This window comes from Pongo pygmaeus, chromosome 6 (genome assembly GCF_028885625.2).
Source record: "Pongo pygmaeus isolate AG05252 chromosome 6, NHGRI_mPonPyg2-v2.0_pri, whole genome shotgun sequence".
Taxonomy (NCBI): Eukaryota; Metazoa; Chordata; class Mammalia; order Primates; family Hominidae; genus Pongo; species Pongo pygmaeus.
In genome coordinates this window covers 56865350-57009528 of record NC_072379.2, presented here as the reverse complement: position 1 = coordinate 57009528, position 144179 = coordinate 56865350, and the positions used below count along the sequence as shown (strand labels likewise).

The window sequence follows — 144179 nt, the reverse complement described above, 5'->3', positions numbered from 1 at the left end:
GGTTGTCTAAGTGAGGAAATAACTTGATTCAAGAGGCAGCTTTTTGACACATAAACCATTTAACTCTCACCTCAAGGAAATTTGCTGTGTCCAGAATTTGAAAAATAACAGTTAAGGAGGAAAATGGCTGGTGATAGCTGAGATGGAACAGGGTGACTATGTAATTTTTGGAATGTACCATTTATACAAAATATAAATGTTAATTGAATTGAATTGTTTCATTTTCCCTTATGTGCATTTTAGGCAATAATTCTAAAGGAAATAAAATTTAAAAACTGGGAATATCTGAACTCAACTTTTGGGTAAGATTCAGTGTTTTTAATGCAGTTTATTTAAATTCTACTTTTTATTTCTATAAACTAAACACAGTTAATATGCTTTAAAATGCTAATGACTTATAGTTAATAAATAGCTACTGTCTTAAAAATAGCTACTATCTAGGGTAGATAGATATGTAAGGAAATAGTCCTTAGCAAAGACTAGAAATCATTTTCAAGAAGTTAGCTCACGTATTTCACAACTAACTTTCAGGCCACTCTTCCTCTATGTTTCATTCTGCTATATCCATACAGCCTTGCTTTTTAAAATTTGTTTGTCTCGAGTTTCTCTCTTTAGCTTCAGTTAACCTTCCCTTCAACATAACTCAAGTTTGTAGTTTCTTTCCAGCTTTCTCCTTTCTTTCCTCTGCATCTATCCATCATCTATCTCTCTTTCCTTCTGCTTCCAACTTTAGACTCTATTACTTTTGTCCTTTTAACATTTTCCTTACAGTCTCCCAGCCCCTTCTAATTTGAACTCAGCCACTACCTAATCTTTGTTTGGCTTCTTCCCAAATATGCAGATGGATGACCTGTATTACCTCCATGGTTTCCTAGTAAAATAAGTTATTAGGCAGGTAGTGCAACTCCTAAATTCTCTTAATATGAGACAGATGATATTCTTTTTCTCAGGTCTGTGATGTACTTCTATTAAAAAATAAACCCTGGGCCACACACAGTGGTTCACGCCTGTAATCACAGCACTTTGGGAGGCCAACACGAACAGAGGGCTTCAGCCCAGGAGTTTGAGACCAGCCTGGGCAACATGGCAAAACCCTGTCTCTACAAAAAATAGAAAAACTAGTTGGGCATGGTGGCATGAGCCTGTGATCCCAAATACTCAGGAGGCTGAGGTGGGAGGATTGCTTGAGCCCAGGAAGGTTACAGTGAGCCATCATCACCCCACTGCACTTCACCCTGGGTGACAGAAGAAATGAACTGTATGTTTTCATGTTATATATTGAGAGGATAAGTCTGGAAATGTTACAAGTTGTGGAGGTAGGTTCCTACCCACAATACAAGAGAACAAAATGGAAGGAGTTGCTATTTTCTTCTTGTTGGAGGCATTCTCCCATCCTTTATGGTGAAAATATAGAAAGATTTGTCCACTAAGTTGTTGAATGAATGACATTATGCTTTTTTTGTCTGTTATTCTTTATTGGTTCTACGAATTTGACTCTACCCAGGCCACCTGTCTTTAGGCATGCAGACTTTGTAGAAATTCACATATTGACATTATACTTGTAATATATAATTCTTTCACTTCAGAAAAATTGAGCAATTTAATAACTCAAAAGAAGATCAGAATTTCAGTTGCAAACTATTGAAAAATGACAGTAAACAGAAGAGTGTCCATAAACATCAAAAAAATTCTGCCAAGGCTGCACTCTAAGGAAAATTTACTGTCTTCATTTTCAATAATATTTTCAGTAGTAGACTGGAAAGAACATGAATTGAGTAAGTTTTAAATTCAAGGATATCAAAGAAACAAAAAATCTAAGGAGAGAAAAGTTGAGATTTAACCAAATGTTCAGCTTACATGTTTTTTAAGCCTCCCTAGGTATTATTTTCTGTTTTTAGCTCTGTATATCTTTGGCAAAGGTAAGTATTTATTACACACAACCTGAACAAGGTATTTTTAGTTCTAAGTGATTCACTTTAGAGTTTAACATCAGTAGAAGCAAATTCACTGTTTAATGGGAGACTCCAGTTTTTGGTGGCAAAGTAATTATTGAATTGAGCTCATATGAAATTTACAAAGGGGAACTTTGTGTGTGCCATGAGGCATAAGAATCATTACAAGAAGGGAAATGGAACCTCCAAGATAATCTAAAGCTCAGTACTAAGGTCAGATAAGGATAGTTTGAGAAAGGATATTCTTGTGAGCATAGATTCAAAATTTCACCTAGATTAAAAACATTCCTTACACACGAAAGTATAAAAGATTAGTAACTCAAGAACAGCCATATATGTGATAAAGATAATCTACTTGTGATAATTCTGGCTTATTCTAGGAATCCAAAGATGTTTCTGGAAAATCCAAAAATGTAAGTTATCACACTAACAGATTAAAAGAGAAAAATATCTTATGATCATCCCATTAGAAGCAGAAAATAAAATTGGTAAAATTGAACACCCATTTATAATGAAAACGTGTAACACAATAGAAATAACATTTTTCTCAACCCAGTAAAATTCTTCAGTAGTCATTAGTCTTACTGATAGTATTTAGAGTGTTCTGTTTAAAATCAAGATAAAGATAAATGTGCTTTTTCACATTTTATTAAAGTCCAAACTAGCCTAGTAATGCAAGAAAAGTAAATAATAGGAAAAGGAAAGAAACAGAAGGAAAATTTATTATAGTATCAATATTTACCTAGAAAGAATAAAATAATTGACAAATTATTAGGAATTAGAAGAATTCAATACCATGGGTAGATATAAGTTTGATTTTCAAAAATCAATTGCATTTCTATTCTTTGGCAACAAACAGAAAACATATTTTTTTAAAATATGCCTTATGTATTAGGAAGAAAAATGCGTAGGATCTGAATGAATCTAACAAAATATATATAGTATTTGTATGAAAATTTATTTTAATAATTCTAAGACATAAATAGAAAAATAAAACACATTTATGTGTATGAAGGTTCATGTAATGCAGTTCTCCCCAGTTGATGTTCAGATTCAAAGCAATTTCAGCAAGACTGTCTTGCAGGTCACTTTTCACTAAATGATGCTGAAATAGTCTATCTATATGAGAAAAACCGTATGTTATACACAAATATCAGTTCCAGGCCTAGCCGTTTTGAATGTTCCTAAGCTGGATGTCTTTTTGACATGTCTTTATAAATTTATAGTGCTCCAGGCTTTTCTTGATTTTCCTTGTGCTAGCCTTGGAATCAGCCATTTTTTTCCAAGGAGCCCTGGTTCCTTTTAGAGGAGAATGGTATTTGGAAACCAAGACCTGAGTGGTATGTGCACTCATTACTACCAGTGTGTCCTTGTTTCTAGGCCCTTTCACTGCACGTATGTGCACACGTGTGTGTGTGTGTATGAAATCATGATTTCATAACTATAGCTCCAATCCCCGCCCAATGCTATAGAAAGGCAGACTAGTTAGGTACCTCAGAACTCACAGAAAAACACCACAGGCTGCCATCTCCTGAAACTCCATCCAGTGGCAGAAGACACTCAGAAAGAGGGTCCAGGGAAATGCTCTCCATCCTGTGGGCCTGGTATCTACTATTCCCTCCAGGGAGGCTGCCCATGCAGGTAGCAGCAGCAGGGATCTAACAGGTGCCCTGCTAGGACTAGGCAGCCCAGGAAAGAGCCTTCTGCTCTCTGCAGACCCCCACCCCACAATCCTGGTATCTCTCACCCTCCACCTCATGGCAACAGGACATGGGAAGTACATTCTTCCTGCATCGGCAGCATGATTTGGGGCAGAGATGGAGCACAAGGGCACAAGATGAATCAAGCTGACCAGAATAGCACTAGCACTGCAAAGACTCTGAAAACTAAACTGTCATTGTAACTATAGCACACAGAAGTAGGCCAGGACTTGCGTGATAAACCTAAAAACAAAGTGACTGTCTGCTGAAATAGAAATTTAAAATAGGATCCACAGTCTCTAACATAATATGAAAAATGTGCTGGACACAATAGAAAAACCACTCATCATAGCAAGAATGGAGAAAATAACAACTTGAATGAGAAAAGACAATCAACAGATGTCAACACTGAGATGAATAGGATGTGGGGATTATTTGACAAGGATTTTAAAGCAGTCATCATAAAAACACTTCAGTGAGCAGTTTTAAATACTCTGGAAGCAAATGAAAAGGCTATAAAATCTCACCAAAGAATTGTTTTTTTTTTAAAGAACAACTTGGTGATTATAGAACTGAAAAATACAATAACTGAAATTAAAATTCAGTAACTGGACTTGGTAGTGGAGTGAATATTACAGAGGAAGCAGTCAGTGCTCTTGAAGATAGAACAATAGAAATCTCCCAATCTAAATTGAGAGAAAAATCACAGGAAAAAGGACAGAGCCTCCATGACCTATGGTGTAGTAACAAAAGATCTAATATTTGTATCATCAAAATTTCAGAAGGAATGGAAAAAGAGAGTGGGGCTGAATAGTATTTTAAGAAGTAATTGCTAAAACCACCCCAAATTTGGTGAAAGACACACCTGCAGACTGAAGACCCTGAGCGATTCCCAAGTAAGACAAACCCAGAGAAATCCATGCCAAGATGCATTATAAGTTAACTTTTAAAACTAAAAGAAAAAAATCTTGAAAGCAGGTACGGAGAAATGACACATCACCTACGGGGCAAAACTGACTTAAATTGTAGCAGACTTCTCATGTGAAAGTAAGGAAGCCAGAAGGTTGTGGCAGAACATTTGTCAAGACGAATTACATATCCAGTGGATGTTTCCTTTAGGAATGAAGGGGAAATAGACATTCTCCAATCAAGGAAAATTAAGATAATTTGTGGCTAGCAGAGAACCTTAAAGAATGGTTAATTGAAGTTCTTTTGTCAGGTTTGTTGAAGACCAGATAGTTGTAGATACGTGGTTTTATTTCTGAATTCTCTATTCTGTTCCATTGGTCTATGTGCCTGTTTTTGTACCAGGACCATGCTGTTTTGGTTATTGTAGCCTTGTAATATAGTTTGAAGTCAGGTAGCCTGAGGCCTCCAGCTTTGTTCTTTTTGCTTAGGATTGTCTTGGCTATATGAGCTCTTTTTTGATAGCGTGGAATCAACCCAAATGCCCATGAATGATAGACTGGATAAAGAAAATGTGGTACATATACACCATTGAATATTATGCAGTCATAAAAGAAATGAGATCATGTCCTTGGCAGGGCCATGGATAGAGCTGGAAGCCATTATCCTCAGCAAACTAATGCAGGAACAGAAAACCAAACACTGCATATTCTTACTTATAAGTGGGAGCTGAACAGTGAGAACAGATGGACACAGGGAGGGGAACAACACACACGGGCTTGTCAGGGGAGGGTATGGGGAGGGAGAGCATCAGGAAAAATAGCTAATGCATGCTGGGCTTAATACCTAGGTAATGGGTTGATAGGTGCAGCAAACAACCATGGCACACATTTACCTATGTAACAAACCTGCACATCCTGCACATGTACCCCGAACTTAAAATTTAAAAACTTCTGAAAACAAAAAGAAAATGAAAGAATCCTAGAATATAGGGAAGAAATATAAAACAGCAAAATAGATACACAGAGGGGTTGATATAATAGACTATTCTTCTCATGAGTATTTCCTTTTGTGTACTTTTTTTCTTTATTTTGTTATTCTTTATTTAGATTTTTAAGTCAAGGATTTAATTCATTTATTTTCACTCATTTTTATTGATAAAGCTTTTGAGGCCATGAATTTGCTTCTTATCCTTGCTTTAAATGTCTTCCTTAGTTTCCATATGGAAATGGTATTTGCCTGCCATGCTTGCTGCCATCATTCTATTTTTCACCTTTCTGAATCTGTTTTTATTTGTCTTCCCTATGTAGCATAAGTTGAGTCTGTCTTTGCTTTGTGAGATAATGTGAAAACCTTTGTTGTAAGTTTTATGTGTATTTGGCTATATTTGCTTTGTTTCTGTATATGATTCTCTTTAAAACTTTTTGAATTTAGGAAGGTTACTATTATTTCCTCAATTATTGCATATTTGAAACTTTTTTTATAACGTCTATACTTGAATGACAGATTGGCTAGATATAAAATCCTTGGTTCTCACTTTTTAAAGTTTCTTAAAAATGCATCTACACCACTGCTTTGGTTTGTATGTTTAACAAGTCTGATGCTAGCCAAATTATTCTGTCCCTTATAAATTCTGAGAAATTTTTCTTCATTTTTCATAGTTCTACTGAAGGATGTCTTGAGTTAGTTTACCATACCAGATTAATTTTTTTCCAGTATCCCCTAGATCCTTTCCAAATCCCGATTCCTTTTATTTCTGGAAAGTTTTCTTGGATTATAATTTAAACACTAGTTTTGATTCATTGCTGTGGGTTTTTTTTTCAGGCACTCCAGTTATAATTATGTGCCTTTCTTCCATTTCTACCACTTTCTCTGATACTTCTCACTTCTTTCTCTGGTATCATTTTCATTCATCATTGTTTCAGTGCCTTTACTTCAATTCCTTCATTAACTTATTTGAATTTCTTTTCTTTTAATCATCTTGTGATTTCATTTTTATTTTTGATAATATTCTCCGTTTCTTCCATTCCCTTTCTATGCCTAATAAACTCTTTATTTCTTTCTGATTTTTTCCCCATTTCTGTTCTTGGTTTTTGAATTTCTTGTTTAAATTGCTTTTTTAATATTTCTGAATGCTCGTTTGAGGATATTTAATTCAACTTTTAATTCTGCATAATTTTCTTCTGCTTTGTGAGATTTTGTCATTCAGTGGTGTGGATTTCATTAGCTGAAATATTTGACTTTCATGTTTGTTAACTTCTTAAAGAAGCTTTGGATATTTATATAGGCGTTTTTTCATCTATTAATTATTTTGTGTTTTCTAGTCCAAGTGCAAACCTCTTCTGAAAATGTAGCATAGTGTGATTTTTTTCTGTGAATAATTTTTTCTTTTTTTGTGCTTGATAGCAGTAGAGATGGATAGTCTTCTGGTTTGGGTTCTCATTTTTCCTGCTGGATACTTTTTCCTTCTTGCACTCCCCTTTTTATCCTCCTTTCTTTCCAGAAATGATGCCTTTCTGACAACAGTGTTTTTGTCTCTACTCAGTTAGGCCCTGCTCTGTACTCCCATTTACCAATCTCCCAGGGCTCTTTTTACATATAGGATGGACTTTTCTCTTTCTTGGGTTATTTTAGTTCCAATTTTGACCCCTGTCTTTCCTTTTCTTCTTTATCCTTTTATGGGTCTCCCCTCATTCTCTGCAAAGGCTTAGGTCAGGGACGAGGTATAACTCTATATATTTGTTGCCTCCTTTTCGATTCATAGGTAATTTGAAGTTTGTGCTGTTACCTTTTTTCCATATATGTGATTGTATTGTTCTACTTGTTGGTTGATATATGCAGAGATTTGAATTTAGGTTGCTGTAACTTTCCCCAGGCTAACCAGAAGTACACAATTGTTCCCTTTTTAATCAAGGCTAGTCAAAAAATCAACAACAACAACAAAACAGAAGCCTCATTGCCAGTTCTAGTTCATATTCCTCTTTCTTAAAGGAAACCTTAAGTTTTCACATTTCAAACTGTTATTTCTTGAAGATGGGCTCATATATTTCCACAGGAGTGGTAGAAGAACTTTTAAGGTAGTGTTTTGAAAAATGGATTTTCGGCTGAGAAGTAATATTTGGAAACAAACCCATAAACACTCCCTTTTCTTAACAGAAATAAAAAAGAAGTAACTTTTAAAACTTCCTTTATATTAGGATATGTATGAGCAGCCACTTTTCTGACGCACACAGGGTTTTCTCCTTGTTCATATCCCCCCTCCCTCTGTCTCTGTATGGGGAGCTGTTTTCTTCTTCCTTCTTTCTTTCTTGCCTATTAACCTTTTCACTCCTTAAGACAAAAAAAAAAAAAGAGATTTAGGATATGTAGAATTCTAGTGTTGCTATGTATTTTATACCAGTGTCATCAGTTTTAATTCTTAGCTTTTAAACAAGATTTTCTAAAGGAACTTTTTAAAAAAACCTCACCATTTATACCTCACATAATTAAAATTTTTCTATGTCATTTATAGATGTAATTGAATACTTTAACTGGGTGATTTGTAGTTTTGAATACTGGACTTCTATTTTATTTTCTAGCTAATTCAAGGTAGTGCCTGGTGGTGTGGAACAATCATTTTGAAATTTCTGACATCTAAAATCTTAGGTGTTTCAGACCACGTAAGTACTTTTTAGTTAAAACATAAAAGTTCTTATAAATATGTAGCTGAATGAAAACTTTGAAACCATCTATTCTTATCTCATTTTACAGAAGTTAAGTGCCTTCTTTAAGGTCTCTAGACAAGTTATTGGCAGAATCAATAATAAAGTCTTCCAGTTCAGTGATCATTGCAACCCACTAAAAAGAAAGAATATTTGTGAAGGCTGACTTGGCCTTTTAGGAAAAAAAAAAACTTTGTTTTTTATTTTAACTAACTTTTAAAAAGTTTGTTAAGTAATTATTTGTTTATATTTCAGTTAAAATACAAATAATTAGTTGTTTACGTCATAAATTATCCATTTATTGCAGATATTAACATATGGGAGGCTGTCCTCAGCTTTGAAAATACAGAACTCTTAAAATCTCAGCATTGTTTTATTTATTTATAACTATGGACTAAAGTCAATGTATGATTTGATGTTTTAAGGCCTTTCTCGTTATATAAAAAGAGAATGTTAAAAAATTTTGATCTTTTCATTTTCTAGGAAATACATGCAGAGCATTTATCTCTCGTGGTATTTCTGTTTGTTAATGTCTTAAAGAGTAGCCCTCTTCAAGGCCTAAGTCCCTGCTTAACTAACTGGTTTAGGGAATAGAAAATAATGCATGAATCTGCTTTTTATTTCTAGCACTTTCTGTTTAGAAATAAGCATACATGAGTATATCATACAATAACCAATTTTGAAATTTACCTCATTTAATGCTATCCAATTAGGGCCCTGTTTGCTGCTGAAATTTTGTACTTTGACAAGGGATTATAGTATTACTTCTCTAAAAGGTCAAATGCTATCTCTATGCAATATAACATACAACATGTTTATATTAAATAAAATTTCTAAATGTAAGCGTTTGCCATTTATTGCTAGCTTTGCGTGGTGGTTTATTAGTTTATTTGTTGCTGCTGTTCTCTGGTATGTCTGACACATTTCCCCATTCTCCTTTCCTTTTTATTGTTTTTAACTTTATTATATATGTCTTATGATAAATTTTATTTAGACCTTCTAAGTTATTTATCTGTTAAGTTTGTTTATGATTATGTTTCTTGCCTTACTTCACATTGACCCCCAGCTCTTTACAAAATTTTTTTTTTTTTTTGAAACACAGTCTCACTCTGTGACCCAGGCTGGAGTGCAGTGGCCAATCTTGGGTCACTGCAACCTCCACCTCCTGGGTTCAAGCAATTCTCGTGCCTCAGCTTCCTGAGTAGCTGAGATTATAGGCACGTGCCACCACGCCTGGCTAATTTTTGTATTATTAGTAGAGATGGGATTCCAGCATGTTGGCCAGCCTGGTCTCAAACTCCTGACCTCAAGTGATCCACCTGCCTTGGCCTCCCAAAGTGCGGGGATTACAGGTGTGAACCACCATGTCTACCCTACAAATCTTAAAAAACAAACAAAAAATACAAACACACTTCGTTGGTAGTCCTGAGTGACTTCCTTTATGTGACAGTTATGAGGAAGACCTGAAATTATAGTGGTTTGGTTAAATTAGTGTTAGTCACCAGGCCTACTCTAAATTAGAAAAATAAAATGCAACTCTAAATTATCCTTGAGTACTGGTAGATTAGGAAAAATAATTGAATGAAAACCACTTATAATCATCAAATTTGTTATAAGATAATTTCTGTCCCTATAATTTCTTTCCCTATAAAATAATTTAAATTAAGAGTTTACTTGCCAGATATTTTCCTTTTTCTGGCCTTCTGAGGATGCTGTGGAAAAATAATTGTCTCACCAAGAGCAGGTTGTAAATAATCAGTAGAAAAATAGAAGTTCTGCATTGGATTTGGTTGTTAGTATCTATTTTTAGCCTTGGAGATCAAATAGCTAAATCGAAGATCTAAGTGGTATGTATGATTGTTGTAATTCTTATGAGGATCAGATCTCATATTCAGTGGTTTGAATATATGTCTGTAAAACATCAAGAAATACCAAATATTGTAATCAGTCTGTGAGGCTTTGTGAAATTGACAATGCACAGAAAGCTTATGACCTACAATGTATGTTGAAAGAGGTTAAGTAAAATAGTTTTTCATGATAAATTGTCTTATTATAAAATGTAATTAACTACATGGTGGTTTCTTCTCAGCAGATATTGATTTTAGCTCACTCTTTATCATCTTCTCTTTATTTTTTCTGACTTCTTTCTACTTTTCATTTTTCATGATATTTCTCTTAATTTTCAGTTATCTTGAGAAGTCAGCACATCGTATATTTGGTTCACTGTAGTTTTTTGTTTTCTTAGAGGGATGTCTAAATACATTGGATTTATCTGCTCTATAAACTGTTATTCTTACATCAATAAAGTATTACTGGCTATAGGCTATAATCATTTGTGTAATTTTAATTCATTTTACTTTATTTTCTCCCAGATTCGCCTGAGTGATCTTACAGCAGCCAGAATCTTAAGGTATACAGATTTTGATACTTTAATATACACCTGTGCTCCCAAATTTGACTTCATGGAAAAAGCAGTATGAATGTTTCTTTTTTCCTTCTCTACTAATATGAGTTTTTGCTCTAGTTTTTTTTTAATCTGAAACTCAAAATTTTTACTCAGAAACAGTCAACTTATTTTATATTTTTTTACTGTAACTTGCTAATCCATGTTCCTCACTTGTTTTTTTATCTGTAAAATTAAAAGATAGCCTCATATCTTATAGAGTTATTGATGATGGTTAAATGAGATAATCTGAGAAGAGTGTTTAACATACTATATGACCCATAATAATTATTATTACCAATCAACTACTTTTAATAATCTAGGTCACTTGGAAATATGGGACCATTCAGGAAAAAGTCTAAATTCTTGTTTCTGTTTTTAAGAAATTCAGTTTTATTACAGTTAACACCCCAAATATTATAACATTTTTAACAAGGTGTTACCAAGAAAGGTATGCTACTGATGAGTTTTGATGAACATATAAAAATTCATTTTAAATTATACAAATGCAAGGTATTATTCTTTTTAAAAAGTTCATGCTACAAAGCTTTAAAACATAGGCTGGGCGTGGTGGTTCATCCCTGTAATCCCAGCACTTTTGGAGGCTGAGGCAGGTGGATCACGTGAGGTCAGGAGTTTGAGACGAGCCTGGCCAACATCGTGGTAACCCCATCTCTACTAAAAATACAAAAATTAGCCAGGCATGTTGATGCATGCCTGTAGTCCCAGCCTGAGTAGGAAGCTGAGGCAGGAGAATTGCTTGAACCCTGGAGGCGGAGATTGCAGTGAGCTGAGATCGCACCAGTGCACTTCAGCTTGGGCGAAAGAGTGAGACTCTGTATCAAAAAAAGAAAAAAAAAATTGGCTTCTTTGTAGAGTCATGGAACATAAGATCAGGAAGGGCTCTTAGAGACCATGCCATATAGTTCTTTCATTTGCAGATAAAGAAAAGTTGAAGAGATTTGCCTAAAGCACACACAAGCCAAGATCAGGACATGGATTCTAATGGATTCTAGAACTCTCAATCCAGGGCTTTCCTCTATTTGTAGCTTAATTTTTTTCATAGAACATAACAAAGTTGCTACTGGATTGATTATTTCTTGTGTAATTATTATGAATTCTGCATTAGTGGTAAATAATAAAATTTTACATTCTTCTCTTATCCATCCAACCAATCATCCATTCATTCAAAAACTATTATTGACTATAGTTATCCACGAGGCAGTTTGCTGTAGCACGACAAAGAGGAAAATGAACTGGTTTCTTGCTTTTAAGAAATGTATAATTTAGTTACATGGTAAATTACTCCTTATCACAATAACAGGTCATCAGAATTAGTTAGCCAATGTTATTTCTGTACTTATTCATAGTTTTAGTAATTAACTTTGGTTAGCTTGCTTTCTTTTTAGCTCTACTTTCACTAATGAAAATAATGGAGCTATGTAGTACAGAAAATTATAATGTAGGACCCAGGAATCGGTAAACACACATTTTAAAACTTAGTATTATGTAAATAAAAGAAAATAAAAACATAATAGATATAGCAATTCTAGTTTTATTAAAGTAATAAATTTTTCATTAAATTTTTGGAATACTTTTTATAACTATTTTTATAATTTTAATTATTTCATTAAGGCATGGAAGACAATAAATATATATTCTGCTGATGACAAAGAAATTTTACCTTTTACTTTTAAGGAATGTTATCATGGCACTTAGTTTGACATAGATGTTTACTAATTTAATGTAAAAATCGTAAGTAACTATTTTGAATAATTTGGTATATTTCAGACTCCGCTGAGATACACAAAGACATTATTGCTTCCAGTTGTTATGGTGATTACATGTTTTATCTTTAAAAAGGTATTTTTAAACAAATTATTATTTGTTTTTGGCATCAATATAAGGACTATAATAATGCAAATTGCTCAGAATTCCATGTTATTTTTAGGATGAACTCTTTCTCTCTCTAAAAGTTTGCTTTTCATTTAGATCTTTCATTATCGATCTTTTTATAAAAAGCCATGATAAAAGGTATTCTTTTTTTTTCTTTCAAAAAATATATACCGGTCACCAACTGTGTATCAAGGACTACATTAACATTGTAGGTACACCCAGACAAACAAAACGTGGCCACTCCTGTCTTGGAACTTAGAATCCTGGATTATTGGGGGGTGGGGGTGCAAACATGAAGCAAATAATCGCACACATGTCTGAAGAATTAAAATTTTTATAGGTGCTATGAAAGAAAAGTCCAGTGACAACAATGTTAGTATCTTTCAAATATAAAGCACGGTGAAGTCTTGATCTATTTTGAGTGGGCCTGCGTAGAAGAAATCTGTATAGCTAATTAAAAAATGTTCTTGTTTTCTACATGTTCACTGTTTTCATGACAGAAGAAAATAATATCTCAATGAAAGAAACAATCCTTAAAATACCACTGGGCAGGTTTTCTTGGTCTGGGTGGAGTTTATCTAAAAGCATGGTTAAAGACAGTGGGTTTTTTTTTTTTTTTTTTAGCAGTCTTGAGCCATCTTTATTTATATTATTTACGAGCTATCAAGTCTTAAGCCAGTATGTATTTATTGTATACTTTTAAGCAGATAACAATAATGCGATTTCCCTACCACCGTACCAGTTGTGTTCTCGTTGAAAGGAGTTTTCTGTATTTAAAGTCAAATTGCGTATCTTCTCTATGTAGTTTTAGTTGCCACACTTCTCACTCCTTTGTTTACACAGAGATGTGAGTAATTTAAGAGTGAGTAAGGTATCTCCCTCGACATCTCTGTTGTTTCACCCTTGATCCAGTTCCCTGGGGACCACATGGAAAGGGTCAGGATAAAGGAAACCAGGAAACATGAGTAAAATGTGAGCAGGTTTACTGCTCTGCATCCTTTCGGCCCATGCTGGCCTAGAATGAAGATTTTCTCTACTGGCCTGTTTCTTTTCCATCAAGGCAAAATGTCGAGTTATCCTTATAAGGCTCCACTTAGAGGGGCCAATGCATGAATTAACTATTCAGCGGAGAGTCAGCCAATGTGGGAGAAACTGATAGCTAGCTCTGCAACTGCTGTATTTTAAAAAATTAAGATCCAAGATTTATAAACACATTACTAGTCTCCAAACACACCACAACCTGAACTATGCATGTGCACTAGCAGGGGCATGTGCGTACACACACACACGCACATACACACACACGTCCCTGCAGCGAGCCAAGTTTCATACACACACACACACGCACACACACATACAAACATCCCTGCAGCTAGCCAAGTTTCATACACACATACACAAATGTGCGCGCGCACACACACACACACTCATCCCTGCAGCCAGCCAAGTTTCATACACACACACTAATCCCTCTAGCCGGCCAAGTTTCATACACACATACACACACACACAACTCTCTCTCTCTGTCTCTCTCTCATCCCTGCAGCCAGCCAAGTTTCACTCCTTCCTTGCTGCTTTAATGGTCATTTAGTTTTCAATGATGTGAAGTCACTTCTTGGAAGGAGAAAAGGAAGGTATATATAGTATGATCGTCCTGTTCCTGAGGACTCCCTTAAACATTAAAAAATACTTCTTTCCTTGGCGGAGTGTTTACATTAATGAATCAGAGCATTTTAAATATTGCAGTATTCCTTAGAAAAGTTTCATTGATTTGATTCTATTCACAGACTGTTCATGATATTTCATGTGTTTTAGCTACAAACACTTATCTAAGGTAATTATATCATCATTTTTAAAACATACTGTATTCAATTATTAAATAACTTACTGTAATATTAATTTTTCAAATGAATATGCATTAAACTTTAGCATTATGACTAAGACAGGAGATATGAACCAAGCAGATGTTTTCTTAAAAATATTATTCTTACAGATTTCTTATATGTATTTGGACTTGTTTTGGAGATATTTATATTTGTGAACTAACTCAAAGTTTAAATTGATAAATTATAATTTATCATTAGAATTTAAAGTCAGTAAGCTAAAGATTTATTTTTGGAATTCCTCCCCCCCACCCTTCCTTCCTTCTCTGTCTCTGTCTTGCCTTGCCTTGCCTTTCTTTTCTCTTTTCTTTTCTTTTTTTTCTTTCTTTTGACAGAGTCTTGCTCTGTCACCCAGGCTGGAGTGCAGTGGCATGATCTCTGCTCACTGCTGCCTGGACATCCTGGGCTCACGCGATCATCTCATCTCAGCTCTGCCAAGCAGCTGGGACTACAGGTGTGCATCACCATGCCCAGCTAGTTTTTGTATTTTTTTTGTAGAGAGGGGGTTTCACCATGTTGGTCAGGCTTTTCTTTTTCTCTCTTTTTTAACTTTCAGAGGGGGTATAATTATTTGTGTTTCTGAATATTTATAAATTTTTTTCCAAACTTATTGTTAAAACTATTTATCGTATAAGATTTCTGGATGGTTTTAGTAATGTCACTAGCATAAGCAGATGCCAGCAAAATGTTATCATATCAGTCACACATAAGTAAATTGCTATAGGACCCAAGAAGTAAATTGTGATGAAAATTTCCTTCTGAGGGAAATATGATCTCAAATGACAGGTTTTTTAGTGTTCAACTTTTATTTTAGATGCAGGGGGCACATGTACAAGCTTGTTACATGGGTATATTGTACCCAGGTAGTGAGCATAGTAAGTACCTAATAGTAGTTTTCAAGTTACATTTTATATTTGTAAGTAGAATATTTGATTTTATTTTGTGACTTCTACTTTATAGAATAGTTTTAGATTTATAGAAAAATTGTGAAGACAGTAGAGAGAATTTCCACGAACCCAATACTCCATGCTGATTGTTTCCTTTGCTGTGCAGAAGCTTTTATACTTGATGTCATCCCTTTTGTTCATTTTTGCTTTGGTTGCCTGTGCTTCCCGGGCATTTACTCGAGAAATCTTTGCCCAATCCAAAGTCCTGGAGGGTTTCCCCAAAGTTTTCTTGTAGTAATTTCAGAGTTTGAGGTCTTAGATTTAAGTCTTTAATCCATTTGGATTTGAGTTTTGTATATGGCAAGAGATAGGGGTGTAGATTCATTCTTCCACATAAGGATATCCCGTTTTCGCAGCACCATTTATTGAAGAGATTGCCCTTTCCCCAATGTAGTTTTTGAGATTGCTGTAAAAAATGAGTTTACTGTAGATGTATGGATTTCTTTCTGGGTTCTCCATTCTGTTCCACTGGTCTGTGTGTCTGTTTTTATGGCAATACCGTGATGTTTTGGTTACTATACTTTTGTAGTATAATTGAAGTCAGGTATTGTGATTCCTTCAGTTTTGTTCTTCTTGCTCAGGGTAGCTTTGGCTATTCTAGGTCTTTTGTGTTTTCATATAATTAAACATTGTTTTTTCTATTTCTGTGAGGAATATCATTAGTAGTTTGATGGGAATTGCATTGAATCTGTAGATTGCTTTGAATAATATGGACATTTTAGCAATAGTGATTCTTCCAATGCTTGAACATGGAATAGCTTTCCATTTTTTGTGTCTTCTTCAATTTCTTTCTTCAGTTTTGTATAGCTTTCATTCTAGAGATCTTTCATTTCTTTGGTTGATTTCTAGATATTTAATTTTATGTGTGGCTACTGTAAATGGAATTACTTTTTAAATTTTCTTTTTCAGGTTGTTCTCTGTTGGCATATAGAAATGTTAATGATTTTTGTATGATTTTGTATCCTACAACATTACTGAATTTATCAGTTCTAATAGTTTTTTTTGGTGGAGACTTTAGGTTTTTCTAAATATAAGATCATATCATCTGCAAACAATGATAATTTGACATCTTCCTTTCAAATTTGGATGCCCTTTATTTCTTTCTCTTGTCTGATTGCTCTAGTTAGGATTTCCAGTACTATATTGAATAATGTGGTAAAAAGTGAGCATCCTTGTCATGTCCCAGATCTTAGAAGAAAGGCTTTCAGTTTCCTCACTCAGTATGATACTAGCTGTGCATTTGCTGTATATGGTTTCTATTATGTTCATTAATGTTCCTTCTATACCCAGTTTTTTTTTAAGGTTTTTATCATGAAAGGGTGTTGAATTTTATCAAATGATTTTTCTGCATCTATGGAGATGAGATGATCATATGATTTATTCCCCTTCATTGTGTTGATATGACATATCACGTTGATTTGCTGTGTTGAACCATCTTTGTGTCCCTGAGATAAATCCTATTTCGTCATGATGAATAATCTTTTTAATATGTTACTGAATTCAGTTTGCTAGTATTTTGTTGAGGATTTTTGCATTAACATTAATCAGAGATTTTGGCCCATAGTTTTCTTTTTTTGATGGGTCTTTGTACGGTTTTGGTATTAAAGTGATATTGGTCTCATACAACGGGTTTGGAAGTATTCCCTCCTCCTCTATTTCATGGAATCGTTAGAGTGGGATTTATATTAGTTCTCTTTAAATGTTTGATAAAATTCAGCAGTGAAGCCATCAGGTCCTGGGCTTTTTTTTGCTGAGAGACTTTTCATTAGAGATTTGATCTCATTACCTGTGATTGGTCTGTTCAGGTTTTGGATTTCTATATAGTTCAATCTTGGTAGGTTTTGTGTATCTAGGGATTTATCCATTTCTAGGTTTTCCAATTATTGGCATACAGTTGCTCATGGTAGTCTCTAATGATCCTTTAATCTATGCGATATGGTTGTGATGTCTCCTTTTTTTATCTCTGATTTTATTTATTTGGGCCTTCTGTCTTTTTTTCTTAGTCTGGCTAAAGGTTTGTTAATTTTATCTTTTCAGAAAACCAGTTGATCTTTTATATTGTTTTCTTCATTGCAATTTCACTTATTTCTGCTCTGATCTTTATTATTTCATTTCTCCTACTAACTTTGGGTTCTGTTTCCCCTTTTCTAGTTTTTTAAGATGCATCATTGGGTTGTTAATTTGAAGTTTTTCTTCTTTTTTGATGTAGGCACTTACAGCTATAGACTTCCCTCTTAATACTGCTTTCGCTGTATCCCATAGGTTTTGATATGTTGTGTTTTTCATTATCATTTGTTTCCAGAAAATTTTCAATTTCCTTCTTAATTTCTTTTTTTTTCTTTTATTATTATTATTATTATTATTATTATACTTTAGGTTTTATGGTACATGTGCACAATGTGCAGGTAAGTTACATATGTATACATGTGCCATGCTGGTGCGCTGCACCCACCAACTCGTCATCTAGCATTATGTATATCTCCCAATGCTATCCCTCCCCCCTCCCCCCACCCCACAACAGTCCCCAGAGTGTGATGTTCCCCTTCCTGTGTCCATGTGTTCTCATTGTTCAATTCCCACCTATGAGTGAGAATATGCGGTGTTTGGTTTTTTGTTCTTGCGATAGTTTACTGAGAATGATGATTTCCAATTTCATCCATGTCCCTACAAAGGACATGAACTCATCATTTTTTATGGCTGCATAGTATTCCATGGTGTATATGTGCCACATTTTCTTAATCCAGTCTATCATTGTTGGACATTTGGGTTGGTTCCAAGTCTTTGCTATTGTGAATAATGCTGCAATAAACATACGTGTGCATGTGTCTTTATAGCAGCATGATTTATAGTCCTTTGGGTATATACCCAGTAATGGGATGGCTGGGTCGAATGGAATTTCTAGTTCTAGATCCCTGAGGAATTGCCACACTGACTTCCACAAGGGTTGAACTAGTTTACAGTCTCACCAACAGTGTAAAAGTGTTCCTATTTCTCCACATCCTCTCCAGCACCTGTTGTTTCCTGACTTTTTAATGATTGCCATTCTAACTGGTGTGAGATGGTATCTCATATCATGAAAATGGCCATCCTTCCCAAGGTAATTTACAGATTCAATGCCATCCCCATCAAGCTACCAATGACTTTCTTCACAGAATTGGAAAAAACTACTTTAAAGTTCATATGGAACCAAAAAAGAGCCCGCATCGCCAAGTCAATCCTAAGCCAAAAGAACAAAGCTGGAGGCATCACACTACCTGACTTCAAACTATACTACAAGGCTGCAGTAACCAAAACAGCATGGTACTGGTACCAAAACAGAGATATAGATCAATGGAACAGAACAGAGCCGTCAGAAATAATGCCACATATCTACAACTATCTGATCTTTGACAAACCTGACAAAAACAAGAAATGGGGAAAGGATTCCCTATTTAATAAATGGTGCCGGGAAAACTGGCTAGCTATATGTAGAAAGCTGAAACTGGATCCCTTCCTTACACCTTATACAAAAATCAATTCAAGATGGATTAAAGACTTAAATGTTAGACTTAATTTCTTTATTAATCCACTGGTCATTCAAGAGCATATTCTTTAATTTCTATGTTTGTAGAGTTTCCAAAATTCCTTTTGCAACTGATTTCTAGTTTTTTTTTCCATTGTGGTCAGAGAAGATACATGATATTGTTTCAATTTTTAAAAAATGTTTTAAGACTTGTTTTGTAGCCTATCCTTGTTTTGTGGTCTATCCTTGAGGAATGATCCATGTGCTGAGGAGAAGGATGTGTATTCTGTAGCTGTTGGGTGAAGTGTTTTGTAAGTATCTATTAGGTCCTTTTGATCTATAGTGCAGATTAAGTTCAGTGTTTCTTTGTTGATTTTCTGTCTAGATGACCTGTCCACTGCTGAAGGTGGGGTGTTGAAGTCTCAGGCTATGATTGTATTGGGATCTGTCTCTCTCTGTCTCTTTCTTTAGCTCTGATAATATTTGCTTTATGTATCTGGGTGCTCCAGTATTGGGTGTATATATATTTACAATTGTTATATACCCTTGCTGAATTAACCCCTTTATCATTACATAATGACCTTCTTTGTCTCTTTTTATAGTTTTTGTCTTGTAATCTATTGTGTCTGATATAAGTATGGCTATTCCTGCTCTTTGATGGTTTCCCTCTGCATGGAATATAATTTTCCATCGCTTTGTTTTCCATTTATATTTGCCTTTACAAGTAAAGTGTGTTTCTTGTAGGTAACAGATTCTTAGGGTTTTGTTTTCTTATTCAGCCACTCTTTGTCTTTTGATTGGAGAGTTTAGTCCATTTACATTCAGTGTTATTATTGATACAGACTTACCCCTGCCATTTCGTTATTTGTTTTCTCATTGTTTTGTGGTCTTCTCTTCCTTCCTCTTTTTCTTTCATTGAAGGTGATTTTCTCTGGTGGTGTGTTTTAACTTATTGCTTTTTATTTTTTGTATATCCATTGTATGTTTTTATACTTGAGGTTACCATGAGGCTTGCAAATAATATCTTATAACCCATTATTTTAAACTGATGACAACACTGATTGCATAAACAAACAAATAAGCCAAAGGAAGAAAGCTAATAAAAATTCTAAACTTTAACTTCATCTTCCCACTTTTTACCTTTTTGTTGTTTCTATTTATATCTTATTGTACTCTCTGTCTGTTGAAAAGTTATTGTAGTATTTTTTATTGGTTCATCTGTCTTTCTACTTGTCATATATAAGTAGTTCATATACCATAATGACACTGCTATAATATTCTGTGTTTCTCTGTGTACTTGCTATTACCAGTGAGTTTTGTACCTTCCGATTATTTCTTCCTCATTAATGTCCTTTTATTTCAGATTGAAGAAATTCCTTTAGCATTTCTTATAGGATAGGTCTGGTGTTGATCAAACTTCACAGTTTTGTTTGTCTGGGAAAGTCTTCTCCTTTAGGTTTGAAGGACATTTTCTCCGGATACACTACTCTCAGGTAAAAGGTTTTTGCCTTCACTTTAAATATGTCATGGCATGCTCTCCTGGCCTGTAAGGTTTCCACTGAAGAGTCTGCTGCCAGATGTCTTAGAGCGCCATTGTATGTTATTTGTTTCTTTTCTCTTGCTGCTTTTAGGATCCTTTCTTTATCCTTGAACTTTGGAAGTCTGATATTAAATGACTTGAGTTAGCCTTTGGGTTAAATCTGCTTGGTGTTCTAGAACCTTGAATATTGATATTTTCTCTAGCTTTGAGAAATTCTCTGTTATACTTTTGAATAAACTTCCTACTGCTATCTCTCTGTCTAATTCCTTGTCTTCAAGCTCACTAATTCTTTTCTTCTGCTTCATCAATTCTGCTATTAAGAGACTGATGCATTCTTCAGTATGGCAGTTGCATTTTTCAGCTCCAGAATTTCTGCTTGATTCTTTTTAATTATTTCAATTTATTTGTTAACTTTATCTGATAGGATTACCAATTCCTTCTCTGTGTTATCTTGAATTTCATTGACTTTCCTCAGCACAGCTATTTTGAATTCTCTGTCTGAAAGGCCGCATATCTCTGTCTCTCCAGGATTGGCCCCCTAGTGCCTTATTTATTTTGTTTGGTGAGGTCATGTTTTCCTGGATGGTCTTGATGCTTGTGGATGTTTGTCAGTGTCTGGGCATTAAAGAGTTAGGTATTTATTGTAGTTTTTGCAGTCTGGGCTTGTTTGTACCCATCCTTGTTGGAAAGGCTTTCCAGGTATTCAAAGGGACTTTGGTGTTGTGATGTAAGTTTCTGGTCACTGTGTCTGCACTAGGAGACACCCCATGCCCAGTAACGCTGAAGCTATTAAAGACTCTTAGAGGTACTACCTTGGTGGTCTTGGATAAAATCCAGAATTCTCAGGATTAGCAGGCAGAAGCTCTTGTTCTCTTTCATTACTCTCTCCCATATGGAGTCTCTCTCTCTCTCTTTCTCTCTATGTGCTAAGCTGCCTGGAGCTGGGGGTGGGGTGACATAAGCACCTCTGTGGCCACCACTACTGGGAATGTGTTGGGTCAGACCTGAAGCTAGCACAGCACTGGGTCTTGCCCAAAGCTCATTGTAACTACTGCCTGGCAACCACCTATGTTTGCTCAAGGTGTAGGGCTCAACAGTCAGCAGGTGGCAAAGCAAACCAGGCTGGTGACCTTCCCGTCACAGTGGCAAGATCCCCCAGGTCATAGGTCCAGAGATGCTGCTGTCCAGGAGCCAGGGCCTGGAGTCAGACACCTTAGAAATCTACCTGATGCTCTATTCTATTGCAGCTGAGCTGGTGCTGAAACCACCAGACAAAGTCCTTCCCACCCTTCCTTCCCCTTTCCCCAGGCAGAGGGGTCTCTCTCCATTTCCACCACTACCACAGGCCCATGGGAGGTACTGCGTGGCTACTGCCAACATTCACTTAAGGCCCAAGAGCCTTTCAGTCAGCTTGTGATGAGTGCTGCCAGGCCTGGGACTCACCCTTCATGGCAGTGGGCTCTCTTCCAGCCCAGGGCAGGTCCAGAAATGCCACCCAAGAGCCAAGGCCTGGAATCGGGGACCACAAGAGCCTGCTTGGTGCTGCTCCCCACTGCGGCCAAGCTGGTACCTAAGCTGATTTTTGGTTCTTATGAAGGTGCTTTTTGTGTAGATCATTATAAAATTTGGTGTTCCTGAGGGGAGGATGAACAGTGGAGGCTTCTACTTGGTCATCATGCTCCACCTCCTCTCCAACATACGGTTTTTTACAGTAGATCTGAATAATATGTCTTGTCTTTATTACTGATTTTATTGTGCTGATTAAAAATGGTAACCTTCACAAGTATATAATTGTTTTTTATACCAAAGTACCAGGAAGTAAGCATTTGGTCTTCTGGTGCTTCAAGAGATGAAATGGAAGCCAGATAGTACATTTTGATGTATCTCTAGTTATGACCAAATTTATACATGTCATTACACCAAAAAGTACTACTAGCAAGTAGTGAAATGATTTCATGGCATGTATAAATGGTGTCAAGTCAAATGGTAACTCTGAGAACTTAATTAAAGATGATCTGAGGGAGGAAAACAATGCTTTCCTTTTTTTGTGGCACATCCACAGGACCACAGTTCACAAGCCACAAAAGTCATTTGAAAAAATGTCCCATGAGACTTGCCCTTCATAGCAGTCTCTCAGCTCCTGGCATTTCACATTATTGGAACAGATATGACATTTTACATTCTTTTTGTTTCATGTGTGTCTGTAGTCCTGCTGTTAGCATGGTGCTCTGGCATAGCAGGAAGCTTTAGTGAAGCAGCTAAAAGGGCAGGCTCTGGAACTTCCTAGCTGTGCAGTCTTGGGCAGGTCACTTAACTTGGCTGTGTCTCTTCATCATCTATAACAGCAGTCCCCAACCTTTTTGGCACCAGGGACTGGTTTCGTGGAAGACCTTTTTTTTCCACAGAACTGGGGGGTGGGGGGTGGTTTCTGGATGAAATTGTCCCACCTCAGACCATCAGGCATTAGATTCTAATGAGTGCACAACCCAGACCCCTCACATGCTCCGTTTGTAGATTCTACAAAGAACAGAGGACCTACCCCTTAGAATTGTGAAAATTAAGTTATTTCTTGTTAAAATATGGAGCACAATTTCTAGCAGCAAAATAGCATTTAACAAAAGTCAGCTATTATTATAGTAGACAATGAATAACTATTGAGTCAATGAGAGAAGGAGGTCCATGATCATGTAAATAGGCATCATCCTTCTTAATTCGGGTTCACATATTAGAGGTAAGTTCAACTTCTGATTTTCTTTAAAACATTTCATTGAAGAATATAGCCTTTTTTTTTTTCAGATGCTGTCTTCGCAGGTGCCATGCCTACAATGGCAAGCGTCAAGCTGTCTACACTTCATCCCATTGTGAATCATTCACATTATGAAGATGCAGACTTGAGGTTGGCGGCCGATGAGTATTTCATCAAGACTCACTTGGTGACTCCCAATTCTTAGGAATTGGGGAAATTTTTACACACACACAGACACACATACACACACACAACTCGTCCTCATTTTCATGCTGGAAGTTAAAAAAAAATTGACAATAACCATCCAGAAATGACAATACGTACCTGTTGCCTCTGGAGCAAGCAGACCTCTGAAAACTGAAAAATGCAAAAGCCAGTTTTCCCAAAGTGACAAATGTGTCACATATTTATGATGTGTGTGTGTATTCCAGTAAAACTACTAGGTAATTGGAAGAGGAGGTAGGATGGATTTTACTCACAGCCATGGTTTGCCAACCCCTGCTCTACACTGCAAGCCCCACTCTGATTTAAGAAATGATTTCTAGATCTTGCTGGTGGCCAATGACTAGCTTTTTGTGACAGGTAGAAAAAGTACATGAAAGTTGCTATTACACACTACGTGCTTTCATGAAAATTTAGAGTATTTTTGCTGGCTGATTATGAGAACTTTAGTTTCCATTGATGTCTAAAAGTTTTGCTTTCCTTAAATGGCTGGTTTAAAAAATTATTTTGCTTATTCTAGTAATTTTCAGGGTAATCTTTTTTTAAAGTGGATTTTTGGCCTATTGTTAGAGGCAAATCTTTAAATCATTTATAAGTTTTAGGTCTGCTGTCTAGGAGCCAGGGTTAGAGTCAGACACCTTAGAAATGTACCTGATGCTCTCTCTGTTCTACTGCGGTGAACTGGCATGGAAACCACTGTGGTGACTGAGCATCATATGCTTGAAATTCTAAGCAACATCCAATGCATAAGTGATAGCTTGTCAGGATTTTGTAAGAACTCCCACTACGGTCAAATCACCTATTGTACCATATTTTGGTGACCATCCCCATTTCTCAAGATTCTGTGAAGGTGATTTTCCTACCTCTTCTGACACCCTGGATGCACATTGTCTAAGTGTTCTACTTGATACACTCAATTTCAATTCATGTATTTGTCAGAGCTTCTTTAGATGAAATTAAGCATTGAAAGATATTTTTTCATTACATTCAGTCTCTGTCAGAATATATTCTCTGAAAACTTTGTGAATTATGAGAAGAAAATTTTATATCCTAAGCTGTTCTCTGCTACCCAGTACAACTTTAGACTATTTTATATACTAATGAGCAGTATATGCAAAATTAAAATTGCTGTAAGTTTTATTACATTCAAAATATAAGTAGGAATGTGGAAACTGCCATCCCCAAAATAGTTGATGCTGTTTTGAATCATGTATATCAGTGTCCCTTCCAGTGAGTACTGAGATTTCAATTTGCTAGTAAGATTTTTTTAGTCTATTCTATTATTCATTTTAAAATCTTTTAAACTATTGTTTAAATTTAAAGGGCCCAGACAAAAATAGTTTGTTCTACATATAGTCGAAAATCTGCCAAAGAAGTAAGAGATAAATTGTTGGAGTTACATGTGAATTATTGTGTTTTAGAAGAGGCATGGTGTGTTGTGAGAACTAAGTGAGTATTAACCCTATGCTATCTGATATGGTATATTTTTAAGCAACAGATGTTTCACTTTATTACAGTAGTCCTGATTCTTTAAGAAATTTTAATTTAAATTCATTAAAATATTATCCCGGTATCTTAGTTTAAATTATTTCATCTAGAGGAGTAAAATTATACTATCAATGAAGTAGAATTTAATTCCAAACATTATAGTATATTTTAATATCCTGATTTTTCAATTTAACATCTTCTACTTAGTTTTTTTTCATAATTTTTGAAATATTTATGAAAATTTTTATTAGATATCTGAAATATGGATTTGAATTCACAACAAAGTGAGATATTGACATTCTGTATTATACAGCTGAATTATATTGGATTTGTGAGACTTAAAAGTGAGATCTACCAAGCAAATGGAAAACAAAAAAAGGCAGGGGTTGCAATCCTAGTCTCTGATAAAACAGACTTTAAACCAACAAAGATCAAAAGAGACAAAGAAGGCCATTACATAATGGTAAAGGGATTAATTCAACAAGAAGAGCTAACTATCCTAAATATATATGCACCCAATACAGCAGCACCCAGATTCATAAAGCAAGTCCTGAGTGACCTACAAAGAGACTTAGACTCCCACACATTAATAATGGGAGACTTTAACACCCCACTGTCAACATTAAACAGATCAACGAGACAGAAAGTCAACAAGGATACCCAGGAATTGAACTCAGTTCTGCACCAAGCAGACCTAATAGACATCTACAGAACTCTCCACCCCAAATCAACAGACTATACATTTTTTTCAGCACCACACCACACCTATTCCAAAATTGACCACATACTTGGAAGTAAAGCTCTCCTCAATAAATGTAAAAGAACAGAAATTATAACAAACTATCTCTCAGATCACAGTGCAATCAAGCTAGAACTCAGGATTAAGAATCTCACTCAAAACCGCTCAACTACATGGAAACTGAACAACCTGCTCCTGAATGACTACTGGGTACATAACGAAGTGAAGGCAGAAATAAAGATGTTCTTTGAAACCAACGAGAACCAAGACACAACATACCAGAATCTCTGGGATGCATTCAAAGCAGTGTGTAGAGGGAAATTGATAGCACTAAATGCCCACAAGAGAAAGCAGGAAAGATCCAAAATTGACACCCTAACATCACAATTAAAAGAACTAGAAAAGCAAGAGCAAACACATTCAAAAGCTAGCAGAAGGCAAGAAATAACTAAAATCAGAGCAGAACTGAAGGAAATAGAGACACAAAAAACCCTTCAAAAAATTAATGAATCCAGGAGCTGGTTTATTGAAAGGATCAACAAAATTGATAGACCGCTAGCAAGATTAATAAAGAAAAAAAGAGAGAAGAATCAAATAAATGCAATAAAAAATGATAAAGGGGATATCACCACTGACCCCACAGAAATACAAACTACCATCAGAGAATATTACAAACACCTCTACGCAAATAAACTAGAAAATCTAGAAGAAATGGATAAATTCCTCAACACATACACCCTCCCAAGACTAAACCAGGAAGAAGTTGAATCTCTGAATAGACCAATAACAGGAGCTGAAATTGTGGCAATAATCAATAGCTTACCACCAAAAAAAGTCCAGGACCAGATGGGTTCACAGCCGAATTCTACCAGAGGTACAAGGAGGAGCTGGTACCATTCCTTTTGAAACTATTCCAATCAATAGAAAAAGAGGGAATCCTCCCTAACTCATTTGATGAGGCCAGCATCATCCTGATACCAAAGCCTGGCAGAGACACAACAAAAAAAGAGAATTTTAGACCAATATCCTTGATGAATATTGATGCAAAAATCCTCAATGAAATACTGGCAAACAGAATCCAGCAGCACATCAAAAAGCTTATCCACCATGATCAAGTGGGCTTCATCCCTGGGATGCAAGGCTGGTTCAATATACGCAAATCAATAAATGTAATCCAACATATAAACAGAACCAAAGACAAAAACCACATGATTATCTCAATAGATGCAGAAAAGGCCTTTGACAAAATTCAACAACCCTTCATGCTAAAAACTCTCAATAAATTAGGTATTGATGGGACGTATCTCAAAATAATAAGAGCTATCTATGACAAACCCACAGCCAATATCATACTGAATGGGCAAAAACTGGAAGCATTCCCTTTGAAAACGGGCACAAGACAGGGATGCCCTCTCTCACCACTTCTATTCAACATAGTGTTGGAAGTTCTGGCCAGGGCAATTAGGCAGGAGAAGGAAATCAAGGGTATTCAATTAGGGAAAGAGGAAGTCAAATTGTCCCTGTTTGCAGATGACATGATTGTATATCTAGAAAACCCCATTGTCTCAGCCCAAAAACTCCTTAAGCTGATAAGCAACTTCAGCAAAGTCTCAGGATACAAAATCAATGTGCAAAAATCACAAGCATTCTTATACATCAATAACAGACAAACAGAGAGCCAAATAATGAGTGAACTCCCATTCACAATTGCTTCAAAGAGAATAAAATACCTAGGAATCCAACTTACAAGGGATGTGAAAGACCTCCTCAAGGAGAACTACAAACCACTGCTCAAGGAAATAAAAGAGGATACAAACAAATGGAAGAACATTCCATGCTCATGGGTAGGAAGAATCAATATCATGAAAATGGCCATCCTTCCCAAGGTAATTTACAGATTCAATGCCATCCCCATCAAGCTACCAATGACTTTCTTCACAGAATTGGAAAAAAATACTTTAAAGTTCATATGGAACCAAAAAAGAGCCCGCATCGCCAAGTCAATCCTAAGCCAAAAGAACAAAGGTGGAGGCATCACACTACCTGACTTCAAACTATACTACAAGGCTACAGTAACCAAAACAGCATGGTACTGGTACCAAAACAGAGATATAGATCAATGGAACAGAACAGAGCCATCAGAAATAATGCCACATATCTACAACTATCTGATCTTTGACAAACCTGAGAAAAACAAGCAGTGGGGAAAGGATTCCCTATTTAATAAATGGTGCTGGGAAAACTGGCTAGCCATATGTAGAAAGCTGAAACTGGATCCCTTCCTTACACCTTATACAAAAATCAATTCAAGATGGATTAAAGACTTAAATGTTAGACCTAAAACCATAAAAACCCTAGAAGAAAACCTAGGCAATACCATTCAGGACATAGGCATGGGCAAGGACTTCATGTCTAAAACACCAAAAGCAAGGGCAACGAAAGCCAAAATTGACAAATGGGATCTAATTAAACTAAAGAGCTTCTGCATAGCAACGGAAACTACCATCAGAGTGAACAGGCAACCTACTAATCTGACAAAGGGCTAATATCCAGAATCTACAATGAACTCCAACAAATTTACAATAAAAAAACAAACAACCCCATCAAAAAGGGGGTGAAGGACATGAACAGACACTTCTCAAAAGAAGACATTTATGCAGCCAAGAAACACATGAAAAAATGCTCACCATCACTGGCCATCAGATAAATGCAAATCAAAACCACAATGAGATACCATCTCACACCAGTTAGAATGGCAATCATTAAAAAGTCAGGAAACAACAGGTGCTGGAGAGGATGTGGAGAAATAGGAACACTTTTACACTGTTGGTGGGACTGTAAACTAGTCCAACCCTTGTGGAAGTCAGTGTGGCAATTCCTCAGGGATCTAGAACTAGAAATTCCATTTGACCCAGCCATCCCATTACTGGGTATATACCCAAAGGACTATAAATCATGCTGCTATAAAGACACATGCACACTTATGTTTATTGCGGCATTATTCACAATAGCAAAGACTTGGAACCAACCCAAATGTCCAACAATGATAGACTGGATTAAGAAAATGTGGCACATATACACCATGGAATACTATGCAGCCATAAAAAATGATGAGTTCATGTCCTTCGTAGGCACATGGATGAAATTGGAAATCATCATTCTCAGTAAACTATCGCAAGAACAAAAAACCAAACACCGCATATTCTCACTCATAGGTGGGAACTGAACAATGAAAACACATGGACACAGGAAGGGGAACATCACACTTCGGGGACTGTTGTGGGGTGGGGGGAGGGGGGAGGGATAGCATTGGGAGATATACCTAATGCTAGATGACGAGTTAGTGGGTGCAGTGCACCAGCATGGCACATGTATACATATGTAACTTACCTGCACATTGAGCACATGTACCATAAAACCTAAAGTATAATAATAATAATAATAAAATAAATAAAAAAAAGACTTAAAAGTGACAAAAACCAAAATGACATAATAAGAAAAACATTCCGAATTAAAATTTTTTAATTTCTAAATTTTGAATCTCTAAAAATCATAAAATTCTAAGATGTGTAATGGATCTTTTGAGTCCTTTGTTTAGACTCCTAAGCACAGATACTAGCTGCTGCACATGACCAGAAATTCAGGCACATTAATTGTCTCCTAGAACAACACATTGGCAATCAGAAGAACAAAACAGGTTCTGCAGTCACTTCAGTATATCATTTACAATGTGCAAAAAGTTTCAGAGATGCAAACTAAAATGAGAAAGTATGACCAACACTGAGAAAAATAAGTTAATAGAAACCGATTCAAGTAGGTCCAGATGTTGGATTTAGCAGCCAAAGACTGCAAAGCCACTATTACAAATACATTCAAAGGCTTAAGAAAAATATATTCAATGAATTAAAAGAAAACATGGTATTCATGAGTGAAGAGCTATGGAATCTCAGCAGAAATAGAAACACTCCAGCCCCCATGAGAATTCTAGAGCTGAAAAGTATAATAAATGAAATGAAAATCATTTAAATGTACTCAACAATTCTGAGATGAAAACAGAACATTTGAACAGAAGATGCAGTGAATTTGAAGATAGATCAAGAGAGAATAGTTAATCAAAAGAACAGGAGCCAAAAAGGTTGAAAAATAACCAAAGCCACAGACCTACGTAACATTAAGTAGTTCAACACATGCATAATTTTAGTATTAGATGTAATGAAAAAAAGAACATGACAGAAAAAATATTCAAGAAATGTTGGCCAAAAATTTCTCAAGTTTCATAAAAGCTGCTAACTTAGACATCTGCTAAGCTCAACAAATCCAACTGGGTGAAGCCCAAAGAAAACCAAAGCAAGGCACATGTAGTCAAAATGGTAAAATCAAAGATTAAGAGAAAATCTTGAAAATAAGAGAAAAAATGATATGCTATATAAACATCTGACTTCTCAACATAAATAGTGGAAATTAACAGACACTGGAATGATAATTCAAAGTGCTGAAGACGAAAAATCAAGAATTCTATATTTAATGAAATTATCTTTTTAAAATGGAGGCCAAAAATACATTTTTCAGATCAACAAAATATAAGATAATTTGATGGTAACAGATTTATACTTCAGGATGGACAAGAAGTTCTGTCAGCTGATAAGAAATGATGCCAGATGGTAACTCAGATATACAAGAAATACTGAAATGCGCTGGAAATGGTAAATATGTGGATATTAATCACTATACATTTTTCTTCTCTGAAAAGCTTTAAAAGACATTATTTAAGGCAAAGGTGATACCATTATATTTTTTACTTTATGACAGAAATTAAATACACATGACAATAGCACAAAAATTGAGTAAATGGAAATGTATGATTTACTAGAAATAACGCAATTTAAATGGTAAGTAAATCATGATATGTTAAAGATGCTTGTTGTCATCCCTATCAAAACCACTCAAAAAATAAATAAAACAGTGGACAAAAAAAGAGCATAATGGCAAGCCTAGACATGGATGAGCCTGGATACATTAAGTGAAATAAGTCAGCCACAGAAAGATGAATAGTGCATGTTGTCACTCTTGTGGAAGCTCAAAGAGGTAGCTCACAGAAGTAGAGCAGAATTGTGGTAATTAGAGGCTGAGTGGGAAGAGTAGGGAGGAGAAGAAGATAAGGAGAGGTTGGTTAAGAGATACAAAACTACAGATAAATAGAAGGAATAAGTTCTAGTGTTCTCTGGCACTGTAGAGTGAATATTAGTTAACAGTAACTTATCGTATATGCCAAGAAAGCCAGAACAGAGGATTCTGAATGTTCCCAGCACAAACAGGTGGTAAACATTTGAGGTGATGGATATCCTAATTACCCTGATTTGATCATTACACATTGTAATTATGCATTGAAATATCACTCTATACTCCCTAAATATGTACAAGTATTACTTGCCAACTAAAAATAAAAGGGGAAAACACCTAAACATATAACCAACTTAAGACCCAGCAATTGTACTGGGCATTTTTTCGCAGACAGGTGAAAAGTTGTGTTCACACAAAATTCTGTAGAAAAATGTCTTTAGCAGCTTTATTTGTAATAGCCTAAACCTGAAACAACCCAGATGTTTTTCGCAAGGTGAATGGTTAAATAATAGTGATATATTCATACCATGGAATACTGCTCAGCAATAGGATCAAACTATCGATACACTCAAGATCCTGCATGAATCTCCAGATAATTGTTTGAATGAAGAAAAGACAATCCCCAAAGGTTACATACTGTATGATTCCATTTATATAACTGTCTTCAAATGACAAGATTATAGATATGGATAATGATTTGTGGTTGCGAGGGGTTAGGGTGGGGTGGGAATGTGGGGGAAGTATAGTATGTGTGGCTGTACAAGGGATCTCTGTGGTGATGGAAATGCTCTCTATTACCATTCTATCAATGTGAATTATCTGGCTGTGATATACAAATGTTCAAGATGTTACTGTGGCGAGGGACACTATCTAAAGACTGTACAAGAGCTACTTGTATTATTTATCACTTAATGTGGATCTCCAAATGTCTTGAAATAATTTTTTTTTAAAAAAAGCACAATAGCAAGCCTATATCAAACCATATCAGTAATTTCAAAGTGAAAGAGGACTAAATTCTTCCTAACAAAAGGCGGAGATTGGCAAACTGAATACAAGAGCAAAATCTATCTATGGGCTGCCTACAAGAGGTGCATTTTAAATACAAATATGTATATTGGCTGAAGGAAAAAGAATGGAAAAGATAGCATGTGAGTAAACATTAGAAAGCTGAAGTGAAAAATGTAAAAATATTAGATAAGATAGATGTTAAGACAAAGAATATTACTAGAAACGACTATGTTTTATAAGGCAAAATAGTTCAGTACAGGAGAAAGATAGAATAATTTGAGTGCATATGAACTTAAAAGAGAATATCAAAATATATGAAGCAAAAATTGACAGAACCCAAAAGGCAACAAACAAGATTAAAATGGAATTATAAAAATCACTCAATCCAAAATAAGCCAGAAGAAGTGGAAAAGGGAGACAAAGATCAGGTGGAACAAAGAGAAAACACCGAGATGACAGACTTAAATCTAACCATATCAATTACCACATTAAGTGTAAATGGACTTGTGGTAGGCTGAATAATGAGCCCCCCACGATGGCTGTGTCCTAATTCCCAGAAATTGTGAATTACGTTACTCACATGGAAAAAGAAAATTTGCAAATGTGATTAAGTTAATGCTCATGAGATGTGGAGATTATCCTTATTATCCAGGTAGGACAAATGTAATCACAAAGTCTTTATAAGGAGGAGGCAAAAGAGTAAGAGATCAAAAAGGTGATGTGATGGTAGAAGAAGTTGGAGTGATACAAGGCCACAAGCCAAGGAATGAGGCCAGCTTCTAGGGCTGGAAAAGGCAAGGAAGTGGATTTTCTTCTAGAGCCTCCTGAAGGATTGGAGTCCTGCCAATACCGTGATTTTAGACTTATGAGCTCCAAAATTTGAAAGGGAATAAATACATGTTGCTTTAAGCAACTGTTTATGGTAATCTGTTATAGCAGCAATAGGAAACGAATATAGCTCTAAACACCACAAATGAAAAGCAAGAACTGTCAGATTGCATAGCAAAGCAAGACCGTATTATAGGCTACTTTCAAGAAATGTATTTAAATGTAAAGAAACAAAGAGGTTAAAAGTTAACAGATAGCAAAAGGGCATGTGATGCTACTACTAGTCAGTGAAAGCTGGTGTAGCTGTAATAACATCAAAGTACATTTGAATGCTAAGAATATTATCAAGGTTAAACAAGGATTTTTAAATGAAGAAGGGATCTATATTTCAAGAGGATGTAGCAACCCTGAACATTTATGCACTTACATAACAGAGCTTCAAATATAGGAAGCACAACTGATAGAACTTTATGAAAAAATAGACAAATCTACAATATAGTTAGAAATTTTAATAGCCTTCTCTAAATAATTTGTAGAATAAAAAGAAATTTAGCAAGAATACAGAATACTTGAATAACGCCATCAACCAATATGACCTAATTGACATTTATAGTACACACCACCCTAGAACCGCAAAATAGACATTCAAGCACACACAGACTATCAAAAAAGACCATTTTCTAGGCCACAAAACAAGTATTGACACATTTAAAATACTTTAGATCATGTAAAGTACAATCTCTGACTACAATGAAATTAAATTAGAAATCAGTAACAGAATTTTATATGGAAATTCCCTCAAATGTTTAGAAACTAAGTAATACACTTCCAGATAATCCATGGTCAAGAAGAAACAAAACGAGGGTATGTTTCAATGTATTTTGACCTAAGGGAAAATGAGAACACCATCCCACTATTTGGGATGCAGATACAGCAGTAGAGAGATTTGTTTTTATGTTGAATGCCTATAATAGAAAAAGAAGAAAGGCCTCATTATCAGTCACTCGGCTTCACCTTAAGGAACTAGAAAAAAAGAACAAGTAAACTCCAAAGTAAGGAGAAGAAAGCATAAAGATTAGAATCAAAATCAGTGTGAATTTCCCCCCAAAACAGGGAAAAGTCAATAAAACCAAACACTGATTCTTGAGAAGATTAATAGAATTGATTAACTTCTACCCAGACTAAAAGATTGAAGACAGAAATTACTAATATCAGGAATAAGAAAGATTTTATCACTACAGGATCTGAAGAAATGAAAAGGATAATGAGGGAGTTTTAGGAACAACTTTACTCCACTAAGTAGGACAAAATAGATAAAATGGACAAGTTCCTTGAAAGATGCAAAACCAAAGCTCACTTAAGAAATAGAAAATCTTATATCTATTACCTTATTATGAATGACCTTATATCTATTAATAAAATTACACTTGTAGTAAAAAGAATTGTCACAAAGAAAACTTTAAAACAGGTATCTTCACTGGAAATAATTCCAGTTCTACAAACTATTCCAGAAAATTCAAAAGGAGGGATTACTTCCCAACTGGTTCTGTGAGGTCAGCATTATCCTGATACCAACATGAGAGAAACATTACAATAAAAGCAAACAACCAATCAAAATTTATCATGAACACATATGTGAAATTTTTAAGTAAAATTGCAACAAATGAATCCAGCAATATATTAAAGAAAGACAACACATAATGTGCAAGTGGAGTTTATCCCAGGAATGCAAAGTTGTCTCACTATTTGAAAACCAATCAGGTGAATTCACCATAGTAACAAACTGAAAAAGAAAGACCGCATCATCTTGCATCATCCTCTCAGTATGTTCAGGAAAAAGTATTTGACACAATTCAGTATCCATAACTGATTAAAAACTCTCAGCAAACTAGGAGTAGAAGGTAACTTGCTACTAAGAATCTAAGAATATAAAATTTCTGGAAGAAAATATGGAAGAAAATTATTGTAACCTTGGATTAGGATAAGATTTCTCAGATACAGTAACATCATCATGATCCACAAGAGAACACATTGATAAATAGGACTTCATAACTGTAAACCTCTGCTTTTTTATAAACAGTGTTAGAATTAAAAGATAAACCACAGTCTGAGAGAAAATATTTTCAAAGCCTATGTCTGATAAAGGACTTTCTCTAGATGTATAAAGAACTCTCAAAACCCAATAATAATAAAACAACCCAATTAGAAATGGACAAAATAGGCTGGGCGCAGTGGGTGGCTCACACCTGTAATCCCAGGATTTTGGGAGGCCAAGGCGGGTGGATCACCTGAGGTCAGTAGTTTGAGATCAGCCTGGCCTACATGGTGAAACCCCATCTCTACTAAAAATACAAAAAGTTAGTCAGGCGTGTTGGTGGGCACATATAATCCCAGATACTCAGGAGGCTAAGGCAGGATAATCGCTTGAACCCAGGAGACGGAGGTTGCAGTGAGCCGAGATTGTGCCGTTGCACTCCAGTCGGCGACAGAGCAAGACCTTGTCTCAAAAAAAAGACAAAAGACAAAAGGACAGATGGCAAATAATCACACAAAAAGATGCTTGCTGTTACTAGTGATTTGTGAAATGCAAATGCAAATTACAGCGAGATATCACTAAACAATAAAATAGCTATAATTGAAAAAAAAAACTGATCATGCCAAGTGTTGCTGACACTATGGAGGACTTAGAACTCTCATACACCAGTGGTCCAAAAGTAATATGGTACAACCACTCTGCAAGACAGTTTAGCAATTTTATTAAAAGTTAAACATACAACTACTATATTTATTAAGATAAAAGAAAGCATATATCCATCCCAGTAATTGTACACAAATGTTCATAGCACCTTATTTTCTGTAATAGCCCCAAACTGGAAACAACCCACTTATTTATCAACAGATGAATGTATAAACACACTATTAGAATATCCAAACAATGTAAATACTACTCACTAATAAAAATGAACAAACTGTTGAACAGCAATATGGATGGATCTCAAAATAATTCTACTGAGGACAAGAAGCCAGCCAAAAAAGGAAGCATGCAATAATTAGGATTACAAGCAGGCAGAAGTAAACTTTTGGGAGAGATGGATATGTTCATGATTTTTATTGTGGCTGCTGTTTTACAGGTGTATACATATGTTAATATGTATCAAAGTGGATACTAAGTATGTGCAGCTTATTGAGTAATTATTGAACAATTACGCCTTAATACATCTGCTAAAAAAATATGGCAGACTTTTACCCAGAATATACAAAGAACTCTCTCACACGTCAATAAGAAACAACACAAAATTTGGCAAAATATTTGAATAGACATTCCACCAAAGAAGATATTTTGAATCATCCATAACCATACTATAATGATTAAAATTACAAAAACTGATACAACTTAAACTCTCATGCATTGTTGGTGGAAATGAAAAATGGTGCATCTACTCTAGAAAACAGTTTTGAACTTGCTTATAAAGATAAATCCACACTTAATCATACATAACCATGCAACCCAGCAATTCCACTCCTAGGTGTTTCCCTAAGAGAAATGATAACATATGTCCACAAAAAGCCTTGTCCATGAATGTTTATAGTGGCATTGTTCATGATCACCAAAAACTCAAAACATCTCAAATGTTCACTAACTTGCAAATGGATAAACAAATTGTGTTCTCTATATACAATGAAATATTATTTAGCAACAAAAAGGAAGGAACTACTGAACCACAACAGAAGTTGTAGGAACTACAGCTCAGATATGAATATCAAAAACATGCTATGGTAAAGAAGCCAAAAATGAAAAGACTATATAATATATTTATATGAAATCCTAGAAAAAGCAAAACTATAGTGCAGAAAGCACAGTAGTTGCCTGAGGCCATGTTTGGGGAAGATGGTAGATTGCAAAAGGGCACAGGGAACTTGTGGGAGTGATGGAAATTTTCTGTATTATGATTGTGGTAGTGCTTACACATCTATACACATTTGCCCATACCTGGCAAACTTTACACATAAAATAGGTGAAATTTTATTGTGTATAACTTATACTTCAATATAGATGTTAAAAAATTAGAAATCAATTTTGTCTGACTCCTTCCCTTTAATGACTGCCATGCAGGATTACTCTGTAGGGAGGAATAGTGTCTCATTTAGCCCAGTCATAGAGCCACCCAAAATGGGAAAGCATTGAAGAAAACAAATTGCCATAAGAGCCTCCTCTCCCTGCCTTGGATGATTTCATGCTAATCCAAGGCAGTTTATGCTAAAAAATATGAAATTCATCAGGAATTGAATTAGGTTTTAATTTGTCTTATTTTACTACAAATGGGCCTTATGTTTAGATGGTGATGGCACTTGGAAAGTATATTTATGTTTGTTTCATCTTGAAAGTGAGCTTTTAAATACATATTTATGAATGTATATTGAAGCTTTATTATTAGGATATGTCTTTCATTTGGTTAAATGAGATGTGAAAAGGCAACATACTTAATTTCATTCTATTTTTTAAATTTCTAAACATTGAAATTATGTTTTTTGAAATGACACTTTAAAATATTTAACTTATTAAATAAATTTGTCTGAAAATCTAGATGTGTGTTATGTATCTATTTTCTCTAGACAGGAATACATTTCTAATATGGATATATATGTCTATCTTTTTTCAGGCCTGGTTGCAGTATGCTTGAAATCTGGGATGTGGAAGACCCTTCCAATGCAGCTAACCCTCCTTTATGTAGCGTCCTGCTCAAAGATGCCAGGCCTTACTTCACCACAGTATTTCAGAATAGTGTGTACAGAGTACTGAAGGTTAACTGAGAAGGAAACTACCCATTACACTATGGCACAATGCCGTGTGTCAAAAACAATCACCCTTTGGCTTATTTACATTAATAAAAATCACAAGCTTTAATAACAGACACTTAAAAATAAGATAAAAATGGATTGAAAGTTTTTCTGATTACTAAATTACTTTTCTGTTCATTGAATGTCAGCCTTATTAAGCTTGTCATATAAATTATTAAATCATTCATGTCATACTGCATAAACATGTTCATTTCAGAGTTTTAAAGAGAAATGTATATAAAAGAACAATGAATTTTAATAAATCAAGGGTATGTAAGTCCTTTTCATCCAACTAGGTGAATTGCTTCAGATTTTCTCTAGTACCACAGTGTACCCACTCAAACTCTTTGAACCACTTAGGGCAGAGGAATGCAAGTCCTGCCAAGTGGACCCAGCGGCAAAGGTGAGGGACCCCAATTGCAGGAGTATGTGTTGCTTGGGCTCCTGGGAGCCGCAGTTGGAGCTGGCATCCCTGGGGACCAGATAACAGCGTGCAGCAGAAGAGACACATCCCCAGAGCTGGGAAGGTCTGGATCGGGTGTATTCGTTTCTTACCACAAACTGGGTGGTTTAAAACAACAGAAACTTGTCTCACAGTTCTACAGACTCAAAGTTCAAAATCAAGGTGTCAGCAGAGCCATGTTCTCTAGGGAATTTAAAGTCTCTAGGGAATAATCTTTCCTTGCTTCTAACTCCTTTGGTTGCCAACCTTGGCATTCCTTGGCTTATGCAAGCCCTGCCTCTGTCTTCACATGGCCTTATTTCACCTGTGTCTCCTCTGTGTTTTCAAATTTCCTTGTAAGGACACCGGTCATAGGATTTAGGGCCCATCATATTCCAGTATGACCTCATTCGAGTGCAGTGGCACCATCTTGGCTCACCGCAACCTCTGCCTCTCAGGTTCAAGCGATTCTCCTGCCTCAGCCTCCCAAGTAGCCAGGATTACAGGCTCACACCATCATCACACTGGGGTAATTTTTGAATTTTTAGTAGAGATGGGGTTTCACCATGTTGGTCTGGCTGGTCTCAAACTCCTGACCTCAAATGATCTGCCCGCCTCGGCCTCCCAAAGTGATGGGATTACAGGTGTGAACCACCACACCCAAGTCTGACCTCATCTTAATTTGATTACATCTGCAAAGAGCTCTTCTCTAAATAAAGGCACATTCACAGGTACTGAGGCTAGGAGTTCAACATGTCTTTTGGGGCTGCGCGCAGTGGCTCATGCCTATAATCCCAGCATTTTGAGAGGCCAAGGTGGGTGGATCACCTGAGGTCAGGAGTTCGAGACCAGCCTGGCCAACATGGCAAACCCCAACTCTACTAAAAATACAAAAAATTACCTAGGTATGGTGGCAGTCGCCTGTAATTCCAGCTACTCAGGAGGCTGAGGCAGAAGAATTGCTTGAACCTGGGAGGCAGAGGGTGCAGTGAGCTGAGATCATGCTACTGCACTCCAGCCTGGGCAACAGAGTGAGACTCTGTAAAAAAAAAAAAAAAAAAGTCTTTTGGGAGAACAGAATTGATCCATAACACAAGCAAAGTGACCAAACCCAGGAAAAGCCAGCTGTAAAACCAGCCAGGGTGGGAGCCCAAGGCCACCCAGTAGATGAGAGCTGTCTAATGGTCTAATGCCTTCATGTCTCCTCCACCCTCTGGCCTTGGTCTTGGGAAGCAACGCTCAGCAAGCGAGAGGCAGTGGGGATGGCAAGGAACAGGACAGATGGTCACACCTGTCTCCCCAAAAGCAGACAGCCAAGAACTGCACTCTGTAGAGGGAAAAAGATGTTCTATATTTAAGCACTAAATTGTTAATTAATATCTTGGACTGAGCATTCCAGAAAAACTTCTTATTTTGGAAACGTTTAAGCATACAAAAATAGAGGAAATAGAATACTGAGTTCCCTATGTACCCATTGCCCAGCTTCAACAATTATCAACTCATGGCCAATCATTTTTTTTTATCTACACCCTCACCCACTCCTCCCTCTCATAGGCTTCTTTTCATGTAAATCTCAGGTACATAATCTGGAGATATTTCATTCAGTTATTTCAACATGGCTCTGAAAGAGAAAAACTGTTTTAAAAATAAAACAACAACAGACACTGAGGCCTACCCGAGGCCTCAGGTAGGGAGGAGGGAGAAGAGCAGAAAAAAATAACTATTGGGTACTAGGCTTAGTACCTGGGTGATAAAACAGTCTGTATGACAAACCCCCATAACACGAGTTTACCTGTATAACAAACCAGCACATGTACCCATGAGCCTAAAATAAAAGTTTAAAAAATAAAAATTAAAAAAAAAGCCTGAAAATTAAAAACAATCCCTTAATATCAAATATCTACTGAATGTTCAAATATTCCTGTTTGATGTGCAAAACTTTTCATGTTTTCTTTGTTCACCTGAAGATCCAAAAAGATCTCTTTACACATTGCAATTAGTAATTTCTTGTAAGTCACTTTTAACCTGTAGGTTCCTGTGTCCTCCTCACCTTTTTTTCTTACAACTTTCTATAAAGAAACTGAGTGTTTGTCTTATAGTGTGTCCCAATGTGGCTATTGCTTAGTGCACTCCATGCTGTTCTTCTATCCTTTCCCCTGTGTTTTCTATAAATTGGGTGTTAAATCCGGAGCAGTGATTCTCAAAGGTAGCCCACTATAATTATCTGGGGAGCTCTTAAAAACCCTGAAGCCAGCCGGGCGCGGTGGCTCACACCTGTAATCCCAGCACTTCAGGAGGCCGAGGCAGGTGGATCACCTGAGGTCAGAAGTTCGAGACCAGCCTGGCCAACATGGTGAAACCCCCATGCTACTAAAAACACAAAAATTAGCCAGGTGTGTTGGTGGGTGCCTTTAGTCCCAGTTACTCAGGAGGCTGAGGCAGGAGAATCACTTGAACTCAGGAGGCAGAGGTTGCAGTGAACTGGGATCATGCCTCTGCACTCCAGCCTGGGCAACAGAGTGAGACTGGGTCTCAAAAAAGTTAAATAAATTAAATAAATAAATAAATAAATAAATAATATCCCTGAAGCCCAGGCAAATCCAAGAGCAATTATACCAGAGACTCTGGGGGGAACTGAGACACACGAATTTTTTAAACTACCTCAGATGATCCCAGTATTCAGCCGACATTGAAAACCACTGATCTACAGTTTTGATCATATTTAGGCTCAGGTTTTTCCCCTCTGCTGTAGGACGGTTTGTTGTGTACCTTACATTGGATAGTCAGAATTTCCAAATGGACCCTTTGTCTTACAAGGAAGAAAATGTGGAAGTGTCCATCACCTATGACTGACCAGAGAGCCTCTAGAATGGCCCTATTGTTCATCTAGTGGCAAGAGATGACTGCCCCCCACCACAAGTTCTGAAGAGACGATGGGAAGAAAAATAAAGCGTGTTTAATCATGTCACAAATTGTCCTTGATCAATGAGCCAGTAACACATAAGTGGATAGAAAAATATCTAGAAGGGTCAGCACAAAAGTAGTATCATGACTACCTCTGGGAAGTGACTGCACTTGGTGCGACAGCAGTCATGTTTGTGTGTGTGTCCATGAGGGGTTTTAGCCTCACCTCTGGCTTGTAAGCTTTAGATTGAGAATACAATCATGTATTAATTGTATAAGTCAGTGAAAAGAAAGAACAAATGATGGCTTTTTAACAACAAAATTTCATATTTTTTACTTAAAAAGTATTTAAAAAGTACTCATTGTAGAAAATTTGAAAAATAGGAGAAGAAAAGAAAGTCATCACCTATAAATTCCCCCATCAAAGATAACCATTGTTGTGGAATTGGAGTTTATTATGTTAAGTGAAATAAGCCAAGCACAGAAAGAAAAGCTTTGCATGTTCTCATTTTTTTGTGGGAGCTAAAAATTAAAACAATTGAACTCACAGAGGCAGAGGGTAGAATGGTGGTTACCACAGGCTGGGAAGGGTAGTTGGGGATTGGGGGGAAGTGGACATGGTTAATGGGTATAAAAAATAGTGACAGGTGTGGTGGCTCACACCTGTAATCCCAGCACTTTGGGAGGCCGAGGCAGGAGGATCACTTGAAGCCAGGAGTTTGAGACCAGCCTGGCCAACGTGGTGAAACCCCTGTCTTTACTAAAAATACAAAAATTAGCCGGGCATGCTGGCATGTGCCTGTAATCCCAGCTACTCAGGATACTAAGGGAGGAGAATCGCTTGAGCCCAGGAGGCGCAGGTTGCAGTGAGCTGGGATCACACCATTGCACTCCAGCCTGGGTGACAGAGTGAGGCTATCTCAAAAAAAAAGTAATAATGAATAAGACCTAATATTTGATAGCACAACAGGGTGACTATAGTCAAAAATAATGTAATTTTACATTTTAAAATAAAACAGTATAATTGAATTGTTTGTAAGACAAAGGATAAACACTTTAGGTGATGGATGTCCTATTTACCTTGATGTGATTATTACACATTGCATCCTGTATGAAAATATCTCATGTAACCCATAAATATATACACCAATTATGTATCCACAAAAAGTAAAAAGGAAAACTTAAAGCTGAAAATAAAACAAAAAAGCTAAAGATAAGCATTGTTAGTATTTGGTCTATTTATCTCCAGACTTAATGTTATGTATTTTTAAACTTAACTTATGGACAAAACTCCTTCCCTTGATTTTTTAAACTTCTTCTCTCTGGCCTGGTCACAGCCACTAGATACCCATATATTAATATTTGTCCTCTGTCCAGGGCCGGGCACGGTGGCTCACGCCTGTAATCTCAGCACTTTGGGAGGCCGAGGTGGGCAGATAACCTGAGGTCAGGAGCTCAAGACCAGCCTGGCCAACATGGTGACACCCCATCTCTACTAAAAAATACAAAAAATCAGCCGCCTGTAATCCCAGCTACTCGGGAGGCTGAGGCAGGAGAATGGCTTGAACCCGGGAGGCAGAGGTTGCAGGGAGCCGAGATCCTGCCACTGCACTCCAGCCTGAGCAACAAGAGCGAAATTCTGTTTCAAAAAAAAAAGAAAAAGAAAACTTTTTCCATATTCCATAATACTTGTTTTATTACTATTTTATAATAATCGACATTTATCCTTTATCAGTTGTAATTCTCACAAAAGCTTGATGATGTGAGTTCTTTCATCATTCCCATTTTATAGATGAGGAAACAGGTTTGGAGAAGATAAATACCTTGCCCAAAAATGTAGCATGTCCAATCCTCTTTCCTCAGGTAGAGGCTGGGATGAAGCTGGCCAAGGGAGTGTCTTCTCCCTGAAGTTGCAAGTATTTCAGAATCAGGAGCCCTGCAGAGTCCTGAGTTAAAGAGTGAGCCAACAGTGATGTTTCAGAGAAGGGCAAGGGCTCAGAAGCTGATCCTGGAATCCACACAACAGACCCAGAGAATCTGTCAACTACGGAGCTGAAAGCAGGGATGATGCATGGAAGGGAGGGAAGTTTCCAGGCTAACACCTGGGGTAGTGGTGTCACTCCTGTCTGTGTTTACTATGCCCAGAGGGGCCAGGTGTGGGTGGGCAGTCCAGAGCTGGAACCAACCCATTTCCATGCACTGCTTAGTACAGAATGCCAAGTAAAGGCTTCCCTTATTTCTTTGAAACAGTGCTGCCAAGTAATTGTCATAGAACATTTATGGGTCTGTCTTTCCGCCCCTCCCTTCCTGCTTTCCCCTGAAATAGCAAGCAGAGCTGGTTGTAAAGGTCAGCACCTTTTCCTGGGTGCTCTGGAGTAAATAAAGCCATTTCCTCCTGCCTACAATGATGAGCTATTCCTGGTGGGGTAATCTTGACCTCTGACCTATGGATTTGTGCACCTAGAAAAGGATTTACTTTATTTAGTGAAGAGTTTGGAAGAAATGCTTTCTGTGTACTGCATAATTATCCAATGTCTGTTTCTTAGTTATGTTTGCTTTACAGTTACCATGGAAAGAATAAAACCAAATGGAAAAATGTAGCAACATGGCTGTCTACAAAACAGAAAAGAAATCTTAAAGGTATTTTAAGAGGTAAAGATGCTGCTTATTTATTTTTTGTTATAGACAGCAGCCAGAAGACAAAGAACCTTTTAGGATGTTTTCGTTGGTATGGCCAGACAGAAGAGCTATTTTGAATAAGTGGCAGCAGAGGGCACTCTTCCTACAGGTTAGTTTCTATCCTCACTTCTCCAAGGAAAACAGTTGTTAAAATGCCTGTGTATATATATGTTAACAAGTTTATGGCCCTTTAAAAAATAGATGACAGATTAGATAGATGATAAATAGATAGATAGATAGATAGGTAGATAGAAGATAGATGATATAGATAGATGAGAGATGATAGATGACACAGATAATTGATAGAAAATTAGATAGATGATAGATAGAAGATAGATGATATAGATAGATGAGAGATGATAGATGACATAGATAATTGATAGATAATTAGATAGATGATTGATATATGGATAGATATATAGATGACAGATAGTTGATATAGATAATTAATAGATGATAATTAGATGGTTGATAGATGGATAGATGTATAGATAGTTGATATAGATAAATGATGATAGATAATTAGATGGTTGATGGATAGATGTATAGATGATAGTTGATATAGATAGATAATTGGTAGGTAATAGATGATTGATAGATGATAGATATATTGATGATAGTTGATATAGATAGGTAATTGATAGATGATAGATGATTGATGGATAGATACATAGATGATAGACAGCTGATATAGATAGAGAGATAATTGATAGATGATAGATAGATTACTTTTATGGCTCCTCCCATGTCCATTAAAACTGAAACCGTGTGTGATTATATTTCCTTGAATCATTACCACTTTTTTCTTCCTAAGCGTGTTAACTTCCTATTTCACCATAGAAACGTTCAATATTTTGCTCAGAAACTCAGGGCTTTTGGGTACTGCCCTCCCACTGTCTAGTTTTTGTGCTTTCTCTTGGGGTCCTCTCTGGAGGTCACAACCATCTTTGGAGCATGCCCAGGAGAGGAGGTGGTGGATCTAGTTCCTCCTGGAATGGCTTTGGTGATGCCCTTTGCTGCGGACAGACTACATTCTGCTCCAACATCCCTTCCTCCTTTTTTTTTTAATTTGCCTCCCCTCCTCTCCCACATCTCTATTCCTCCCAGCCTTTCTTCACTCCTCTGTACACCCATCATTCTCCTCCACCTCCAAGGTCACAGGCATCACCACGTAAGCCTCCCATCCCAGAAAACCAGCCTCCAAGATAACCCCATGATCCCCACTTCCTTGTGTGTACATCCTTGTATAGGACCCTCCTGCATTAAGCAGGGCTGAGCTGTGTTAGCACTGGGATATATGGCAATGACAAGGTGGCATGTGACTTCCAAAGTTAAGGTCACTTTGCTCTCTCGGATCACTAAGCCAGTTGTCATGTTGTGAGGAGGCTCAAGTTGTCCTATGGTGGGTCCCTGTGACAAGGAACTGAGCTCTCCTGCTGACAGCCAGCAGTGCCTTCCCAACCATTAGAGTGAGTCACCCTAGAAGCAAATTCTCCAGCTCCAGTGCATCCTTTAGATAACTGCCACTCTGGTCACCATCTTGTATACAACTTCATGAGAAACCTCAGCCAGAACCACCCAGCTAAGCTACCTCTGAATTCCTGAGCCACAGAAACTAGGAGATAATAAATGTTTACTGTTTAAGACTCTAAATTTGGAGTAATTTGCTATTCGGCCATAGAAACTAACACTCATTTCATCGTACCGGACACTGCTGTCTCCGTGGTTTCATGTCCCTGTGGTTAAAGCTCTCCAAGGGCTCATCATTAATTTTAGGATAAAATCCAAATCCCTTAACATAGCATAGATCTTTTATGAACTGCCTCCTGCGTGCCTCTCAGCCCCATTCTGCCCACTCTGCCTTTCCTCCCTGCATCACTCCAGCTACTCTGAAATACACTGCACTTTCCTAAATGTGGAAAGGTAAAATTGCCAGACTTTTCATAGGATGCCCAGTGAAATTTGAATTTCAGATAAACAACGAATAATGTGTGTGGTTATACAATATTTGGGACATACTTATACTAAAAATATTGCATGACACACACTTATTCTTAAAAGTTGTTCATTATTTTATCTGAAATTCACATTTAATGGGGCATCCTGTACTTTCCGTTGCTAAATCTGGCAACCCTACAGATGTGAGCTGCTCACTTTCAGCTCCTGCTCAGCCCCCAGCTGGATCGCTACAGCTCCCCCTGACTAGCTCCCTGCCCTGCAAGACTCAGCCCAGACATCAGTGTCCCTAGAAAGCCTAGGCTAACTTCTCTGCACCATACACACCTAGGATGGGTCAGATGTGCCTGCTGCAGACTCCCGCCCACCTGTGACACCTCTCTCACACCACACTCTTTGCAAGTATTTGTTTACCTGTCTCCAGTAGTAGACTCTGAGGTAGTAGTCTCAGAAGTAGACTTCTTGAGGTCTGGCACTGTCTTACTCACCAGGACGTGGCTTCAGTGCCAAAAACATAGTATAATCAGTTTACAATTACTGAAGATTTACTCTAAGCTAGTCGCTGTTCTAAGATGTTCTGCATATATCAACTCATTGAATTTTCATATCAAGCCAAAGGAGGTACTATTAATATCCCACTTTTACTGGGGAGGAATCTGAGACAGAAATAGGTTTTGCGACTTCTCCAGTGTCATTTGAAAATGGCAGGGAAGTTGGGGTTCAAAGCTAGGAGTCTGACTCCAGAGCCTACCCTCTAACAAGCTAGACACATTGCCTCTTTACAGTGTATGATAAGTGCTTGCCAAATGCATGTAAGAACTGACTATCCAGCTAAGTTTCTCCAAACTAGATAACTGTCTTTAAGCAGGGACCTTGCTGCCTGTGCCCCTCCCAGCTCTCTCTCCAGTCACCACTACCGACCACAATGCATGGTGCCTTCTTCACAAGCAAATACTGAAGAATTATACTGGTCTATTCTCTCCTCTTCAAATCCTGACTACAGATCCAGGGGTAGCACCATATACCACGTCTCCCTAAAAAAGAATGGTTATAGGCAGGGCACGGTGGCTCACACCTGTAATCCCAGCACTTTGGGAAGCCAAGGCGGGCGGATCACCTGAGGTCAGGAGTTCCAGATCAGCCTGGGCAACATGGGGAAACCCCGTCTCTACTAAAAATACAAAACATTATCCAGGCATGGTGGCACGTGCCTGTAATCCCAGCTACTCGGGAGGCTGAAGCAGGAGAATCCCTTGAATCTGGGAGGCGGAGGTTGCAGTGAGCCAAGATCACGCCACTGCACTCCAGCCTGGGTGTCAGAGTGAGACCCCATCTCAAAAACAAACAAACAAAAAAGTAGTTACAGCATGTGCCTTAGAAATATAAGCCAAGAGAGTACTGTGGCTAATACTGTGAGTTCTAGAGTAAAATTCCTTGGGCTTATATCCCAACTCTACTGCTTATTAGCTGTATGGTTTTGGATGAGGCCCTGAAACTTAGATTCTTCATCTGAGAAACAGACGCAGCATCTGGAACATAGCATGTACTCAGTAAATGTCAGCTGTCACCATTGTCATTGCCAATCCACTCAGCCCCACAGGCAGGTATGTGTGGGCCTGGCACCCCCATGAATTTCTGTGACTTTCTCAGCTTCCTTCCCCCGTGCAAAATTTCCGACAGGGGTTAGAGAGGGCAACCTGCATCAGTATCCTTTGGAGTTTCAAGGCTGAACCTTAGAGACTGAAATTAAGAAAGTGAAACCAAGGGAAGAAGGCTGCCCCACAGCCCAGGGAGCAGCTAGAAAGAAGCATAAGTAGCCCCACTGGCCCTCACTTCCTCAACTCTACAGAGCTGGGTGGCTGGAACTGTGCCAGACTCCCAGGTCAGAAGCTGCTCTGCTTTTGGGGCTGCTATGCCAGGAAAAGCCTTCGTACCTATCAGGAAACAATGCACACTGACACTCAGGGTCTGCAGCCACAGAGTTCTGCACATCTCAGTGGTACCTGGTTAAAGGAACACCCTTTCCTTCATAAGTGGCCAGAAATATATAAGACCCTCTGTGTCTTGTCAGGGAGTGGGTGCCTAGCCTAACTTAATCCTAGGGATACCTGTGATGAAATTGAAGGCTAGCATTTTTTAACATGTTGGGTACTGCGCTAAGTGCTTTGCACATGTCACCTCACTGAATCCCTACAACAATACTGTATGTTTTTGGGTTTTTTGTTTGTTTTTTGGGACAGCGTCTCTGTAAGGTTTTTGGTTTTGTTTTGTTTTTTGAGGCAGGGCCTCGCTCTGTCACTCAGGCTAGAATGGAATAGCTCACTGCAGCCTGTACCTTCCAGGCTCAAGTGATCCTCCCACATTAGCCTCCCAAGTAGCTGGGACTACAGGCATGTGCCACCATACATGGCTAACTTTTTCATAGAGATGGGGTCTCATTATGTTTTCCAGGCTGCTCTCAAACTCATGACCTCAAGCTGTCCTCCCACCTTGGCCTCCCAAAGTATTGGGATTATAGGCATAAGCCACCATGCCCAGCCAATACTGTTAGTTTTGATAACATCATTATCCTTATTGTACAGAAAAGGAATCTAAGTAATTGACTCAAGTCATACATCTAGCAAGAGAGGAATTAGATTTTTAATTCTATCCTATGATATGGAAGTAACTCTTCAGCTGCCCCGACTCTATGGCTCCAGGCTTCTGCTATGGGCCTAGTTCAGAGCTTCCAGGGAATGTAGATGATGCAGTACACTTACAGCACTGGTTCTCAACTCCATCTGCACGTGAGATCATCACCTGGGGAGCTGATCCACCGAGTCCTCCCCAGACCACACGAATTCAATTTTCTGGAGGGTGGGACCAAAGCTTTGGAGGTTTTGTAAGATTTCTTTGGATGACTCTACTGGGTGGCCAGAGTTGAGAACCACTCCCCTTAAAGCCATTCTCAATGAATATATGAAACTTCAAAAAGAAATTCCCAAGACCCTCATATCAAAAGTCTCTTTGGAATAATATCTGCTCCTTCCTCTCCAAGGGGCAATCTCTGAACAGGCAGTGGAGGTAAGGATACTTCATGTGGGATTTCCAAACATTTTACTTGCTTATAATGCAACATTGTAGGATTGGCTCACTTTAATGCAGAGGTAAGTGCTTCTCTCAGGCCCTTAAGAAAAAACTGACCTTAAGTACCACTTCTGCTCTTGCAAGAATCCGAGAGTACACACCTCCTTCAGTTTTGCACCCTAGACACCACCAGGGTGGTGGACTCACCCTAGTCCTGACCCTGGGAGAAGTTTTTCACATACTACCACTCTGTAAAATGTAAGACAAATAGGAAAAAATTCAGTGGCTCACACCGATGTATAATAATCATCATCATCTACATTTGTATAGATACAACTTTAACCTGTTAGAGATCTTTGGTTGCAAGCAACAGAAACAAACTCTGGCTAAGTGGAGGAAATAAAACTAATGAAAGCATATGGGTTGGATCACAGAATCCAATGAAATGCAGTAGCCTCAGAAAAGATAAGAACCAAGGTGCCCGTTAAGAATCAAGGATGCAACAGCTTAAAGATGTTGCCTTTCCCCACTTTGAGATCCTGCTCCCAAGATTCAAACCCATGGTAAGAGGTTCTACTTGGCTCCTATGACTGCCCCTCAGCACTATGATTGACCCAGAGTGGTGCTGGGCACTGAGCTAGAGCACGGAGCACATTGTGCAAACGGGCACCGTCCATCTACTCACCTCCCCACGAGAAGGAACCTTGCTTTGCTGATATTTACCCAATTTCTTTAGATATTTGGGAAAGGATTCTTCAACTCTGCCAGAAGGTGATGGGAGCGGGAGTCCTCCCAGGCATAGCTGGAAACCTGATGGAAGTGTTGAGGCCGCCTTATCTAGGAACACATTTAAGTCTAGTAAGTACAGTTAAAAACATCATTATTCTGCCTCTCTCGTTACATAGTCGTAACTGAAATATTTAAATTTTTAATGTTTTAAATGTAGCACTTCTCATTTCAAAGCTGCTGCCAGTGTATGTGACAATGGGCCCCAGGGAACAGGCCACCAGGGGCTTTACTGTATTGCTGTGAAGCTGAGGGAGTGCTGGTGACTCTGCTGTTGAGACTGTCCTTTCCTATTACAATAGGGCAGGATGGCCCTAGGCTCAGGGCCAAAGGATAAAGTCAGACTCTGTGCCTTTTTTCTTTCCATGGCGTTCACAGCAAACAACCCATTCTTTGGAATTTGTCTACATTGTTCCTGGGCATTTGAAGTGGGACAGTTGTAGTGTTTGTGTCCAAGCCTAATAAAAAATGCACTAGTATCATAGAAGCCATGAATTACTGCATAGCTATGGTTTCCTGGAAGAGTTGGCTTCCATTATTATTCTTTTAATTGAGACAAGAACTTGCTCTGTTACCCAGGTTGGAGTGCAGTGGTACAATCTCAGCTCATTGCAGCCTTGACTTCCCAGGCTCAAGTGATCCTCCTGCCTCAGTCTCCCAAGTAGCTGGGACTACAGGTGTGCACAACATCACCTGGCTAATGTTTTGATTTTTTGTAGAGATGGGTCTCACTATGTTGCCCAGGCTGGTCTTGAACTCCTGGCCTCAAGTGATGCGCCCACCTTGGCCTCCCGAAGGCTGTTTTTCAGATTACTATTAAATACATACCTTAATGATGAAAAAAGAATGGGGTAGAGACCTTAGAGGGAAAAGATTAAAGCAGCAATGTGGGAAGAAAGCCAGGAAAGGGTTCTGCTCCAGAAGCAGGGGCTGGAGAGAATTTCAGAGACAGTGGCTGCCACCGCCACCAGGGACAGGAAACCCTAATGGCCAGATGATCATCTACTGCATCGGACACCATATCAGACTAAGTGTGTTTCTGCTTGGTGACTAGGACAGAGGACAGTGCAGCCTCCAAGTGACATGGGGCCAAAGGAGGAGGATAGGAGAAGCTGAGGAGAGACTGAGACAAGGTGGTTTTGAAATGGGAAATGGTAGAGCCATCTACATGCAAAACACCTCAACTGCTGCCAGCTCCCTCCATGTCACGACCATCCGCCTAGCCCAGGGCACCCCTCGCTCCTCCTGGGACTCGTACGGAGCCCACTCAGCCTCAGCGTACACACGCTGGTGCCCACAGGCGGGCCGCCTCTTTTGGGCAGCGTGTCACCTCTGTGCACAGTGGGAACTCAGCACTGTCTGGCAGCAGCTTCCTGCTGACCCAGGGGAGCTAAACCTGTGCCACTCACCCTTGCTTTTCTCTCATCTCACCTCCTGCTACTCTGTCCCAGCCACACCTGCCTTTCAGTTACTGGCAGCATCAGCCTCTTTCAGATCTCAAGGCTCCTGTATGAGTTGTCCCCTCTGCCAGGCAAGCCTCTGCCACACTCCCAGCTCCTCTTCATCCTTCAGGTCTTGCTTAAATGTTGCCTCCTTAGGAATGCCCCCACGGGACTCCCAGCCCACCTCCCATCTAAAAAAGTCACCTGTTTTTGTCCGTGCCCCTCACTAGAAGGCAAGCTCCATGGTGGACTAGGAATGCTGGCTATTTTAATGTTAGCGAAGTCCCAGTTAAAAATCTGTCCTAGAAACTAAAGGGGATTCTGAGCAGTTTTTTTCTTAACCCCTTTATATTTAATATGTTAAATAATTCAATATGATAGAAAGAAAGTCTACCACATAGAATAAGTCTGAAAAGCTGCCTCAAAAAAAAAAAAAAACAGCAACATAACCAAGACTAAATTTACCAATTAAACAAAAACAGGCTTTGAACAAGGCACCAAGGATATTCTAAATTTGGTAAACACCCTAAAAAGATACAGAAGTTCCCTTCTTTATTCAGTTGAAGGGAAGGAAAAAGTATCATAATTAGAATGAATTATGAATTTACATATAAACTTATTTAAAAATCTAAGAAAACCAAGTTGATTACATCAACACTCTAATTGTGAAAGATATATCAGATGGTCAGTGAACTTCAGACAATCATCAATTTAAGAGCTCAAATTTGAATATAAGGAGTTAACAGAGAAGCTCTAGGCAGCTCTTATAGATGTAAAATATTTTATTTGTAAATGGTGATCTTCTAAATCTGTGTCCACAAATTCCAAAACCCATAACACTCTGTATACTTCAAAAAATTCAATTTTTGCCAACATTAGATGCTATTATACAGAACAGAAAACAACAAAAACCCGGTAGGACAAATACTGGTAGGATGTCAGGATATTGTACAAGAGAAGAAAAATATTCAGGAAACAAATTTCATACAGCTATTTATCAAGAGAAAAATATATACAATTGATTTATTCTGTAAGATAAAAATACATCATGCCATATACAAGTTCAGAACTGCATCACTGAATATACCAACAGTTTACAGTTCACTTGAATTGTGCACACAAAACTTCATTTTATACTTAAGTCTGTGAAGTGTCAGTACCAGAATTTTAAGTACAAAATAAAAAGCTAACCTGGTTCAAAATGCTGATTAAGTTTCTACAAGCAAACACAAAACAGTGTTTTTTTATTAAAGAAATGTAAACAAACGGTTCATACAAACACATTTTAAAATTACATCTTCCGGGAGGAGGAGCCAAGATGGCCGAATAGGAACAGCTCCGGTCTACAGCTCCCAGCGCGAGCGACGCAGAAGACGGGTGATTTCTGCATTTCCATCTGAGGTACCGTGTTCATCTCACTAGGGAGTGCCAGACAGTGGGCGCAGGTCAGTGGGTGAGTGCACCGTGCGCCAGCCGAAGCAGGGGCGAGGCATTGCCCCACTCGGGAAGCGCAAGGGGTCAGGGAGTTCCCCTTCCAGGGGTGACAGACAGCACCTGGAAAATCGGGCCACTCTCCCACCCGAATACTGTGCCTTTCCGACGGGCTTAGGAAACGGTGCCCCAGGAGAGTATAGCCCGCACCTGGCTCAGAGGGTCCTACGCCCACGGAGTCTCGCTGATTGCTAGCACAGCAGTCTGAGATCAAACAGCAAGTCGGCAGCGAGGCTGGGGGAGGGGCGCCCGCCATTGCCCAGGCTCACTTAGGTAAACAAAGCAGCCTGGAAGCTTGAACTGGGTGGAGCCCACCAAAGCTCAAGGAGGCCTGCCTGCCTCTGTAGGCTCCACCTCTGGGGGCAGGGCACAGACAAACAAAAAGACAGCAGTAACCTCTGCAGACTTAAATGTCTCTGACAGCTGTGAGGAGAGCAGTGGTTCTCCCAGCACGCAGCTGGAGATCTGAGAACGGACTGACTGCCTCCTCAAGTGGGTCCCTGACCCCTGACCCCCGAGCAGCCTAACTGGGAGGCACCCCCCCGCAGGGGCAGACTGACACCTCACACGGCCGGCCAGGTACTCCAACAGACCTGCAGCTGAGGGTTCTGTCTGTTAGAAGGAAAACTAACAGAAAGGACATCCACACCAAAAACCCATCTGTACATCACCATCATCAAAGACCAAAAGTAGATAAAACCACAAAGATGGGGAAAAAACAGAGCAGAAAAACTGGAAACTCTAAAAACCAGAGTACCTCTCCTCCTCCAAAGGAACGCAGTTCCTCACCAGCAACGGAACAAAGCTGGACGGAGAATGACTTTGACGAGCTGAGAGAAGAAGGCTTCAGACGATCAAATTACTCCGAGCTACGGGAGGATATTCAAACCAAAGGCAAAGAAGTTGAAAACTTTGAAAAAAATTTAGAAGAATGTATAACTAGAATAACCAATACAGAGAAGTGCTTAAAGGAGCTGATGGAGCTGAAAACCAAGGCTCGAGAACTACGTGAAGAATGCAGAAGCCTCAGGAGCCAATGCGATCAAATGGAAGAAAGGGTATCAGCCCTAGAAGATGAAATGAATGAAATGAAGCGAGAAGGGAAGTTTAGAGAAAAAAGAATAAAAAGAAACGAGCAAAGCCTCCAAGAACTGTGGGACTATGTGAAAAGACCAAATCTACGTCTGATTGGTGTACCTGAAAGTGACGGGGAGAATGGAAACAAGTTGGAAAACACTCTGCAGGATATTATCCAGGAGAACTTCCCCAATCTAGCAAGGCAGGCCAACATTCAGATTCAGGAAATACAGAGAACGCCACAAAGATACTCCTTGAGAAGAGCAACTCCAAGACACATAATTGTCAGATTCACCAAAGTTGAAATGAAGGAAAAAATGTTAAGGGCAGCCAGAGAGAAAGGTCGGGTTACCATCAAAGGGAAGCCCATCAGACTAACAGCGGATCTCTTGGCAGAAACCCTACAAGCCAGAAGAGAGTGGGGGCCAATATTCAACATTCTTAAAAAAAAGAATTTTCAACCCAGAATTTCATATCCAGCCAAACTAAGCTTCATAAGTGAAGGAGAAATAAAATACTTTACACACAAGCAAATGCTGAGAGATTTTGTCACCACCAGGCCTGCCCTAAAAGAGCTCCTGAAGGAAGCGCTAAACATGGAAAGGCACAACCGGTACCAGCCACTGCAAAATCATACCGAATTGTAAAGACCATCGAGACTAGGAAGAGACTGCATCAACTAACGAGCAAAATATCCAGCTAACATCATAATGACAGGATCAAATGCACACATAACAATATTAACTTTAAATGTAAATGGACTAAATGCTCCAATTAAAAGACACAGACTGGCAAATTGGATAAAGACTCAAGACCCATCAGTGTGCTGTATTCAGGAAACCCATCTCACGTGCAGAGACACACATAGGCTCAAAATAAAAGGATGGAGGAAGATCTACCAAGCAAATGGAAAACAAAAAAAGGCAGGGGTTGCAATCCTAGTCTCTGATAAAACAGACTTTAAACCAACAAACATCAAAAGAGACAAAGAAGGCCATTACATAATGGTAAAGGGATTAATTCAACAAGAAGAGCTAACTATCCTAAATATATATGCACCCAATACAGGAGCACCCAGATTCATAAAGCAAGTCCTGAGTGACCTACAAAGAGACTTAGACTCCCACACATTAATAATGGGAGACTTTAACACCCCACTGTCAACATTAGACAGATCAACGAGACAGAAAGTCAACAAGGATACCCAGGAATTGAACTCAGCTCTGCACCAAGCGGACCTAATAGACATCTACAGAACTCTCCACCCCAAATCAACAGAATATACATTTTTTTCAGCACCACACCACACCTATTCCAAAATTGACGATATACTTGGAAGTAAAGCTCTCCTCAATAAATGTAAAAGAACAGAAATTATAACAAACTATCTCTCAGATCACAGTGCAATCAAGCTAGAACTCAGGATTAAGAATCTCACTCAAAACCGCTCAACTACGTGGACACTGAACAACCTGCTCCTGAATGACTACTGGGTACATAATGAAATGAAGGCAGAAATAAAGATGTTCTTTGAAACCAACGAGAACCAAGACACAACATATCAGAATCTCTGGGATGCATTCAAAGCAGTGTGTAGAGGGAAATTTATAGCACTAAATGCCCACAAGAGAAAGCAGGAAAGATCCAAAATTGACACCCTAACATCACAATTAAAAGAACTAGAAAAGCAAGAGCAAACACATTCAAAAGCTAGCAGAAGGCAAGAAATAACTAAAATCAGAGCAGAACTGAAGGAAATAGAGACACAAAAAACCCTTCAAAAAATAAATGAATCCAGGAGCTGGTTTTTTGAAAGGATCAACAAAATTGATAGACCGCTAGCAAGATTAATAAAGAAAAAAAGAGAGAAGAATCAAATAGATGCAATAAAAAATGATAAAGGGGATATCACCACCGATCCCACAGAAATACAAACTACCATCAGAGAATATTACAAACACCTCTATGCAAATAAACTAGAAAATCTAGAAGAAATGGATAAATTCCTCAACACATACACCCTCCCAAGACTAAACCGGGAAGAAGTTGAATCTCTGAATAGACCAATAACAGGAGCTGAAATTGTGGCAATAATCAATAGCTTACCAACCAAAAAAAGTCCAGGACCAGACGGATTCACAGCCGAATTCTACCAGAGGTACAAGGAGGAGCTGGTACCATTCCTTTTGAAACTATTCCAATCAATAGAAAAAGAGGGAATCCTCCCTAACTCATTTTATAAGGCCAGCATCATCCTGATACCAAAGCCTGGCAGAGACACAACAAAAAAAGAGAATTTTAGACCAATATCCTTGATGAACATTGATGCAAAAATCCTCAATAAAATACTGGCAAACAGAATCCAGCAGCACATCAAAAAGCTTATCCACCATGATCAAGTGGGCTTCATCCCTGGGATGCAAGGCTGGTTCAATATACGCAAATCAATAAATGTAATCCAGCATATAAACAGAACCAAAGACAAAAACCACATGATTATCTCAATAGATGCAGAAAAGGCCTTTGACAAAATTCAACAACCCTTCATGCTAAAAACTCTCAATAAATTAGGTATTGATGGGACATATCTCAAAATAATAAGAGCTATTTATGACAAACCCACAGCCAATATCATACTGAATGGGCAAAAACTGGAAGCATTCCCTTTGAAAACTGGCACAAGACAGGGATGCCCTCTCTCACCACTTCTATTCAACATAGTGTTGGAAGTTCTGGCCAGGGCAATTAGGCAGGAGAAGGAAATCAAGGGTATTCAATTAGGAAAAGAGGAAGTCAAATTGTCCCTGTTTGCAGATGACATGATAGTATATTTAGAAAACCCCATTGTCTCAGCCCAAAATCTCCTTAAGCTGATAAGCAACTTCAGCAAAGTCTCAGGATACAAAATCAATGTGCAAAAATCACAAGCATTCTTATACATCAATAACAGACAAACAGAGAGCCATATCATGAGTGAACTCCCATTCACAATTGCTTCAAAGAGAATAAAATACCTAGGAATCCAACTTACAAGGGATGTGAAAGACCTCTTCAAGGAGAACTACAAACCACTGCTCAAGGAAATAAAAGAGGATACAAACAAATGGAAGAACATTCCATGCTCATGGGTAGGAAGAATCAATATCATGAAAATGGCCATCCTTCCCAAGGTAATTTACAGATTCAATGCCATCCCCATCAAGCTACCAATGACTTTCTTCACAGAATTGGAAAAAAATACTTTAAAGTTCATATGGAACCAAAAAAGAGCCCGCATCGCCAAGTCAATCCTAAGCCAAAAGAACAAAGCTGGAGGCATCACACTACCTGACTTCAAACTATACTACAAGGCTACAGTAACCAAAACAGCATGGTACTGGTACCAAAACAGAGATATAGATCAATGGAACAGAACAGAGCCGTCAGAAATAATGCCACATATCTACAAGTATCTGATCTTTGACAAACCTGACAAAAACAAGAAATGGGGAAAGGATTCCCTATTTAATAAATGGTGCTGGGAAAACTGGCTAGCCATATGTAGAAAGCTGAAACTGGATCCCTTCCTTACACCGTATACAAAAATCAATTCAAGATGGATTAAAGACTTAAATGTTAGACCTAAAACCATAAAAACCCTAGAAGAAAACCTAGGCATTACCATTCAGGACATAGGCATGGGCAAGGACTTCATGTCTAAAACACCAAAAGCAAGGGCAACAAAAGCCAAAATTGACAAATGGGATCTAATTAAACTCAAGAGCTTCTGCACAGCAAAAGATACTACCATCAGAGTGAACAGGCAACCTACAAAATGGGAGAAAATTTTCGCAACCTACTCATCTGACAAAGGGCTAATATCCAGAATCTACAATGAACTCCAACAAATTTACAAGAAAAAAACAAAAAACCCCATCAAAAAGTGGGCAAAGGACATGAACAGACACTTCTCAAAAGAAGACATTTATGCAGCCAAAAGACACATGAAAAAATGCTCACCATCACTGGCCATCAGAGAAATGCAAATCAAAACCACAATGAGATACCATCTCACACCAGTTAGAATGGCAATCATTAAAAAGTCAGGAAACAACAGGTGCTGGGGAGGATGTGGAGAAATAGGAACACTTTTACACTGTTGGTGGGACTGTAAACTAGTTCAACCCTTGTGGAAGTCAGTGTGGCGATTCCTCAGGGATCTAGAACTAGAAATTCCATTCGACCCAGCCATCCCATTACTGGGTATATACCCAAAGGACTATAAATCATGCTGCTATAAAGACACATACACACGTATGTTTATTGCGGCATTATTCACAATAGCAAAGACTTGGAACCAACCCAAATGTCCAACAATGATAGACTGGATTAAGAAAACGTGGCACATATACACCATGGAATACTATGCAGCCATAAAAAATGATGAGTTCATGTCCTTTGTAGGGACATGGATGAAATTGGAAATCATCATTCTCAGTAAACTATCGCAAGAACAAAAAACCAAACACCGCATATTCTCACTCATAGGTGGGAATTGAACAATGAGAACACATGGACACAGGAAGGGGAACATCACACTTCGGGGACTGTTGTGGGGTTGGGGGAGGGGGGAGGGATAGCATTGGGAGATATACCTAATGCTAGATGACGAGTTGGTGGGTGCAGCGCACCAGCATGGCACATGTATACATATGTAACTTACCTGCACATTGCGCACATGTACCATAAAACCTAAAGTATAATAATAATAACAATAATAATAAAAGAAAAAAAATAAATAAATAAATAAATAAAATTACATCTTCCAAAAACCCTATTGCCAGAGTCCTGCAGCTGTAAGCATAATCACATCTCCTTTTTTTTTTTTTAACTTTTTCAAATTTTTGTGTTAAATAGAAGGCTAAAGGGTTAGACTTAAGTTTCTGCTACATGATCCTATTATGTTTACATGATTCTCTGTGGCTGAAACAAAGTTCTAATCAAAACTACTTTTGCTGAAGAAAAAATTCAGCCTCCATTTGGGTGTATTTTTAAGCAGTTATTCACAGTTATCACAAATTGTAAGCACAAAAAAACCTGACTGAAGAAGTAGGGATGCAACAATATAATATGAAAAAATTAGTTTAAATTACCAAAACAGCTATAAAAGTTGTAGTCGTAGCATACGCCCCGCTCTGTCAGAAGTAAGGTGTATAAAACCATTAAGTACTAATAGACTGCAGTTTTCAAAAAACCCCAAACACTCTATGTTGAAATTTTGGTTATTACATAATTATAATGGCATATTTTATAACACAAAATTATATTGTAACATCCCTATGAACATTTTATAAGCACCCGAGCTGCTGCAGAGCCTGGTAGCATTTGGTCAATAACTATTTTTATACTGTATTTTTTCTCAAAATATTTACGTATCTGTACAAAGTAACAGGGTTTGTTAGTTCTGCAGGTAACAGCAGCAGCTTGGCTTTCTTCTAACTTTATTTAAAAATAGCTTCATTCACTTATTCAATAATAAATACAAAAGTTTCTCTTATTTTACAGAAATCAAAAACTACAATAAACTGACTCATGGAATCAAGTATTTAAATGTATTTAGTGCAAGTTATTATCCCTTAGCTCTATCCCTAAGGAAGTCTTTTCAGTACATTCCTTGTTCAGTGGTATCTACTTTATTTAAAAACATTTTGAAGTTAGAGGGCCTGTCCCTTTTTAATAAGGCCATGGCCAGCACTCTCTGTCCCCTTCGCTGGTGATTTCAGCCTTACATTCGTAGGAAGGCCCCTGCCCAGGGCAAGGCAGCCATTGGCTCTTTGCCCCAGTAAAAGTTTCTCCTTAGTGAGACTAAAAAACCAAAACAGCGAAACCCACCCACAAGGGAAAAAAAAACAAAAAACAAACAAAAAAAGAAAGAAAAGGAAAAGAAAAAAAAGCAAAAGTGCTGGGCCATTCTGTAATTCCGTTGAACCTCGGCCACTTCAGGAACGCTGCTTCTGTCAGCTTCCTCCTGGCGCTTCTTTAACCTAAAGGACTGAGGAAATCAGAACTCCCAGAAGCTTTTTCAAAAAGTCATAAAATAGAAAACAAAAATATCTTTCTGTCTGCAAAATTCCAATGGTGTGTTGAATTGCCTCTTCCTAGGGACAAGCCGCCCGCTGAGCTAGCAAGGAATGCATTTCAGTTCATCCACTTCCGGCAGTTCACAGCTCCACAGTGACACGGAATCTTGTGCTGGTCATCTTCAAAGTCAAACTTATAGTCATAGCAGAGCTGCCCACGGCAAAGACACAGGGTAAGAAAGGACAGCAAGGAAGGCAATGGCGTTTCTGCCTCCATCTCCCTTGCATTTTAAAACCAGCAAACAAAACAGACGTAAATTAAGGAAGACCTGATTTCTTGAGGTTCCATGGGACCCTGGGGGAACCCTGAAAAGAGGCACTGTGCTTGCACAGAGGAAATGAGGGAGGCAGTATTTTTAAACTGCCAGATCTGAGAACGGGGAGCCTGACCGGAGAAAGCTGTATTTCTGTGACTTCTCATAATGCTGTCCCTGCAAGTGGATAGAGGGGACTGGAAGGGCAACTGCTTTCCTACCCCTCTCCCTAAAACCCAGAAGCCTTTCACTTCCCCTGATTTACCAAATGGGGCATGCAAGTCTGGGTGAGATGAACTGCCAGCTAACACTGTTTTCCCTCTTTCATTTTTCCTCACTCAAGACTGAAAGGATGTCTTTCTATTTAGAGGTCACCAAATTAACATCTCAGACCAATCAAGGTAGGTGGGAGTCTGCGTGAGTCCCATGGTACAAGCCTCACTGCGTGGCCCCTGCAGCCCCCACCACCCCAGAAAGACCCGATGCTGCAAAATGAAGGGGAGGCCCAGTAATTTCTAGGTCTCTTCTGATTGAAATGATTCTAGACACTAGCTGGAAAGACCTTCTACACAGAAAGGAAGGAAACCAGTGTTTACTGAGCAGCTGTTCTTGGCAATGATTCCACTGCTTTCTTTCAGGTATCTGCTGAGTCCTTACAAGAGCCTGGTAAGGAAGTCATTTTCTCCATCTTGCAGAAGATAAAATAGGGGCTCAGATTAAACTACTTACTCAAGAATACTCAAGTAGGAAGGAGGCAGGTGGCCCTGGGCTGAGTCTCTTCTGACCACCATGGTAGCCATTGGTTACTGGCACCGTGCCAGGGCTCCCACACACTGTCTTATTTACATGTTACTTTGAGATGTATAACGGGCCTTGGGTCTAGTTGGATCCTTATTCTTGACTAAGAAAGGAGATTCCACAAAGACCCAAAATACAGATAGAGTCCCACGAATGCCATGGCTATGTTCATGAAGGGAGAGGAGCACCAACAAAGCCAAGCCACTTGCCTCACTCCCCAAATGCGGGACGTTTCCTACAGAAACCAAGCCTGCTGCTCAGTGACAGCTTTCCAGGAAATGCCAATTCCAGAACCAAGGTACCTGAATCACAGTGGGAAAGACCAAGTTGGGAAGCAAATGCAGCAATTAAGGCCAAAAATAATCCCAACGGGTGAGACGCCGGACCAGAGTCACCTCTGAGAGCACGGAGACAAATAGCAAGCTTGGCACTCGGCATTTTGAAGACAACAACCCACACCTGAACTGCTGGAGAATGTGACGATGTGGGCACTTGGTTAAGCATGCAATGATCGTCAGCGTGAGCACACAATCCTCAGCAGCACGGCTGCCCAGATTTGCCACCCATAGCCCAACAGTGCCATCCCAAGAGCCACGGCCCCCTTGGAGACGGACAGGGATGCACTTCAGAGGGGACACTGCCAAACTGTGTCCAGGTTAAGGGGATAAAGAAGGATCCTATGGCACATAGAAATGATACCACCTGGGTGCCATGGGGATGCTGAACCTGTGGCACAGAAGGGAAGGGAGAGGTGACAGCAAATGCTCACAGAGCTGCCATGTGGAGGAAGGTGAACTGGAATGCCTGAAGGGTGAGATATTGCAGGGTGGGAACATCTGGCCTACTATAGACAGAGTTTTTATCACAACAAAGAACTGGGAAACAAGTGAGTAAGTGACCTGTGTGAGGAGGGAACTATTCACCCAGGATCTGAACAACATGGCAGACGCAATCTCTCACACTCTTACCTCTTCTCCTTTCTGGATTCTCCGATTGGAGCTGATGATAATTTTGTGTCCTCTCTCAAAAGTCACCACTTCAGCCACACAATTAGGTGCACACGAATGGTTGATATACCTGCAAGCCACCATGTCAGAAAACTATATTGTAAAACAGCTAGAAGCAGCTTTAAAAACTTCCCATTTATTGAGAAAGCAGTTTTTGCTAATTAAATTTCTATTTGCCCATTGTTAGAAGCACAAATATAAAATTTAAATAAAAATTCTCAAAACTCATTTGCTCTGAATGTTTAGTCACTGCCAGGCTGCAGTGAGAGCCTTTCCCTTGGCTTCAGTGTTCTCTCCACCAGCACTGGCCCCATGAGCAAAAGCACTCCCCGTCAGGTTCCTCGCTGTCTCACCTTGCAGGCCCTCCTGTGAGCGTCGTGTCAATCACGTGGTCGTTATCTATGCGGAACATGTACACACCACGGTTCTGAGGGAAAAGTCAGTCAGTAAGTCATCAATGTCGACCTGAAACTCCCCTCTGTGTTCCTATCCACACCAGGAGGACTCAGTCGAAACTGAACGGAACGGCACCCTCATCACCCTTACTGTGGATATTCTGTTAGGCACAGATGACATTTACATGGCACGAATGGAAAGCATGGAATCAGTAGGTTGTGTGTGAAGCCAGCCTCATTAATTTACAGTTGTCTATCAAAGTAAACCATAACACCAATTGAAAGAGATAAAACTGATAAAAATACAATAATATACAGATATGGCTTTTGTTTAAAGCTGAATGCAGCATTGACAGATTTCATTCTGCCTTTCAGGGTGTCTGGTTGGCATGGAGAAAGGGAGAGGTTGATGGTGCTGTTTATACAATCGCGGGGACCAGACACCTACCTGAGACTCATAAAGTTTCTCTTTTCTGTTTGCTACTTCATTTCGAATGATAGTCCCGATATACTCAATGACCATGGTGTGCTTCTCAATTTCTCTAGCAGCATACAGGCCCAGCCCCTAAAAAAAAAAAAAAAAAAAAAAAAAAGTGTTTACATACTTCCAATTTATGTGACAACAAGTCTTTTTTCTGTTTTTCATACAAAGGTTTCACCCTTGGGTCTTATTAGAAGCCATACTTAAGTTTCACTTGAATTCAAATCATTTTTGAATATGCTGTTTTCTGAAATTTAAAAAATTGGACATTTTTACTACTTAAAACTATGCCATCACTAGCTTATTCCTACGTCTTTTTTAGCACTAAATTCTTAGGGTCTATGTATAAAGTAGTACTTTATACATATGTATACTTGGCTGTCTTATGTATTGGCTGTCTTATGTATTAGGCTATCTAACCTTCCAGATGACATAGCTGAGTTCCCACCAACTAAATAAGCTTATTGACTTGTGGTGTTTATTTTACCCCAATACTATTTCAAAAAAGACATAATAAATTTAATAACATAGAAATCGGGCTAACTATAACCAATCACTGATACTGTAAACAGGGTTCAGACTTGGCTCTGAGTTTCCCAGGAGCCAGGGCAAAGAGCACACACAGGAAACGTCACTCTGCTGTAAATATCAGGAATGCTGGAAACAAATGAAGCTCTTGGGGAAGGTAAATTTTTCACTAATACAAAATTCTGAGGCTGGGAAAGAAGTTTGAACTGGCTGAAATGGAAGCAGCTCTCACTGTGCAGCTTGTACTCCCGTGCTGGTGGCCTGCTAGGTGCACTATTTTAGGTTGGTAGCACAACTTGTAGAGAAACATACTAAAAAAATATGGGTCTTTCCCATAAATAGTTGTATTTTCTTGTCCCAATTTTGGGTTTTTGCCCTTAATTCCGACTAGAAGGCAACTGAATGCAAAAGTACTAGACTAGATGTACTAGACTAGATGCAACTAAATCAGAAGTACTAGACTAGAATGCAATTCGAGAATTGAACTGAATTCTAGAATGCAGAAATCAACTGCATTCTAGTCGGAATTACTAGGACCACCATGTGCTGCCCCAGCTGCGTCCTCATGAAGCACATCCGGGAGCACACGGTGGGAAGGGCCATGTGAGAGACTTTAGTATGTGAACTGATTTATCCTCTGAACAAGCATCTTTGATTATCTGTTCTACTCCAGATACAACTCACAAGTGAATGAACCAGAACACACAAAAAGTACGTATGGAGATCAATATAGTGTGGTTTAAGAATAAACAAGATCAGTGGAAATGAAGAGATTCTAAATAGGCCAGGTGTGGTGGCTCACGCCTATAATCCCAGCACTTTGGGAAGCCAAGACAGGTGGATCCCTTGAGGTCAGGAGTTTAAGACCAGCCTGGCCAACATGGTGAAACCCCGTCTCTACTAAAAATACAAAAATTAGCTGGGCGTGGTGGCGTGTGCCTGTAATCCCAGCTACTAGGGAGGCTGAGCCAAGAGAATTGCTTGAGCCCCAGAGGCAGAGGTTGCAGTGAGCTGAGATCATGCCACTGTACTCCAGCCTGGGCAACAAAGCGAGACTCCAGAGGCTGAGGCATGAGAATCGCTTTAATCTGGGAGGCAGAGGTTGCAGTGAGCCGAGATGGCACCACTGCACTCCAGTCTGGCTGACAGAGTGAGACTCCATCTCAGAAAAGAGAAATAGATCCCTGCATGTATGAAAATCTAATGTATAGTAGTAACTGGTATTAAAATTCAGTTTATAGTCAAGATTTCGTGGGGTTAAAAGAAGAAAAAGGCCAGGTGCGGTGGCTCACACCTGTAATACCAGCACTTTGGGAGGCAGAGGTGGGCGGGTCACAAGGTCAGGAGTTTCAGGTCCAGCCTGGCCAATATGGTGAAACCCCATCTCCACTTAAAAAAAAAAAAAAAATTAGCCGGGCATGGTAGTGCACACCTGTAGTCCCAGTTACTTGGGAGGCTGAGGCAGAAGAATTGCTTGAACCTGGGAGGCAGAGGTTGCAGTGAGCCGAGATCGTGCCACTGCACTCCAGCCTGGGTGACAGAGGAAGACTCCGTCTCAAAAAAAAAAAAAAAAAAATTCATGCCAGCCACGCGGGCTCATGCCTGTAATCCCAGCACTTTGGGAGGCCGAGACAGGTGAATTGCTTGAGTCAGGAGTTCAAGACCAGCCTGGACAACATGGCAAAACCTCATCTCTAAAAAAATGTTTTTAAAAATTAGCCAAGTATTGTGGCATGCACCTGTAGCCCTGGCTACTCAGGAGGCTGAGGTAAGAGGATCGCTTGAGCCGAGGAGATCGAAGCTGCAGTGAGCTGAGATTGTGCCACCGCACTCCAGCCTGGGTGACAGAGTGAGACCCTGTCTCAAAAAAGAAGAAAGAAAATCAGTTAAATATGAGTGGGTTACTTCTAAATGGTCCTTCAACAACTGGTTATCCAATGGAACAAAACGAAATTATATTTTTAAAATGTTATGCAAGAAATACTCTAGAATACATATATAATCTAGGGTCTTGACCAAGACTAGATGCAATAGAAAATTATGTATGTTTATTTATATAAACATTAACTTTTACAAGAAAAAAGATGTCACACTTGCTGGTAGGCAAAGGATATTTTGTAGGGGAAAATTCTGAATAGTGTAAACTGCTAAAAATTGAAAAATGAACAAAGGATATGAATACGCAATTCCTATGAAAGCAAATCCAAATGGCCGACATGAAAAGCTGCCTATTCAATTAAGGTAACAACATCAGTCTATATTTATCAGACCAACTAAACAAAAAAATAGTAACACCAACTACAAATGGGAAACAAGAAAACAGTCTCACATGCTTCAGGAAGAAGTGTGCAGTAAGAGCCTTTTTAGAAAATTGGCAATATCTATTTAAATGAAAAGTACACACGCTTTTACACAGAAACCTCACGTTTGGGAATATACCCCATAGGAGTGAAACTATTAATTCATTGTGATATTTGTACAAGATATAGCAACACTGTTTGTTATGAGAAAGATTATAAATAAAATAAACACTCATCAGTAATGCAATGGTTTAACTGCAGTTCATCAACACTATGGAACATCACGTAACCATTAAAAAGAATGAAATGAAGCTACCTCAGTTGATCGAGAGGGATCTCTGATTATTACAGAGAAAAGGAAGACGGAGAAAAATAAATATAACATGATTCCACTTTTATATATGTACATAAAAGTGTATATATTTCTAAGATATTAGCACAGAAAAACAGGATACATATTAGATCATCCACGGGATCCCCAGGGAAGTGGACAGATGGGAGGGTGGCAGGATGAAATGAGTAAAGAGACAGAAACCAGAGCTCTCAAAAATGCTTCAGGTTAAAGATGACAGGTTGAACACAGTTAAGATACCCACTAAAATCACAGTAAAAGCACACTCCTCAAGAACACGAATGGGTATAAGAGTGAATGGACTATTTAAAATGAAAAGTAATTGACTTAGCAGGGGAAAGCTAGAACTGGAAGGAGTAGAGGCAAAGCACTAATTCACCCACAAAATCCGAGAGAGGCTGTTGCCTCTCTAGGGGCAACAGCAGAGAAAACATAGATACTCCACTCATAATGTAAAAACAAAATATCAAACAACAAGATCAAGAGCAGAAAGGGCTCATAGCTAATCTCTAAAAATAGACAAGAAAGATTAGCAGATAAAGTAGAGGAAGTCTCAGAAAGAACAGAGAGACAAGGAAACAAAAAACAGAAGGGGAGAAAGGATGTAAGACAGAAATTATTCTCTGGCATGCATGAGAATCATCCAGGAGGCCCCACCTCCAGAGCTGGATTCAGTGAGGCTGGGCTGGGGCCCCCGAACCTGCACGTCCTAACAAGCTCCCAGGTGATACTGCTGCTTCTAGTCTCAGGTCCACACTCTGAGATCCTGAATCTCAGGAGTTTTAGTGCAAACACAGAGGAAACAGAGGGGCAGAACTTGCAAAAGAATGAATACAAAACACGTTTCTCAGACAGAAGGTCACAATGCTCCAGGTTGAAAGGGCTCATCAAGGGAGGAAAGCAATCAACAAAAAGACCTTCAGTGAGGTGTAGTTCTGTGAAATGTCCAAATATCAATAAAGAGAAGATCCTACAAACTTCTAGTGAGGAGTAAAAGGGTTCCAACAAAGGAACAAGAATCTGAATGAGTATAGACAAAGGAATGCTGATCCAATTTATATGGTAAAGATACTTTGCTGGCTGCTGAGAAGGAACTGGATGGGAGGAGACAGCCAGGCCTGCAGTGGTACAGGCAAGTGATATGTGGCTCAAGATAGGGCTGGGAAACCTAAGAGTGGATCTGAGAGAATTTTTAGGAGAAAACAGAACTTGATGATGCTTTAGGTTTAATCTGGCAGTACTGAAGCCAATGTACACAAACGGTAACACCACTCAGCAAGGAGCCTGTAGGATGGCGGGGTTTAGGAGCTGGACAAGTTTGACAAAGTAAGAGCTTTGTAATTCCATTCTGAGACATCCAAGGAGAAAAATGCTGAACAGGCATTTGGATATTTGGGTCTGCAGCTCAGGAAGTATGGACTATAGGTGTAAACTTAAATGCTTAGCCTATACACAGCCTTACTTGTAAGACAGTCCACAGTCTACCAAAAAACGTGCACTGATTTCATGAAACGGTAGCTTCCAAAAGATAAGGTAACTTCCAAAATTGGTGTACCTTTGGAAAATATTTTCATTTGTATTTCTCTCAAGTGCTTGAAACAGGTCTACTGAGCACTCCACAAATCCAGTGTGTGCAAATTACAATGCTACCTGCCTCCCAGGAGCTCTCAACAAGATGCAAAGATGTGGATTCCACTGGTCTGCTTTCCATTTGGGGAAGCCAATCACCAAGATCCAAGACTACATATTAAATCCCTAGTGTTACGAAGGGACAGGATTTGATAGGATTTTGAAAACATGTTTCTGTCCCTGCAGCTATGTGAAATCATTTTCACATACTGGACATCAATAGCTTCAGATTGCTAGACTCCACCCTGTCTCTCCACTTCCTGTACACAAAGTATTTCTTCACCTGAATCCGAGACCGTGCCAGATACACATTGGATTTCCACTCAGTCTTCTTCTTCCGGTACTTCGATGACTTGGAGTGAACAAACTGTTTACTATAAGGTGCGTTCAGTTCTCCAGTGACTGTGCTCTGAAATGACTTTGAGGTGCTGGTGCTGTTTAAGGTGTGAGGCCTGCAGACAATGGCATATCAACAGGAAAAAAATAAAAGGAAAACTGAAGATACCTCTGAGTAATGCCCAAAACCAGGTTAATTCAAATTCTTACAACAACATACATGGAAAGCTGCCTAGCAGAGACACACGGCGAGTTCTCTTATGTAGTTGGGCACATACACAGCCAGACAGCAGGGTTTGTAAGCAGTAGACAAATAAGGCACAGGAAATCACTAATATGCCTAGAAACCCTGGGCTGTACTATGTGAAGTTAAAACAAAATACCTTAACACAAACCTCTTGACATGGGCACTCATTTTAGGTTCAGAACGGGCACAACCTGTGGGGTTAATGGCAAGAGGAAGTTCCATGAGAGGATTTCGGCCATATCGGAAGGTATAGTCTTCACATGCCTCAACCCCAGGTAGCTGAAAAGAAGCAAAGTAGACACAAAGTCACCCCATCTGGTGGAGACTACAGACAATCTCAAGCTGGTCAAAGGATGGCCCACGACACAAATAACTCATCAGCGTTTTCCCCGATAATAAAATGGTCTTCTAGCTTATGTTAACACTATTGGCCTGCAGGTAGATCTACTTAAATATGAGTATGCAAATTCAGTTTCAAAGCCAAACTTAGGTAAACCCTGCCAAATGCTCCTTGAAGAAAAAGATTAGCCCATGCAACAAACACTGGCTGACCAATATACACGCTTGTGTGATTTCAGGGTCTGACTGAAACACACAATACCCACAAACACAGGGCATGTAGTGATTCACATTTAGTTCTTTCACCCGTATTAATGCCAACTTTTGTATCTCTGTCTGGAATTTTACAATTAAAAACAGTTAAAAAATCATCTATATGGTTTCTTTCTTGATCGTTTCTCACTTCTTTCAATTTGACTCTGATATGATGAGGTCATCGCTCTCCATGTCCTGGGAGCATAAAGCATAGGTGTTAACTCAAGCTTTACTCAAAGTCATTTACATGTTAAAGGTCTTTTCTGGAATACATTGCTTGTGAAATTTATTTCTCTATAGTCATAATATCACTTAGGCAGGGCGATTCCAAAGAAAACAATTAGGCACATTACTCAGTGGCTTTTGGGGTTTCCTCTGCCTGTCCAAAGAAAACACACCAATGATATTTTTATTCTTGAAAACAATGCCTTAGAATCATACAATTTTCTAAAACTATTGTGTAGATATGGTTCAGTTAGACTCACTGACATTAATCTTTTAAGCAAAGAAATGTCAAGAGAGGACATATATCAGTGCTGCTGCGATCTACTGCCCTCTAGTGACTTCATCCTAGGAAGAGGGCAGGAGAGTGGCCATAAATACCCAAGTGTCAGGAAATGGGCACACTGACATTCTGAGGTGGGAGAAACTTTAGAAAGGCAAGGGAAGAAGAGAGTGTCCTCACTCATCCAACACACCCAGAAGATGTGACAAGCCTGGTGTCCTTCACCCCTGCTTGCCTCCAGCCTGGAAGAGAACCTGAAGTTTGTTAACTACCTCAACTGGGTGAATACCAACACGTACTGAGCTCTCCCGATTAATCACCAATGCCTTATTCCTCTAAGAGAAACGAGTTAATCCACAGGCTCAGCCACTTTCTGAAGAGTGCCACAAATGTTACAGCATGTGTTCAAGTGGTCACACTGAATTAGGAAAGCAATTCCAATCTCAAAGCCTGACCAAGACACTCACTGATTCCGCTATGCGTGCCACTGCAGAGACGGTCAGGCCAAACAGATCCTCTTCTTTTAAATACGCTGGGAAAAGCTAGAGCATTTCAGACTTTTTTCTCACACATGCCACAGGCTCCAAAATCTTATCCCAGACACCTACATAGGGACAAAAACATAATCTTTATGGGAAATAGGATACAGTATAAAAAACAAGAGCAAAATGAAGAATAACCACTCACAAGGATTTACTAATTTCCAAATAAATCCTGTTGGGCAATAATCTAATAAATCTGTTTGGTAATAATCTAATGAACCTGTTTATTAAATGGCAGCAATTTTTTTTAAAGACCTAAATTTTGGGGAAAATAATAGATTAAGGACATTAAAGTGAAAAAATTTAATGTAACTGAAATTCATGCAAACAGTTCATTTACTTTCATAGTGGCCATATAACATACCAGATTTTAAAATGATTAGTCTAATTGGTAATGTCGATAGCTATGATCCTTTCCCCTCAGATTTAAATTAAAATGTTAAATTGATATTTTCTTTGGAATTATCTTTAGAGTATTTTCAGACTTTTTTTTTTTAAAGTACTAAACTTAAGAAAGCAGCTCCACATACTTTTGTTTGTGTACTTTCTACATAAGCAAAAGTGACAATCTAGACTTAACCACGGAGGTCCAAACTAAGTGTTTAATTTCCATCTCTAAACTTAAGTAATATCTGATGTTCCTAAGATAAGACAATGTATACAGTATGGTTTAGATGTCATTCCTGCCTTCTAGAAAATGATTTTAAGAAAAAGGGGGTCCCCATCGGGTACGGTGGCTCACACCTGTAATCCCAGCACTTTGGGTGGCTGAGGCAGGTGGATCAGCTGAGGTCAGGAGTTTGAGACCAGCCTGGCCAACATGCCAAAACCCCTAAAATACTAAAAATACAAAATTAAAAACTACTAAAAATATAAAAATTAGCCAGGCATGGTAGTGTAAGCCTGTAATCTCAGCTACTTGGGAGGCTGAGGCAGGAGAATCACTTGAACCCAGGAGGCGGAGGTTACAGGGAACTGAGATCGCGCCATTGCAGTCAAGACTGTGCAACAAAAGAGAAACTCCATCTCAAAAAAAAAAAAGAAGAAGAAGAAAAAGAAAAAGGAGGTCCCCAATGCAAATGACAGGCAACCTTTATCTACAAATCATTCTCGGATTTACTTCACCAACTCTTATGTTCAAAGATATATTGACTATGAAAGTGTTTAGACAACTGTGTAGCAAAGAGAGCAAGGTGTGAGAACACAAAGATTGGCATTTGTAAATGACAAAAACACATTATAAAATATAAAACGAACATGAGACAAACATGGAAAATTGACAAAATACATTCATTAGCCTGACATCAGAGTAAGTAGCTCTGCACAGCATGTGAATGGCAGACGTTACCTTTAGGTGAGATGTCACTTAGAACCAGGTCTTCATGGCCTTGTTCACAATCCTGATGACAAACACTGGGCGCCCATCCTTCTCCTCGATGGAGCACAGGTAGCAGCAGCGCCTGTTGGCATAGCACGTGCTCCAGTACAGCCGGCTGGTTTCATAGCCCACAGGGAAGAGTGCTTTAGGAGAATGGAATGCTTGCATCTGCTGTGGAAGCAGCTGACCGATTGTGTGGAAGATGAGGCTACCCACGTGCAAGGTATGGTCCTGTTCTCCTCGTTGCACGATGCTAGCAATCTGTCGCACCTCATCGCGCTGAACATAGACCCTCCTGAAGACTGCAAAGTAACTTAATTCTTGCTCATGAATTCCCTTTGGTTTGTGCATGGGGCAAAGCATAGTTTTGTCCTTAAAAAACATGCATTGTGCTTTAATGGCACAAGTAAAGTGATAAATGTTGGTGCATCGATATCTGTGGCATCCACTAGTGGCACCTGTCTTGTGACAGAAGACACATTTCATTTGTAGGCCTCTCCTCAGAGCTAGCTCCACATTTATTAAGGCACCAGCCTGGGTCTCATAGACCTCCGTGGACCACACAGCGCAGTTCAAGTGGACCCACAGATCCAAGTCAAGGTTGAGTAGCCTTGCTGGTCCATCTGTCAATCCATCACCTTCTTCATGACAAAAGCAACACTTCCGATAGTCTTTGGGCACAGGATCAGGTTTAAGGGAAGTGCCCAATTTCTTTAGAAATTCATCTATTTCATCCTCACAAGGTGGTTTAAATGTCCCCCTAGGGATTACAATATGAATGCTCCACTTCTTCCATTTCATTCCTCTCCACTTTTTATTAAGCGGCCTGCAATCTTCAAACCCACCATGGACAGCTCTTAGCTGAGGCTTCAGCTTGACTGTCACCTTCAGCTCATCTGGCTTGGCCTCGACTTGGGCTGCTTCAAAAGCAGGAGGGAAGGCGATGGGTGGTGAGACAGGGGGAGAAGCTTTCTCTGGGAGCTGGGGGGAGACAGTGCACATCCAAAGTGGAGATGTTGTTGCTGTACTGATGAAATGCTTTGGAAGGCGTTTCTCTCATAGGTGATTGTGGCAATGAAGGAATGGATTCCTGGGCAACATAAAGAAACCATGACAAAGAAAAATAATTCACAAGCCCGAAAAGCAATTCTTGTTAAGACAAGAAGCTGAGCAGTATGACTGAAGAGGATGGGTGACCTGAGGGGCAGAGGGAGAGTCAGCAGTAAGTGCTGGGGGCTCATGCACCGCAGAAGCTGACCATGCTCTAAGGTGCACAGGGATAGAGAGCGGGTGATGGCAGCTGTGCCGCATCCTTTCGAGGCCTTTTCCACAAGGCCATAATTCTGGAGAATATTCTGCTCTTACACTTTCTGGGACAATCCCCTTTCTAGCTATATTAAAACCAGAAAAAGAAAAAAAAAACACACACACACACAATGCTGTCAGAAGAGCTAATATAATTTGTACAATGGAACAGTGTTTTTTGTTTAACCAAATAAGAACGCTGCAGCATCATTTCTTGAGAGCTTATCTCCACTCTAAAATTCATATCTGTTAATCTCAGGCTTAATCAATTAGTGTAAATGTTAGAGAAAGGGAAGGAGCCCTTGTCAACAAATGAATCATACTAACTTTTCTCTGAGGCTTCTCAGGTCTGATCCGGCTGCTGAAACAGTTGAGCTGAGGGGAAATCTCCAATAGCTTATTTACTTTATGGTACAGAGTATCAAAAACTAATAAACACCAACCCACAGGCTGCCCTCTTTTCACATGCCCCAATCCTGACAAGGTGTCTGAAAAAAGACATGCCTTATACCAAATCAGGCAGGGACTGCACACCAACTTAAACTATCTGGTGAAAAAAAAATCCTTCTTGCATTTAGGCTGATGTATTTTAAGGTCTAAATTTATTTGTCATCTAGCTTGGATTTTATTACAGGCATACTACAGACAACTACCTGTTAAAAATAAGTCTTCAGAATGTTCTTCTGTGAAAGACATACCAGAGCAATAACCTGGATGGAGGAATGACTGGCAGTATTACTGTACAGGAAAAGCTTCCTTCAAAACATGATTACAAACATATCATTTGTATCAACTATTAGTTGGACACACTCAAATTACATAAAATCAAGTAAAGCAGACCTCTTTCACCATACTGTGAGCAAAGTGTTTTCTCTTAAAATGCACAAATAGTCTTAAATTTTATCTTTAAACAGGTTTTCCTATTGGGGTAACATCAATAAAAATAATTTTAAAATATTAACATATTTACGGCCGGGTGCAGTGGCTCACACCTGTATGTAATCCCAGCACTTTGGGAGGCTGAGGTGGGCGGATCACGAGGTCAGGAGTTTGAGACCAGCCTGGCCAACATGGTGAAACCCCATCTCTACTAAACTACAAAAATTAGCTGGGCGTGGTGGCGTGCACCTCTAATCCCAGCTACTCAGGAGGCTGAGGCAGGAGAATTGCTTGAATTGGGAGGCGGAGTCTGCAGTGAACCAAGATGTGCCAATGCCCTTCAGCCTGTGGGACCAGAATGAGACTCCGTCTCAAAAAAAATATTAAACTGGTAAAATTAAAGATTTTAATATTAGTGTTCTGTTTACTGAACTTTTAAAACATAACTCTGCCCACTTTTGTCAAATAACTAAGTTGAAAGGGTAACACGACTCAAGGCTCCCTTCACCCTCTCCTCCTCTGCCGGGTCAGCACCTGCTTTGGATTCCCCACACAGAGCTCCATGAAGGCACGGACACATCTTTATTCACTCCCATATGCCCAGAACACAGAAGTCACTCGTTATACATTGTTATCAGCTGAGATTATCCTAATCTCACCTTGTTTTCTGAGTTTTTCACTTGTGCAGTTGATGAATAAAGAATAAAGCAGTTATTACTACAGAAGACAATGTCCTTCTCTACCCTCTTGGTGCTTTCTCGGGAATCCTGAAAAGCAAAGAGAAATGTGTGGGAATCTCAACAAGTCAAAATTTAATAAAAACAGGATCTATACATTGTTTTTATGTTATATTCAAAAGTGACAGTGGTTCTTTATCTTAATAGTAGAAAGGAAACTATGTTCCAATATTTAGCATGTGATAATTTAGCTAGGGAAAAAATACATGTACAAAACCAAACTATGTGGTCCACGGTTCACTCTATTTAAAAATAGGTAGTCCTCATAATATTCCCTTTAACAGCCTGTTGTAGCTCTTTGGTGTTCAGCCCAAGCACGTCTGATATATGCTGGTGCCATCACCAGGAACATGTGTCCATCACACCACCATAGTTGTTGTCTCTCTCTGATGTTGGAAGAGACACTGCCAAGGACATTTTCACTGGAGGTAGGAGGTGGGGTCATAAAAGGAATAGCAAAGTACCTTGTTCAAAAGGGTCAGATCTTTGAAAGATTTCCGCACACCACTTCCAAGAATAACCACTTTACAATGACAACACCACTGTGGTCTGAGTGCTGCGCTTTCTGCAATACCATGACTAGAATCCTTATATCCAGAAAGACCTAAAGGCAATCAACTTTTGTTAGTAATTAAAACTGACTGATAACACAAGGTGGCACATGGTGAAAAATTACGCAGTATCAACTCATTACAACATGGTTCATTAACTTTACATTATTCTTTAATTAATAAAAAAAATTTATCTTCTAAACAATGGTTACAGAGTCGATTATCTGACACTAGGGCAGAAATAAAGAAACATGCCTATTCTCAAATAGCTGGGAAAGCAATGGCAGTATAAAAGAAGAATCAAATAAAACTAAGTCACCAAGAGAGATTAGTATTCAGTCTAAGTACAAAGTAAGACAGAGAGGGAAACAGATATTACTATTCAGTCTAAGTACAAAGTAAGACAGAGAGGGAAACAGATATTACTACTCAGTCTAAGTACAAAGTAAGACAGAGAGGGAAACAGATATTACTTTCGCTTGCAGGTTAAGATGGTTAAAAAACATTTTATGAAAGATACAATGATATACGTATAAGAGTCTTAAATAAGTGTGACTTGCAGAGTCAGAAATGAGGAAAGAGCCAAGGCCAAGGATAAGAAGGTAAATAAGGACTCAGGAATTAGAAAGCATCATTCAGGTGCAGTGTGAAGGCAAAAAGGATCAGGGAAAAAGTGACAGAACAGCTAGAAGCCAAGAGGAGGAAGCCAGGGCCTGGACTGAGCACGCTCGTAAGATTGCCAGTGAGGCAGGAAGGAAAGCGACATCATGGTCGGTCTAAGGAAGTTGTTCCATTCTCAGAGATGGGGGGCATGAACACCTCTGTGGGAAGAGAAGGGCCCTATACAGCTGGTGCAGAGGTAAAACAAGAGGTAGGTGAGGATGGAAAGCAGAGGAGAACAGGAAACAGAACCCACGTCAGGTCACCAGCCCCATCTGTACCAGGTGGCCCAGGCGCAGTGGGATGGGGGTTGGGAGACAAGAAGAACAAAAGCTGCTCAAGGGCAAGCCCGTCACAGGCTTCTTCTGGCAGCCTGCACAGATGGCTGGCACTCACATAGCCCCTGGTGACAGCATGACAGAATACACAGGCCAAAGCACTAGAGGTCAAATCACAGCACAGAAAACAGAACACCCACACATGGTGAGTTCACCAAGGACTATACGCCAGCATGTTACCTGTCCGTTGTTAAAAGATAATCAGTATCTCAAAGAGTAAGCTTAACTTTTGAATCAGGAATGGATTTGGGCTTAACAAAAAGCTCACTAGCTCACCATTGCTTGTTGGAGGAAATGGTACATTAGGCTGCTTCAGCCGGTAAGAGCTCACTAATCTGGGAGGGTTTGCAGATCCTGGCGGAGGCCCACGGAGAAGTAAATGCTGTCGATACTCCAAACCCGGGTTGATTCTGTGGCTACTGACCAAACCCGTGGATGGGACATCTGGAGCACTGCTAACCTCATAGCTGTTAGGGATTCGGACGTGAAGAAGGTCGGAAAATGCAGCCACAACACTGCTAATGTTCTAAAACCAAATGCAAATGCTGTATTATTCACCCAGAAGGCAACAGTGAACCACTGAAGAAAAATACACACTTAGGATAAATCCTCTTTGCATGATACATAGATTCTAAGAAAATCCAACAGATTTTATTTAGACTTAAAGAATCTCAGGAAAAAAATTAGCTCTAACGAACCAATATCCAAAAAAAGAAATTTATAAACAGAAATCCTCATAAAGGGATTCCAATTAACATTAAATATCTAGTAACACATTAAACTATTTTAGATATCGTAACATCTGACAGACCCCGTCAGTTCCTACAGGTGGTCAGAAAGCTTACTTCCAGGGGCTTCCCTCCAGCTCTGACACATCCCATAAGAACAGACAAAGGTCTTGCTACTGCTGTATTTTGTTGATAACCAAAATATCACATCATTGGACTTTTAGTTTGGTCTCTACTGAAATGTCTTCACAGAATTCAGAGTTAAAAAAATAAAAAATCCTCAGGAAATTACTTATGTTTGATATAAGCAGATGCTACTTGAAGAACATTTCTATTGCTTCTGCAAAACTATTACTGTTGATAAAGTTCTTTTTCATTGCTTAATTTTCTTCTCTGTTAACAGTTACAAAGAAGTTTTTTCTCAGATGGACATGATGGCTCACACATGTAGTCCCAGCTACTGAGGAGGCTAAAGCAGAAGGATTACTTGAGCCCAGTAAGTTTGAGGCTGCAGTGAGCTATGACTGTGCCACTGCACTCCAGCCTGGGCAACAGAAGGAGACTGTGTCTCTATTAAAAAAAAAAAAAAAGAGTTCTCTAAAGTATACATCCTTAAATAAGAAAATATGAGCTCTAATTTCCCTTTTTAATTGACATAGGCTGAGACCAATTCAATGACAAACGATGGCACTCAAAGGCAGCTGAGAGGTCTGCAGTGAGCACCAGCCCTGCTCTCTGACCCTTTATCCTCAGCGATCCTGTTGTGTGTGTTTCATGGTAGACACCTGACCCATCTTTTAAAATTGGGGACATACTGTTTAACATTAAGAAGTCATTTAATCTTTTACCTCAGCAGCTGTAGGATGCAGAGTAATTGCTACAGATATAAGACCTGATCAGGGACCATTTGGGGAAGGACCAAAAGGTGACGCAAAATATAAAGTGCCTGGCTCAGTTTTGATGTCATTCCTTCTTGATTCTGAACCTTAAAAAAGAGAGAAAAAAAGAGGAAAAAAGTGTTAATGGATTTTCAAAATCAAAATATTTACATTAGTAAATTGGCATAGTGTAAAGGGAAATAATAAGGTTAAGTGTTTTTCTTACTTTTCCCAGCAGTGCTAGGAAGAATTGGAATGATGGGGGATGGCACCGGTTCTGGAGGCTCCTCCTTGACCAATGACAGATCTGGATACCTGCTTACTTCTACCCCAACCACACTCTCAGGAGAGGATGAGGGAACAAAATTGTCAGGAGTATCTCGATCACCACAGTGATCCTGTATCCTGAAAAAACATAAACACACACATCAAAGTCTGCAAATCCACCACTGGGGGCTTCCTGTACCAACCCTGCTGACATCTATGAACACAGCTGTAAGGATACTCTGGGCAGCACCTATACGATGAGCAGCAAATGAATCAGCTCAGAGCCACACTGGGAAAAAAATACAAGAACAATATTTAGTAATAAAATAATTTAAATGGTATGTTTCCTTTTAACCAAAGCTTCAGCACCAAAGTTTGAAGACCTGCCAAAGAGGAAGATGTTCTGATTAGCAAGTAACATAGAAAGCATGAAAGCACCTTTTCAAAATCCCAGATCGTTGAGCCTAGGGCAGCACTCCTGTAGCTTGAAAAGGAAAGTGCTGCTGGTTGGATTTAACAATAAAAAAGGAAAACTTTAAAAAGACAAAAAAAAGGAAAGAGAAGTCCAAGCACATATGCAATGGTCACACCTGCATTCACCTGACTGGGAAAACAGCTGTCCTACCGCTGCTCTTTACACTGGCAAGATGGGAGAAAACTTGGCCATTGACTTCATCGGCCCTTATTTTTCTTAACTGATAAAGTGAGGTGAGAAAAACAAAAGACTGGTCCCTCCTGTTGAGTTCAAGTTCAAGTCTACCAGGCCAATTGTGAGGTCTCAGACTAAGTTCCACAACCCTGTGGAACTGCTGTCTCCCACTCCTCAGGCAGAGAAGCAGCTATCATGCAGGAGACCCAAGAAAGGCTGGCCTACTGAGGTACAGTACAAAGAGGACCTGGATCCTCAATCGGGACAGATTATTCTCCACTTTGGTCCAAAGTTTCCCCATTAATAAAGTAAGGGACTTAGGTTAAATAAATGTCTCATCGAATAGAGGGTAGTGGGCAGATTTTCCAAGGAAGAGATAATTATTTGATGAAGTTGTAAGAACCCTCTGGATCTAAAGAGTTGACTAGCAATTATCTACTAAGAGAACTTGATTCTCCCCAATTAGAATCTTACAGTTAAAGAACTGACACAAAGAAGTCAAACCCCAGACAGTTCTTAAACTCTCTTCCACGACAACATTCTCTGATATAGCAACTTCTGCTCTTTCATTTTAGACATCTATAAACAACAATAAACCCAATAAATCACATTAATAGCCTTTAAAGGACAATGATTTTTGAAATATGTTGCAAGGAGATTTTCCACTGCCTTAATGTCTATTAGATTATTTAATTAGATTAAATAATCTAATTAAATAATCTAATTAAATAAATAATCTAATAATTAAATTTCTATTAGATTATTTAACTCTCTATATGATGTAGGCTTAAAAAAATGCAAACTAATTATGTTTAATGATAACAATGTCTTATAAACTTTAAATCCTGAAGATTATTCACCAAATTTTACTCTTCAAATGTTTTTACATGCTATTCCTAAAGACATTATGCCACATACATACATTTATTTTTTTTAAAAAAAGAAATAACTAAGAATTATTTTAGAAAAAAAAACCTGTACCTTAATTTTTCCTGATTGTTATGAGGTGGTGTTGGGAGGGAGGCTGGCACATCAACTGTCTTGGGGCCCTGAGCAAGAGCTCGAGCCAACAAGTCATCCTGGGGTCTGAAGGGCAGCTGAAATGGTTTAGGTCCTAGAGTTTTGGTAACTGGAAAAGCAAAAGCACAAAACCATAAATACATTTAGTCAATATTGATAAATGGGTAGAACTTTACAATTCCATTGCCATTTCACAATACACAACTGGCAGAGGCACGTTTCTCCAAGGTGTGAAATTTGGAGGCTATAATCATACCTTCATGGCTCACTAACACTCCGGCTTTTCCAGCAAGTTCTTCAGTTGTTGCAAAACCATTGGCCATCTTCTGACAAGCCATAGGAGGTGGTGTAGGAGGAAGAGAGGCAGGGGGTGTTGGAGGATTACTTAAATTATTCTGCTGCAGGAGACCAAAAAATTTAAATTATATGCTACTGAGCAAATATGCAATGACCTTGCTAAAACGTAGTTCTGTGAATTTTTGCACATAGAAGCAAGGCTACAGAAATGTAATCAAGATGTATCTTGCACACCAAGAAAACAATACATACAAGGCCAGGAGGCTTCTTAGTGGAACAGATACTCGTGATTTTATGGACATATCAACTTGCTTACTTTACCCAGCTTGACTACTTAAGCTCTGAAATTAAGAAGCTAATTTCCTTTATACCTGATTTTATTTATGCAATTCTTCAAGTTTCGTGGTTATAGCTAGTGAAGGATAACTTTAAAATGCAATCAATAAATTGCAAAATATTATCAAAATATCCTTTAAGTTCTCACTAAGATATGCCCTAGTTCTATGAAAAACTTAAGAATTTCTGGTCTTAAACTTGTAATAACAACTCACATCCGAGATATGAGAATCTGGATTGACTAAGACCTTTAAAAGAAGCAACAGTAGTAATACTACTACTAAAGTAACTAAATCATTAATGTAGTTCCTCTTCAGACACCTCTCCCAGCTTAACAGTTATCACCAATTTGTCATTTACTGATTAGTCTCTCAAGGAGAGATTTGGAATCTACCAATAACACCATGCAAATCAAGTGCAAAGTCAAATTACAAATTTTGCAAAGATAAAGAATTTCATGAGGACGATAAAATAAGGGTGGAGAACAGCTTATGAGTTAATATAGGTTTTGTTTTTTTTTTTTTTTTCTTTTTGGAGACAGAGACTTGCTCTGTCACCCAAGCTAGAGGTAGAGGGCAATGGTACAATCATGCTCACTGCAGCCTTGACCTCAGGGCGTGGTGGTGCATGCCTGTAGTCCCAGCTACTTGGTAGGTTGAGGCACTAGAATTGCTTGAATTTGGGAGGCAGAGATTGCAGTGAGCTGAGATTGCACCACTGCAATCTGGCCTGGGTGACAGAGCAAGACCCTGTCTCAAAAAAAAAAACAAAAAACCTACAATAGTCTAGGAATTAGTTGTAATTAATACCTAAATTATTAGATAAGATACACTTAAAATTGTTTAATTTCATTTTTCAAGGTAAACTACTATTTTTTTTAAATCCCCACCATTTATAATGATTTTTGAATTCATTTTAAGCATTAATAAAGGTTATAAGGAAATAAGGATTTCCACTACCATGGAAGTACATAATAGATATTTCTTGCAATTTGTACTCTTACCTATAAAAACAACTTCAAATGTTTATGCTAGAAATACTTCACCAGGTAAAATTTTAACCCTGTAGCTGAACTTAAGTTTTAATAAAACTTGGAAGAGTAGATGTAAACTAAATACAAAAACAAGACAAGCTCTATCAATTCTGACATGTTACCCAAAGATGAAGCAAGACAACACCTTGGCAGAGAAACATACCTTGTAGATCAACTGAGAATAGTAGTCTGAAACCCCTTCCAGGGTAGCACTGACAAAAGTTCCCAGAAGTCGATTCCCACTATTAAATTGGCCACTGCCATAAGGAAGATAGTGCGCAAAGTTCACTCCAATGATTGGTTCCATTAGAGGGAGCAGAGAGAGCTGCTATTAAAAAACACATTTAAGAGTAATGTACATGATAAAAGGAACTCAGTGTAGCTCAACTTTCTAAGACCTGAAGCAACTTTGTTGAATAAGGCTTCAGAAAAATGAGACTTAAAATTTTCAAGTATCAAAATGCTGGAATAAGTGAGAGAGACTACAGACCTTTGAGATTTAAAAATAAGCTCTGTACTAAATGAATGCTGCCAGGCATCTAACAAGAAAAACATATTTCTTATCTATGCTCAGCAAAAACCAGGGAATAAACTGAGGCTGGGTACCACCAACAGCACTATTAGCAACTGTCTCCCACCTTCTGTAACAACTACAAAGGTGTAGAACAGAATTTACAATGCATTTCTTTGGATTCAGCGTCACAACAAAGTACTGAGGACAGATTTTTTTCTTGGTACTGAGGCTACTCCTTATGAACATAAGAAAATCTTGACTATCACCTATCAATCCATTTGTATTACCGTAAATTTCAGATGCCAATAGGATACGGTGCAATTCTGCTTGGAAAAAGTCTACTAGGTTCCTTGTCCAGATGTCTTTTAGCATTTGATCTCTCGTGTCCTTGAATTTTTTTTTTTTTTTTTTTTTTGAGACAAGAGTCTCATTCTATCACCCAGGCTGGAGTGCAGTGGCACAGTCTCAGCTCACTGCAACCTCCGCCATCCAGGCTCAAGCAATTCTCGTGCCTCAGCCTCCCAAGTAGCTGGGACTACAGGCGTGTACCACCACGCCCAGTAAATGTTTGTATTTTTAGTAGAGATGGGGTTTTGCCATGTTGGCTAAGCTCATCTCGAACTCATGCCTCAAGTGATTCACCTACCTCAGCCTCCCAAAGTGCTGGGATTACAGGCATGAGCCACTGCCCCCAGCCTATATCCTTGACTTTTAACAGGGGCTGTTCTAAATGACTCACCCTCACCTGTTTCAAGTGGGTAAACGTGTCAGTGCTAGAGTACATAGCTTGGTTCTCCTCTTCGTCCTTTTTCCTTTTCTTTGAGCGAGGTGCTGCTTTCTCACCCATCTTGAGTCCGTTTGCTTTGCTGTTTCTTGGTTTCACTTCCTCCATCTGTTTTTGGCAACTGGTTGCCACATCCAAAACCACCTTGCATTTGAGCCCCCAAAGTTTGCTAATGTAATTGGAAAGGGTAAAAAATAAGTGAACAATTTGCATATTTGGTTTTTACTTCATGCAATGCCAAGCTATCCTAACATGGCACTAAAAGTTATTAAATAAGTAGGGAAGAGAGAGTGGTGTCAAATGCTGGTTTTCCGAAAACATCATCCTTTTCTTCAAACGTTATTCTCAAGTATGGAAATCAGTAAGCTGCGAAGCTTAAGGAAAGAGCAGAACTCATTAGTAAGGCCATAGCCCTTTCTGGCAAAGCATTACCCCTCATGCTTACCTCCCTGGGGCTGGGGAACCCCTTATTCCTGCTTACTGACTGCAGAAGGGAAGGAGATGCTTGTAGATGGCTATAGAAGCCTCTACATAGTGGTCTTGGTGAGTTATTTTTGGTTCCCCTTAGGAACTAGTGAAATATGAGGTGTGCTGAAACAATTCACAGGCTCCAGAAAAGCTTTATAGCCTATGCATCTTAGGTGAGAGAACAGATAGCACCAGACAACAATAAAAAGAAAAAACACCGGTTCTTCAAATTAGTTCACAACTGTATTTGACTGAAAAATAATGGCCACATACTTAAAGTCAATGGGAGAGAACCTAGATGATAACAAATAAACCTTTCCTTTATTTTTATCATTACAAAGTGAGAATAAGCCAAGCCCTGAAAAGGCCTTTAAGGGTAGTCCTATCAATACCTTAAAATACAGGAATATTTTCAGGCTTCATTATTTCTAAATTTAACAGCAGTACTTTGCTATAGACGATTATAGTAGCTGAACTTACTGTAACAAATTCTGCATTGAATCTTTGAGGGTTCTGAAAATTAGTTTCCAGTTATATTCTAAATAGTTTAGCGCATGGATGGCAACATTTTTATGTAAAGAGCCAGATGGTAAATATTGTAAGCCTTTGTAGGCCATACAGGTCCTGGCATAATTACTCAACTCTGCCCTTGTACTTCAAAAGCAGCCATAAACAATTCATAAATCAATGAGCTTGGCTGTGTTCAAATAAAACTTTTAAAATTCATGGACAAGTTTGAATTTTGTATAATTTTTATGTGTCACAAAATACTACTCTTCCTTAGATTTTTTTTCAACCATTTAAAAATGTAAAAGCCATTCTTAGCTCATGGAGGGAGGCGAAAGCAGGCTCAGACTGCTCATCTCCAGGCTAGTTCTGTGGCTCTCAAGGGGAGTCTCCAGGGCAGCAGCAGCATCTAGAACTGGTTTAGAAATGCAGATTATCTGGTCCCACCCAGACCTACAGAATCAGAAATACTGGGGCTGGTGCCCAGCAATCTTGGTTTAACAAGCCCTCCTGGTGCTCCTCACACTTTAGTTTTGAGAATCACCTGCCTAGAGCAGTACTTCTCCCTCCTTCAGATGCACAGGAATCACCTGGGGATCTTGTTAAGTCTCACATTCTGAGAAGCAGGTGTGTGGCGGGAGATTCTGCATGTGTTACAAAGCTCCCACCTGATGTGGATGCTGCGGATCCCCAAGGACTGCACTCTGGCAAGAACCTAAAAATTTCTTAATTATATATATATATTTATATATTTTTTATATATTTATATATTTATATATATTTATATATTTATATATATTTATATATATTTAAATCACTATATATATTTATTTAAATCACACTTTAATATGGGGGAGGGGCTACTTTTTAAACTTGACGTGGTTGTTCCCCATGCCATTAAACATTCTTATACAGCATAAATTTTAATATAAACATGCTCAAAATGTAGTCTACATCCTTCAAGAAGCTATTTAAATAATGTTAAGTGCTACAACAGAAATTGCTATGTGAGAACACGAGCATCAACACATATTTGAGATTGGGAGAGATGAGAAAGGTATCTGGAAAAAGATGACTCAAGAACTTCATTTCAAAAGATAAAAATATATTGTCCAGACGTATATAAGAAGGGAGAACAGAACAGGCAGAAGCGGCAGCATGTGGTATACACAGAAGGGTAAAAAGACAGAAGGCTGCAAGTTATTTAGTACTCCTTAGTGTATAAGATGTCTTGGAGAAAGTGGATGGAGATTGTGCTGGAGAGTTGCCTATATTTACTGGTGACAACTGTAAAAGCATAACCAGTAAAATTTACAAAAATTACACAAATCTATCAAGTCAACTCTCAATCTCTACTGAATGGTCAAAGACAAGAAAAAAAGCAACACTTGCAAAAAGATGAGCTTCATTAACAATCTTAAAATCAAAAAACTGGACAACTAAATATACCACTCAACCCTTAATTAAAATATGAAAATGAAATTCAATTTGAGAAGCTCTCTAGGGACAACTTTATGAATGCACTGGTAATGGCACTGCACCTTCTGAAAGATAAACAGGCAAGAGCTATTAAGCAGACCAATTCCCATGACTCAGAAACTACACTTTTGGAACTATCTTAATGAAGTTAACTGAAATAAAGGGGACGGATTCTTGTAAAGGTATATTTACAAGTTAGCTCTTCATATAAATGAAAAAAAAAAAAAAACAAATTAAATGTTAATAACAAAACTGATAAAAAATTGATACATGGAAAACTACAAAATAGTATCTACATGTAACATTACATTAAGTATCAATACAACCCTGTAACCACACAATAGCTTCCCAGTGTGGTATCCCTAAGAGTGCCAAGGGTATTAATAGGGGTGCATGGGCTATCCTCTACATTTTAAAGAGGTTAATGGAAATTAATCACTTATTTACAACAAAGAACATAGACATTTACTTACTTTGCTTTAGTCATATCAACTCAATGTGGTAATAATCAGTTGCTACACATCACATTATATATGAAATGCAATACATGCCTTTGCTTTTTAAAAAATAGTAAACAAATTATTATTTAATATAGTTTAGATATAAGTAAAAACATGGGTCCCAGAGAGGTAGAAATGACAAAATAAAAAATGGTCCTTTAGAATAAAAAGATTATAGAATAATGTGGAAATATAGTTGCTGGTACTAATCTGCTGTAAGTATAATTTAAAACAAAAGAAAAAAGTTGTCATTTTTATGATTTACACTTACCAGTCCTTCAGCTGGGTTCTGCTTCTCAACTAGTTTATTATCCTTTGTACAGTCATCTTCTGAACAAATACTGCCCTCAGGTTTTTGATTCAAAGAAGATGACTTTTTATTTTTCAACAAGTGTTTCAGAAGTTCATTCCCTGAGTCTCCTTTGGCAGCAGGGGCCCCAGCAGAATGGGGAGGACTCTGTGCTGAGGAGACAGGACAGGCTACAGCGTTTCCTTCTACCTTACTACCATTCTGTTCCTCCAATTTATGCTCCTCTTGGCCTGGGCAGGACTCTGTCTCAGCCTTTTCCAGTTTTATCTCTTCTGTTTTGGCAGGGGTTTCCATGGAGAGCTTATCTACTTCTGAATTTGCATAAGTCTGTTGATTTGGAGTTGCTTGTGAGAAATCACTATTGGGCAGTTTGTTCTCTAATTCTGTACATAGCTGGCCTGCTGCCATATTGGGAGAGGATGGGCCGACTGGTTCCACCGACTCTTGGTTGGCTTGTTGAGGAAGCTCACTGGGTGTGCTCACTGCAGGAGTAGAGGTAGTTTCTGAGATGCCGGGAGTCGGTGGGGCAGTTATATCTGAATGGGGAGTTGATGGAGCCTTGGTGGATTCTGCATCATCATCTCTTTTCTTCTTTCTTGTTCTTTTCTTTTTCCCTTTTTCCTCTGGGATTATATCAGAATACAACTGAATGAGCGACTGGGTTGATCCCGGATAACTGTGTCCATGGGTTATAGTAGAATCTTGGCCACATGGGAGACTGCTATTAGATACTGAAGGTGCTGCTGGTAAAGCAGGTGTAAAAGAAGGCCTCACTGGGGACTGCTGGAAGCTGGTCCCAGAAAGATTTCCATGTCCCTGCTTAACAGAAGAAAAATTTGGGCTTCCAACAGGGATTGACGGCGAATCAAGAACAAAGGAAGGAGGGCCCACCTGCCTTCGCTCATTAGTCTGCATGAAAGTTTGGGTGGAGGGTGAATTAATTGATCCTTGTTGTATATTCTGCTGCTGTAAAACCTGCCCCATTTGCTGTTGGTGTTGTGGAGACTGCTGAAGGGGTCTTGGAGGTTGCATAAAATCACAAGGTAAGTCGGAACTGTAGAAGGGAATCTGGGACACAGATGTCCTACTACTAATCTCAGAGCCCACCATGCCATGCTGCTCCATTTCCATCCTCTGCTGCAAAGCTCTTTGTCTATCTACCTCCTGCATGAGTTGGATCCGTTCTCTCTCTTGCTGTTCTCATAAACGTTCCTTACGTTCCCGTTCTTGAAAACTTTCACTAAAGGGATTTTGTCATCAAATTCTACCTGAGGTGGTGGTCCACTCTGTGGATTTGCATTTGAGACTGTCCCTGGGGCTGGTATACAAGTTTTTATTGGTAATTGGGCAATTGGGGGCTGAATTCTAGGAGGACTGAGGGGCAGGTGGGCAGGAGCACTGTTGGGTTGCCATCCAGGTAAACTGGGCATTCTAACAGGGCTAGTATGGCCAGAAATAACTGTTGTGTGCTGCTGGTGCTGAAGCTGCTGTGGCACCATGGGAAAGGCGGGTTGGCTCATGGTGGGTGGAGTGGCACCTGGAATTAGGGGTGGCTGGGGCTGGACACTGGGCATCACGGTAGGTGGGTCCATCGCACATTGCTGCTGCTGTAGCTGCTGTTAGATCCGATAATCTTCAATCAATTCAACATGTTCTTTCTGTTGTTTACGAATCTGGAATAACAAAATGCATCATTACTCATTTCTATACAGCATAGGTACTGAAGTAAAACACTGGCTGATGACTGTGGTTGAGGTTACACAGAGGGCAGTTTGGCCCTATAGAAGCAAACATATTTTGCTTGGGTAACTGCAAAAGTCACAAAAAAATTGAATTGATAAGCCTTAACTAACGACTGTCAATCTCTTTAACAACAGGATTTTTATAAAGTTATCTGTAAAAGTGCTTCACGTATGAAATATCAAAAACGGTTTTGTAAAATAAGTATTAAAATCTTATGGTGAAACTCATATATACTATACTATACATAAAAAATATACAATAAAAAAGGTTACACAAGCAGCTAATTTTGATGTCCTAGAAATTACATTAATAGACAATGTTAGAATAACAGACTTAACTCAAACTTGAACCATTTAAATGTTAAGATATCATTTCTTAAATATATAAATTGTACAATATTTTAAGACAAGATGAATTACCAGCACGAATATCACACCCCCCGCCCAGATTAAAAAGACTAAATTTGTTGAACACTTTCAATTTAATGGCTAACACTCAAATTATAATTTCTGAAATCTATACAAGCTCCGAGGCAGTATTTTGAATAGTCTGTAAATAGTCTCTTAATATAATGGCTAATATCAATTAATTAATTCATTCCAAAAACCTTTGTGTCCCAATGTGCTCAATACTACAGACCAGATATCAATCAAGATGCAATCTATGTTCTGGAGAACCTCACCATCTCATTCAGCAAGCTAGGGAAAGAAGGAATGCAAAAGGATGTGTATATCTTTCAACATCATTCAATTTTTAGATAAATATTATGCTAATATACTAAACCCAGGAGTTCTAATAGTTTTTCAAAGTATTTTCTTGGGTTCCCCAGGTAGACTAATATTTTCTGCAAATAATTGTGTTTGATTTCTTCTTCAACAGTTGTGTAACTCCTATTTTCTTATTTTTCCTGGCCAGTTTACTGGTTAGAACTGAGAAATTACCATTGGTTGGTGAAGTAGTAAGAAAGTACAGAAAGCACCTACAACAGTATCTGGGATATATAAGGTGGTCATCCATGTCTTTCCCATGATATTTTATAATACTTTTTAAAACATTACCATCAACTGCTTATCTTAATATGATTATACTGGATCTTCGGCAACTATGTAATAGATGATGTATCCCATTTTTCAACTATTAGCTTCTAAATAGGATTTGATCCATGGATATGCAAAAATTAGGCCCTCATCAAAAGACCTTGTACAAATATGCCAGACGGCAATGAAAGTGCTAAAATATATACTTTATTAAACATATCTTTACAAGAATATTAACCTATAGTAAACATGAACCCAGAGAGCAGATTTAAAGAGAAAAGAAACCTTTCATTCTGGAATAATCCTACTTTTAAACAATTGGAATTATAATCACCTTACTGTTGGTACGTTATCGTGGTAGCTGTGGTTTGAAGATAAGACACTTGAGTCCAAATCCCTAATCTAATAGTTATAAGCAAACATGTACAGTGGGGGTATTTTTTGGGATTTTTTGGTTTTGTTGTGTTTTGTTTTGTTTTTGAGACAAGAGTTTTGTTCTTGTTGCCCAGGCTGGAGTGCAATGGTGCAATCTAGGCTCACTGCAGCCTCCAACTCCTGGGTTCAAGCAATTCTCCTGCCTCAACCTCCCAAGCAGCTGGGATTACAGGCACCTGCCACCATGCCTGGCTAACTTTTTGTATTTTTAGTAGAGACGGGTTTTGCCATGTTGGCCAGGCTGGTCTCGAACTCCTGGCCTCCAGTGATCCGCCCGCCTTGGCTTCCCAAAGTGCTGGGATTACAGGTGTGAGCCACTGCACCTGGCCACAGGTACACAGTGTTTATAACCTCTACAATGAATCAGTTTGCAAAATGGGGATAATACTAACTCCTTCAGAAAGATGTAGATAAGACAACGTAAATGGAAGTGCTTCCTACAGTGTTCATTACAGAGCACTCACATTTTTTTTTTGAGATGGAGTCTCACTTTGTCACCAGGCTGGAGTACGGTGGCGCAAGCTCAGATCACCACAAACTCTGACTCCTGGTTCAAGGGATTCTCCTGCCTCGGCCTCCCAAATAGCTGGGATTACAGGCACACGCCACCATACTTAGCTAATTTTTGTATTTTTAGTAGAGACGGGGTTTCACCATGTTGGCCAGGCTGGTCTCAAACTCCTGACCTCAAGTGATCCACCCACCTCGGCCTCCCAAAGTGCTGGAACTATAGGTATGAACCACCACGCCTGGCCTGAACCTTAAGTTTTTAATTTACTTGGGTAAATATACCTAGGAGTTGGCTCTGAACCCATTTTGTACACTACTATTGTTTTATTTTAAATACAATTTTTACATGTTCTTTTCCAGTATATTATTCAGTTTAAATATTCTGATAAACATCTGGTTTATAATAGAAGATAATGGCAAAATGATTTCATTTTTCTGGAACAGTCCTTCACATAAGACATACCAATGTATTTTAAGAACAAAACATTAAGAAATAATAATAATATCAACTCCAAGTAAACAAAAATACTTCCTGGGCCCCCAATTCTTATTCCAAACTAAACCCAGTATCTCCCCATGAGCTCGGTCCTCAGTTGAGTTGAATACTCTCAATGATGTATAATAGAAACATGGTCTTTGCAGTGATTTCTTAGTGCAGAAAAAAATAACGTCTCCAACTATACCAAGGCTGAAAACAGTTCTTCGAAGTCGAAATTATGAGACTCAATCTCGTTTGTGTCATTTATTTAGTATGTGCTGTGACCATCACTCTAAGTAAAAGACTGGAGCTGTTATGGCTGCAGTTTCTAAGAGGTCTCAGAGCTGTCACTTTTTGGCAATGTACTTTTAATGCCATTTAATACTAGTCAAAAAAAATCACTAGTCAAAGTCACTAATGAATGACACACCAAAACATTCTACTCATTAATTGTTGGTAGTTTCTATTTTGCAAACCTATTTATTACCTGTTCTAGCTGTTTCTGAACCATGCTTTGCTGTTCAGTAACATTCTTGAGTTGTTCTGCATCTTCCTCTGGAAATTCACGCCCAGCTTTCTTGGCAGTACGTTGTTCAGCCGAAAGGGCCTTCTTAGATTTTCTGTGAGCACCAATTTGTTCTTCAAGATACTTCTGCTGCATTTGAAGCAGCTGTTGGGTCTCCTGGAGCCACTCTTCATACTGCTTATGCTGTGAATCATCTGAGGAAAAATTAAAATTCAGTTGTGTTAATTTTCTAAACAGTCCAACATTATAAGTCACACAAATCTATTTTGTAAGGAAGTAGTTTCACCATGACCACATAATAGGAAATTTGAAAACACAATACTAAATATTAGACCATTATGTAATGATAAAATATCAGATTTTAGAAAAATATTTAATTGAGAAAGCCAGAGAATGCACATTTTTGAGATACTGGTTAACTTAGCACTTATAAATATTACAAATCCAATCGTGGAAAAGCAGACTTATGTAATGAAATTCTTTTTTTTTACTAAACAAATTCTCTAACCCACAAGCCAAGCTACATACTAAGGTATACATGCATTTTATGAATATGACTTTACAGATTTTGAAGAGACAAAGACATATCCCATTAACATCTAGCACATAGACTAGGAAATCACTTCCCATGTTAATTTTCCTGAGTTTATAAGTTCTTTCCTATTTCTTAATAATGAAAAAATATCCTAAACAGAGAGAAAGGGAACCCAGAATGTTTTAGAATGGAATAATTTAAAGTCTATGACTTATAAAGGAAATCCATAAGTTGAAAACATTGGTAATTATTATTCTGTAGTTTGTATTTTTTAAAATAAGGGGAGGGAATAGTTAACCAAGCAAAACATTTTCTACTTTTACAACTGCCAGTAATTCTCCCCAAATGGCTATATCTCTTCATTTTGTACCAATATTCTCTTCTTTGTTCTTTAAGGGCACTTTACTTCATTGATACCCAGTCCAAGGGGAAAAAAAAAGTCATCGTATGTAGTGAAATTCTGAATATACCTTTTTGACTCACTACAAGACAAAGAAATGAATAAATACGTTTCTAAGAAGGACATTTGCTGAAAATAACATCAATGATAACAGAATATTGTCATACATTAAGAATCCAACCAACGCCAATGGGCATAATAAAGCCAGAAAAAGCCAGTTGGTATAGTTCTTTACTTGTTTTTAATGCAAATATGTATTCAAATTATAGTAACAATTAATGTAGGGGGAATTTCAAAAGGTCAGACTTAGGGTTTGTTCCTAAACCCAGAAGTTCCAGTACATGTATGAACTTGAAATCTAGTCTACTAAATTTGAAGGGTATTTTTTAAGAACAGGCTTTTTCACAAGATTTCAGAAGTTCTGCTTCTGGTAGAATGAGACCTACCGCAAGGAAAGCCTTTCTGGTTTCTGGAACCAGGAGAGCAGAGGTGAGCAAAATGAAAAATAATGGCGAAAAAAAAGTTAGCTAAACAGTCTGAAGATTTCAGAAAGGTTCAGTTTGGGGAGAACTTTAAACACTATCCTGAACCACCTTGGGACCCCTGCAAATAACTAGAAAGGATTCAGGGGCACCTTGCATACCTGACCTTTACACCATGCTGCTAACCCAACTTATTGCTAAGTATAATCCCTTTGTTTTTCCCATTTAGTGTCCTTGTCACTTAGGAAGACAGTTCTTAGAGCAAAAGTGGTTTAATTCTATAGACTGTAAAGTGCCCAATCTGTATACAAAAACAGCAACAATATTGAAGAGAATGGGGACGATGGTTTTTCTGTATTAAAATACTTTTCTGTAACTATAATTCTTCATGCACAGTGAAAAAAGCAATGAAAACACACACCTTGAAGAAGAGTTGCCTAATAGGGCAGTGATGTTTAATAAGACAGGAGGGCACCTGGGCTTGAACTGGTGTACCTACACTCACTTCGGGTTTAGAACAGCACACATAAGAGTGCAGACAAGCAATCCCGAGAAAACATTAACTTATTAGATTTATACTTACTGACAAAGCCTGGACCAAAATTTGGAGGATTAGGCCCAGAAATCTGATGTGTTATACTGCCATCCTAAAATAAGTAAAATTTACAAATATGTTAATTCCACATTTCAGTTAAAGGAGGGAAAAAACTTTAAAAGAAAGAAAGAAAAAGAAATGGAAGAAAAAAACCTTTAATTTCCTAAGATATCTTTTAAAGGTTTTTTTTAATAAAAAGTAGAATGAATTTAGTGGTGGCAACCTAATTCTGAATTCGTATTACTATCTCTGAACTACTATACTGTCTAGATTTTGGCTGAAAACAATTATGCTTGAGGTAAAGGATTATTCATCAGAAATATAATACAGGGCAAATCAATTACTGCTAATACTAAGCGAGAGATCCATATAAAAAATCTCACTTTTTGATGAAGTTTACCTGATTTCTTCTTCAATCAAACACAAGTTCCAGATTGACTAAATGCCACTCCACAGCATGGTTATTTATAACAAAAACTAATGTCTCTAACATGCACAAATATAAAAGAAAAACACGTTAATAAAAATATTAGTCTTATTTTCTACACACGCCTGTAGTCCTGGCTACTTGGGAGGCTGAGGTGGTAGGATCGCTTGAGCCCAGGTGTTTGAGGCCAGCCTGGGCAACACAGCAAGATCCTGTTCCCAAAAAAATTTAAAAAAAAGTAAATAATAAGTATTTAATTCGTTTTATTTTCAAGTTAAAAGTCTTATTTCTTCCAGGTGACTGAACAAGCAGTTATTAATCTCACAAGTCCCTGATAATCACCTAACAAATTAATGTTGAAAAATGTTTATCCAGTTGTCACAAGTTCTCCTTAACATGAGCTGTATACAAGGTAATAATTATAAACTTATACTAGCAGCCAGAATGTATTATGTGCAATCTTCACAATACTACAAAGCAGCTGGTTTAACATCTGACATATTAAAAAACAAGAGGCTAAAGAATTTGCCCAAAGTTGCACAGTAAATTCATAGTGGAACTATAATTTCTTCAAAAAACTCAGCTATAAAGGCTATGCTTTTCCCATTATATCAAATGGCTTCTGTTTCCTCTTTTAATAATGAGAAGAATACAATTATCAGCATAATAAATCTAAAGCATAACTGGCAGGGCAAGAAGAAAACAGGACATGTATTATAGTAGGTAGCTCCCTTTATAAAAAAAAAATCATTGACAAAAATACTACATGAGTTTTACTTCCCCAGATACTGCTTGATATTATATTAAGAATACAGCATATCTTTCAACAAGGATGGGAAGAAAAAATGAAAAAACAAATACAGCATATTGTTTTCTAGTTGCTTTGTTTGTTTGTTTGAGATGAAGTCTCGCTCTGTCACCCAAGCTGGAGTGCAGTGGCGTGATCTCGGCTCACTGCAACCTCTGCCTCCCAGGTTCAAGCAATTCTCCTGCCTCAGTCTCCCAAGTAGCTGGGACTATAGGTGCGCGCCACCACGCCTGACTAATTTTTGTATTTTTAGTAGAGACGGGGTTTCACTATGTTGGTCATGCTGGTCTCAAACTGCTGACTTCATAATTTGCCCATCTCGGCCTCCCAAAGTGCTGGGATTAGAGGCGTGAGCCACCGTGCCCAGCCGTCTTCTAGTATTTATAGAAGTTTTACATTTTAAATATAATGGGTTTAATTCTAAAATGCAGGACATGAAAATGTCCTTCTGGAGTTAAAAATAAGTAAATAAAAGTAAAACCAAAAGTCCTGAGCATTTGGTTTTGCCATCAAGTGACTTTTAACCCATAAGTATATAAATCCTTTTCAGAAATCACAGCCAATTTTTTTAACCTTAATTTGTCTTTTGTTTAAAAAGCAGTAAAATGTCTTTTTGGTTACTTTTGGCTGTGCTGATAATAAGGCTACTATTTACGTTGGTGAAAAAGTAATTGCGGTTTTTGCCACTGGCAAATGGCGTATGGTGAAATCCGCAATTACTTCTGCACAAACCTAGTACTACTCTCTAGCAGGGGCCTTACTCTAAAGCATGAGTTTGCTGGAAAACAGAAAAGCGTGCATTCTAGAGTGACTCATTACAGGCAGTGTTACCTGAGGAATGGCCTGTGGTCCAAGGTTCTGTCCTTCACTGTTCTGTGTTCCAGTTACCGCCTGGCCCATAAAAGGGAACCTGTCAAAACAGGGTACACAAGTATCAAATGATGAGCGTTTAGAAATTATTAATATTAATTAAAAACTGTATTAGGTGCTTAACAGTTTTCTCTTCCAGAGTAGAACAGTGGCAATTTCTTCTTCATCAAAACACTAAAGCCCTACCTTTCATGTACTGAGCAGATGTGATCCTCACTGTAATTCTATCAAGTGTGTGCTCTTAGCACCCTCATGTTACTTATGATGAAAGTAAGATTCAGAGATATTCCGTAACCTTCCCCACAAGGACTAGTAGGGCTGCAATAAGAAGCCAGCTAGGCTGACTCTAGAGGTTTTACTCTCTAGTATGTGCCTCACTCCACCTTACGATAAAATGAATTCAAGACTTCAGAATAAAAATAAGTTGATTTAGTTTTATAACATAAACTCTAAGGAAATGTTTTCTCATTCCAGTCTTTGTTAAAAACTAATTGAGAGCTTAGTTATTTTATATTCTAAAACAAAAGACATTTCCCAATTTAAGAATTTTCATACATTTTCATACATTTCTATATCTAATGTTAAAGCAAATCAAAAATTGACGACTGACCAAGATCAGTCTGCATGGTTAAACGTGTTTAGAGAAATGTTACTCATTCTAATTAAAACTATAAAAACTTCACAGAAGCATTACTGCTTACATGAAAATATTTCCTCTGGCATTATCAAATGCTTTAATATATCAAGATATATATACAATTTTCAAAATGTATTCCAAAGCTGTATATTACTATTTAAGTACTATTAGGATATAGAATATGTTTTTAAATTTTTTACTCAGGTTTTTCATTCATCTGTCACCCTACCCACTGCTACAGGTCTGGTCTAAATGATCTTCTAATCTGAATATCACGTATGGTCTATCATCCTAACTCAACATATCACACTACTCTAAGAAGGGACTATCACTTCCACTTCTAAAAAGCAGTCAGTAGAATAGTAAGCCATATACCTGATACATGACTAATGTATCTAACCGGCAGACGCATGATGCTAAAAGAGCATCAGATGCTGAAAGGCCTCAAATTCTGAGGTCCATATTTAAAACTAAGTGCTGGTCGGGTGCAGTGGCTCATGCCTGTAATTCCAGCACTTTGGGAGGCGGATGCAGGTGGATCACCTGAGGTCAGGACTTCAAGACCAGCCTGACCAACATGGTGAAACCCTGTCTCTACTAAAAATACAAAAATTAGCTGGGCATGGTGGCACGTGCCTGTAATCCCAGCTACTCCAGAGGCTGATGCAGGAGAATCGCTTGAACCTCGGAGGTGAAGGCTGCAGTGAGCCATTGCACTCTATCCTGGGCAACAAGAGCGAAACTCCGTCTCAGAAACAAAAACAAAAACAAAACTAAGTAGTAAATAAAACTCAGCATTTCCTTGTTTTGAATATACATAAACTACAATATTATTAGCAAATACCACGACTATCACCAATAGAAGACAGATTATTTTCCTATTGAGTGTTGCAGGCACCTAATAGATTAGTTATGTTCATCATTACTTTCAAATTATGGTTTATTGCTAAATTTGTTAATACTTTAAGGAGCATATATACCATAAATTTAATTATATTTTAATAACTATATTTCAAGTATAATCATTTCCTTTGTAATGCTATGTTTTAAATTTTCTGTATATAAAACATTCTGAGAATTTCAAAGGCTTCACTGGAATCCAAAAAGATTCAAGACATAAAACAGTTAGGAACCTCTACGATAGAGAAATAGTGTTAATAAATATTGCTCAGTAATGAAAATCATTAGAAACCACTATCTCTATTTTGATCTCAAAAATGCTTCTTAACCATGTCCAAAGTATCTCAACAATTGAAAAGAACCATACCCTTAAAAATTCAAATTTCTTTGAAATATATACATCCTAAATTCGTGCAAATTTTATATTCAATTCTATAATCATCCACATTTTTTATATAAAAGTTTTTCAACAAGATAATTAGACTAAATTGAGGCTCTGTGCTTACTTTATTGACAGAGGTTCTCATATAGTAATACACGTAAGACTCATTCATGATGCTTGCTAAAAATACAGACACACAGGCAACCATCTCCAGATATTCTTATTTAGTAGGTCTGCAGTAGAGCAAAATAATCTGCATTTTAAAAAAAATTACCCCATAATTCTCATGGTGGTCCATGATCAAAATTTAAGAAACAGTGCCCTGTGGTTAATAACCTTTAGAGGGCATAATTTCAAAAATTCAGATATTGAAATAACCCCTACTGTCTTCTTTAATGCATAATTTCTGTTTTTCTCCTAAGAGAGAAAAGACAAACTCTGTAACTCCAACTTCCAACTGTCCTCTTATCTATTCCTTGTAACTTTCTTTTTCTGATTCAAAACCAGTTTGGGAACATTTTATTTTAGAACTGAATTTATAATTGCTTTAATCACTCAGTGTCTTAACTGAAAAAAATCTTAGATAACATGAACAATTCTAAAGGTATTTAAAAGAGCACAGACTTAAATACTTTGATTTGAGTAATCAGGAAATCCAATCTTCCAAATCTTTTAAAGATGTTTTACATTTACCGTCCTTGAGACTAATGCTCTTAAACTGGTTCTTACACTAATTTCTTAAATTGGTATAGCATTTTATATCTGATCATATCGAGCTGATGCCATGACAACTTGAATAGTATTGTTCATTCCTAGAACAAGGGCTTTCCATTTTCTGTATGTTTTTTCTAAAAACTAGTAATGATTTCATGAATGTCTAGATGCCCAGTAAAAACAAGCAGCCACTCCACCTACCTGCTCATCACCATTGGTGGCATGCCCAGATTGTTTTGTGCCATCACTTTATTTATGCCTTTAAGGGCCACCATTTTGGCTTTCATTATAGGATCTGTAATTGCATCATAGAAAAGAAATATAAAGTTACTTAGTTCATAGTAATTAGTTCAAGGTACACTAAGAAGTAATTCAAATATTACAAGCTCTTAAACTTTATTATTTAATAATCATTACAGATTTCTGAGATGGCAACCTTATCCTGGGTTTAATTGCATCTCAGTAGTCCTTAATTGAATCATGCTTTAATACCTTAGTCCTGCAGGAATTAAAACAAAAAGTCAAGTTTAAGGGAGATTATAAGCAATAATCTAAAGCGATGCAATTAATTCCCTTTCATCCAAACTTTTGCAACGCTAATCAGAATGGCTTCTTTAGTAAATATAACATCACAAATAAGAATTTGCAATACTAAGGAATTCTACTAAATTAGTTATCACTCTTAAAAGAAAAATGCACCAATTTCTTAAGGGTATACCCTCTCAATAAGAAGCTACTAAGAAAAAACTTATCTGCATCTAAACGAAAAAAAGGGAGCAAAATGATGAAATTGGGGATATATAAAACGGAATGTCAATTTTATTATTTAGAATAAGGCACACTGCTTAGACATGTGCCCTTTGATTGCTAATTCTTATTCTTAGAGGCACTGAGGCATTTTGACTGCATTGCTTTTGTTGTTTTTAGAATCAGTAAACCATTAGAAACAAAGAGGTTTATATAGCAAAAAATCGCCAAGCATTTGTCATACACAAAAGGACAGTAAGAAGCTTTATTTCCATCATAGTTTTCTTAAATTCATCCTTCCATGACTGAAAACATATGGCAACAATTATTTCCATCATAGTTTTCTTAAATTCATCCTTCCATGACTGAAAACATATGGCAACAATGGTTGGAATGTAGGAACTAAGAAGACAACTAGTTTCTATTAAACAATTCCATAAATAATAGAATTGAGGGAAGTTTGTAACTCAGTTTTGAATCTCTTAATTTACCTGGAAAGAATCTAAAACTCTTCATTGCTTTCATTTTTTTTTTGAGACAGAGTCTCGCTCTGTCCCCCAGGCTGGAGTGCAATGGCGGGATCTCGCCTCACTGCAACTTCCACCTCCTGGGTTCACACCATTCTCCTGCCTCTGTCTCCCGAATAACTGGGACTACAGGTGCACGCTGCTATGCCCAGCTAATTTTTTGTTATTTTTTTTTAATTATTATACTTTAAATTCTGGGATACATGTGCAGAACGTGATGGTTTGTTACATAGGTATACACATGCCATGGTGGTTTGCTTCACCCACCAACCCGTCATCTACATTAGGTATTTCTCCTAATGCTATCCGTCCCCTAGCCCCCCACCCCCCGACAGGTTCCGGTGTGTGATGTTCCCCTCCCTGTGTCCATGTGTTCTCATTGCTCAACTCCCACTTATGAGTGAGAATATGCAGTGTATGGTTTTCTGTTCCTGCATTAGTTTGCTGAGAATGATGGTTTCCAGCTTCATCCATGTCCTGTGTTGCCCAGGCTGGTCTGGAACTCCTGAGCTGAGGCAATCTGTCTGCCTCGGCCTCCCAAAGTGCTAGGATTACAGGCGTGAGCCACTGTGCCCAGCCAACTGCTTTCATTCTAAAGTTCAAGGAGGGCCAGGCAGGGTGGCTCACGCCTGTAATCCCAGCACTTTGGGAGGCCAAAGCAGGCGGATCACCTGAGGTCAGGAGTTTGAGACCAGCCTGGCCAACATGGTGAAACCCCGCACCTCTACTAAAAATACAAAAATTAGCCAGGCATGGTGGCGCGTGTCTGTAGTCCCAGCTACTCGGGAGGCTGAGGCAGGACAATCACTTGAACCCGGGAGGTAGAGGTTGCAGTAAGCTGAGATCGCACCACTGCACTCCATCTTGGGTGACACAGTGAGACTCCGTCTCAAACAAAACAAAAAAAACCCTCAAGGAGGAATAGAAAAACTCAGTGCTCTATTCCAACTGTAATTCTAATAATAAAATCTTATAAGCATATCGCATGCCATTCTAATACCCATAGTAATATATGCTGAAACTCAAGAAACTCCTACCAATATTAGGGAAGAATGGTTCTGATCGCTGACGAATCATGGCTTGCATCTGTCTTTGCTGCTGCTGTTCTTGCCTTTCTTGATCCAAAAGATCCTGTAGAAGTAGAGGCTGTTCTTCTAGAAGAAGGGGCCTCTCTCTATTCTGCTGTGCTAATGTTTGAGGAATCATTAGCTGTTGGGGTCCAGATATGCTACTGGTACCAGACTGACTTGTTAGAGGCCCAGTTTGAGTTGTAGGTTTTCTTGTCCCCAGATTGTGGTTAACTGTTGATTGACCTGGAATGAATCCTGGATTTACCTGCACACCCTGAGAAAAAACATGGTTTACCCTAGAGACCACTGTTACATTAGAATTCATGGTATTATCCAAAACATGGCCAGGCGGTGCTATTAAAGGAGGCAAACTTGACACATGATTGGATGGTGAGGCCGGCAGAGTTGGTGGTGGAGAGCCCAATGGCCTAATGTCTGAATTATCAGATTTCTCATTAGCAAGTAAACTTGAGAGAACTGGAGTTGATCCAGTTATGCCACAAGAGTTTATTACATCTTGAGCAGGTAGTTGAGTGGATGCTTGAATGACATTTGCACCAGGGCCAGCAGTTTCTTGATTGGTTCTTTTCTCAAATAGATCTGGATCACAAGGATGCAAAGAAGTCTTTTCTCCATCATTTAGGTCGGAGTGAGCAGAAGCCTGTGAGCAAGGAGTGTCAACATTATCTTTATTCTCATCACTTTTTTCAATTTCACATTTGGATTCCACCTTAGAATTTGGAGACAGTACTTCCGTTTTTACCTCATTGGTAACAGTGGATTTTTTCTGTGGTGAATGTTTATCAGAGAGAACCAGAGTTTTGTCTTCTTGTTCCTTTTTTTTGGTTCAACAGATACACACTGATTATCTAACTTATCATCAATTGGAAGGTCTAGTTCCTCATTAAACATGCTTTTCTTATCTCCCATGTCAAGTTATGGATCTGTATCTGCAATGATATCAAACTCTCCTGACCTTAAGAGGTCATCCTCTGCTTTGTTAAACAGATGCTTGAAGGCAGCATGCTCTTTAAGAGTCATCACCACTCCCTAATCTCAAGTACTCAGGGGCACAAACACTGCAGAAGGCCGCAGGGTCCTCTGCCTAGGAAAACCAGAGACCTTTGTTCATGTGTTTATCTCCTGACCTTCTCTCCACTATTATCCTATGACCCTGCCATATCCCCCTCTCCGAGAAACACCCAAGAATGATCAATAAATACTTCAGAAATTAAAAAAAAAAAAGAAAAAAAAAAAAAAAAGATTAGCAGGAAAGATGCCAAAATGCTAATACTAGTTTTAGCCCTACATGCTAAGATTAAGGGCAAGTTTTATTTTCTTTTGCTTACTAATTCTATTTTCTAAATGTTTGCATTGCAATTATGTATCACTTCTGTAATAATAAAAAAATTAAAATATGAAAAAAAAAAAAAAAAAAAAAAAAAAAACATGCTTTTCTTATCTCCCATGTCAAGTTATGGATCTGTATCTGCAATGATATCAAACTCTCCTGACCTTAAGAGGTCATCCAGGTTGGGATCATTAGTTTCCAAATTATCTAAAGTATCCAATTCAACTACCTTGCCATCCTCTGTATCTAAATTTAAGTTTTCAAGATCTTCATCATCTAAGTCTTTGACTTCAACCCCCTCAGGGTCTTTAACATCCAGTTCTTTCACAGAAGGGTCATCAGAATCGAGTTTTTCTTCTAGACCATCAGAAGGTTGGGTGGCTATCTGTAAATTATCAGACGTTGTTTCAGATGGTACAGATGTTGACAAAGGAGCTTCTGAAAATTCACCACCTAGTGGATGGTTCAGAGCCCTCATGACCATAGAAGATAAATGGACAGAATGACCTTGCTCTTGTTGAGATGGTGGCACTTGTTCCAAATCTGGGTGCACAGGTAGCTGATTAGGTAGACCCTGGGGAGGTTCGTCTCATGGGCTCTGTGTGTCTAGGGCCCGGAAAGTCTGGCCAGGGAATGAAGTTTCCATGTCTCAGATTAGAAGATGCCTCTACAACGCTGCCAGGTGGAGCACTGAAAGGCAGCCGTTACCTTCCGTCAGGAGCACTATGTCTCAGTTCAATATATGCTTCGCCCAGTATGTTGTGCTGCTGAACTGGCAAGCTCTGTGGTGAAAAATGCTGAGGAAGTCCAACTGGATTATTCATCTGTGAGTTATTTAAAGGTCTAGGCATATCTACAGATATTGATCTTCTTAGCTGTGGAGAAACTCCAGATCCCTGTATTTGTTGAGGAGGCACAAGGAAGCGCTCTTGACTCGGCATGGTACCATGACTACCTCCTGGAAATCCAAATCTTTTAAAAAAAAAAAAAGCAAATAGGTATTATGTTAAATTTAGAGTTAAGTTGAAAAAAAGAAAAGTCTTCAATTAAACTGTACATACAAAATGTTGCCAAATACAATGACTTACAAAACCAAAGCTATCACCATTAAAAAGTATTTACAGGTATTCATATGCAAGTAAGATTTTGCTAAGAATCCTATAATGAACACCATATCTGAGCTCTAAAGGCTTAAGATTTAACAGATAACAAAAATGAAGACGAAGGAACAACAACCAAGCAGATGAAATCAATTGTTCAGAGATAAGAACAATACTACTGGACTTTTTCAGGAAGAGTTTCTTTTATCTATATTTAGGGAGGTTCGATGGAGGAGGCTGATTTGGGGAGGATGTTTGAATGAAGATAGGTCTTCATACCTATTGAGGGACTTACAGGCCTCAGTACATGAGACTACAAAGGCATAGGTTTGATGACGGGATAGACTAAACTTAGAGAAAAAGACGAGTAGGCCTCATCTATAAAGATTAAGTAAATGAATAAATTGTTGGACTATTTTATATTGTACTTCCTTCTAGACAGGATTACAGGCAACTTACACAGAATACAAAGCATAGCAAGAGGCATAAATTATAACAAGGTGGAAGAAAAAAGGGAAATTAAGAGTAAGATTACAGGCAACTTACACAGAATATAAAATGTAGCAAGAGGCATGAATTACAACTAAGGTAGAAGAAAAGGAAACTAAAAGAATATAACATGGAGGTAGATATAAGACTAAAAGGCCTAAAACTAAAAAGCATATCTTGAAGAACTATTTCCTTATTATAACTAGGGCATAGGTTTGGCTTTGACTTAAGCCACTTTGAAAAAGGAAACATTCTTATGATTCATCACCACTAACTTACAACCCTATCTCACCATGGAAAGTTCCTAAAGGGAAAGTCCTTTCAGTTTGGAAATCTCTAAAATTTATTATTATTTTTTTTTAAATTGAGACAGAGTCTCGTTCTGTCTCCCAGGCTGAAGTGCAGTGGCATGACCTCGGCTCACTGCAACCTCCACCTCCCGGGTTCAAGCGATCTTTTTTACTCAGCCTCCTGAGTAGCTGCGAATACAGGCGCAGTGCATGCTGCCATGGCTGGCCAATTTTTGTATTTTTACTAGAGGCAGGGTTTTACCATGTTGGCCAGGTTGGTCTCGAACTCCTGACCTCAAGTGATCCACCCACCTCGGCCTCCCAAAGTATTGGGATTACAAGCCTGAGCCACTGCGCCCAGCCTAAAATTAATTTAGAATGTAAAGTTAAAAGGTAGAAATTTGGAGAGAGGACAAGTCTCATTACATCGTAGGAGGCTTTGCCTACACAGAATAGCTACATTTTGAGGATGTCATACGATAAACTACATCATTAAGGGTGCAAGGTAATGCTAACACAGTTAATACTTAAAAACAAAGGTAATGTTTTCAGAGTCTGTAGAGTTCTTAGAGGGGAAAAAAATGTCTATGACCTCTCATTAGCACTAAATAGTTCATTATATATATTTCAAAGGGGAGAAAGAAGTAGAAAGCAGTAACAGCTTCCTACTAACTTCATTTGTCTATTTCTTTTTAAAAATTTTAAAATTTGTTTAAGAGGTGGGGGGGGGGTCTCACTATATTGCCCAGGCTGGTCTCAGACTCCTAGCCTCAAGCAATCCTCCTGCCTCAGCCAGTAGCTAGGATTACAGGCACAAGCCACCACACCCAGCTCTGTTTCCCTCTTCTAACAGCAATTTAAATTTGGCAGGAAATTAAAAGCATTACCTAAATCCATGAGGTCTCATCCCCATACTAGCAACATCAGGAGGATAGGGTCCACGCTGATCTTTTGGGAAAACAGCACATCTAGGTCCTAAAGGAGGGGCAACAGGAGACCTAATGTTCCCAGGATAGGGAGGTGGGGGTCTGGTGAAAGCCTGGTTAACATTCTCTGGTTGCCAGTGTTGAAGAGGCCCTGGATGAGGCACTGCGGGTGAGTCCTGTGACCCCTTCTCCTGTCGACCTGCAATCTTCTTCTGCTGTTGCTGCTGGAGAATGATTTCACATAACTTCTGCCACTAAATGGGAAGAAACAAAAATCACTGGGATTTGTGGTAATTAATGGCTTTGTAAAGGTTACTGGCTTTTTATTTTTAGATATGGGATCTTGCTATGTTGCCCAGGCTGGCCTCAAATTCCTGGACTCAAGCGATCCTCCTGTCTCAGCCTCTCAAGTAGCTGGGATTACAAGCATGCACCACCATGCCTGACAGGTTAGTGGCTTTTTAAATCCTGATACTTTCATTATGTGGCTATGGTAATGTTCCAAAGTTTGATGAAATACCAGTTACATTTAACTATTCAATATATTAGGAAAAATAATTTGATGATTTGGGTCCTTTTCCTTGCCAGACAACTATCACAAAACAAAGCTTTAATATTTAAGGATTCCCCTGCGAATTCGTGAAGACTGAAATCAGATACAGAATAAATTAAACTGGTGTTAATTTCATCAATTTCATTTCTCTTTTTTGCAGTATGACAAACTCTACAGAATAAAAAAATAAAAAATTAACTCCTGTGTAGAAGTTACTCAGTTTGATGAAATGAACAGCTTCCTCAAATAATACATTTAAAACTGAGAACATACAATGTGTTTACCTGTCTCAATTTCTCTGTATCTGCTTGGGCCATATTACAGTATTCTGTGTATCAGTTACTCCTGAAGTTGGCACAGGTCCAGGAAGTTGGGAGACATCAGAGAACTGCTGGCCTTGGGAGTACATTGGAGAGTTTGAAGATGCACAAAAGCTCCCCTCTGATTCAGGCCTTGGCTGATCAGCAACATCATGGGCAGTTTGACTTGTTCCAAGAGTCAGACTGAGATCTTGGAGTCATTGGAGGCTGATCATAGGGATCACGGGCAGCAGATGGGGAAACATGGCTAAATGTGTCTGAAAGACCAGGTCCAGGGGGCCTAGGTGTCTGGGAACATGTATCAGGTGGCCTTACCAACAGGCCAGGTAAAGCTGGTCCTCGGTTTTGTGCTGCTTGCAGGAAAGGATCCTGATTTGGCATGAGGACTGGTCTTGTCATTGAGGACCTAGTAAAACCCTCTGAAATCCTTGGCCTTGGTGTTGCTGGTGGCTGAGAGTAAGGGACAGAAATTCCAGGTCTTGGTGTTCCAGGAGGATGAGCATATGGATCAGAACGCCTCTGATTAGTTACAGGTGTAAGAAACAAGTAAGTTTGTGTAGATGGTCTTGGGGTTGGGGGCTGCTGACTATATGGGTCAACAATAGTAGGCCGGGGAGTTCCAGGAGGTTGAGAGTAAGGGTCTGTATTGGACCTAGGTGTTCCTGAAGATTGGGAATAAGAATCTAGAACAGGTCGTGGAGTTCCTGGGGATTGGGAGTATGGGTCCTGAGATGTTGGCCTTGATATGGTTCCAGGCTGGCAAAAAGCCCTTGAAGGATGGGCAAAAGATTCATTCATTGCTGGATGTGGGGTTAAGGGAGGCTGACTATATGGATCATTTGACTAATTATGAGAAAAATTATCTATAGGTCTTGGTGTCAAAGCAGGCCTTTCATAAGGGTCAACAATCGCCTTGATGCCTGTGACACTGATCCATAAGGATCCTGAGAGGATGGAGGAGGTTGCATTGGAGTCTTAAAAGGTCCAGGACCACTATCAAGAGGTGCAGGTGTCAACAAGGGTCGTGCATGAGTCAGGTATCCTTTGTCTTTGAAGCACATCTGCCCTAGGAGATGGTTTAGTAAAGTGATCATTGGTTCCAGCTGCTACAGAGCCTTTTGCAGTCTGTTCTGAAACTACAGGAGACTGGGATAGGCCCAAGGATTTGGGAAATTGATCTGTCATCACAGGCCTAGGTGTGTCTGGAGGTTTTGCATAGGGGTGATTATTTGTCGTGGAGGAAGAACATAAATCTCTGACTGGGGATGGCCTATTTCCTGTTGTATCATTCATTTGAAGGGGCCTAGATACCAATGATAAAGGTGTACAGTTTTCCACTGGTGCAGCAGAATTTCTTCTGGAAAAACTATGGCCCACAGGTGGTCGTCGAGGGGTACCAACAACCATTTTTGCATATGGATCCACTGGAGATGGTGGTTGTGAGTTAGAGGACCCAGGTGAAAACACTTGTGGTGAAGGTGGCTGAGAAGTCTGAGCCTGAGAAAGACTATCCTGGATGGGAATCAGGGATGGGGCTGGAGGAGGAGGTGGAGCTTGTGGTTTTACAAACACATCATCTGAAGATGTAGACGTAGGGGTACTGGGTGGCTGTTTTGTAAACAGTTCTTTATGGAATGACTGTGCAGGAGACATATTTCCACTGCCAGGCTGAGGTGTCAAAGGACTGTATCCCACTACTTGGTGTATCTGAACCAGACTGCACCAGAAGATGCTGAGAACCAAACTGCTGTTGTTGCTGCTGCTGCTGCTCATGTTTCACCTGTTCAAGTTTCTGTGTGGCTTCAATTTTAGCTTGCTGCTTACTTTTCTGATGCATTTGCTATTAAAATAGAAAAGAAAAAGCAATCATATTTAGGTTAAGGAAGAAAACTACCATCATGGGGGGAAAAAGCAACAGAAAGTTAATGTTTGATGTCAGCAGCTACCAGATTGCTCCCATATTAGATTATGAATTCCTGAAGAAGAGAAATTACTCACCATGGTATGTTCCATTTGTGCCTAGGGCAGTATATTGTTTATAATATTTTGATAAACTTCCCAAATCAATTTAAATATATTTTACTGAAAAGAGAAACAAGTCTATCCTAAATCAAATTTTCATGGTCTAAGAACTATATTCTAAAATAACAATGCAAAGACCTCCCTTCTCAAAACAAAAATGTAACTTCAAAAAGTAGATTATCCAAAAATTCCATACCTGTCTAAATTTCCACTCCTGTTCATGTTCTGATTCTCTTTGCTTTAAAGGATCTTTAAAAAGCTCCGAATCAACACGAGAGCTGGGATCAATGCTATCTTGCTGTTGCTGCCTTTTCATGGACTCATTTGACATCTGTACTTTATTAATGCATAAAGCAGCTCTGTTATCTCTGGCTTTTTGCTTTGACAAAAGAAGAAAAAAAAATTCCCAGATTATGTTAAATGTTTTATGGAATAAAATAAAACTATCATGAACTTTCTCAAATAAAAGAAAAAAAAGTCAGGTAAAATAGTTGAAATACTTACGGCACCTCCCAAAAAAGGATCTGGACACTAACTCATCTTCTCTCTTTACAGTGCACAGTATCTATCAGTTGAGGATATATTTCTATGTATTTGAATTAAGCTTAAAGATCCTAGGTGTGATTTAATATTTTAGCTCCTAGTTTTCTTAACACATCCTTAGAAATTATGTCTCCTTCAATTTAGAAAGAAGGGGCTGGGGCCAGGCATGGTGGCTCATGCTCGTAATCCCAGCACTTCGGGAGGCCAAGGCAGGTGGATCACCTGAGGTCAGGTGTTCGAGATCAGCCTGACCAACATGGTGAAACCCCACCTCTACTAAAAATACAAAATTAGGCCGGGTGCAGTGGCTCACACCTGTAATCCCAGTACTTTGGGAGGCTGAGGCAGGCGGATCACCTGAGGTCGGGAGTTCGACACCAGCTTGACCAACATGGAGACACCCTATCTCTACTAAAAATACAAAATTAGCCAGGTATGGTGGCACATGCCTGTAATCCCAGCTACTCGGGAGGCTGAGGCAGTAGAATCACTTGAACCCGGGAGGCGGAGGTTGTGGTGAGCCAAGATCGCGCCGTTGCACTCCAGCCTGGGCAACAAGAGCAAAACTCTGTCTCAAAAAAAAAGAAAAGAAAAAGAAAAATCAGCCAGGCATGGTGGCACATGCCTGTAATCCCAGCTACTTGGGAGGCTGAGGCAGGAGAATCGCTTGAATCTGGAAGGCAGAGGTTGCAGTGAGCCGAGATTACACCATTGCACTCCAGCCTGGGCAACAACTTTGAAGCTCCATCTCAAAAAAAAAAAAATTTAGAAAAAAGGAAAAATATCCAATCAGTCTTTAAAAAAAAAAATCTGGATATTTGAAATGTATCATTAAAGAATCACTTAAAAATTTTTAAAATTCTGTCATTACCTAATTCAAGTCAAGACAAAACACAGCATATCAATACATCTATATATATGTGATAGAGAGCATATACACATATATATACGCTCTATCCAAAATAATCACTGTAACTGAAAATATGTGCACTGGGGAACAAGCTGGAAAATATATATATTTTCCAACAATAATACAGATTTAATATGCTTTAAAACGAAAGCAAGGATTTGGTTCCAGCTGACAATCTTAATTTGGCTCTTTGGGAGAAAATAATTTACCATATGAACTGCGAATCTTATAAAATTACCTAATAGTTCATGGCAAAGATCATGTGTCAAAAACTCTTTAAAGATGTCTAAATATTTCTCTTTCAAGATGCACAAAGATTCTCTATGAAACCTAACAAGAAAAGAGGTGACTGTGGAAGACACTGAGGCATGCCAATCCAGTCTCCAAATTTAGTACAGTTGTCCCTCTGTATCCATGGGGTATTGGTTCCAGAATTCCCTGCAGATACCAAAATCCACAGATGCTCAAGTCCCTTATAGAAAATGTCACAGTATTTGCATATAACCTACACATATCCTCCTGTATACTTTCTCCCTTTTTATTTTTTGACCCAGCAGGGTCTTGCTCTGTCACCTAGGCTGGAATGCAGTGGTACAATTTTGGCTCACCGAAGCCTCAACCCCTCAAGTCTCTCAAGTAGCTGAGACTACAGGCATGCGCCATCATACCCAACTAATTTTTTCATTTTTTATAGAGATGAGGTTTTGGCTCTGTTGCCCAGGCTGGTCTTGAACTCCTGGGCTCAAGCCATCTGCCCATCTTAGCCTCTCAAACTGCTGGGATTACAGGTGTGGGCCACTGTGCCTGGCCCCTCCTGTATACTTTAAGTCATCTTTAGATTACTTGTAATACTTAACGCAATATAAATGCTATGTAAATCGTTGTTATATTGTTTTAAAAACAATGACAAGGAAAAGAGTCTGTACAAGTTCAGTATAGATGTTTTTCCAAAATATTTTGGATCCATGGTTGGTTGAATCAACAGATATAGAACTCATGGATACAGACTGCCAACTGTACCTCTGCTGAAGAGATAAAACAATTTTAAAATGAAATGAATTACTCCTTTCCTCCTAAAATAGCTGATTTTCAATCTTCAACATTTTGGTTCTGTTAACTTGCTTATAAAAATGTCACACTCTCTATTAAGACATAAGGAGTCAGAAAATCACTGTAAAAATAAAGTTGCTTGTTGTACAGGTACTAACAAGCATTTTCTGAAATGGAAATTTGTTATTAACCTAATACAAATAAGGTTCAAGCACTGTATTTAAATATTTAAAAGATAGGAGTTTCTTAAAATACCACATATGGTGCTCTTTCTTGTGAGCTTGCTTTTCTCCACAATTTGGCAATTTGCTTCAATCTAGTAGTCTAATCTGCAACAAAAGAACAGAGTATAACACTTTCTCAGAGCCATGCTAATGATGTGTTGTAATAAAGAATGTTGATGAACTGCTGACAGTTAATCTTATTCAGGCCGTATTCTCATGAGGTCATAGACGTATATTAAGCTTTTTACAAAGAACAAAGATCCTGGCACACTGTAGGCCAAACAAATGTTTTCTAAATGAAGTGTTGCCTTATTAACAACCTAGCTTGTAAAGTTGGGAAGTTTTTAGATTCAAGGGACAAAGTAGCAAAAATGTAAGCCAAACATAATAAATTCCCTCTGGTGGTAAGATACCACCAGAACCAAAGTGCAAGTTTGTAAAACATCTATCAATCTGAGCTACCAGAAGTAAACAAAGTCATAAATAAGCATCTCACTAGCATTTGTGGACAACAAACACATGGAAAAGTAATGAGTTCAAACCATTTATATGAAATTCAGTGTCATCACGGTATATAAAATGAAGAAGCCCGGGTAAGATCAACAGTTAATGATAAATACAGAAATTATTTATTCCACATTACAAAAAGAAAGCAAGCTTCCAAAAAGCCAATGAAAATGAAAAATCAGTTCACAGACCAACAGCTTTAACACAGTATTTCATGAGGTTCTTGAGTCACAAAGTAAAATTATTAAAGAAAATTACTTTTAAAAAAGTTACAGCTCTGCTGTAAGGACAATTTGTGCTGACACAAAATGACAACATACCCATGTATGTTCATAAACAGCAAATGTAAGCATGGAAAGAAAGCGGCTGAAGAATGGGACACTGCCTTCACAGGTCTCCCTGCATCAAACCACTGATTTCTATTGTTAGATAAAAAGCATTTCATTTATTACAATACGTAATGAATAAAGTACCATGAAGACACCAATCCAAAAAGGTACCTAAAAACAGGGGTCATCCAAATGAAAAGTCACTTCCAGGTACCCCTCTAGTAATTTAAGAGTTTGTGTATTGATAGATAGCTGGGAAACTATTGCAAAACTGAGTTTGAATAACTTTTTCAATCCTGGTTTGTCTGACACCATGAACTCAAAATAATAAAACCGCATTGCTTGCATGTATTCAATAATTGACATTTCATTAATCCAAATTTCTCATTAACTGGTTAATCAGAATTTTCACAAACTGTACTATTATCATCTGTGTTTTTCAAGAGGCAGTGGTAATAGCTAGACAGTCAGGGAAAGTGAGAGGGGAAGAAGGGAAGACAATATTGAATTCGTTTCATAAAAACACTATTTAGGATTCACTGATTTAGCCTAGCAGTATTTTTGATTAAATGATAGTTTGGGTTCTAGAAATTTTTTAAAGAATCACATAACACTGATTTCTGCATATTAATAAGTACTGCTAGGAGCTGAAAAAATGATCATTTCACTAATTGAAACTAATTTTTGGGAAATATGAGGATGGATGCAGGGTCTAGGACAAAGTAAAATGCAAGATGTTTCTAGACATCTAGGGAATCTTTATGTTGTGGGTCATCATAGACGAAAATTAGTTAAGCTACCTTTCTATTGCAGTTAAAAAAAAAGGTATTGCACATGCGAAAATGTTGGTAAAATAGAGAGAAATAATATATTCATGGCTTACCAGGGAATTCTTCCTTTAAGTTGGGGAAATTAATATTGGTGTAGAGAACTGGAGCAACTGTTGCCATTTTACCCGGAGCCTCCTCTTTCTCCCACTTAAGCGTGCTTCTCTGGGCATTCGACATTGTGTCATTTTCTCCTTCCACAGTGGGAGCTGATGATGTCTAAGAGTTGTTAGGATCACTTGCCATTGGATTAAAGGCTGAATTTTTATCCCTGGGAAAAAATAAATATCTTTACTTTATAAACATAAAATAACTTTTTAATATATGTTCAAGTATAGCTTTCATTAAAACCTATTACAAAATAGTTAAAAGTAACATATTTATAGCAAAAGCCACAATAAATGCAACATACAATAATATCACACACAATCATTTAAGCAGACTAATTTATATATAAATCAAACAGAAATTAGTGCAATTTAAGTTTCCATAGAAAATAAGGCTTGTACCTGGCATCAGGATAAGGGGATTGTGCAATTGCAGAGAAAGCTCCCAGTCCGCTTCCAGGTGGCAAAGAATTATGTGGGAGATGAGGACTGGGTCCAATAAGGCCATTCATGAGAGGCAACCGTGAAAAAACATCTTAAGAGAAAAAAATAATTCCATTTGCATAATATTCATAAATAACAAGGAGTTGAAGTAAAGCTGACCCTTGAACAACATGGTTTTTAACTGCATGGGTCCACAAAAACACAAATTTTTTTCAACTGAATGTGGATGGAAAACACAGTGAAACCCATGCATAGAGAGGACCAACTTTTCTTGTATGCCAAGTTCCATAGGGCCAACATTTGACTTATGTATTCTCAGATTTTGGTTATACCTGGGGGTCCTGGAACCAAAGCCCCAAGTATAGAAGAGATGCTTATACTTGTAAATCAAAACCTTTAATGCAATTTAAAAGTAGGATTTTTTTCAGTATTATATTATATAATACTTAAAGAGTGACTTTTGGCTATAAGATTTTGAAATATGATCTCTACAGCTTGATTATTTCATTATTGTGTACTAGAAATAGCAAGTGTTCCGGAGTCCAAAAGCCCGGGGTGTGAACCTCAATTTTACCTGTTAGAAGCAAAATCAATTTCTATTTCTGTAAACCGTAGGTATTCTGTTATTTGGGTTAATTGAGATAATGTATATACAGCTCTAAACATAGTTCCTGGTATGCAGTAACTATTCCACACATATTAACTCCTAAAAAACACTAATGAATCACAGCAAATGCTAGTAAGTTTTATCAAATATTCTTTCTCTTCATTAAAAATTTACAAACAGATGTTTCTTATATTTTATTCCTGTTCCTCTTAATACCAAAAAAAAAAAATCTATGATTCTTTCCTTTTTTTTTTTTGAGATGGAGTCTCACTCTGTCGCCCAGGCTGGAGTGCAATGGCAAGATCTCAGCTCACTGCCACCTCCGCCTCCCAAGTTCAAGCAATTCTGCCTCAGTCTCCTGAGTAGTTGGAATCACAGGCACTTGCCACCATGCACAGCTAATTTTTGTATTTTTAGTGGAGGTGGGGTTTCACCATTTTGGCCAAGCTGATCTCAAACTCCTACCTCAAGTGATCCACCCGCCTCAGCCTCCCAAAGTGCTGGGATTACAGGTGTGAGCCACTGTGTCCACCCCACCTATGATTCTTAAATTGACACTTTCTCTAAATTAGTTTAGAGTAAGCAATATATCTATCACTATCAATCAAATGATTATTGCTAAAAATATATTCACTCTGGTTTTGGCCTAATTTTTATAACTTACAGTTCAGCCCCCAAACACATTTGAATTCTCATTCGAGCTTATTCACAAACATCAAATACCTTATCGTTTTCTTTCTGAACAGACATTAGGCAAATAAAAGGACCATCTTATGTTTCTTCACAACACTCCTTTAAGCATGTAACTCCAATCCTTATTGTGAAAGTCTACTTGTCTAAACTATTTGGAAATAAGCCAACTGTCCATATTGGAGCAGTTTCCAGAAAAAAGAAAGAACAAAAACTTTGTGTACCTTCAAAAAGCCCTCCCAATTAAACTTGGTGATTTGTGGAAATACACAATGCCTCTGTTAACTGTTGCAACACTTACAGCCATACGATTACAGGAGATCCACATCACCAATTAATTACACAAATAGCAATACAGAGTTGACTAGTACTTGGTATAACTAGAGAATTCCTAACCTGATCACCTGATTTTTTTTTTAATCTAATGTCATTCCATTAGATTAAAAAAAAAGTCTCATACACATACATTTTACAATGTATAATGGTCTTTCACTTAAACCACATCATTTGAATGTTACAACACTAAACCCTACATAGCTCCAGTATGTATGTGCAGATACTAAGGATGATCACTGACAAGTTTAAAAGATTTTGTCTCAAAGACTTCCTAGAACTCTCTGACTTCCACAAATGGGCTTACCCTACTAAATGCCACAGCTGGGTCCACTGGATCAGGTTTTCACAATGACAAATATCTCACGACACTTACATTTACTCCAAGGATTAAAGGGCAAGATTTCTGCTTTTTTCAAACTAGAATGCTACATCTATTTTCAACTTCAGTGAAAAGCAGATTCCATTAAGGCAGGGGTCCCCAACTCTGGGGCCACAGACTGGTACCAGTCCATGGCCTGTTAGGAACCCGGCCGCACAGTAGGTGAATAGCGGGCAAGTGACCATTACTGCCTGAGCTCCACCTCCTGTCAGATCAGCAGCGGTATTAGATTCTCATAGGAGCGCAAACCCTATTGTGAAGTGTGCATGCGAGCATGTTCCTATGAGAATCTAATGCCTCATGATCTGAGGTGGAACAGTTTCATTGCAAAACCATTCCCCAACCCACCAACCTAGGTTTGTGAAAAAATTGTCTTCCTTGAAACTGGTCCCTGGTGCGAAAAAGGCTGGGGACTGCTGCGTTAAGGAATGTGGAATTTTAATAAACAATATCAAATGTCTTTCATATAATTAGGAGAAACAAGACTTTATTGACAAGGAGAATGTGATCCATACTGTAGCTAGGTATCAGTGCCATCTACTGATATTACAATAATAATCTTGTAATAATCTACAATATTACCATGTTGAAACTTTTCCCAATAGTAATATTAGCTATTATTTGTTAAGTACTTTATGCTATGCTAAGCACTTTCTTAAAAGCTTTACAGCTTCACGAAAACCCATTGAAATAGGTTATTATGTTCAGCTCCATTTAAGCAAAGAGGACCCACAGAAATTAAATAATTTGTTCAAGGACAAACAAGTAAAAGCAAAGTATTTCTTCTTATTTTACAAGAAGTGGTCTTTTTTTCCCCAAGTCCACCATATCTACCCAAACTAGTCATATTAGTTTATAAAAGTTCAAAAGTTACTTCACAACTTTTACATAAAGGTATTTCAAGTTACTCTATCTCAATCTTGAAAATTCTGTTCTCTACTTTCTGAACTTTATTACCATCAGACAATAAAGCATATTACATATTACATAATAACATATTACACTTTGCCTCCCCCTTCTCATTAATTCTATTGAAGTTACTCCACTGAAGATTAGCAACAACCTTCCCATGGTCCAATGAAACAATGTTTTTCAAGTAGTCATGTTACTTAACTGTACAACCTGTCTCTAACAATCATTCATTTCCAAGATCCTATACCTCTCACTCAATGTCTCAAATCTCTCACTACTTTTTTTACTTTCACCTAACCTTTAAAAGGAAGAAAGAAACATGTAATTGCACACCTAATATAAATCAGATGAGTTAAGCATATACTTAATTACATTTAATTAAAAAGCATTCCTCGAGATTCTATACTCTACTGGCAGTATATTCTCTTAATAAATCTCATCCTTCCCACATCTGCAATTAGCACAATTACACAGATAATTCCTACAATTTCATCCATCTCCTTGACTAACTGCAACTGCTTGTAAGTCAGAATAGTGTACATGTCCCATTTCTACTAACCTAAAAGAGGTCTAAAACTAAATTCATTGTACCTCCACTACCTTCTATCAGCACAACACACTAAGTCTTCCTTTGTTTCACGTTTCATGATTATCCTCTGGGCCCCTGGTTTATACACAGTCTAATTCACTTTAATTTCCCCCTTTCCTCACACCTTATATCCATTCAGTAGCACAGTCCTACTTGTTCTAATGTCATTTTCTCTCGTATCTATTCCTTCCTTTCAATCAGCACTGAAGTATCTTTACATGGAACCTACTTTTTAACTTAGTCTCAACCACAATAACCTCATTAGTACAATTCTTCTTGTCCCAAGTGTATTCCCAATATTGACACCAGAGCTACCTTAGCAAAACACATAAGTGATCAGATCACACCACCGGTGTAAGGTCTTCAAAGGCTCTTCGAAGCCTCTAGGGAAAAGGCCAGCTGCCTCTGCCTATTTCTCAGAGCCCTTTACAATCAGCACCAATGTCCACTTCTAGTTTTGCTTCCTTAAACAATGCCCACTGCCTTTGCTCTGGAAAACGTTAAAGTTGCCATTCTTGAATAACTATGTGTCACCCTATATGTAACTTGATCATGCTTTGTCCCTACATTAGAACTACTATTCTTTCAAACAAGAACAATGAAATCTTAGTGATTCATAAGGCTGTACTTGAATTATACTGCACTATAATACGCATTAGTTGTATATCTGAAAGTCTACAGTATTAGAATTACAAACTCCTAAGGGTAGGCAACCTGATTCACCCTGTATTAACACCTTGCAAAAAAAAAAAAAAAGTAAAGAAAAAGAAGTCATCTTCTCAAGACCTTTTAAAAATGAGACTGCACAATGAAGTGATTTTCATAATGATTGTAAGATGTTTTTTATAAAGAAATACATCTTTGATTTTTAAAATATGCACTTTCAGTTCAGAAAACATAAAGACAGGTCATTTTTATATGTTGAAAAGAGAAATACTGAATAGTTCTTAATCGTTAAAACAGCATATGGGGGCTGGGCGCGGTGGCTCACGCCTGTAATCCCAGCACTTTGGGAGGCCGAGGCAGATGGATCACAAGGTCAGGAGTTTAAGACCAGCCTGACCAAGATGGTGAAACCCCGTCTCTACTAAAAATACAAAAAATTAGCTGGGCGCAGTGGCAGGCACCTGTAATCCCAGCTACTCAGGAGGCTGAGGCAGAAGAATCGCTGAACTCGGAGGGCAGAGGTTGCAGTGAGCCGAGATCACGCCACTGCACCCCAGCCTGGGCGAAGGCGTGAGACTCTGTCTCAGAAAAAAAAGAAAAAAAAAGCATACGGGAACAATTAAGGCAAGAAGTAGTTATGATGAGTATATTACCCAAATGTAAATCACATGTCTAGCCTAGCAAAAATCAAGGTAAATTTATGTTTAGAGGCTAAACTGGTAAAAACTCAAGTATTTCCATTATATGCATTACGGAATTTTCACGTATATACAAAGTTGTTAGTAAAGGTTACAAATTATTCACACACTTTGGCACTTATACAAGAAAAGGATAAGATATCCTCATGTTATTCAATTCAGGATATAGTCATGAGGCAGTGACAACAGGATATAGAAAAATGTTCCTACGCTCAAATCATCAGAAATATATACTAGCTGGGCACAGAGGTCCACGCCTGTAATCTCAGCACTTTGGGAGGCCGAGGTGGGAGGATCATTTGAACCCAGGAGTTCTAGACTGGCCTGGGCAACAAAGTGAGACCCCCACCTCTGCAAAAAATCAAAAAATAAGCCAGGCACAATGGCGTGTGTCTGTGGTCACACCTACATGGGAGGCTGAGGACAGTAGGATCGCTTGAGCCCAGGAGATCGCAGCTGACGTGAGTTGTGTTCACACCACTGCATGTCAGCCTGGGTGACAGAGCGAGACCCTGTCTCAAAACAAAACAAAAATACATATAGGTAGAGTTATCTACATGCCACCATGCAACTCCATAAACTCCTTCCTATAGGAGATTCCCGTACCTGTACCAATTTCCCTATCCACTCATACAGACCTTAATCCTAGGCTATCAAATTTCAGCTCTACAGAAAAGGGGAGAAATTGGTAGCTAGTTGTAAGTAGGCAGAAGAAAAATGAACAAAATAGGCAAACATTCACAAAATTTCATAGTGTCTACAGGGATAGAAAGGTCACTGATTTACTATGAAAGTATGTACTGAACACATACTCTGTGGCAGGGCACATAAGCAAGCACATGGACAACTCTAGCCTTTAAAGAGCTCACAATCTAAAGGGAAGACATAATTACCCAAACAGGTATTATATTTGTGCCATATGCTACAAATGAAAAACGTGGGGGTGGGGTGGTGACCAGCTAACCTCTGAGAGATGACAGTGAAACCGAGGGCAGATCAATGAGTACAGGCAGCCAGGTGAGCGGCGACAGTTCCACACACACACAGAAGTGCCTATGTGGGAAATGACTAGAGTGGAGTGAGCTGGGAATGGGACTTGCAGGGAGGGAAGAGGGCAGGCACTGTTACATCCTCCCCACTGCCAATGAATGAGCAAAAGAATTCTGGACATAAGGATAATTACAGAATTACAGAGAATTTCAGGGAGACCGCTATGTGAAGTCAGTATTTTTCTATCATTACAAAAGGGTTTTTCTCCCTATCAGTTTGTATATGTGGCTACTAAAGAACAGGACAAAACTTGCTTGTGTGTATATATGTACCCACATATATACACACGTGTGTGAATATAATGTAGAATTATAAAGTCATAACATACCCTGATTGTGTATTGGCAACAGCTGTGTTGGTGGGGGAGGCTGTGGCAATGGAGTTGGCTGAGTGTTCGCAGGACTAAGTACACCTGTAAATAAGTCTTCAACATCTTTTCCGCCAAGCTCTAGGAGATAAAACAATAATAGTAACAAGATTAAAAGACCAGTAGGGTCATGGTATGGGGAATGCCATTTTCATAAACTAGAAAATCAAAACACATTTACCTGGAATTTTATATAATTTTCCAAGAATTGCTCCTAGAATAAATTTAAAAAAAAATAGAAACATTAACAGCTACTAATTCAATATACTGATATAAAATAGTATTTAACTGATAGAAATAATTAGAAGTTAAATTATAACCATGCAAAAATCTTTAAAAATCATATTTACTCAGGTCTTTTAGAAAGCCTAGATGTAGGGCAAATATTTTACCATCTGTGACCATTTTGTCTAGTTCAGGACTGAGGATCTCATCTAGCTGTTCTTCACTTAATGGTCGTGAACTCTGATTGACACTTGGCTGAGGCAAAGAGGAAGGATCATCAGTGACAGGACCAATATCTACAAGAGTAAGGAAAATAAATTTAAAGGTACATTCAGAATACTCACACAAAAATGTATAGCACTATTTACCTGTACTTAATATATAACAATATGATTAAAATAGAGAAATAAAGTCTGTAATTCTGAATCAGAATTCTCATATCAATTTGGAGAGTCGCTCAGTAAAAATTAGGCACAATATATTTGTATTCGGTGCCATGTAAAGTTCTATTTTAAGTAAAAACATTCCCTGAGGAATAAAAGAATACATCTGATTTTAACTTGCCAACTCCTGCCAAAAAAAAAAAAAAAGCTTAAGATAGGAGTTTATGAGAAATCCATATGCAAATAATTGCTTTAATTTGGAAAATAGTGTTATCAAATGTAGAGTTCAATTATTATGCACAGTATGTAAAAAGGAATATGTTTCATATGAATTAATGAAAAGCCCTAAAATTCTCAGTGTTTAATATTATCCTTTGTAAATAACTTCAATTATAGGTAATATTTTTAAAGTATTCTATAGGCACATTCTGATTATGTACATTACATTATAAAATTGTAAAATGCTGTAGCTCACATTTGCAAGAGTCACATGTAAAAGTGGTTTATCATCTACATTTTTTTCATGCTTTCTCAATATTATTACTATCAAAAAGTAAAAATTTAGTCTGTTCTTATTTGATCTTATATTAGGAACTAGCTCTACAACATTTAGGTAATATTGTAAATCACATATTAACAAAAATAAAATTATTCATTAAGCAAAGTATGGATTAGTGACAAATTAGCACTACTGATAAACAGCATGCACCTACAGGTTGTTTCAGCTGAAATCACTATAAAAAAAGAAGACTACTTCTAGTCAGCCGTCATCCATTGCTCAGTTTCTTACCAAATGGAAAAGGTGAGCTCTCAACCTGGAAAGTGCATAAATCAAGACCTATAAGACCCAAACCAAATAAAATGGATGATTACCACAGGAGCGGGAAGTGAGGGAAAATACAAACAAAAGAAGAAAAAAGATACAGCAAGACTTTAAGGCAACGTGCCTTAAACGTGATGCAATTAGAAAGACAACAGAAAGACAACAGTGGCCGGGGCTGCAGCTGGCGCTGGCCATTGAGGAGCTTCTGCGCGACAGTGCGATCGGTTGCACCTTCTGCGACAGGTGCCGGCCGGTTGGCGCGCAGCGCCTGCTAGCGCAGAGTCTGGCCCTTGCTGCGCCCGCCCCGAAGACCGGGAAGTCGTAAAGCTCCTCCTCGCAGCTTATGTGCGGCGGCGGCGGGGCCGAAGCCTAGGGAGACAGAACTGCCAGCTCAGCAGCCGGTTACATCCCGCCCGGCCACCCGTAGCCAGCGTCCGCTCAAGCGCGCTCCTGGAAGACCCAGCAGCCCCGCCGCGGGTTCCGATTGGCTCCGCGTGAGTGGCGGTCCCCTGCGACGCCACAAGAGCGTGCCTTCCGTGACGTCACAAGGGCGCGTCTTCGCCAACACCATAGAGGTGGGCCTTCGGCGACGTCAGAGGCGCGGGTGTTTGGCTACGTCACTGGGGCGCTACAGTGCCTGGAGCTGGGCAGTCTTCTAGTCAGAGTGGGGACTGGTAACAGCGACCTCCCCGCCAGGTCCTGTGTGTTGCCGGCTAAAGAAGGGTAGCTGAAAAATTCAGACACAGCACAGTGTTTATCTTGGTCAAAAATAGAAAACTATGTCTGGCGCGGCCGAGGCGGGAGGACCCTTCAGGCCAAGAGCAGCCTAGTAACATGGCGCAACCCCATCTCTGTAGTCCTACCTCAGCCCCCCAGCTACTTGAACCCAAAAGTTCAAGGCTCCAGTGAGCTATGATCCCACCACAGCATTCCAGCCTGCGAGATTGAGGTAAACCCTGTCTAAAAAAATTTAAAAACTATCCAAGTGTGCAACAGGGAGGGACTGCTAAATAAAACATGAGGCTGGCTGGGCCCTACTGTAATCCCAGCACTTTGGGAGGCCGAGGCGGGAGGATGGATGGCTTGGGCTCAGGAGTTCGAGACCAGCCTGGGCAACATGACGAAACCGGGTCTCTACAAAAGATACAAAAATTAGCCGGGCGCGGTGCGCACCTGGCCTAATTTTTGTATTTTTTCTAGAGATGGTTGGTGGGGGGCCTCGCTATGTTGCCCCGGGCCAGTTTCGAACTCCTGAGTTGAAGCGATCTTCTCACCTTGGCCATCAGAGTTGTCGGGATTACAGGCGTGAGGGACCTCGCCCCACCTGGATTAGGCTACTTAATAACATAAGAAAGTGCTCCGCCAGGCTCAGTGGCTGACTCCTGTAATCCCAACACTTTGGGAGGCCAAGGCGGGTGGATCACCCGAGGTCAGGAGTTGGAGACCAGCCTGGCCATGGTGAAACCCAGTCTCTACAAAAAATACAAAAATTAGCCGGGCGTGGTGGCGCATGCCTGTAGTCCCAGCTACTAGGGAGGCTGATAAAGGAGAATTACTTGAACCCAGGAGGCGGAGGTTGCATTGGGCCGAGATCGCACCACTGCTCCCCAGCCTGGGCGACACAGCGAGACTCCAAAGTTTGACACCAGCCTGGGCAATGTAGTGAAACCCTGTCGCTACAAAACAAACAAAAACCCAGGGATAACTGTGTCCACCTGTGGCCCTAGCTAGTTAGGAGGCTGAGGCAGGAGGATCACTTGAGGCCAGGAGCTCAAGGCTGCAGTGAGCTATGATAATCCCACTGCTTCCCATCCTGAGCAATAGAATGAAAGCATGTCTCTAGATAGCTAGCTAGCTAGCACGTAGTTTTGTATCAAATTTTTTCCCTAGATTTGAACATGTTTTTCTAAAGTAGCATTCAACACATCAGCATTTTACATGTTATTAGTTGTTAATATGATTATGTTTTTCTGAAATACAGTATCCTTTACAAAAGCAGTTTTGTCTTTCAAAGCACATAGATAAGGCCCTCAAGTGAATTTGTCTGATGTTGGCGACCTTGGTACCATTTTGTCCACTTGGTTGGAAAAGTCAGTCAATAATTTCAGGTCACTGTTGGCCTTAGAAGAAGAGCCCAAAGGCAACAAACAAAGGCGCTGGTGTCCAGTCGCCTTCTAGAAGCATTTTCACTTTCCCTTAAGGTTTCCCTTGATGAACATAGATGTACTGTATGTAGAATTGACCCAGTGCTGCCCTGGCAACTTGGTGTATTAGGCCAAATTTACATTTCTTACCTTTATGAGAGGCACCCTGGTAGGCTAGTGGAGTTACACATAAAGTCTGATCTCAGCTGCACTGTCCAGAGATGCAACACGGACCAATCAAATAACATTCTCTGAGCCCGTTTCTTTAGCTGTAAAAGAAGAATAACATACCCATCTAAAAAGGCAGCTTATTGTATTTGATTGGTCTTTTATTTTCTATGAAACTGTGTTTAACACAGTAATTATTTTCATTTGTATACTACATTTGTGTTGTGTTTTTGGTTTTAGTTTTGTTTTTGAAATGGAGTCTTTTTTTTCGTGGTTTTGTTTTGTTTTGTTTTTGAGATGGAGTCTTTCTATTGTCTCCCAGGCTGGAGTGCAGTGGCATGATCTCCGCTCACTGCAACCTCCACCTCCCAGGTTCAAGTGATTCTCCTGCTTCAGCCTCCTGAGAAGCTGGGATTACAGGTGCCCACCACCACACCCAGCTAATTTTTAAAATATATTTTTAGTAGAGATGGGGTTACAACATGTTGCCCAGGCTGATCTCAAACTACTGACGTCAAGTGATCCACCTGCCTTGGCTTCCCAAAGTGCTGGGATTATAAGCATGAGCCACCGTGCCTGGCTTGTTTTCAAATAAGGGTTTCTTGGCTAGGCATGGTGGCTCACACCTGTAATCCCAGCACTTTGGGAGGCCAAGGTCAGTGGATCACCTGAGGTCAGGAGTTCGAGACCAGCTTGACCAATATGGAGAAACCCTGTCTCTACTGAAAATACAAAATTAGCCAGGCGTGGTGGTGCATGCCTGTAATCCCAGCTACTCGGGGCTGAGAAAGGAGAATTGCTTGAACCCAGGGGGCAGAGGTTGCAGTGAGCCGAGATTGCACCATTGCACTCCAGCCTGGGCAACAAGAGCAAAACTCTGTCTCAAAATAAAAAAAAGATTTCTTAAAATGATATTTTCAGTATTTTATAGATGACGTGTAAGCAGCAATCTTAATAGGATGTTACCTGACACTTTGCGAGACTGGCAGCTGATTTCATCCAGATGTCTCTAATTCTTTTTTCTTTTTCTTTCTTTTTTTTTTTTTTTTTTTGACAGAGCCTTGCTCTGTCACCCATGCCGGAGTGCAGTGGCACGATCTTGGCTCACTGCAACCTCTACCTCCCGGGTTCAAGCGATTCTCCTGCCTCAGGCTCCCGAGTAGCTGGGATTACAGGCACGCACCACCATGCCCAGCTAATTTTTTGTATTTTTGGTAGAGACAGCGTTTCACCATGTTGGCCAGGCTGGTCTTGAACTCCTGACCTTAGGTGATCTGCCTGCCTCGGCTTCCCAAAGTGTTAGGATTACAGGCGTCAGCCACTGTGCCTGGCCCAGATGTCTCTAATTCTAACATGAGATGTATTGCAGGATCATAGCAGAGTGAGTTGCTGATATATCCAGAAGGAAACGAGCATGGAACTCTCACGACAGCTGTCCTGAGAAGTGTGTGTGTGCTGTGCTTGAATATCTCACTGCTCATTTATACACAGGCTTTCTGGTGACTGAGTTAACAGTATGTGTTTCATAAATAATGTAGCCCTCTTTCTTTCTTTCTCTGTCTCTTTTTTTTTTTTTGAGACAGGGTCTTGCTCTATTACCCAGGCTGGAGTGCAATGGTGCAGTCTCGGCTCACCGCAACTTCAGCCTCCTGGGTTCAAGCGATTCTCCTGCCTCAGCCTCCCGAGTAGCTGGGATTACAGGCATGCGCCACCATGCCTGGCTAATTTTTTCTCTTTTTTTTTTGAGATGGAGTTTCGCCGTTGTTGCCCAGGCTGGAGTGCAATGGCACAATCTCGGCTCACCACAATCTTTGCCTTTCGGGTTCGAGGAATTCTCCTGCCTCAGCCTCCCGAGTAGCTGGGATTACAGGCATGTGCCACCACACCCAGCTAATGTTGTATTTTTAGTAGAGATGGGGTTTCTCTATGTTGGTTAGGCTGGTCTCAAACTCCTGACCTCAGGTGATCTACCCGCCTCGGCCTCTCAAAGTGCTGGGATCACAGGCATGAGCCATCGCTCCTGGCCTAATTTTTGTATTTTTAGTAGAGAGGGGGTTTCACTATGTTGGCCAGGCTGGTCTCGAATTCCTGACCTCAAGTTATCTGCTGGCCTCGGCCTCCCAAAGTGTTGGAATTACAGGAGTGAACCACCATGCCTGGCCAGGTCTATTTTTTTAAGCCTACATGTTTTGCACTTGTTAAAAGTATTTGAACATAAAATTACTCAGCTTCCCTTGTTTATGCTTGAATTTTGTATAATCTTAAATATTTTTTCCAATCTAAGCTTTATTTTATCCCGTTTCTTCTATGTTTGTATACCTTTAGGTGGCTATCTTCATTGAAAGTTTTTTCTCAAAAGCCTTAAAATAGAACATAGTTCTTGGCAGCAATTCGAAAGTTATTTGAGGAGAAGGGGAGACTTACAATGATGATTCGAATGAAGCAAACTAAAAAGTAATGAAGCAAGACAGAGGAAAAAGCAGTATTCACTTGAGCACATCCCAAAAGAATAACATTTCAAATGTAACTAGAAAAAAGTATGCTGAAGTTCGCAATACAGAAATAATTATTAATAAGATAGCTTTAAAGCCCTGCTCAGCTTTTGAATGTTGGGAATTGACCCAGAGATGGCTGTAACCTAAGATGGTTCCTTCAGTAATGACCATTTTTTCTTTTTCAAGATGATGATTATTCCCCACCTTCTAAGAGACAAAGACCAACGAGCCACCACAGCCACCAGTCCCAGAACCCGCCAATGCTGGGGAACGGAAAATGAGGGAGTTCAACTCTGGTAAGTTCTCAGCGAAATCCACGACCTTTTCCTTTATCTTCTGGACTCTCAATGTGACTGATGAAAGTTACCCCATGCTCTGCAGGGGGAAATGGTTTAGCATGTATTACTACATCTTAATCACATCTTTGTAAAGCCAGGAGCATTTTGAAAGTCACGTTACAGACATTGTTTAAACATAGTCTGTATTTACCAAAGTATAGGACATTGTATCATCTCATATTAGTTAGTTGGCTCAAAATTAGTGCTAATGACTTAGTAATTTAGTGATTTCTGTTAGCTTTAAAACCTTTATTTCAGAACTATTTCACCTCTTGGTTTTCATTTTTGCTGTGTGTCACTGCCTGCCGGCTGCTAATTTATTAACTCCCAGTGAATCATGTGTCCTGTGAAGGGACTGAATATTAGTGGCAAATTATGTTGATGATTTGTATTTTGAATACATAGAACATTAAGCTTGTATACATTTTGAAAATAGTATTTTAATATTCTACTGTGTCATAGTCACAATGATTGGATATATATTGAATTTATATGTACTTTAAGTTGTTATATGCTTATGGTCTTTAGCATTCTAACGTGCAATTGTATATCTGTTAAGTCTTTTTTTTTTTTTCAAGATTAGACTCTGATTTATTGAGGCCTCTGATGCCACATTAAGTGGCCCAGGCTTTGTGTAGGGGTTGAGGTTAAAGCAGGAAGAAGTGTGACAGGCAGGGGTACAGGATGAGATTGGAATACCTGGGGGTGCTCTGAGGCTCCCCAAGTTTCCCTGGCCTTGGCCGGCTGTGCTGCTGGCCTGGGCATCTGATGGGCCTGCGAGGGTGGTCCAGGGGCTAGGGCAGGGACTCTGGAGTCACGCTGTTGGCTTTGAATCCAGATTCCTACACTTGGTAGCTGTGAACTCTCCATGCCTCAGGGACCTGCAGAACTGAGCTCCGTCTGAGCCAGGTTCCATCCAGGCACTGTGGATCCATCCAGAGGGGCACTGCCTCAGGTTGCTCACTATTCACTGCTTTCTCAAGCAGATGCTTGTCTCCTTCTAGGCCCTCCCAATCCAGTGGAGGAGACGAAACTCATCTGCCTCTCTCCCTCTGGGCACGCCTCATGCCAGGTGCATCTGTGGACAGGGGCCATGCTCCTGCGCTTCCAAAGTTGGAGAAAGCTGCCAGGCTCAAGTGGGTACATCACAGCAGCTGCTGCCCTCTGGACACAGTGACAAAAGAACACTCTGGGCCTGGAGCCCTGGTCTGGGGCATTGGGCAAGGCTGTTGCACTTCTCTGAGCCCATTTCCCCATCTGGAAAGTGCGCTGATTGTATCTCCCTGTGGGCACTGAGGGCTCAGTGTTAGTTTGAGAGCCAGCATCTGGGGTTTGGGCTGTAATTCCCCGTCAGCCCCATAGCTGCGGGGAACCAGGGACTTTGTTGGGATTACCCTAGGCATCAGTCTAGCTTCCTGCCCCTGGCTTGGGCTCAGCACCTGAAGTAGTCTAGGGGGTAGGTGGTCCTGGTGGGGGCTGGGGCTTTTCCCCAGACTGAGGTCACACCCAGAGCCAGAAATCTTGGTGCCTGCTCTGGGCAAAGGTGCCAGCCTGTGCGACAAGAGCGAAACTCCATCTCCAAAACAAAAACAAAAAACCTTGCATCATTTCAAGGGGCTCACACCTCCCTAAGGGCCTGGTAATTGGCTGGCTCTGGCCTGCATCTGGCCCCGAGGGTGTAGGTAACACCCCACCTTACCTGGTTTCTTCCTGCCAGGGCCAATCTTCAGACCTCAGGACTTTGCAGCCTATCCCACCTTCCCTCTGGCTAGCCTTGAGCCCTTGTGGGTCCAGCACTTTTTCCAGGCTGTCTCCTGGTTGTCCTTCTACCTTGAGGCCTGGCTCATGCTGCTCCCCCTCCCACTCACCAAGACCCACAAGGACCACTCCACACCCAGCTCAGCCCCATCCCCTCAGATAGTCCTTTCTCTTTCCTCAGGTGGCCAGGTGCTTATCTTGGTGTGAGGACCTTCATTGTATCTGGGAATGCCTACTGGTCACCTCGGTGACAGAGACCAAGGCATTTACCTGATATGAGTGTCTTGGTTCACTGTCTACATGGCTAGGGAGGGAGTCAATAATAGGCTTTTCACTTGCTGCAAGGGCCAGTTCTCCTGGCCCCATGGCTCTAGGGATGGAGGACGCTGCAGGAGATGCACCACTCACTTCCCAGCTGAGGACTGTGGGTCATCTCAGGGCGATTTCACAGTCCCCACATGCCCCACCCCCTCAGCTCTGCAAATACCAAGCAGTGCAGCCTGCCTAGGGGATGATGGGCTCGAGAGTGCCCAGGTAGTGCCCAGAGTGCCCTTGGCAGGCCCCTCACCTAGCTGCTTCCACAGCTCTGTAGCAAGAGTTCTAACCTTTTTTGACTGTGAAGCCTGCTGAGAATAAGAGCTATGGACTATTTTCCCAGAAAGGCATGTACATGCTCTCCACACAAAACCTTTCATCGTGGCCAAGCACAGTGGCTCATGTAATCCCAGAACTTTGGGAGGCGGAGCCAGTCGGATCACCTGAGGTCAGGAGTTCAAGACCAGCCTGCCCAACATGGCGAAACCCTGTCTCTACTAAAAATACAAAAAATTAGCCAGGCCTGGTGGCAGCCACCTGTAATCCCAGCTACTGTGGAGGCTGAGGCAGGAGAATCACTTGAACCCGGGAGGCGCAAGTTGTAGTGTGGTGAGATCACGCCACTGCACTCCAGCCTGGGCAACAGGAGCGAAACTCTGTCTCAAAAAACGAAACAAAACCTTGCATCCTTTCAGGGGGCTCACACCTCCCTAAGGGCCCAGTAATTAAACCGCTTGGGCCTGAGAGTGAGAAACTTTGTCTCAGTTCTTCCCCGAATGATCAGCCCAGGGGTAAGGAAGGAAAAGCCAGAAAGCAGGACCCATGAGAAGGGCCCCCTCCTGGAGTTTGAGGCCCACTCCCTCCTGCCCCTGCTCTCCTCTGTCCAGGACTCCTCCCTGCTCTGCCCCACTCCTGGGGCCGTAACCATGGGGAGCTGTGGTTTTCTACAGGCCCCTGGGCACAAAGTGGGCAGGCTCACTTGGAGGCGATCAGAGTAACATGGCAGGAAGTGAGGGGGAAAGCCGCCCTGGAACTGCGCCTCTCTGCCCCCTGACGTCACTGGCGTGCACTCCTCCCTCCCCTCACTCAGGCAGTGGCATGAGTTCCATGTGAGCGCTGTCCTGCTCCCTCTGCTGCCTCTTTTTTTTCTTGGGGCTACCATAACACTTTCCCTTCCCCAGCTCTGCCAACCTGGTGGGACATTGGGCTTCCCTCTCACAGGGTCCTGGGGACAGGCCCATCCTTTATCATACCCACAGAGAGACCCTTTTTTTCTTCAGGACCTGGGGAGCAGCCAGGTTCCATGAGTTAAATGCAGATCTGAACCAAGCTGGGATTAGGGTACACACTCTCCTCTACTGAAAAGTAGCTAGGGATTCCAACTAGGTGAGAAGGAGAGTGGGGCAGAGCCAGACCAGACAAGGACTGATCACCTGGAAAAAGCCCGCCATCAAAGATCTTGGCAAATGCTGGGTGCAGTGGCTCACTCCTGTAATCCCAGCACTTTGCGGGGCTGAGACAGGTGGACTACTTGAGGCAAGGAGTTTGAGTCCAGCCTGGGCAACATGGCAAAATCCCATCTCTACTAGAAATACAAAAATTAGCTAGGCATGCTACACTCCTGTAATCCCAGCTACTCAGGAGGCTGAGGCAGGAGAATCACTTGAACTGGGGAGGCAGAGGTCGAAGTGAGCCGAGATTGTGCCCCTGCACTCCAGTCTGGGAGACAGAGTGAAACTGGGCCTCAAAAAAAAAAAAAGAATATGGCCTTGGCAGAGAGGGGCCAGCCCGGCGGTGCCTTCCCTTGGGTTTCTCCTGGGTAGGCCTCTGCCATGAGGAGGTGCTTCCTTCTGCCTGTCCATGGCCCACAGCAATGGAATGTCTGCTTCTGGGGGTTGGGTGGGAGACTGCTGGCAGAACTGGAAACCTTCAGGTGGGGTTTTATTGTTTTGTTTTGTTTTCGAGATGGAGCGTCGCTCTGTCACCCAGGCTGGAGTGCAGTGGTGGAATCTCAGTTCACTGCAACCTCCGCCCCCCTGGGTTCAAACAATTCTCCTGTCTCAGCCTCCTGAGTAGCTGAGATTACAGGCATGTGCCACCATGCCCGGCTAATTTTTGTATTTTTTGTATAGATGGCATTTCGCCATGTTGGCCAGGCTGGTCTTGAACTCCTGACCTCAAGTGATCCACCCACCTCGGCCTCCCAAAGTGCTGGGATTACAGGCATGAGCCACTGAGCCCAGCCCCTTCAGGGGGGTTTTGAGGCTTCACTACAATACTAGTTTCCTGTGGCTGCTGCAACAAATTACCACACACTTAGTGGCTTAAAACAACCAAAATGTATTCCCTTACAGGTCTGAAGGCCACAATTCTACAGTAAGTCCTGCTGAGTCAAGGTGGGAGCAGGCTCGGTGGCTTCCGAGGCTCTGCGGGAGAATCCGTTTCCTGGCCGTGGAGGTGGCCTGCTCTCCTCAGCTGGTGCTGCCCGTCTCAAATGACTGGAGATTCCTGCTCTGTCACTACACCTCCCACCCTCTCCATCACCTGCTCTGCTCTTATAAGGATCCAGGTGAGTACATCAACCCCAAAAGCCAAAGACCCTTAACTTCATTATATCTGCAAAGCCCCTTTTGCCATATAAGGTCATGTTCACCAGTTCGCGGGATTAGGATATGGGCATCTTGGGGGCATCAGTCTGCTACAGCTTGGCTGCAAAACTATTACACCCTCCTGGTGTTTCAATGATTGGGAGAAAAAGGGTTGGCATTTTTTGCTTAGGGGTCCCTCTTAAACTTGTATCTGCAAGGTCTGGGGTCCCTCTTAACCTTGTGTTTTTGTTTTTGTTTTTTTGAGGTGGAGTCTTGCTCTGTCATCCAGGCTGGCAGTGGCGTGGTCTTGGCTCACTGCAACATCTGCCTTCTGGGTTCAAGTGATTCTCCTGCCTCAGCCTCTTGAGTAGCTGGGACTACAGGCGCCCACCACCATGCCCTGCTGTTTTGTATTTTTGGTAGGGACAGGGTAGGGGTGGGGGTAGGGAGGGGGGTTTTGGCTTTGTTGCCCTGAGCTCAAAGCGACCCGTCTGCCTCTGCTGCCAAAGTGCTGGGATTACAGGCCTGCACCACTGCACCTGGCTGCTGTAAAGTCTTATTTCACACAGCTGAGACATGTTTTAGGAAGTTTGCTAAAAGACCCCTGGAGACCTCCTCATTGTGACCTCCCTGTTATTGTGTTTAATATGATTGAACTTTTCTGCCCTCCTGCTTTTCAGCTTCTCTAATAGTTTCCCATTAAACCAATTCTAAGAACCACCAAAAAAGGGAAATTTTTTTTTGAAAGCAGTAAAATGATATGGACTGTTAGAATGTAAAATATATGAAATAAGTCATTATATGTTAGTGCTGCTCTGACATAGGGACGTATTATTGAGAATCAACTTTTGCTTGATTTTCAGAGAAATGGAATAATTGTATCGCTGATCTACATAAACAAATTGAAGAATTGTCTGAAAGAAAATATGGTATGTCTAAACTGGAAAAGTCCTGTAATCTTATGTTCATGGGCGTTTACACAATGGAGTTACTGTTCATCATGGGGGTACCGTGGACAAGCCCAGGGCTGCCGGCAAGTCATGCCATCCTTACACGTTTCTCCTTGTAAGGTGCTTTGTAGTGTCTACACACTTTGTTTCTAGATTGTTGCAAAGCTGAGGAAAAGTTGTATTTCTTTAATTATTAGTTAGCACTTCTTTTAAACTTTCAGTATGGAGATTGGAAATTTATTTACATATTTATTGCAAAGCCCTGGATCTTAGGGATTTCATTGAATTATTTATTTATTTTTTTTTGAGACGGAGCCTCACTCTGTCACCCAGGCTGGAGTGCAGTGGCACGATCTCGGCTCACTGCAACCTCTGCCCCCCGGGTTCAAGCAGTTCTCTGCCTCAGCAGAGGGATTACAGGCGCAGCTGGGATTACAGGCGCCAGCCACCACGCCTGGCTGATTTTTGTATTTTTAGTAGAGACGGGGTTTCATGATCTTGGCTAGGCTGGTCTTGAACTGCTGACCTCCTGATCCACTCACCTCAGCCTCCCAAAGTGCTGGGATTACAGGTGTGAGCCGCCATGCCTGGCCAAATATTATTTTTTTAAATGAATTGTTTCTCTTAGTCTGCTTTGTTAAATTTGGAATTCATCTGGGCGCGGTGGCTCACACCTGTAATCCCAGAACTTTGGGAGGCCAAGGCAGGCAGATATCTAGGTCGGGAGTTCGAGACCAGCCTGACCAACATGGAGAAACCCCGTCTCTACTAAAAATACAAAATTAGACGGGTGTTGTGGCGCATGTCTGTAATCCCAGCTATTCGGGAGGCCAAGGCAGGAGAATCGCTTGAACCCAGGAGGCAGAGGTTGCGGTGAGCCGAGGTTGCACCATTGCACTCTAGCCTGGGCAAAAAGAGCAAAACTCCATCTCAAAATAAATAAATAAATAAAATGTTCAGTACTCACCAAGGTGCCCCTATTGTCTCTACTTTTATCTTGATGCATCACTGAATTGATGTTAGATTTCAGATTCATCATTGCCCTTATACTATTCTATCCTGAAACCACCTTTATATAATGATGAAAGAAATTAGCGATTTGTTATTATCCTCTCTCTGTTGGTATACTTCAAATGCTCACCTAAAAAGAGCAACAACCAGTGGAAAACACATGATGTTTTTATTTGGATGACTATTTACTTGTAACCTACTAGCAAACTATAAAATTGTATGATATGCAGAATTTTAACTGAATTGCTTTAAGTGAACATTTAAACATGATAAACCATATTGATGGTATTTATGTTGATATATTAAAATGAACATTTTTCTTCATCATGAGTAATATAACCTACTTCTCAATGAAAACCTAGCATTCAATTTGCTAATGAATTCAATAACATTTCCATAATATTTTTAGTTACATGCTTAAGGTTCTCTTAGTGTTTCTCCCACTTTTTAATAGCTTATGCCTTTTTCACCTTTGGTTTTTTTTTGGTTCATTTTAAAGCAAAATCTCACAACATGTGATACCTGGAAACACTGTAACCTAGTGGTAAGACCATAGGCCCTGGGAACACAGGCTGGCCATGTCTCTTCTCCTGTCTGAGCTTTAGTATCCTCTTTTGTGGTCATGAGAACTGAAGATCTGTCCCGAAGGTTTGATAAGATAGTAAAGTGCTTCACATAATACCAGACATATAAATACACAGTAAATGCTTCCTCCTTATATTTTTATTGATTGATTGATTGAGACAGAATCTTGCTCTTTTGCCCAGGCTGGAATGCAGTGGCCTGATCGTGGTTTCTGCAACCTCCACCTCCTGGGTTCAGGCAATTCTCCTGCCTCAGCCTCCCGAGTAGCTGGGATTACAGGTGCCTGCCACCATGCCCAGCTAATTATTGTATTTTTAGTACAGACGGGGTTTTACCATGTTGGCCAGGCTGGTCTCGAACTCCCGACCTCATGATCTGCCTGGCTCGGCCTCCCAAACTGCTGGGATTACAGGTGTGAGCCACTGTGCCCAGCCTGTCTTTTCTCTTCACACCCACAGTTCATGATGAAATATTAAATATGTACTAGTGGATATTACTTTGCTGAATATTGCCTAGTGAATATTAAGTATTTATTCCCACCTTTCAGACATGAACTTATGAATTCAACAGGTGAAGATTTACAACTTGATAAATCAGCTTCATGAGGTACATCTTCAGTCTTAAGTCAGATTAGAAGATTATGTGAAGTAATTAACACTTAACATTGATTTAATGGTAGCTTCCACATGAAATAGTATGCCTCTAAGTATTAATCATGTCCTAGGACAGGAGAATTCATGTTGTCAAAATTCTCATACTCTCTAGAACAATAAACTCATTTTCTTTTTATTAGTAAATATTGCATTTATGGGTAGACAAAACTGAAAGAACCATATTTGTTCTACTTTTGAGATGCAAGATTCATCTGGCATAATGCATTGAACAGGTTATTATTGAAGTCTACACCAGTCAACTGAATAAGCATTCATCAAATGTCCATGATATGCAGGACATAAGTTTTCTTTTAGAGTATGGAACCATGCATATCATCTTTTAATTAGATGATTTAGTTAGATATGTTTTTAAAGAAATAGAAATATAATTGATTTTCTTGTTTTGGCTCTGGAGTGGAGTGGGGACGAAACAGAATGGATTCACACTGTTTAGATTTACTAAAATGGAAGGATTGCAGCAAGATCATATCCCTAGGCTCCCCGTAGCAAATGTCACCTGCTAGCTGTTTTTTTTTAGTTTTTTTTTTTGTATTTTTTTTGTAAGTTGAAGTTTTGTTCTGTCGCCCACGCTGGAGTGCAGTGGTATGATCTCTCAGCTCATGGCAAGCTCACCTCCTGGGTTCAAGCAATTCTCCCTGCCTCGGCCTCCTAAGTAGCTGGGATTACAGGCCTCTGCCACCACGCCTGCCTAATTTTTGTATTTGTAGTAGAGTTGGGGTTTCACCATGTTGGCCAGGCTGGCCTTGAACTCCTGACTTCAGGAGATTCACCCGCCTCAGCCTCCCAAAGTGCTGGGATTATGGGTGGGAGTCACTGCACTTGGATTTAATGGGATATTTCACTACAGACTTTGGTAAACAGAATATTAGCATTTTTGGTGTTCTTTTTATTTTACTTGTACTATTTTTCTTTGGACTCAATCACAATAACAGAATTAAAGATCAAAGTGTAAAAGTTAAAGACCAGTACAGATTCAATAATTATTCTTTTCTACATACTGTGTTTAAATGATATCCCTTTTTCTTTTTGTTCTTATAGCTCGAGCTGTAAAAGCCAAAGGTCCGGTGATGATCCCATACCCGTTTTTCCAGTCTCATGTTGAAGATTTTTATGTAGAAGGCCTTCCCAAAGGAATTTATTTATTTATTTTTTTTTTGAGATGGAGTTTTCACTCTTACCGCCCAGGCTGGGGTGCAATGGCGTAACCTTGCTGGTCACTGCAACCTCTGCCTCCTGGGTTCAAGAAATTCTCCTGCCTTAGCCTCCCAAGTCGCTGGGATTACAGGTGCCCACCACCACACCAGGCTAATTTTTGTATTTTTAGTGGAGATAGGGTTTCACCATGTTGGCCAGGCCAGTCTCGAACTCCTGACGTCAAGTGATCTTCCCGCCTCAGCCTCCCAGAGTGCTGAGATTACAGACGTGAACCCATGCCTGGCCAGGAATTTTGTTTTTTAGGAAGGCTTTCTACTAATGGAATTCCTGGCCTTGAGAGGATATTACTTTCGAAGGAAAGGATTTTTTTGTTATTAAAAGGTAAGATTCTTGGATTCTTATTGGACTGTTATCTCTGTTATGAGTAATCCATCTTTAGTCATTCACCACTAGGGTTGTATTTAATTAAGTCTGAGTTATTTTATGGTGGTTTTGTTTTGTTTTGTTTTTACCGAATTTTGTTCTCATTGCCCTGGCTTGAAGGCAATGGCATGATCTCAGGTCACCACATTCTCTGCCTTCCGGGTTCAAGCAATTCTCCTGCCTCAGCCTCCTGAGTAGCTGGATTTACAGGCATGCACCACCATGCCTGGCTAATTTTTTGTATTTTTAGTAGAGATGGTGTTTCACCATGTTGACCAGGCTGGTCTAGAACTCCTGACCTTGGGTGATCCACCCGCCTTGGCCTCCCAAAGTGCTGGGATTACAAGCATGAGCCACCGTGCTGGGCCTGGTCCTGCTTCTTTCTCGTTTTCTTTTTTTTTCATTAGCAGATTAAAATTGGTGCCTTATTCAGACATGAGCAAAAGGACATTAGCCCAGCCTTGGAAATAGGTGTGAGCCCATACATGATTTTCCTAGTTTCTCCTCCCCCTTTGCTTTTTGCTGTCTTGTTAGTATGTTAATTGTTTTCACTCTCTGAATCGTTTTTCCCCATTTGTTTGGCAGACATTTTTACTTGTCTTGGAAGAGTAGGTGAAGAGCTGTTTTTAGGACTCTTTGAAAGGGTACAGTAAGGGTGACAGTCTTGGCTAATGGTAACATCCAGGGAGCTGGGGTCAGCGTGAGCTGGAATCAGTTCAAATTAGCAAAGCACTGGCACTCAGTGGCAGGAATACAAGTGACTGCAAAGTGTTAAACACATCTGGAAAGGGATACTGACATCATCCTCAGAATCTGTGGGGAGTTCACATAGCCAGTTAAGACCCATTCCTCTTTGACCCTATAAAGATTCTTTAAAGAATAATACCCTTAGTGGTTTTCTAGCCAGCTTGCCTGCTCATTTATCTTTGAGGACAACATGCCTTGTGGAGCTCCACAGGTCCCAGAGGGGTATGGATTCTGCATTTGAAAGTGCTGAAGCTGAGAGACTGGGTCTTGGTGGACCCCAAGAGGTCTGTTTCTCCTCTACTCATTGTTCCTTTTTTTCCCAGCAGCTGGCATTGCTGTTCAAATGGGTTGTTCTTTGCTGTTTTAAGTTGTTTCATAGTGGTGTGTCAGGATTTGGGTTTTCTGAATACTTTCCAAGCTGGTGACTTGAGTGGTGGTTAGGGAGGAGCTGTTTTAGGGCTGTTCTGGAGCTATTGAGATCAGGTGTCTAGATACTCCCAGCGTGTCTGTTGAGGAGAATGCTGTTCTCATTGTGCTGCCTTTGGTGGTGCTGTGTGTGGCTCTTTAGATGTGGGTGGAGGTGAGCTGGGGGAGTTAATGAGATCTTTTTTAGGTGCTTTTGATAAAGTAGCCTGCACTACAGGATTCATTGTGACTTTTTTCCTTAACCTGTGCATTTCTCTGTGCTAGCTTTTGCTGTCTTTCTCATGCCTTTGATTTTCCCAGCTCCTCTTGGTTGAATTAACATAAGTGCTCTGCTGTGGTTTAAATGTGTCCCCCAAAGTTTATGTGCTGGAAACTCAATCCTCAATGCAACAATTGGGATGTGGGGCCTAATAAAATAGCCTTCATGAATGAGTTAATGTTGTTATTGTGGTAATAGATTAGTAATCACAGAGTGGGCTTATTATAAAACAGAGTTCAGCCCCTTTTGCCCTCTTGCTTTCTTGCACTCTCTTTTCCTTCTGCCTTCTGTAGTGGGATGATGCAGCAAGAAGACCCTTACCAGATGCAGGCCCCTCAACCTTGGACTTCCTAACATCCAGAACTGTTAAGAAATAAAATTTATTCCTTTCCTTTTCTTCCTCCTTTCCCTTCTCCTCCCTTTTCTTCCCTTCCCCTCCCTCCCTCTCTCTCTCCCTCCCTCCTTCCCTCCTTTCCTCCTTCCCTCTTTCCCTCTTTCCCTTCCTTCCTTTCCTTCCTTCCCTTCCTTCCTTTCCTTCCTTTCCTTCCTTTCCTTTCCTCCTTCCCTTTTTCCCTCCTTCCCTCCTTCGTTCCTTTTTTCTTTCCTTCCTTTTTTCCTTTTTATAAATTATGCAGTCTGTGGTATTCTTTTATAGAAGCATGAAATGGACAAAGACTCCATTTTCAAGAGCAAGCACTTTTGTAGTTTCTGAGCGAATTATGACTGCAAAGGAAGTTCTATAGGTAGCCTCAGATCCACTACCTAGGAAGCATGCTACCAAGCAGACCTAGGATCTAGGATTTGATCAAGTGCTGGGCAACATGATAACCTCTGCAATTTAGCACCTCCCTATATACCTCCAGTTGGCTCAGCCCATCAGGGCTAAAACTACCCCTCATATGCTAGTGTGTCTTGTAGGCAGAAGCCTTGCCTAAACCCTAAGCTGCTTGGCTCACATTCTGTCTTGTGCTTTTTTTGTAGGGGGTTCAAATATACACAAAAGAAATATGTTGAACCTCCATGCACCCAATCCGCAGATTAAGCAGTTACCTCCATTTTTCCAGATTTGTTTCATCTGCTTCAATCTCCCTAAAAATTTATGTTTGTACAGGAAAAACTGAATAAATAGCTAATTCTCCACCCTACCTCTCATCTTAAGTCACTTTTCAGAGTAGGAAGTTAGTGACCTAGTAACCTTCCCTCTAATGACCAGTAGTTTTTTTTCTGAATACCATTATGAACTCATAGATTATTGTTTGCGTTTGATGTATTTCAGGCCATTGCAGTCTTTATTGTTTTGGATGCTTACATTGTCTCATCTAGGTTAATAATTATCTCTTCAAGTTGACTTTCATGTCTTTTTGACGTGATCCTGTTGGACTTTGATGACTTCCTTGCTTTCTGGCAAAAAAGATGTTCCAGGATCAATATACTGCACCATACATGGAGTCAGCCATTTCTCTAGGGAACCTTGATTCCTTTTAGTAGAGAACATAGTTTGAGGTCTTGGACTGAATGACTTTTGTGAACCTCCTCTCCTGAGACTACAGCCTGCATCCCTGCATATAGCCCATTTGGAGCTCTTGCTAGGCACCAACAGATCTCCTAAAACTGCTATATAGTTCTGCCTCACTCTTACAAAGATTCGTCTCTTGAGAGTTTTGTGCTTTACCCCCAGATGTGGTCTTTCTGGTTCTGAAGTTTTGCTTCAGTCACCCTGAATTTTGCCAGCCCTATGCATGCTATACCTTGGATTGCCAACTTGCCCTCACTGAAGCCAGTTTCTCTGGTTAGAATAGTTGCCCCAACCCATGCCTAATACTCTAGTAAACAAGGTTCTACCTGGGCTTAGATTAACTTTTGCTCCTTTGGGCCGTGTGTTCTACCAGCATTCCATTTATCTGAAACTCTCCGTCACCTTAAGAACTTATCTGTTCTTTAATGATTTACTGCTGCTTCCTGGGTTCAAAAGAACCCAGTTCAGGAGTTTCTGTTTTAGTTTGAGATCTTATAGGCCTGTCTCATCAGGTTTGTGTCAGCCCAGCTAGGATTAGGCAGAATAGGGTGGGGGCTGTAGTGCATTTTTGGCACAGCATGTACCTGTCTGACTAATTCTTTGTCTTTTCTTTCCTGATGCAATTCATGGGTCTTAGCATCTTCTGAATGGTGTTTAGTAGGTCATCCTGTTGATTTCCTGCTAGGGAGTAGCATACTCTGGCTCTGTACCATTGGCCAAGGGACTTAAGGATAGATGAAGGGCTGCAGTTTTGTTAAATGGAACAATATGAAGAGATGGCATTGTAAAAAAAAAAAAAGGCTTGGCAGCAGGGCCCATTTGAATGGTTGGTCCTTGGCTCCTGTGTTGATATAGGCAGATCCTTGACAGGAATTTGGAATGATCCCAAATATTGTAGATCACTGGTACATCAAGTCATCCTCAAGGTTGTCTGTGTAACAGTTTTGAATGATATTTTGTCAGTCTTTGGAGATTCTCTGTATAGGGTTTAATCATTTAGTTATTTCAGCTGAGCCTGTTTAGTTTCTTTGCAAGGAGATAAGAAATGTGAAAGAGATGTAGACATTAGGGAAAAAAGTCAGGAGTCTTGTTTCCCCACCCTCTACTTGGGTTCTGGAACTGGACTCATAGGTGAGTAGTGAAGAGCTGGGCCCAAGCACATTAATCCTAGATCTAGCTCTGCTTTGCGCTCGCTCCAGTTCTTGTATCAAATTCACTTCAAGCCACCCAGAGTAGTATGTAGAGGAGTCATTCAGGACCGTGCTTATACTTCATTATATCAAATGGGAGATCCAGTAATTTATAGCCTGTTATTTCTGGAGTCTGGAGATGGCTCTGCATAAGATTTGCTGAAGCAAATTTTATTACATTAGAAGAGAACCTAGCTGGCTGCATCCTACACTGGAAGCTTTTAGATGCTAATAAGGAGGTCATGTAAAGGTCACAGAATGACTCTGGAATCCATTCCCCGCCAAGAAAGAATAATGACATTCTATGTTGGCCTCTTTTCATTTCCCTTTGATTTTGAGTAATAAATTCTCTCCTCACTTCCCAGCTGAACGGTTTGGGAGTCTCTATTCCCTAGAAAGACTCTGGTCACATACCCATCAGATTAAATTAGGTGAAAACTCTTTGGCCTTCATGAATGTTGAAGGATTTCAAAGGGCTAATGGAAATTCTTCTAGAAGTAACTGCAACCTCCGCCTTCCGGGTTCAAGCGATTTTCCTGCCTCAGCTTCCTGAGTAGCTGGGATTACAGGCGTCCACCACCATGCCCAACTAATTTTTGTATTTTTAGTAGAGACGGGGTTTCACCATGTTGGCCAGGCTGGTCTAGAACTTTTGACCTCAGGTGATCCGCCCGCCTCAGCCTCCCAAAGTGCTGGGATTACAGGCGTGATCCACAGCGCTCAGTTAAACTTCAGTTTTTCATGTTCCATGCATAGGTCAGGGTCTTAGGGAGTGATTCATTCTAGCAGAACTCCCTGGATTTTAAGGCAGGTGTTCCATTTATTAATTGACAAAGGAGGCATATTTCTCCCCTGGTAACCCAAAGATTTAGGTCATTTTCCCAGAGACTCCATTTCCACTGTGAGGGTTCTTGGAAAACTAAGCAGAGGATGAGGAAAAGTCTGTGAACAAGCTTGCTGGTCTCTCCCTGTCCTACAAAAGAGCATACCTCTCCTGTAACCAGAAGGCCCTTTTGATTAGGCAAGGCTGGACAGACTGAGATTAGGGCGTGTGTGTGTGTGTGTGTGTATGTGTGTGTGTGTGTGTCTTGAGACAGGGTCTCACTCTGTCACCCAGGCTGGAGTGCAGTGGTGAGATCGGAGCTCACTGCAGCTTCCACTTCCTGGGCTCAAGCGATCCTCCTATTTCAGCCTCCAGAGTAGCTGGGACTATACGAATGTTTCACCGCACCCAGTTCATTTTCTAATTTTTTGTAGAGATGAGGTTTCACTGTGTTGCTCAGGCTGGTCTTGAACTCCTGGCCTCACGGGATCCTCCTGCCTTAGTCTCCCAGTGGGCTGGGATTATAGGTATGAGCCACCTCACCTGACCTGCGACGATTTTTCAACAATGTAATTTCTCTTTTACAGAGCCACCTAAGCTGAAGATTCCCTTGAGAACAAGTACTGTCCTGTGGTTTCGTGGCCTTTCTTCCATTTGTGGTTCTTGCGAAGTGGAATTTAAATGACATCTTATCAAGATGGATAAACCCTAGTTTCCCAGTGCTGGAATATAGAAAATGGATGGACAAGTAAATCCCACTCAGCACCCATAGTCCAGGCATGGGGACCTCAACACACCTGAGCCCCAGACATCACCTTTCATTGTGAGTAGCTCTGAGATGACACTTCTGCTGTTCCCAATTCCAGCATTAATTGGATTAGATAGTTTTATTTTATGAAGAATTTTCATATGCCACAATCCTGACCATATCCTCAAGTGAACAGAAAAATTCTATTAAAAAGTCAACCTTCTGTCTCACTCTGTTGCCCAGACTGGAGTGCGGTGGTGCAATTATGGCTCACTGCAGCCTCAACCTCCTGGGCTCAAGCAATCCTCCTGCCTCAGCCTCACAAGTAGCTGGGACTACAGGTGCTTGTCACCACACCTCACTAATTTTCCCATTTGTGTTATATGTGGATTCCACAGGACTGACTTCGAAAACTCGAGTATGCGTGGATTTTGGTATACACAGAAATGGGAGAGCTGGAACTAATCCCCCCATATACCAAGTGACAAATTGTATCCGTTTTTACAATTATACCGTAGGAGACATTATGTTCCATGACAATGGTAATTTTTAATGACAATTTTTAATTGAGTGAAATTACCATAAAAATAATAATAGTAGCAGTTAATATTTACTGAGCTGTTACTAGGTGCCTATAAATAGCATAGATTTTTAAATTCTCCATAATTCTTCCTTATTTCACTTAACCACTCTATCTTAAATTACTCATGCTTGCCTCAGTAGCACACATACTTAAGTTGGAACAATAGAGAGATTGGCATGGCCTCTGTGAAAGAATGACATGCAAATTTGTGAAGCATTCCATATTTTTTAAAAAAAGAGAAAAAAATTACTCCCAGATTTTCACTGTGTTTGTGCATATGGCCTTTTGTTTAGGTTGAATTATATCCAAAGATGAAATTTCCAGAAGTGAGATTACTGTGAGTCACAGGGCATGAGCATTCTTATTACCCTTGATGTAAATTGCAAAGCTTTCAGGCATGGTGGCTGTCAGCCTGTAATTCCAGCACTTTGGGAGGCTGAGGTGGGAGGATTGCTTGAGGCCAGGAGTTGGAGGAGGCAGTATAACGAGTCACTGTCTGTATGATTTAAAAAAAAATTTCCAAGCTTTATCCTGGAAGGCTTATATACATTTTAAACACCACTAATACTACAAGAAAATGGCCATTTCACTGCACCTTCGCCCACACAGGTATTATAATTTAACAAGTTATTTTCTGTGTGATAAATGAAAGACCTCATATTATTACTTTGTCACCCATTTTTTTTTTTTTTTTTTTTTTGAGATGCAGTCTCGCTCTGTCGACCAGGCTGGAGTGCAGTGGTGTGATCTCGGCTCACTGCAACCTCTGCCTCCCAGGTTCAAGCGATTCTCCTGCCTCAGCCTCCTGAGTAGCTGGGATTACAGGCACATGCCACCATGCCCGACTAATTTTTGTATTTTTAGTAGAAATGGGGTTTCACCATGTTGATCAGGCTGGTCTCGAACTCCTGACCTCGTGATCTACCCGCCTCGGCCTCCCAAAGTGCTTGATTACAGCTGTGAGCCATGCGCCCAGCCTATTTGTCACATATTTTGTCTTTCCTTATGTTAGCTTATTAGCTTTATTTCTTTATTGTCCTTTTTTTCTTTTTTGAGATGAAGTCTCGCTCTGTCTCCTAGGCTTGAGTATAGTGGCACAGTCTCAACTCACTGCAGCCTTGACCTCCTGGGCCCAGGTGATCCTTCCACCTCAGTAGTTGGGACTATAGGCACATGCCACTATGCCTGGCCAATTATTTTTATTTTTTAATTTTTATTAGAGACAAGGTCTTGCTTTGTTTCTTAGGCTGGTCTGGAACTCCTGGCCTCAAGCAATCCCCCCACCACCCCCTCCCAAAGTACTGGTATTATAAGCATGAGCCACCATGCCTGGGGTATCTGTGTCTTTTCCATTTATTTATAGAGTTACTTTGTCTTTTACTAATTCAATGATCTGTTTAATCTTTTATTAAATTATAAAAATAGTAAATACTTTTAAATAAATGAAACATTTCCTTCACTCTTTAGACCCATAATCTTATCTCAGGAAATAATTGCTATTGAGAAAATGGGCCATATCCTTCAAGATACGTACATGGTGATTGAACGTCACTTCACATTTTCATATTTCGTGGACATTTGTGCCAATACCTATTGATCTATCTTAATCCTTTTCGTGGTTGCATAATATTTTATTATATGGATGTATCACAATTCACCAGTACCAGTCAACTGCTGGAGGCATTTAGGCTCCTTCTCATATTTGCTTTGAGCTCTTTATATAATTAAAAATTAACCCCCTCAGCCAGGTGTGGCAGCTCATACCTGTAATCCCAGCACTTTGGAAGGCTGAGGTGAGAGAACTGCCTGAGTGTAGGAGATCACCACCAACCTGGTCAACATGGTGACACTTTGTCTCTACTAAAAATTAAAAAAAAAAAAAAAGAGCTACACGTTGCAGTGCACACCTGTAGTCCCAGCTACTGGGGAGGCTAAGACTGGAGGATCACTTGAGTCTAGAAGGCTGAGGCTGCAGTAAGCTATGATCACACCATTGCACTTTAGCTTTGCTAAGAGCAAGACTGCATTTCTTAAACAAAATAAAAATTAGATGGGAATATTGCTCAAGCCCTGGAGGGTGAGGCTGCAGTTAACTGTGATTGCACCACTGCAGTCCAGCCTAGGCGATAGAGCAAGACCCTTTCTCTAAAAATAAAATAAAATAAAAATTAACCTTCTATCATATTTCCCAGTAACACCTTCCCTCCTACGTTTCTCCTAGAAGCCCTTAAATTTTGTTTTTCACATACCATTTAAAACTTTTAAGTGCTGATGTCTGTCTGTGTCATCCTTTTTTTTTTTTTTTTTTTTTTTAGAATGTCTTTTTGTCACTTCTAGCTGGACCTACCATGAAAGACTTCTGAATCCAGGAAGAGAGACTGACTGGGCAACATGTTATTCAGGTACAAAAAGACTTGGACTGTAACTCAAAAATGATCAAATAATAGTGCATGCATCAAGTGCAATGGGAAGCTCTTCTGGAGAGGGAGAGAAGCTTCCAGTTAAGGTGACATTGAAGCCAAGTCCTGTAAGATGAGAAAGAGTTGTATGAGAGTGGGGAGGGAAGGGGGAGGTGGAGGGATGGGGATTGGGCTGGGATGGGATGGAGTGAGCTGCCCAGGCAGGGAAACCAGCACTATACAGACCTGAACAATGAAGATGGCACATTTTGTTCAGGGAATGGTGAATTAAGTGTGGCAGGAATGCTTTGTAGAGCCGGTCATTTGCTTGTATGGAATTTTGCCCAAGAGACCTCATTACAGTTTCTAATTTTTTGATGTTATCATGCATCACTGCCCTTGTCAGATAGTATCATGATCACAATAACATCAAGCATAATATTTCATTGATTCTCACAAAAACAGGTGGGTGCCACAGTTATCCCCATTATATGCACAAAATGATGAAGACTTGGGGTTAATGAGCGATTTGCCCAAGCTCACCTGAATATTAAGACTGAGTCAAATGTTAGTCTGGTCTGACTTTAATGCTTGCCTTGTTCATGAGCACCGTGCATTGCCTCTCCTATGCAGTTAAGCAGGTAGACAGGTGAGAGAAGAGCCCCTGTGATATCAGGGGAAATTCACCCCTGATATTTCATGTAGGTTCTTTTCTATTTTCCCTGAGTGTCAGCCGGTCTGAGAAATAAAGGGAAAGAGTACAAAAGAGAGAAATTTTAAAGCTGGGTGTCTGGGGGAGACATCACATGTCAGCAGGTTCCGTGATGCCCCCCAAGCCGTAAAACCAGCAAGTTTGTATTAGTGATTTTCAAAAGGGGAGGGAGTGTACAAATAGGGTGTGGATCACAGAGATCACATGCTTCACAAGGTAATAAAATATCACAAGGCAAATGGAGGCAGGGCAAGATCACAGGACCACAGGACCGGGGCAAAATTAAAATTGCTAATGAAGTTTCGGGCAAGCATTGTCATTGATAATATCTTATCAGGAGAAAGGGTTTGAGAGCAGACAACCCATCTGACTAAAATTTATTAGGCGGGAATTTCCTCGTCCTGATAAGCCTGGGAGTGCCATGGGTAGCCTGGGGCTTATTTCATCCCTTATCTACGACTGTAAAAGACGGCTGTCCCCAAAGCAGCCATTTCAGAGGTCTCCCCTTAGGGATGCATTCTCTTTCTCAGGGATGTTCTTTGCTGAGAAAAAGAATTCAGCAATATTTCTCCTATTTGCTTTTGAAAGAAGAGAAATATGGCTCTGTTCCACCTGGCCCACAGGCAGCCAGAGTTTAAGGTTATCTCTCTTGTTCCCTGAAATTGCTGTTATCCTGTTCTTTTTTCAAGGTACCCAGGTTTCATATTGTTTAAACAACTTGTACAGTTAACGCAGTTATCACAGGGTCCTGCGGGGACATTCATCCTCAGCTTACGAAGATGACCGGATTAAGCGATTAAAGTAAAGACATGCATAGGAAATCACAAGGGTATTGATTGGGGAAGTGATAAGTGTCCATGAAATCTTCACAGTTTATGTTCAGAGATTGCAGTAAAGACAGGCCTAAGAAATTATAGAAGTATTAATTTGGGGAACTAATAAATGTCCATGAAATCTTCACAATTTACGTTCTTCTGCCGTGGCTTCAGCCGGTCCCTCCGTTTGGGGTCCCTGACTTCCTGCAACACGTTTCTCTCTACTTACAGACTTCTGACCAAATGTGTGTGCGGAGTTTCTACACCAATTCTCCAACTTTCTGGATACCAACCGCGTATCCCACAATTCCATTCTGACACTACCTAGAGTTAGCACAGAACCCACAGGTTGGGGCTCAGTCCCACAAGACCACCCTCACTTCAGATGCCAGTTGCAAGTCCTAGGTTGTCACCTGTATTTTGACCAACCAGTTAGAAATCAGGGTTTCCCATGACCCTCTTCTTGAGTTCAATTATTTACTAGAACAACTCACAGAACTTAGAAAAATAGGTTTTTTTCTTTTCTTTTTAAGAGACAGGGCCTCACTCTGTTGTCCAGGCTGGTGTGCAGTGGTGCAATCATAGCTCATTGAAGCCTCAACCTCCAGGGCTCAAGTGATTCTCCTGCTTCAGCCTCTCAAGTAGCTGGAATTACAGGGTTCCCACCACCACATCTGGCTAATTTCTTTTATTTTTTGTATAGATGGGGTCTTCTTATGTTGCCCAGGCTGGTCTCAAATTCCTAGGCTCAAGTGATTCCGCCCACCTCTGCCTCCCAAAGTGCTGGGATTACAGGCATGAGCCAGTG

At 39.6% G+C, this 144179-nt stretch overlaps 2 protein-coding genes and 1 non-coding gene across 3 annotated transcripts; 2 read left to right on the top strand and 1 right to left on the bottom strand.

The window, feature by feature from the left end:
- Positions 1 to 57921: 57921 nt before the first annotated feature.
- Positions 57922 to 119011, bottom strand: LOC129041531 (histone-lysine N-methyltransferase 2C-like). The gene is given in 45 exon segments (XM_063667423.1): positions 57922 to 59574; positions 61444 to 61552; positions 61836 to 61909; positions 62326 to 62442; positions 67451 to 67619; positions 67887 to 68029; positions 69317 to 69453; positions 70740 to 70787; positions 70790 to 71756; positions 71758 to 71859; positions 73613 to 73720; positions 74155 to 74294; positions 75516 to 75765; positions 76816 to 76952; positions 77072 to 77250; positions 78743 to 78890; positions 79038 to 79179; positions 80611 to 80772; positions 81707 to 81809; positions 81811 to 81914; positions 84971 to 86262; positions 86265 to 86682; positions 89700 to 89932; positions 91739 to 91802; positions 93817 to 93895; positions 96690 to 96783; positions 98800 to 99675; positions 99678 to 99808; positions 100348 to 100766; positions 100768 to 101155; positions 102950 to 103242; positions 103826 to 103863; positions 103866 to 104035; positions 104037 to 104769; positions 104772 to 104890; positions 104892 to 105545; positions 105547 to 105701; positions 106080 to 106262; positions 108642 to 108715; positions 110330 to 110544; positions 110783 to 110915; positions 117080 to 117199; positions 117300 to 117332; positions 117511 to 117639; positions 118600 to 119011. Coding segments are annotated over 45 exon segments (10620 nt in total). The 5' UTR covers positions 118745 to 119011; the 3' UTR covers positions 57922 to 59481.
- Positions 119012 to 119143: 132 nt separating this feature from the next.
- On the top strand, positions 119144 to 141946 carry LOC134739850 (uncharacterized). Its single transcript, XM_063667424.1, has 9 exons — positions 119144 to 119498; positions 123187 to 123398; positions 123543 to 123652; positions 124699 to 124830; positions 128122 to 128336; positions 129219 to 129284; positions 132614 to 133111; positions 138702 to 138937; positions 141761 to 141946. Exons 3-7 carry the CDS (start codon positions 123543 to 123545, stop codon positions 132778 to 132780), a joined length of 690 nt encoding a protein of 229 aa, XP_063523494.1. The 5' UTR covers positions 119144 to 119498; positions 123187 to 123398; the 3' UTR covers positions 132781 to 133111; positions 138702 to 138937; positions 141761 to 141946.
- Positions 139570 to 139673, top strand: LOC129041775 (U6 spliceosomal RNA). Its single transcript, XR_008503928.1, has one exon. It is a non-coding gene; the product is annotated as a U6 spliceosomal RNA (small nuclear RNA).
- Positions 141947 to 144179: the final 2233 nt, after the last annotated feature.

Excerpts from the sequence above, each read along its gene's own strand:
- LOC134739850 (XM_063667424.1), top strand. The coding sequence starts at position 123,543 with ATGATGATTATTCCCCACCTTCTAAGAGACAAAGACCAACGAGCCACC. Across the intron at positions 123,653-124,698 it reads AATGAGGGAGTTCAACTCTG|GCCCTCCCAATCCAGTGGAG; the intron begins GTAAGTTCTCAG and ends GTCTCCTTCTAG. Across the intron at positions 129,285-132,613 it reads ATTGTCTGAAAGAAAATATG|CTCGAGCTGTAAAAGCCAAA; the intron begins GTATGTCTAAAC and ends TTGTTCTTATAG.